This window comes from Pieris brassicae, chromosome 1, assembly GCF_905147105.1.
Source record: "Pieris brassicae chromosome 1, ilPieBrab1.1, whole genome shotgun sequence".
Classification (NCBI taxonomy): Eukaryota; Metazoa; Arthropoda; class Insecta; order Lepidoptera; family Pieridae; genus Pieris; species Pieris brassicae.
The window spans coordinates 4,752,362-4,873,001 of record NC_059665.1 but is presented as its reverse complement, the minus strand read 5'-3'; the positions used below and the strand labels follow the sequence as shown (position 1 = coordinate 4,873,001).

General features: G+C 31.8%; 13 protein-coding genes across 42 annotated transcripts; 8 read left to right on the top strand and 5 right to left on the bottom strand.

Moving 5' to 3' along the window:
* The first annotated feature begins 5,677 nt into the window (after positions 1 to 5,677).
* On the top strand, positions 5,678 to 43,192 carry LOC123707166 (glutamate-gated chloride channel). Of its 17 annotated transcripts, XM_045657001.1 has the most exons (16): positions 5,678 to 5,952; positions 28,155 to 28,242; positions 30,214 to 30,303; positions 31,950 to 32,038; positions 32,251 to 32,346; positions 33,043 to 33,107; positions 33,180 to 33,332; positions 33,652 to 33,802; positions 33,929 to 34,069; positions 35,043 to 35,195; positions 35,380 to 35,532; positions 35,766 to 35,980; positions 36,875 to 36,925; positions 37,674 to 37,733; positions 38,043 to 38,153; positions 38,456 to 43,192. In XM_045657001.1, exons 3-16 carry the CDS (start codon positions 30,224 to 30,226, stop codon positions 38,600 to 38,602), a joined length of 1,665 nt encoding a protein of 554 aa, XP_045512957.1. In that variant the 5' UTR covers positions 5,678 to 5,952; positions 28,155 to 28,242; positions 30,214 to 30,223; the 3' UTR covers positions 38,603 to 43,192. The 17 variants fall into 17 exon arrangements, with proteins under 17 accessions (XP_045512957.1, XP_045512983.1, XP_045513009.1 ...); XM_045657027.1 differs by lacking the exon at positions 32,251 to 32,346; XM_045657053.1 differs by lacking the exon at positions 35,043 to 35,195.
* A 1,560-nt stretch (positions 43,193 to 44,752) lies between these two features.
* LOC123710872 (ELMO domain-containing protein 2) lies at positions 44,753 to 46,648 on the top strand. Its single transcript, XM_045663150.1, has 2 exons — positions 44,753 to 45,560; positions 45,989 to 46,648. The coding sequence occupies exons 1-2, from the start codon at positions 45,042 to 45,044 to the stop codon at positions 46,409 to 46,411; spliced, it is 942 nt and encodes a 313-aa protein (XP_045519106.1). The 5' UTR covers positions 44,753 to 45,041; the 3' UTR covers positions 46,412 to 46,648.
* Positions 46,649 to 46,768: 120 nt separating this feature from the next.
* Positions 46,769 to 49,817, bottom strand: LOC123710865 (thioredoxin domain-containing protein). Its single transcript, XM_045663138.1, has 6 exons — positions 49,494 to 49,817; positions 49,143 to 49,328; positions 48,800 to 48,938; positions 48,299 to 48,460; positions 47,181 to 47,306; positions 46,769 to 47,085 (listed from the first exon to the last, which is right to left on the bottom strand). The coding sequence occupies exons 1-6, from the start codon at positions 49,621 to 49,623 to the stop codon at positions 46,884 to 46,886; spliced, it is 945 nt and encodes a 314-aa protein (XP_045519094.1). The 5' UTR covers positions 49,624 to 49,817; the 3' UTR covers positions 46,769 to 46,883.
* A 2,619-nt stretch (positions 49,818 to 52,436) lies between these two features.
* LOC123720647 lies at positions 52,437 to 69,863 on the top strand. Of its 4 annotated transcripts, none has more exons than XM_045656679.1 (14): positions 52,437 to 52,453; positions 53,474 to 53,668; positions 53,789 to 53,983; positions 54,490 to 54,600; positions 55,058 to 55,111; positions 56,008 to 56,116; positions 56,321 to 56,438; positions 56,788 to 56,923; positions 63,149 to 63,288; positions 64,977 to 65,095; positions 67,682 to 67,836; positions 68,160 to 68,289; positions 68,873 to 69,048; positions 69,621 to 69,863. In XM_045656679.1, exons 2-14 carry the CDS (start codon positions 53,500 to 53,502, stop codon positions 69,734 to 69,736), a joined length of 1,728 nt encoding a protein of 575 aa, XP_045512635.1. In that variant the 5' UTR covers positions 52,437 to 52,453; positions 53,474 to 53,499; the 3' UTR covers positions 69,737 to 69,863. The 4 variants fall into 4 exon arrangements, with proteins under 4 accessions (XP_045512635.1, XP_045511772.1, XP_045513472.1 ...); XM_045655816.1 differs by lacking the exon at positions 52,437 to 52,453 and adding an exon at positions 53,005 to 53,152; XM_045657516.1 differs by lacking the exon at positions 52,437 to 52,453 and having other exon boundaries at positions 53,217 to 53,668; positions 55,058 to 55,078.
* On the bottom strand, positions 57,148 to 59,954 carry LOC123708444. The gene is made up of 4 exons (XM_045659556.1): positions 59,800 to 59,954; positions 58,982 to 59,146; positions 58,583 to 58,761; positions 57,148 to 58,352 (listed from the first exon to the last, which is right to left on the bottom strand). Exons 1-4 carry the CDS (start codon positions 59,829 to 59,831, stop codon positions 58,162 to 58,164), a joined length of 567 nt encoding a protein of 188 aa, XP_045515512.1. The 5' UTR covers positions 59,832 to 59,954; the 3' UTR covers positions 57,148 to 58,161.
* LOC123709225 lies at positions 60,662 to 62,690 on the bottom strand. The gene is made up of 3 exons (XM_045660792.1): positions 62,446 to 62,690; positions 61,658 to 61,776; positions 60,662 to 61,009 (listed from the first exon to the last, which is right to left on the bottom strand). The coding sequence occupies exons 1-3, from the start codon at positions 62,619 to 62,621 to the stop codon at positions 60,798 to 60,800; spliced, it is 507 nt and encodes a 168-aa protein (XP_045516748.1). The 5' UTR covers positions 62,622 to 62,690; the 3' UTR covers positions 60,662 to 60,797.
* Positions 69,864 to 70,797: 934 nt separating the features above from the next.
* On the bottom strand, positions 70,798 to 72,275 carry LOC123709961 (transcription initiation factor TFIID subunit 13). Of its 8 annotated transcripts, none has more exons than XR_006754023.1 (6): positions 71,923 to 72,264; positions 71,675 to 71,853; positions 71,439 to 71,596; positions 71,284 to 71,340; positions 70,975 to 71,008; positions 70,798 to 70,900 (listed from the first exon to the last, which is right to left on the bottom strand). XR_006754023.1 is itself a non-coding variant. In XM_045662827.1 (6 exons), exons 1-4 carry the CDS (start codon positions 71,962 to 71,964, stop codon positions 71,289 to 71,291), a joined length of 447 nt encoding a protein of 148 aa, XP_045518783.1. In that variant the 5' UTR covers positions 71,965 to 72,275; the 3' UTR covers positions 70,798 to 70,900; positions 70,975 to 71,008; positions 71,284 to 71,288. The 8 variants fall into 8 exon arrangements, 5 of the variants coding, with proteins under 5 accessions (XP_045518783.1, XP_045519616.1, XP_045517962.1 ...); XR_006754003.1 differs by having other exon boundaries at positions 71,288 to 71,340; positions 71,923 to 72,262; XR_006754063.1 differs by having other exon boundaries at positions 70,798 to 70,895; positions 71,288 to 71,340; positions 71,923 to 72,262.
* Positions 72,276 to 72,549: 274 nt separating this feature from the next.
* Positions 72,550 to 74,154, top strand: LOC123709360 (RNA-binding motif protein, X-linked 2). Of its 2 annotated transcripts, XM_045660641.1 has the most exons (6): positions 72,562 to 72,580; positions 72,679 to 72,743; positions 72,860 to 73,012; positions 73,087 to 73,216; positions 73,318 to 73,467; positions 74,025 to 74,154. In XM_045660641.1, the coding sequence occupies exons 2-6, from the start codon at positions 72,730 to 72,732 to the stop codon at positions 74,115 to 74,117; spliced, it is 540 nt and encodes a 179-aa protein (XP_045516597.1). In that variant the 5' UTR covers positions 72,562 to 72,580; positions 72,679 to 72,729; the 3' UTR covers positions 74,118 to 74,154. The 2 variants fall into 2 exon arrangements, with proteins under 2 accessions (XP_045516590.1, XP_045516597.1); XM_045660634.1 differs by having other exon boundaries at positions 72,550 to 72,743.
* Positions 74,155 to 75,000: 846 nt separating this feature from the next.
* On the top strand, positions 75,001 to 77,334 carry LOC123715584 (inositol polyphosphate 1-phosphatase). 2 transcript variants are annotated; one of them, XM_045670739.1, is made up of 5 exons: positions 75,001 to 75,143; positions 75,286 to 75,958; positions 76,037 to 76,181; positions 76,398 to 76,597; positions 76,781 to 77,334. In XM_045670739.1, the coding sequence occupies exons 2-5, from the start codon at positions 75,523 to 75,525 to the stop codon at positions 77,020 to 77,022; spliced, it is 1,023 nt and encodes a 340-aa protein (XP_045526695.1). In that variant the 5' UTR covers positions 75,001 to 75,143; positions 75,286 to 75,522; the 3' UTR covers positions 77,023 to 77,334. The 2 variants fall into 2 exon arrangements, with proteins under 2 accessions (XP_045526695.1, XP_045526686.1); XM_045670730.1 differs by lacking the exon at positions 75,001 to 75,143 and having other exon boundaries at positions 75,156 to 75,958.
* A 3,228-nt stretch (positions 77,335 to 80,562) lies between these two features.
* Positions 80,563 to 88,313, top strand: LOC123709575 (arylsulfatase B-like). The gene is made up of 8 exons (XM_045660992.1): positions 80,563 to 80,669; positions 81,505 to 81,592; positions 83,969 to 84,128; positions 84,544 to 84,770; positions 84,943 to 85,051; positions 86,068 to 86,220; positions 86,448 to 87,113; positions 87,815 to 88,313. The coding sequence occupies exons 1-8, from the start codon at positions 80,647 to 80,649 to the stop codon at positions 88,138 to 88,140; spliced, it is 1,752 nt and encodes a 583-aa protein (XP_045516948.1). The 5' UTR covers positions 80,563 to 80,646; the 3' UTR covers positions 88,141 to 88,313.
* Positions 88,314 to 90,042: 1,729 nt separating this feature from the next.
* LOC123713976 (arylsulfatase B-like) lies at positions 90,043 to 96,167 on the top strand. 2 transcript variants are annotated; one of them, XM_045667910.1, is made up of 7 exons: positions 90,043 to 90,227; positions 91,066 to 91,225; positions 91,425 to 91,651; positions 92,466 to 92,571; positions 93,659 to 93,811; positions 94,087 to 94,746; positions 94,830 to 96,167. In XM_045667910.1, exons 1-7 carry the CDS (start codon positions 90,120 to 90,122, stop codon positions 95,045 to 95,047), a joined length of 1,632 nt encoding a protein of 543 aa, XP_045523866.1. In that variant the 5' UTR covers positions 90,043 to 90,119; the 3' UTR covers positions 95,048 to 96,167. The 2 variants fall into 2 exon arrangements, with proteins under 2 accessions (XP_045523866.1, XP_045523876.1); XM_045667920.1 differs by lacking the exons at positions 90,043 to 90,227; positions 91,066 to 91,225 and adding an exon at positions 91,290 to 91,313.
* Positions 95,894 to 98,940, bottom strand: LOC123713983 (odorant receptor 46a-like). The gene is made up of 5 exons (XM_045667933.1): positions 98,171 to 98,940; positions 97,971 to 98,070; positions 97,807 to 97,911; positions 96,082 to 96,237; positions 95,894 to 96,017 (listed from the first exon to the last, which is right to left on the bottom strand). Exons 1-5 carry the CDS (start codon positions 98,938 to 98,940, stop codon positions 95,964 to 95,966), a joined length of 1,185 nt encoding a protein of 394 aa, XP_045523889.1. The 3' UTR covers positions 95,894 to 95,963.
* A 1,988-nt stretch (positions 98,941 to 100,928) lies between these two features.
* Positions 100,929 to 102,884, top strand: LOC123720416. The gene is made up of 5 exons (XM_045677012.1): positions 100,929 to 101,707; positions 101,778 to 101,877; positions 101,943 to 102,047; positions 102,243 to 102,398; positions 102,831 to 102,884. The coding sequence occupies exons 1-5, from the start codon at positions 100,929 to 100,931 to the stop codon at positions 102,882 to 102,884; spliced, it is 1,194 nt and encodes a 397-aa protein (XP_045532968.1).
* Positions 102,885 to 120,640: the final 17,756 nt, after the last annotated feature.

The following is a 120,640-nucleotide window of genomic DNA, read 5'->3' as shown; positions in this document are numbered from 1 at the left end:
ATAGCAAAATAATGTTAAATTTATTCTTATTAAATCGCAGTGTCGATGGTTACATATTATAAAATAATTATTAAAGGTTATTTTTAACCACATTACATTATTTTGCACTTTAGCTGTAAGAATTGTACAATTTAGGCTAACATTTTTAATACATATCCCTCGGACTTTTTAATATTTCTCCCCTAAACGTCTTCCCCTTCAGTATTTCTGTACTAGATAAGTGATTTTGTACTCAAATTGTGCCAAATAATGTCTCTGAAATTGAAGATTGAATGTGACGTCGGTGTATGTGCATTTGTGTCGTTTCGTGCTAGTCAAATTGGTCTGATGAGTTTAGAAAGAAATTTATTTTATTTTAAAACAAATCTAGTCAAAATTTCGATTTTATATCAATACTTGAAAACGTCAAAAGTTTATTTTTGTTTATCGTCAAAGTTTTATATCTATACAAGTTCTCGCTTCATGTTTTTACATTAGCAATAAAATGATGAAATCAATTATTTATATTATATACAGAATTGCTAATAAGGCGATGTATGGAGCTTCGTACATTAAGGTACCACAGGTATAAATAGAATTTAATCCCTAGAATAAATTTTTAACAGGAAGAGCTAAGTAAATAGAGAGAGGAAAATTTATAGCTGTGATGAAGTGTTTGGTGTGCACTTTTGTGCACGAGGTTAATGTTTTATAGGTTTGGTCAGGTAAGAGTAGCCAGCAGTAGTTTCGGATGCTTATGTTAGCTTGTAATCTTGCTATTGAAAACTACTGTCTCTTAAAAACGCTGGAGTAAACACATTGAAAATGTGGGAATTATGATCGATTGTGGTAATCCTGTTTTAGCTAAATTTTCGTTTGGATCAAATGTTTTTTGCGTCAGCCATATTTGTGAATATTGAATGTTCTTTAACGATTCTTATTTGACATATGTGGTCATAGTGTCTAGCAATAATTCGACATATTTTAAGTGTAACACTTCGGGACACGTGTTACATAATTCGGTGTTGTTAAATGGTGTATTTAGTACAATGGAATTAAATATTGATAGTGATAGTTAATTTGATGTGTATTACGTTAATATAGTTTGCAATAATATAGCAATGACTTATAATCTTAGTAGAATAGTTGTTATTCGTTATTGTTAAAGTTATTCTTGATTTGCTCAATTATTTAAATGTTTATCTAGGCATCATCGGCAAAATGTATTTGTTTGGTGGTTGCGATCACACATGAATTTGAACGTGTGGTGTTCGTTTTATTTGGTAATATTTGACAGAAGCCATAAAGGATAGTTGTATACGCTATAGAGAGACATAGTTGTGGTATGGAGATGTTTACTATTGCTCACTTAGATTTAGTTTACTAACAACTTGTAAGACTTGACAGCTACTAATGCAGATTATTTTCGTGACCTACTGTAATACGTTGCAAACTTTGGTTATACGCTGATTTCGTGTTTTTAATGTTTCATTTAGCCTTATAGACAGGGTCAAACGCCATAGTATAATAGTGTAATTAAATTTTAGCAAATTTGTTATTTTGAAATCCTGTTGACACATTCAATTTATAATACATCATTTCTCGTCTTCTTTCGAGTTTGTGTTGCTGGGAAATAAAAACTTAGGATAATTTTGCATTGCAGAGTATATATAAAAATAATACTATATATTAATATTTTACAATGTGTTTGGGTATAAGAGGGTTGTGTAATTTGTTATGTATTATACAATATTCAAAATATTCGCTTTATAACACTTGACAATTCACCAAAACGTAGTTTCAGGGTAATAACAATTCTAAAATCCCTTAACATTAACAGTTTTAATTTCAAGGCGTAAGAGCCGTAGCACAGACTTGTACACTGAGAAGTTTGTGTTTAGTGGGCTGTGTCATATTTTCTTTTAAAAATAGTATTAAAAATGACTGAGTATATTTAAGAATGTCAAATTAACTCAATCTATGCTCCGGCTATTTAGATAAGCATTTATCACAATCCAATTTGAGAACAGTATTTGAATGCGTTTATTTTTTAAAGCCCACAACATACAACTGATATTTGAAAAGATTCATCTACTATGCAACTATCTTATTGTGCATTTATAACGGTTAACAGTTACGAATTGTTATTCGTTAGTTAAATGCAACATTAATAATACACTCACTTAACGTAGATTCTTCTTTTCTAGTGCAATCGATGTTCACTTGTCATATCTTTATTAAATATCAATGTAATTGTCGACATATCTAATCGTTCTGTGGATTGATTAATGTTTATAATAATTATAAATGTTGTACGTACGGTTACAGTATACTGTCAATCACATATTGTTTGTTTTCATTATGTTATTTCAATAAAGTGTGTACATAAATAAAACGAGGTTTTCTTTTCATATTTCCCTTAAGTTAATTAGTTATTTGATTCGTAATGTATGATATATTAAATAGTAGTGGTTTTTTGATGTCAGAAGTTTGAGAAAAATATTAATTAAGTTTCATGGATAGCCCTTGTAAATTGTAACACTTATTCATTTTAGGCTGAATTTATTTATTAACGACCTATGACGAATAAAACATTAAACAAAAAAAACTCATACAATTCAGAAACCCAATAAGGAGTGCAAAGAGCGCCCTCGTCGCGCTTAATCTCAACATTTTTTTATTGCAATAAATTCACAAAAAAGAGTGCTACTACATAAATTACAATCTAGCCTATACAATAATTATTGTTAATAAGTAATATTATGTTGAATTAGTGTTCTGTAATGTTTTGACACTATGTTCGTGTGTCTGAGATACCGCACTTGCACTTATATTCACTACATTAGGTTTATTAACTCAAAAGGTTTAGTTTTCTTAATAATCCTATAATCTTGATCAATAGTCGAGTGTTTTTCTCTAAATCCAAATTGATGATTGGGTATAAGGATTCTATGTTCTAATGTTGGCTTAAGCCTTTTTATTTTAATCTTACGAATAATTTGGACATTACAGGGAGATAGGTCTATATGAACTTGTCTCTTGTGGTGGTTTCCCTGGTTTTGGGATCATGATGACTTCTGCTATTTTCAATAATCCTGGAACATATCTTAGCCTTACCGAAGCGTTAATGATACTTGTTAATTTTACAATTCCCTTTCTAGGCAAATATCTTAAGACATGTCCTGTTATTAAGTCATACCCTGGAGATATTTTGGGATCCAAGTTTTTGTATATTTCAAGTTTTTACTTCACGAGGTGTTACCAATTTTATTTCCATCACTTGTGCGTTATTGTTACAACTCTCACTCAGGTAGTTTACTTCGTTGTGCTGAAACTCTTCAAAGGAAATGCGTGGACAATCGGTCTTTTCAATGGCTTTGTGGCTTTCCATAGTAAGTGCTGTTTATTTTTGTCACTTGATATATTCTCAAGGAAGTTTTTCATTGTCATATCACAATACGACTTAATTTTTCTATTTAGTTGTAGTTGTTAAATATCCTTTTATCTTCAGGACGTGTAGATTTTTGCTACTTACGTCTTTGTTTTAATTTTTCTTGTATTAGGCATATATCTATGGGATAGCATTTATTCGATATCTTTGTTATATTTGGTGTGTTGTTCCAAACCAACGTTTGTAAATTAGACATAACATTTTCAGTTTCTCTGTCTATATCTTCGTTAGTCTTTAATGGTACTCTTAGATTAATGGTACTATCTAAATCAATTTGAAAGCCCTTCCAGTCTATTTTCTTGTTATAGAGAGAATGATTAACTTCCTTTTTTAGGTTCTGCACTCTTACAACTAATGTGATAGGCAAATGATCGGAGTTCATATCTAATCCGTCTTCAATGTCAATACATGTAGATGAAATATTTTTGTATACAAAAAAGTCAATTAAATCTGGTTTCCTTTTTGGATCAGTTGGCCAATATGTTAGGTTACCTGTTGATATATCGCTTGGCATTGAAATCACCTCCGAGTATGAATCTATTTCCTAAGTGATGGTGGACTATATATGGCCGCTATTACCAATGGATATCGTTTGGTTTTAATTAACACACCTACTGCTTGGATTTCTATTTCTTCGTTTTTAAAATGCTCATGGTGTTTAATATTTTCTTTAATTATTAGTACTACCTCCTCTTGCAGAATTGTTTGGATGTATTGCATTATAAGTTATATATATTTATAACTTGATATAAGAGAGTCGTGCGAAATGCGATTCAGATATGAGGCATTTATCTAAGTCTTTACAGTCAAAAACAACTTGTATCTCTTGTTGCTGTTTGAGAACGCCAATTTTAAGAATGTTGGTCATTTCTCCAGGTCAGGTCCTCCAACTTTAATGCAATATGTGGTATTAATTAATTCGATAAGATCAGAAGATACTTGCCATAAAAATATCAAGAGGACCACATGCGCCTATTGCATTCCATTGTTACAACTTTTAAAATTAAGGCCTTCTAAAACAATTTCTAAGTTTAAACACCTAATCCTAAGTTGATAGCTGATATTCTTTCGTAATGATCGCAATAATTTTAAGTTTACGATTCTCACACACTAATGAATTTTGATGCAGACATAAACTGATAATTAAAAATGGCAACTATTATTTTTGGACTGCGCAGAAGCAGTCACGAACGTAACCAACTTATTATACAAGACTTGTAAATAATTTCTATAAATTTTAAATTCAAAATCATTTATTCATTTAGGTAACACAATGTAGTGTACATGAACGTCAATAAATAAATATATATTAAATGCTTCAAATTTTACATTCACTGCCAGTTCTCAAATCAAGGGCGTAGAACAGACGAGAAGAAACTCTCTCTCTAAGTCATAAGGTGAGACTAAACTCTCCGCCACTCTTTTTATTATATACTGCTGAAGGACATTTGTTGGCTGTTGACGGTATATGTGAAAATAAATTTTCACGACATAACATAATAAAAAAATCGTCTTTCTATGTTGGGTAAAATTGCGTCATGGTACCATCGATTTTATAGGTGAATGATTCTAGCTGAAAGGCACGAGGTCAAAGCCTGAAGTCGCCTGCGGTTGCCTTTATTCACGCAAGGTCTCCGTTCTGGCACGCTCCCTTATTGACTTTCTATCTCCCATATTAAGTAGGTAGACTCTGATACTAAGGCATTAACCTTTTGTTACGTAAGTTCTATTAAAAACCATATAAGGATACATGTTTTTCAACATGAATTCATATTAATCAATCACTTAAAATATGTGAGCGGATCTATATTTTTGTTGATATATTCCAATCAATGGTGAAACGTCAATATTGTAAATTATCACGTTATTTCTACTGAATTACCGTTTTAGATGTCGAAGCTTAAACAATTGTAAACTATATAGACATGTCGAAGAAATTTCAAAAATAAACCACCCAAAAAATCATTCAAAGAAATCTTTACAACATCGTAAAATAAAAGACAATCTGACCCCGCACCCAAGACATAAAATTAAACTTGTACAATTTCTAGACAAGAAAAGCCATTTAGATGTTAATAAAATATATTATTTACCTAAAACATAAAAAGGACACGAACAAAAGAATTGTATTTGGCTATTAGCGTAGTGCGCATGCCCGCCACTGCGCCACTCGGCGAGCGCTGCCCCCTGGCGGCCTGACGATGCAGTGAGTTGCGTAACAAAGCGTACTTGCTTTCAAACGTTACGCTGAAACTTTCGTTCCGTGTGTCGAAGGAATGGATTAACGTAATTCAGCCTAAAGTTTTCGCGACCTTTGGTTTCAACAAAAAATATTTTTCTCAAGTTATTTTTTTTATGGAAAAAATATATTGTGAAAACTACTGTGTATTTTGCCGGTAATATTAGTGTGGACTGAAAGTGTTCGTGTTATTTTGTTTCCGTTTGCTTGTAAGCTGGTAGACGTGTCCGGTGGGACCGCGCTGGTGGTACCAAGGATCGATACTGCGGTAGGAGCGGCAAAGGTAAAGTTTAGGATCTTCCTACTTTAAGTTTAAGTATTGAAATCGTAGAATGTAAGATAGATTTTATATTAAAAGAGTTGGAGGTATAAGCTCCTCTTGCAATCTTTACAATAAAATAACAAATTTTAGAAATTTGGAAACATCAATCTAACACGATAACTACTTAAATACTTTCGTATTGTCTCGAATTAGTGTAGAAAAATTAAAATATTTGATAGAAAGTTGTGGGTCCATAAAATAACTTTGGCATCAAATTACTATTTATAGTTCACTTTTAACCACCACTTCCAATCCTCATAACACGATTATTTCATGTCTATTGACAGTAATTCAGTTTTGTACAAAAATTGGGCTCAGGCCAAAAGACGACGTCAAATATCCTCAAAGAATTAGGTCACAAATAATTATCTAATTGAAGAGAGTTTTATCAAGACAGTGTCAACCATCCTCATACACTTCTCGTTTACAAAAGACCAAATTATAAATTGACATTTTATAAATCTATAATTAGCTTCAATGGCAGTATGACCATTACAATTTTTTAATTACCGTGGGAACATTTTTATTGTGTGTGAGTGTAGTAGCTATTTCATACATCTGCACATTATCTACCATTCTAGTTTTTACGATTACAGCATTAGTTAACGAGCGCAACGTACGAAAATATCATAAGTACTAAAAGAAAGGTTATAGTAACATTGACATTTTATTTTATACAATCCAATGTATTGGTCAAACCCTTTTTAGTATGTATATTCCTAATATCCCCTAATTAAGGGAGAACATGGGACGGAACATACAAGAAATAAAGCCTCAATGAAATCATAAAAAATGGAAGAAAGAAGATACTGGGTAGGGTATTCCTACCAACTATATTCGGGACGTTTTTAAATTAATAAAATTTCTTAATGTAAGGTAAGGTTAAGCCGCCTAAGGAAAGCATGCATCCGCCCAGAGACCAATGATACATTATGTATTTGAACCCAAAGTTAATGTGCACTTTTTGTAGCGTTGCTTCTGAAGTATATTTTAATGCTTTCAATATGAAAGTCAGAATTAAAAAGCTAAACTTGACCATACATACAGTAAATGAAAACACTTCGACTATAATAATCTTCAAGCAACAGTTTCTCCCATTTTATCACAGCTAAAACACAAGTTAACGGAAAGAGACAAAAAATTGCTTCTGAATTATATCTCTATCCACTCAGTATAATTGGTTCTATGTATCAAAAACAATTTCATTACTTTAATTGTCTTTGTACCTGCGCTGATCCGTCTACGTGCGTAAAACATAATTTGTACTATTACAAAGATGTTTAGAATAATACTTAACTTGCTTACCACTTCAATAAAAGCTATTAATCCAAAAACATTACGCCTCTTAGTCTAATAGCCACGTCGTTAATTACACATTTTACGCTAGAAAAATCCATAAAATACGTCTTACTTAAAAATTACGTAAAAACTCGTCGGGCAGAGCAAGTTTTCTTATTTCTAAATATGCACAGATTTTTTCAATTTTATTTTTCAAAAATGCTTCTTAGCTTAACTTGCATGACGTAGTTCCATTGGGAATTCAAAATTGATGAGAATACTGGTTAGTTGCAGAATACAAAATGAAAAACATGCCTCTACTTGAATTTCAAATATTATTACAGAATATTGAAATATAACGTTACTAATCAAAACATGTATAAAAAATTGTTTTTTCAAGTTTAGGACGCTGTTGGTAAAGTTTAGTTATGAAAGCTGCAACGGTCAAATACTGTTAGATTTACGATTTTTTTAAAGTCATTCGAATACTTTCGAAATGGAAATTTATTTCTCGGGAATAGGACTTGGTTAAATACTTTACAGACAATTCATAATCGTACTTTTTGCGACCCAGAAACCGCTAGTACACTTCAAACTGGAAACATGCCACAAAAATCGAATCCAAAACTAGGCTGAACGTGTTAATTAATCTCTGCTTAAACGACTACTCTTCCAGTGAACTGTCATATTCTCGTTACATCATAATAAATGTAATGCTCTGTATAACTTGTCCAAGTTAATATTATGCAGAGTAAATTCAAACATTTCTACTTGATTTCAAAGCCGTTTGTTGGAAATATAATAAACAATTTATAGCTGTGAGTCGGGAAAGCGAGTTTCCTGAGTTCCTTACTCTTGAATATTTTTGCATTGATTTAGTCACCTCCATTACATTTATAAATAAAGTTGCCAAACAAATAGACGTCTATAAATGAACTCGGCCTAGGGCGTGCGTTTGACTGGCGTAGAACTGGTAGTATACTATGGTTACCTCGCAACTTTCAGTGTGTCGATTCAAAATTGTAGGAAAATAGTTATAGATGTTTGAATATAAGCTGTTTTGTCTTATATATTTAATTTTCATCTCGATAAATAGAAACATTTGGGTTTTTTTTATTTATAATTTTGTTTTGTTCCTTCCTATTTTTTAAATCATTACGTCATGTGTACATAAAAGTCAAGCACGTGTTTAGTAATAAAAATATTAAGTTTATGCAGTTAATTCACATTATTTTTTCGCACAACGATTAACAAAATAAAAAACAATTACATATTGTAACAGGTGGCATTATCTCTATTGATCGAGCTCTTCCAGGTAACCCTAATGTAATATAACTAGTGATTTTAATTCATAACTGAGAATCATGTGTTTTATGTCAGTTTTAGTAATAATTATTTTTAATTAAGACATTTTTAAAATACAAACATTACTAGTTCTAACTGTTTATATCTGCGCCGAAGGGCGTTAATCCATCAAGTGGATTATCAGAGATGATCAAAGCCTTACCGCACTACTGAGCATAACAAAACAAAGGCTTTTAACAAATATTAAAAGCAGGCCAAGGATTTAAGTATTCCGTGATTTTTTTAATCATGACAAATTCCATAATGATAAAAGCGTTTTAGCGGTATATAATGCATACGTCATAACAATATTGTCTTTTGTTTACGTATCATACATTTAAATGAAAACACGACCGTTTGAAAGGCTTCGAAACGTTAGAAAAATAAACACGTAAAAATAGCGTTGATATTTTCAATCTAAAAATGGTTTGTAGAAAACACTGGCCACCAAAAACGTTTAATCAAATATCTAGTCACTATAGTAGATCTATCGTTTATTTATTTTAACGACGTCTCCACATTTAGTAGCGTATTTTTCATAAATAGACAGAAAAGAAATTGTCACTATATAAAACATTTGATGAGTACGTATTTTATAAAAGCGTTCCTTGAATAAATAGAAGTTAAATATTCGATTTTTAGAGACCCTCTCCCTGATTTTTTTAGTCATAATAAATAATAAACCAAAACAAGTATTAATAAATATTTTGTTTTTATGACACACAATCACGACCATTTTATTTCATAGAACATCACATAAGTACAGTGACCCGTTGACGTCATGCTTCTTTAACGATGCAATTAAGTACAACGAGAAATGTACTCAAATGTGCATAGAGATCTCAACTGCAGTCTATTCTATGCAACATTCGAGTGTATGAACGAATGACAGAATCAATATTGTCCATGTCCAGTATATAATTGAACTCAACTAAACGCTAATGTTTGTTTTTCATATAAAAAATATTATCTGTTATTAAAGTATGGTACTTCGACTTTTTTATAATACATTTCAATAGACTATTTAAAGACCCAGTCTTAAGCCATTTATTCGTTCTATTTTTAAATTCAACAAAAGTAAGTTAACAATCGTGTAATGAGACCGTCGTGGTTTAGAAAGACATTTTAAACAGACCACCTTGAGATGCATTCTAAGAATTAAAGTCTATATTTGGCCAATGTGTTTGTTAAAACTTGAGCACGTTTCGTCTCCTCAATTGTTTGTGCCAATGCCAAGGTTAGTGGAGAATGTGTATTCTATTTAATTGTTTCATGATATGTGACTGGCAATTGTTTTTGCAAAAACTTTGGATCTGTAATGTGGCTTTACTCGCTTCTGTTTTACAACCGCTCATCTTCCAATAAGGATAGTATTTCCAAAACTCCTTCTGTATGCCGTAAAATGGTAATTCTTAACAATCATTCCTATATTCTTATATTAATAATAGTAGTATTTATCTTTTCAGCTTCACATACTCAGAGAATCGGGTAACATAGACGCGAAATCAATTTGTAGTCAATAGTGTGTGATATTTTTAAACTTTTACTAAACAAATAAAATAAAAAATGTTTGTTTTAAAATACATAAATTGTTTTACAATAAAAATTTAAATATTTATATTTTTTTCTATTAAAAAGGTACAACTAATATGAAACATATTGTAAATAAATTAGTTAATTATTACCAAAATATAATTCTTTTTAGGATCAATTTGTTGATATTTTAAAGAGAAATACAGATTTATGTAGTCGATGAAGTTTTAATTAAAATGTCAGGTTGTCACGGGTAAACTCATTGGAAACCTCGAACAAAAAAAGGAGACCGGGAAGTTTTCATTGTTATAACTTTGAGAAGTTGAGATGCTGAAATACATTGCATTATAACAACAGAATTTCTGTAAATAACAGCGAATATTCGCCTATAATAGACCTATTTTACTACAACACGTAGTGATGGCCATCGTGTATGGAATAGGAATAAAATTGTTCTTCTGTGTTTTTTTACCTTATAAAAGGTTATACTTTGTTTTAGTAATATATATGCAGACACAAATCTTAGTATATTATCATCCTTTTCATATCCAAGTACATACTATTTAAACACGTCCACACTTTCCTTGACGACTTTTGTAGAATAATGTTTAATATCTTACTTAGAATAATTATAAATGGCAAATTATTTTATTAAATTGTTCATACGATGATAAAAAAGACTTAATATTTATGTAATTCAAGTCTTACTTCTGAATGTTCTATAAATCTCGAATTACCATAATATAATAAGGATAAAACGTATGTTTATTCATTATAACAATGTATTTTTAGTACGTTTAGGTAGAATTGTTATAGACGCAGCTTAAAACTCGGCATTTGTGGTGGCGTAGCGCCGTGAAGTCGGTCGAAGCTTAGACGGCTTTAAGTGGCAACGCTTTCGTAGTCCGCGAGCCTCGAAGACCTTTTGCTACGAGCAAATCAATATTTGTTCGTAGCAAAAAGCTTATTATGTTATTACACGGACAACCTATTAACAGGAGTTGGGTTCACAGATATTACTATATATATGTACTATAAATAGGCGCAACAAAGTATTTGCCTACGTAGTATTTAATTAAGTATTAAAACGAAACAGGAAAACCGATCTTAAATTGTATAATATATGTAAACTGCTTTAACAAATATAAAGTTACACTCATTTGTATGTTCTATGCAACATAGCCTTTTAAGGCTATCTTATACTATAAGATTTTGTGCATTATTCATATTTCATATTATGTAACGGGCGAATTTTCGAACTCGGTTGCGCTTACAATTTTCACCCGTAGTTGGTTCGAACAAAAAGATTAAATTGACCATTGAAGCGCTCTGGCCTATATTGGTTATCTCAAAATCGTTCGATCTCGATCGAACGAAACATGAGAAAATATAAATTCCCTTCTGCGTTTTGATATTAGAATCGTTTATAGACAATTTTGCCAAGATATTCAAAAACAATCAAAGGTATTCTGTGGCATAGATTAGATGTTGAGACGGTGTGTTAGTATAACATTACGTACAAGATTTTTAAAATTGAGAATTTATATTTTTTCTCTAATGGACAGTAATATTGTTAGGGTAAAGGGTATGTAGGTAAGATGCGTTTAGTCTGTACTTGTGTATTATATGCTTCATTTTACAAACGTACATTTTATTAATCTCAATATATTTTCACTCGAGTATTTATACCAATGTTAAAACATATAGCACCTTCACAGCTGCCTCGCTCGATACTATCTTTGTTCGTAGCTCGGGGCTTAGTTGCTCATAAGCTTCTTAGTGTGGCTCGTACGTGTATTTCATACCAAATTGCTACACGGTTCACTTTATGTATACAATATTTGCCTTTGTTTCTTTATTAATGCTATCAAAATATTCAATAGCATATTCTGACATCTTCCAAAGTCTTTATTTTAGCAAGAGATTAACTTTATATACTTAAAAAGCCTTTTTTACCTAGAGTATAAAAAGTCATAAATATTTAAAGTCCGAGTACTAATGGATCACTTTATACAAATGGTATTTCTATTCAAAATCGTCACACTAAAGTCAATTCTATTATAAACCACAATGTGTATAAAATTAAAGTTTGGTGCCATAAAACCATACATACCTACTATATGTATACTTAACAATACTTCAGACATAAAAAAATGAAGCGCTAAAAACTTTGCCTTATTTCTGCGTATTTCCGCAGGGAGAGTCATAGTTAGAGAAACGTTGCAATTAACTGGGGCGAAATATACGTCTAAGAAACTGGTAGCAATTTACCAATTTAATATATTGAATATAAACAACAAAAATTTGAAGGTATTCAGCGATATAAAGCCGTTGTTATTAATCTTTTTTCTCAAACGTTTTGAAATTTACATATCGAACTCAGCCCAATATTTAAAGGTTTTTATGCAATTACAATACTTATTTCCCGTGTTTTTAGTATTCAAATTTATATTGGTAACAGTAAAACACACAAAACAATTTTTAAATTCCTTTCCAGTGAGTGTGTAATGAACAACAGATCAATAGAATATATTAGGCACAGGCTTTCATAGCCATTCTGGCGACTCTAGTATTTAGGTCAAATCACGCTATAAATAATTCATACACCTTTACTGACGTAGACCTAAATGGAGTATGTAAATGTTTCATAGTCGTAATAGCTATACTCACAAAAAATTTACCAGAGATTAAAAATGGAAATTTCACACTGGCCACTTTGTCGTTCAGCTGTTGCAGATGCATTATTCTTATTACATAACATTAACATTAGTCGATTATTTGTTCTTCTTCTTATCCGGTACACTCTTGACCGAGCGGTCGTGATCGCTATGTAGTAGTGGTATTAGAAGGGGCAGATGTGATGCGTTTCATGACGTTTCACTATGTTGCCTATGAGAGGAGGAGAGGTCATCCTGCTACACTCATTGAGTGAACCTCCTGCGGCAGACTTGATCTGGTCAGTCCAATGCGTAGGTGACCTTCAGCGCAGTCTACTGCCTTCCACCTTCCCCTGGACGACAAGGCGTTCTATGAACTAAACACCACGCCAAGATACATGTCCGAAGAATGTAAGGATGCGAGATTGTACTGTTGAAAGCAGTCGCTGCTTAATACCGAGTTCTTGAAGTATCGAGACGTTTGATCGAAACTCGGTCCACGAAACCTCAAGCATTCTCCTCCAGCACTACATTTCCAGAGCGTCTATTTTCTGTCTTTCCTCATTCGACAGCCGCGTCCAGAAATATGGTATATACAGTTAATTATAAATACAGGCTAAATAAGCACTATAGAATATACATATAACAGAGATATTAAGGCACAATTAAAAAAATATCTTTTACAAAACTACCTATGCCACGTCCTTGCAAGGTTCTGCTCGTTATCTACAATAACAGAACAACATTTCTAAGTCACATAAATTGTATGACTCGTAAAGCAGGATTGCGTTAGCCTCTTAAGGGGAAGATACAGTTCAAACGTTATCATGATTAATTGATGTAAGTAATTGTGATTTTATAAATTTAATATGAGTATAAGTCAAAGTCAAAATCAAAATCATTTATTTAAATAGGTAACCCGGTGTGCACTTATGAACGTTAGAAAAGAAATACATAATAAATGCTTCTAATTTTACATTTAATGCCAGTTCTTAAATCAAGTGTGTAGAACGGAAGAGAAGAACTCGCAATAAACCCTCCGCTACTCTTTTTAATCGACAAGTTTCTTGTTTTATATGCTTTATTCAAACAGTATTGGCCTAGTGGCTCTGATTTGTCAATCAATGAAATATGTATTATTAATCCCTCGTGGAACCACTAAATAGCTGAACTAATGAAGTTATGATGACGTGTGCAGGCGTCGTTTATGGATTTGGCTTGCAACTCTCATCTCTGAGGACGTAGGTTTAATACCCGGCTTTGCACCAATGGATTTTCTTTCTATGTGCGTATTTAACACTAACTCGAACGGTGAAGGAAAACATTGTGAGGAAACCTTGCCTTAGACCCAAGAAGTCGACGGCGTGCGTCAGGCACAGGAGGCTGATCGCCTACTTGCCTATTCGATTAACAAATGATCATGAAACAGATACAGAAATCTGAGGCCCAGACCTAAAAATTTTTTGGCGCCATTGATTTATTTATAAGATCATTATAAATTGATAACGTGTTTAAAATAAATATATTTGATTTTTGCCTATAATTCAGATATATTTTTTCAATGAAACACATTTATATACTCTCATCCCGATTATTTTTAAATATCTGTGTGACCTTTTATGTGTAATCCCACCATTCATGACGGGCACTTTGCCACTCTCTGCCACCAATTGCTGTTTTCTTAATCTAGTCTATCAATATTCTAAATTGGCTTTGCTCGAGCACCAGTTCAGTACCATCTAGTTCTACTTTACAATTCCTCCTCCCATGTGCCCCGCATATTTTCACCTTATTAATTTTTAAATGAATCAGAAGCTAACAAATTTTACGTTTTTTTTACTTATAACAACAATAATCTGTTTTTTTTTAATAATTTACCGCAATCTACTAAAGTAATATTTGTCTAATTTATATGTAAATTTAGTGGTTTTGAACTATATTCGTCCGTTGGAATATTATTTCGTACAGCTTAACGTTTATATTTGCTGCTGGGCATTTTGTCGCTTAAGTGACGTTATACATAATCAGGGTCAATGCAATTTTGCTCAACCACACCTCCATTTAATAGCTTTTTAAGCATTATACAACACTTAATGGTTTTGAGCGAATTAATTATGATATGATATTGTATGATTAATATTAGAAATAATCTACACTTTGTTCCGTGAGAGCGAGAACTTACTACATTTTTTTAAGAGAATTGCGCAGATGACCTAAATCGTGCTTACTTTATTTTTGCATTACAACTATTATCTCAATAAATATAACGCACATTACTGCTAAATGACATATCTATTTCAATAGACCTTATTTATATTTGTAGTTGCCTTAGATTATAGTATTTTGACGTAAGAACCCTAACCCTGATGCTTGTGGCGGCGTCCATGCGTCGGGTTGTCTCTCTCCCTAAAATAAGGCGAGGGGTCGATGGCTGGCCATGCGTCATACTCGTGAACGGGTACTACTTGTAGTGACTGTCGGACTTGAATTTGTGTTGGTGTATGTTAGTTATTTTAACTATGTATTTGCGTGTTGTTCCCACAAGAATGTAGGTGCGTGCTCCTATTTCACCATGCCTCCTGCTGATAGAGGAAAAACTTTAAAACTTATTTTATTTTTATTAGTTTACTATTAATTACTTAAGAAGTCATGTGTAACATGGTGTAATAGTTGCAGCTCCTTACAAACATTTGTAGAATAAAAAACTTGGTGATTATAAAGAGGGGGGTAGAGTTTATTGCCAATCCTTTTCTTCCGTTCTACGCCCTTGATTTGAGAACTGGCAGTAAATGTAAAATTAGAAATATTTATTATGTATTTCTTGTCTACCGTTCATAAGTGTACATTGTGTTATCTATATGAATATATGACTTTGACTTTGACTAATAAGGTTCAAATTTCAAAATTATATGTATAACCTAAAGCCAATACGAAAACTTTACTTTAATTTCTATGTGTATTAATGGGTTAATAAGGTCATATTATCAGAAAACTTTTGTCATTCTAGTCCTTAATTTATTGATTTTTATCTTTATATTAAATTTGTTTAGCTTTTCTTATTTATTTCAAACAAGTTATATGTTCTCGCAGATGTTGTCTGAAATTTCACTATTATTTATTATCACTTATTTATTCATAGGAAGTTGGCACGGCACGCAAATGATTGTTATCGAAATATCGACCTACTATTAATTTTCCGGCATGATCGAAGGTGCTATCTAGCGCAGAGTGGTTATGACAAATCAATTTCTGTCATTCGTTATGTTTGTATAAATCTTGCATGCTTGCGTGATATCTTAATATAAAATACATATATTTGCCATCCACCTGTAAGGGGTAGATGAGCAATATCTACAAAAGTAAATCTATAGAATTTTTATTTAACATAATTTCGTATACCGTCTACGAAATACAATAATATGACACTATGGTGTTAAAATTTTTTTAAAGGTCGGAATACAATACAAACATAAACTATGAAGCTTCAACCTGTAAATGGAAATTCAAAACTATTATTTAATTTATCTATTCTGGTCACGGATAAAACTTTAATTCAGTCGAATATAACTATTGTCTAGATCGTGGGATAAAAGATTGAAGACTTGAAACAACAAAATTAACTTGAAACTACAAGAAAGAGATGCATATGACAACAAAAGAAAATATGAACTGATGACGTAATGACACTAGCGGGGAAAAACTGGATGAATTTACTCGAGAGAAAGAGAAATAGAAAAATATGGAGGAGGCTTTTACCCTTAAAAGGGCCTTACAAATGCACTAACAAAACTATCCTTAATTTTAGAACTTATACTAATACAACTAATATTTATACTTTGAAATGTAAACTAAACAATTATTGTATTGATTAATTATTAAATCTCTAATAATTATATAATTATCGTAAATTTTAAAAACTGTTGTTACATTAAAATTAACGCAATTTCCTAAATACAAAAATTGACATTGTAAAAAAGCAATGAGAGATCGATAAAATTAGCCATGCAATGTTGCCAAGTTGGCTTGCGTCCGTGACCGAGAAGACGCGGTCGTGTCGCGTCACTCCACAACTGGTCACACTCCCAACATACTCACCAGCGTGACAAATTACGCGTTTTCACACATTAGCATTACACGCTTCTTCAGGTGTCATCACATTTAAGCCCTAATTTATCGCTTTAAGCCGGCCGAACGACTATAAGCTCAACCTGGCTGTATAAATCTTCAACATTTACATTCATAGTATATTAGGTTGGGGAAAAAGTCTTTTCGCATTATAGTATGTATGTAATTGTAATAAAATCTCTATGGCTATTTGTATCTGGGGTAAATTCAATACATTTTAAAATTTGACTACAAAATAAAACACCGCAAAAAAATTGCGATGTTTATGGACCTAGTGCAGTGTCTGTGAAAGTAATACAAATTTAGTTTAAGCGTTCAATCCGGAAATTTTGATGTCAAAGATGCACGTCGCTCTAGTCCTTATTACGGATAAAATGGATACCACATTTTTGAAAAAGTGGAGCAAGATCAGCATATCAGTAGTTACGACGTAGCTGGAGAACTGGGAATTAATGACAAAACAGTTTTGGCGCATTTGAAAAAAACTGGGCACGCAAGCTCGATATTTGGGTACCTTACGAGCTCACTGAGTTCAATTCTTCGCCCCTGTTTATATTTCTTTTTAAATCGTAAAATCTACCTGACAGCTACTGCCTATTAGAATAAAAGTAATTTCTTTCTAAAAAACATCCATATAAAAATATTGCACATTATTTCATAATGTCATTCGGAGTTTGAAATCATAATGGTCTTCGACCTGAACATTAACGTCCACTAATCATAATTAGGTAGGTAATCGAAATTCCACTGTTGCACACGACAACGTACTTTGACAGATTAGCTGCTTGTTGATATTGCTAAAGCTCTGGTATTTGTGTTCCCATTTACTAAATACGTTATATGAAAAGGATTTAAATGTACAATCACTTGGGAATAAAGCTTCCAGTGACGTTAAATTTTGCTCGTATTTATTCTGTCTCGATTATGGCACTGTCGGACATTTAAGCTGTTAAATTTTATTTTTTATTAAATCTGTCTAAAAATAATCATATATGATTTTAAATAGCATTGCATTTATAGAACATGAGTTAAATGGGCATGAAGCTTATCTGTTGTTAAGTTATGCACGCATGGGCACTCTCAATGAGAGTCGGACTCTCTCGCGAGTGCGTAGCCGGCCTTTGAAGAATTAGTACGCTCTTTTCTTGAGGGACCATAAGTTAAATTGGTTCGGAAACAAACATTTCAACAGTGGGTAGCTCTTTCCTTAAATAAGGCCCAGTTGTGGAACCACGGACGTGGAGGTGAAACTGGTTGACGTCCGATTATAAAACGTGGCTGCAGATTTTAATCCGAAAAACTTCTCTGAACACTCTTCATTGTAACTGGGGTAACCAAAAAGGGGCCAAAGGATCAATCCGATCGGAAAGTGACTGGTTGTCGACGATTCGAAATGGCTCTTCGTTGAATACGGTCAAATGGAATGAGCTGATACTGGGGAACTCCCACCTAGAGGTGAAGACAGTATCAACCTTCTGAGGGGTTAATTTAGCCTTCCAAATGACCGCCAAACTGAACGTAACAGGAATATTGCCGGTTAAAATCGTACATTTATCTATTTACGTGACATTTTACGTATATGCATAACTCTGGGTTCAAACTAAGCAATAATGTAAAAAGGAACAATAAATTTTAAACAAACAACAACGTCCAAAAAAGCATTTTCCTTTATTTATCTCGTCATCAATAGACTGTCAGAATTAATTGGCGTAAAAACTTAAAAGCGTTGAAGTGTGAAATTGTGACATTAAGCCAATTTATCGTACCTATATGCAACTTGTTGAAAGTCATTCTGGGAAATTTGAAAAATGTTGCTGAAACGTTTCTCATGAATCAAGCAATAAATTATCTATCTTAAACTAATACTTTGTTTTATTTTAAATTATAATTAAATACGAATATGTTTAAAAGTAAAGTTTATAAGTTTGATCGTAGAAAGTAAAATTTGATTAAAATAAATTTGTAATTTCTTTTACTAGAAACAGCTATAGTGACTAAGTATATAAGACTAAGATGTGATATTTGATTGTGTTATGGCGATTTGTTGAAACAAAGTAGCTTGGCAGCATCCTGTCTTTATAACCATAACTTTATAGGAGTAGCTTTCGTTTGTTGCACAAAACCTCCATCATTCTAGATCTCTAGGATTTACCTGATACTACCGTAGCAAAACATTTTTAAGTACCTACTAAACTCGTTCTTTTAAAAAAAATTATCTGAAAATAAAATTAAATACATGGTTTTTAACTACCTATTATCCACAAACTGGGTTTGAATGTGAATGAATTGATAAAGTAACAATGATCTATATAATTTTGCGGATTTATATTTACAATAATTCACTGTAGTGAATAGTACAACAATAGCAGTAGTCTTGTACTTAAAGAACCAGGCATATAAATCGCATTTATTTCCTTTCTCATTCCTCTTCCATATATTAGGTCCTTACATATGAAATTGGCGTTTTCTCGTACTGGCCACTTTGACCTCAAATACCTCCTCTTTGGTTAGGAATTTCAAATTCAAATTTGTACAGCTATTTACTGATGTATTTGTGCTTCGATGACCGTCATTCATTTATTTTTTTCTTCTATTTTTTTCTGCGGAAACGACTCGAAGGGTGAATAATGTGTATGGCGGTCATGTTGCACAAGAAAACACAGTTCGTTTTTGGTTCCAACGTTTTCGTTCTGGAAATTTCGACCTGCAAAACAAGCCCCGTGGACGGCCTGAGACCCAAGTTGATAATGAAGTATTGAAGGCTTCCGCAAACCACGTCCGAGTTAGCTGCAGGCTGCGGTGTTAGTGATAAAACTGTTTTAATTCACTTGAAGCAAATTGGGAAAATTAAAAACTTGAAAGGTGGGTACCTCACGAATTGAATGAAGCCAACCGGCAAACGCGCGTCGACTGCTGCGTTACATTACTGAACCGGCACAATAATGAAGGTATTTGTATCCGAATCATTACTTGTGATGAAAAATGGATTCTTTACGATAGTGGGAAGCGCTCAGCGCAATGGTTTGATCCTGGCCAGCCAGCCAAAGCCTGCCCCAAGCGAAAATTAACCCCAAAAAAGTTACTTGTAAGCGTTTGGTGGACTAGTGCCGGTATTGTTCATTGCAGTTTTCTCAAATCTGGCCAGACTATTACGGCTGATGTCTTTTGTCAGCAATTGCAAACCATGATGGAAAAGCTAGCGGCTAAACAACCTAGGCTGGTCAATCGCTCCACGCCACTGCTACTTCACGACAACGCTAGACCACACACTGCACAAAAGACGGCTATCAAATTAGAAGAGCTTCAATTGTAATGTCTAAGACATCCTCCGTACTTCTCCTACGTAAAGGGATCAATGAAGTACCTATGAGATGGCAAAAGTGCATAAAACAATGGTTCATACTTTGATTAATTAAATATATTATATTTAAAAATATTCGACTTTTTGTTCCTCCCATACAAAACGCCAATTTCATATGTATAATATAAGGCTACATTATCTTAGCAATAAGCATAACAAAGAAAAACTTTATTCATAAAAAATTACTTTATGCAACAGAGTTTAATAAGAGATAAATTCCGGGAATCTTACAAAAGAAATAATTTGATAAATAAGAAAGAGGCACTGAGTTCCTAACACAAAAGTCAGTCAACATAAAACCAGATTTTAAACGCTTCTGCTAAAGTAATTTTTTACACTTTTCAGACTTTTCAATTATCATAAATATTTTGTACAATTTAAATTAGTGATAATGATAATTGCGTTAACTATGAGAAAATGTCCACCATGCGTACATATTTATATTACATATAGATCTTTATAAATGTCAATAAAACTATTTTACAAATTTAGCAGTAAGATATTTTTGAAAGATGGCTGTATTTGGAATTGTCACAAAGTTTTTTTACAGAATGAGATAAAGAAAAACAAAACTATAAGCCGGTTACAAACCTTAAGCACTCGCTAAAATGATTATAAAATAACGAATCTTTAAATGGGAAAGGGTTTATATTTACTGTTGCCTTTTTATTACACGGTTACCCATTACATTTAAAAGGTTTCGCGACCTAATATCATTTTCAAATGGCTGTCTAACTTGACACGAATATTTTCCACTGTATATTAAAACAACATGGTGTGGGTTAAACGCTTTTATTTTCCAAATATTTACGAATATTAAAAAAGAGTTAGGCCGGCCGGTTACTTTTTTGCAACATAAGTCTTTTTCCAACAAATAATAAAAATACACATTCTACTTGATTTTGTAATGCCTTGTATTTCAGAAAACTCTTATTCTTTCAGTTTAAAAAGCACAAAAGACAAATTGCTTATTACATGTAACAAAGAGTTTAAATTTAATAGAAGAGTTTATTAAAATAAAATTATCATGTTTGTGTCTTATTTTACAATAAAACTTCTTTGGTAAAAACATTAACATCTATTTGAACTTTGGCATAATCTGTGGTGTTGGCGCCAAATCAAATAAAAACAATCAATTGTACCTTACATTATTACAGAAAGTTAAATATTAAATTATATCGATAATATATATAATCGATATATATGTTTTATTTTCTATAGATTGAAAGTAAATAATATTATTTTAAAAACTTCGCTTGCTTAGCTGTTACAAACTAAATGGTAATAATAATGAGCTGATAGTAAGTGCTCATTTCACCGTATCACATAATCCTTCAGTGGAATATGTGATCAATAGAACAGCCCCAGGAATGTAAGTCATAGTTGATATCGATATAAGCCAAGTGAGATACTGTGGAGTCTTGGAAATTCGTTATCAATGAAGAAACTTGTAAATTATTTAGTCAAAATTAAACTACTGAACTAAAAAAATTACGTATATTATGTTTATAATTAAAACGTTTTATTTTATTTCCTTTTAGAAATTCAAAACTGAATAGCAGTCAAAATTTAATCAAAATACATTTATATTTCAAACAGTTGCAAAATAATTTATTGATGTTGATGAAATTACTATTTTATAGTAATTAATATACTATTTAACTTCAGATTTTAATAATTAAAATGCAATTGCATACTTTAGGGTACTTACAGATATTTTATTCTTTATGTATCGCATCTGACTATGAATTATATATAATTGAGAAGGCTGTCGCGTCGCTTCTCATTATTAATGTAAATAAGTAGGTACGTGACTCATGACACGATTTTATTACAGACGCCAAATTGATCCAAGAACTTGTTATTTCTAAAGAAAGTTAAGTAAAAACACAGCAATAAATATAAAGTTCTTTGTCACAGAATAAATAAGTATGACATTTTTTTATTTACTTAACAAATTCTATTCGTATGTTTAGATACAAAGAATTTTCATTAAGTAAATTAATTAAGTCTAACTTTATTTTAGCATTCCGCTTACTTTTCGTATATGTATTGGTAATGTTTTATTATTAACATAGGAGTTGTTTACTGTTCCTGCTAGCCCAAAATGAGAAAGTCGAAAATAGAATCCAGAAAGTTGACGAAACAGTTAAGAATTTATTACAGATAATATGTTATTAAAGCTAGGTCAACAGCAACATTATGGATTTTATCCTTACGATGTTTTAAAGAAATTTCGAATTAGTTTATTGGATAACTGTATTGAGTATGAAATAATAATATATTTCAATGGGTCTGCCAAGGATAGAGAGACGTGGAAACAATTGGGAGAGGCCTATGTCGACAGACAACCTGGTCAAAGAGGTTGCTAATAAATTTATTATTTTGCTACGTCAATTAGATTTAAGAATTCTACTATTATATAAGAATAGCATTTAGTCCGAGAATAAATAGCTTGTATTATTATTATTATTGTAAAAATAAATTTCCCTATATCCATACACCTTATATCTTAGATTAAAGTAGCTAATTATCCTTCTTAAGACATGCTGGTATGCGGACAGACATTCTTTCATACGACGAAATATTTATTGTAAACATAAAAAGAGGCAGAACTATTACTTCAAATTGCATCGGCGTACCTCAAATTTCTCTAAAACTGAGAATCCAACAAAACTACCATGAAACATACTAATGTGGAAATGTAGTACATAATAGCTAGTTTTGATAAGCCAAGAGCTCGTGAGCCTAAGAGGTCAAGCTGAAAGAATGCTGACTAAAGTCCCCTTGAAACTTGCTAAGAAGCCATTGACAGTTAAGCAACCTAGACTTTTACTAGTTAATCAATAAAATAAGTCTTTGCATATAGCTTTTTTGTTTTATAAGTGTCGACTAAAACTTATATCGAATTACTCGAGTATGCATTTTTAATGTTATGAAGGCAGTTGTAGTTGATAGAACCGCTTATATTACAAATTCAAATGTATCTGTTATATTAGGTCCTTACATATGAAATTGGCGTATTTCGTACTGGCTACTTTAATCACGATGTTCTCCTCTTTGGTAAGGAATTCCAAATTCAAATTTGTATAGCTATTTACTCATGTACTTGTGCTTCGATGACCGTCATTCATTTGGTTTTTTCTTCTGTTTTTTTCTGTTTGCGTCACTCATTTTACAAAATGGAAAACTTAAAGTATCGCATCATTTACGAGTACGAGTTCCGCCGTGGCACTAGTGCTGCGGAAACGACTCGAAGGGTGAATGATGTGTATGGCGGTCATGTTGCAAAAGAAAATACAGTTCGTTTTTGGTTCCAACGTTTTCGTTCTGGAAATTTCGACCTGCAGAACAAGCTCCGTGGACGGCCTGAGACCCAAGTTGATAATGAAGTATTGAAGGCTATTGTGGAAGCGGATCCAACGCAAACCACGTCCGAGTTAGCTGCAGGCTGCGGTGTTAGTGATAAAACTGTTTTAATTTACTTGAAGCAAATTGGGAAGATTAAAAAGCTTGAAACGTCTTGAAAGGTCAAAACCTCACGAATTGACTGAAGCAAACAGGCAAACGCGCGTCGACTGCAGCGTTACATTACTGAACCTATTCAGCGCAATGGTTGGATCCTGGCCAGCCAGCCAAATCCTGCCCCAAGCGAAAATTAACCCCAAAAAAGTTACTTGTAAGCGTTTGGTGGCTAGTCCACCAAACGCTTACAAGTAACTTTTTTGCCGGTATTGTTCATTGCAGTTTTCTCAAATCTGGCCAGACTATTACTGCTGATGTCTACTGTCAGCAATTGCAAACCATGATGGAAAAGCTAACGGCTAAACAAACTACCAACAATCGCTCCACGCCACTGCTACTTCACGACAACGCTAGACCACACACTGGACAAAAGACGGCTACCAAATTAGAAGAGCTTCAATTGGAATGTCTAAGACATCTTCCGTACTCCCCGGACCTTGCTCCAACAGATTACCATTTTTTTTTTTCAAAATTTGGACAACTTCTTGCAAGGGAAAAAATTTAACTCTGATGGGGCAGTCCAAATCGCCTTCACAGATTTTATTGATTCCCTTCCGACTGGTCTTTTTAGTAAAGGGATCAGTGAACTACCTATGAGATGGCAAAAGTGCATAGAAAACAATGGTTCATACTGTGATTAATTAAATATATTATATTTAAAAATATTCGACTTTTTGTTCCTCCCATACAAAACGCCAATTTCATATGTAAGGACCTAATATTATAAAAATGGTAAAGCATTTGTCGTGAAACTCGGAATTAAGTAAGTATACTTTAGCAAAATTTTACATAAATTACAATATATGGCGTAAATTACCGTTGTTACTGACATGAAAAGCGTAGGGCACGAATAAGGGCAAACTTTGCTTTTGTTCAATTACGTCTCAAGAAAATTATGTTTAAGTTATTTAATATTTACAAAATTGCATCTTTGCTCATTTACGTCATAATAAATAGTCCTGTTATCCAATAGATAATAAATATAATAATGATAAATAAGAAAAATTAAACTCAAATCTTTAAATTAGATAACATATATAAAATAATAAAATCAAAAGGCTTGAAAACAATGTAAACAATGCAATGAAACCTAAGCTATCATGTACAATTATATGTAGTATTATCACACGTCATTAAAATGTCAAATTTCATCGATTTTTAATCGTCATCATGACATGACATGCATGACACTTTATTACCAATAAAAATTTCGGGAAACCGTCACAGATAAGAACATGAAGTTTAAGTATGACATTAGACGGGGGTCACCGGTTAAAAAAACAGAATTTTAAAAACCGAATGGTCTTTTTTAACAAAAAGAGAGTGAATATATTCAAATACATAAGATTGTTTAAAAGATTACAATAATAAAAGTGTGAAAATTGGGGCTAAAATTATACTCACTGACGGTCTGGGTTCTACTAATTGCCGTCCCAAATTTTAATGTTGTTTATACATCGTAAGAGCTACAGAGGAAAAGGTCGGCCTAATTTACAAGAATATGTAAGTAATGTGTACATATTAAATGCGAATGGCAGTTACCTTACGAATAACAAACTGCTACCTTGGTTTTTGTTGATTACCGCCTTTGTAATTGCCATAAACACGGCACATACAACAAGTAACACCTACTCGCCTAATAATAATAATGAGAAAGGCCCCCAGATCTAATGTAGTCGTCTAAAACTAAGAATTACAATTAATGTCTGCAACGACTTATCGCTAAAAAGCGAACCAAAGACCTCGTCTATCAAATTTTTATAAAATGTCGAAAAAAAATGTAATTCTGACCTAGTTTGGTAGCAAAATGTTTGTGTAATGGAACAATACAAGTTTTAGGCAAAAGCCAGTTGATAATAGTGTTTATGAAGGGTAAAGGCCCTTTAGAAACATTAAAGGCACTCAATCGTACCACTGAATACGACAGACATCTGCACTTAAATGCAGACACATTTATTGCTACTTAAGCAACTCTACGGTAGTTTGTTGATTCGTGTTTTGGTTCTGATAAGCAAAATAGAAATTTAGTCTAAGCTTTTAACTAACATGACTTCATATTTTTTTTATAACAATTATGTAGTATTTTATTTGGGCAACATAATATGCTTGGGATGGTATAAAATTATGAAATACGAACAAAATATAACATATACATTATGCATGAAAGGAATTATTCATTTATTCCATCCTTTCTTAACAGTTACTACTAACTCGATAGAACGACAAAAAAATACCCACACCGATTATCCTAAATAAAAAAAACATTAAAAACTATATTTATATACCTAAATATTATAACTAACTGTATATATATGTAATTGTGAACTCAGCCAGTGTACAATCAAATAGGTCTACCCCAACAGAAATTTTGTTCATAATTTGTATTGCTCGCGTGAGTGGCGCTTCGCTTACAAAGTTGAAATGTGCGCGCGGTACACCCAAAAGTTGTAAACGGAAGCCTCAGGTTTCTACTTGGTACCTGTAGACCCAGTCTCTCAATTATATCCATAGTATGCATATTATATTATAGATACACAAAGTAATTGCCTAGGAACATTTGTCAATTAAATATTGTTGAGATGTCCAAGTGAATAACATCGCGAGTCGTAGTTAATTTCAAATGTTTTTATTGATATAAGCATAACAATTATTAAACAAGCAATTAAATTTGTCTCCACGATATTTACTGCTAGGGAATAAATAAATAGTCTCGTTCTAGTTGGCCCAGTTCGTCAGTTTAACACTAACCCAGATCTTATGACTTGCCAACATTTCAGCTAGTAAGTGCTTGAAAAGAACCACTTTTCCAATAACGAATGTAACGACCACACTGCCCAAAATAAACGAGGTCATTTCATAACAATGTTAAATAGTAATTTCCATTTATTATATAGAATTAGGTATACACACGCCTGATTATTGAATGAATGTTACCTACAAATAAAATTGTTACTTTCTGAGTAATAAAAACTTTATTCATATCTATCCTATAAAAGGACTCCATAGCAAAACTGAGATAACATAGCTGTGATAAGCTACAATTTCTGCGTTTTTTGAGGCCTCTTTCGAGTTCAACGACGACTTTATTAAGGCACGTAGATATCGATATTATGCGTTGATTCCAAATAAGATTAATGTTGAGCCTAAGTTGATAACTTCTTCAATTAACTCGTTGTTACATGTAATATTGATCATATTAGTTCTGCAATTATTATAATTTCGAAATTGTATATAGTTTTCGATAAGTTTAGGTGAGGAAGTGTGCGTTATTTCAACATATTGACCACGTCCAGTCAGGTAACTTTCCAGCCATTGTAAAGGTAATCCTCAGATTCCGTAAACGTTAATTTTTTTAAGAAGAATGATATAGTTTACGCAATCGAATGCTTGGCTTATGACAAAAAGAAACTTAAAGATATATACAATTACCTTAGTTGATGAGAAAGCTGCTAGGGACTAAAGAATATGGCAAATACTAACAAGAAATAAAAACCTAGAGATATAGAAAACTAAAGTCCGAGGTACTTCAGCATAAAAAGAAATAAAATGAAAGCATTGCTTTTGGAAGCAAATAAATAGCTGAGCACTAAGCCGTAGAATAACTACGCCAATCGATTAAATGAAACCAATGTACTTCTTTACTTTGAAGCTAAATTTAAATAATATCCGTTCAAGTGCACTCTTAAAAGGCTTCATTCTTTACTTGTAAGTATTAAATAATATTAGTGAGCATATACATAACATGCCTCATATCGACACCACATCTTGGACCAATTTAATATTTATTAAATATGGGTACACAACCCATATTATTGTAGAAAGCGAATTAATTTTTTGCGATACTTTGATTTGATATTTAAATTAGCTTCAAAAGTATACACCTCACTCATACATGGTTTTGTCAGTTAGTCCCGTGTTCTAACGCTTCATAATGAATGAATTGACTTCGGCAGTTTCATGTATGTTTTTAATTTGATTAAAACGATTAATTTCACGTTGTTCCTTTCTTTCAAAATACTATGTTACTTAAGAAGAAGAATTGTTAGTTGTTTGTTGATTCTATCAGCAAAATATCCTATCTACAATATTTCAGGTACTTTCTCTTGATGTCCCACAGTCTTGGGACGCCTTGTATACGGAAACACTTCTTCTTCTTCATAAAAGAGTCTGTGTTAATTAAGAGAGAGTGTATCTAGAGGAACATTTCGTAAAAATATCTAATACTTACTTGCCAATTCTCCCACATTCTTTACTTTTCACTATTCTATAGCAATATAAGTTCTATGAAAATATAATCATCATCGTAACAGGTGTATATATGATTTATTTGTTTTTTTCAGATCTGGACAATATGTTAGATCGGCAAAGTAAGGCGTGGAGGCGTTGAGAGTTTTCACATGAGGACAACATTCTGCAGTCAGCAGGAAGGTATTTTTTAATCTTTATTTTACTATTAAATTATGCAACTTCATATCAGGATAAAGTCTTAAAGACTTCGTACCTCAATTGGTTGCATGTTTGTTTTAAATCTCCTGAATTCATTTTCTGTGGAAATGAGTGTCAATTTTGAATGGAGTGTTACCATTTTTTTTTTTATTTGTCTTTGATTTTTCTACTACTTCACGTTCATATAAAGCTGCTTTAAATAACCTTTCTAATAATCAATAAATAATGTTCAAAGGTAGCTTTTAAATCAGTGCATTACTTACTACTTCCTTATAATTTGTATTTCCTAATGATACAAGCAATATTATTGAATAAATCCTATGTATAAAATAATAATGTTTCAATCAAATCTTCTATTTTGACGTTTGTTTACTCATTGGCCTTATAAAAAAAATACAAATACCATGATTTACCCATATTATTTGCACGAACTAACAAGCCCTTTCATGAAAGCTTTCACTTATTCAACTCTTTGCTTATAAATTGCACTCATTACACAAATTTTTTACTCGTGCATTAGGTAAATTATTTTTATATGCATGTAAAAGCTTATTTTACAAACTACATAATAATTTATACAGTTCTCTTGTATTTTTTTTGTTTTGTCTGTTATTTCATTTTTAACACGTTGTTAATCATGATACTTTATAATTAAAAAATTGTTCAATTTTTATTTAATCTAATTATACATTCCGTAGAAGCGTAGAAAATTATGTTTCGACGAACGAAAAGTTTTAACAACTTGAAAAAGTAATGGACAATATAACAAAGCTTGCCTCTAATATAACTACTATATATACTATAACTCTATGCTACTTACGGTCTATGGTCGACAACTATGATTCAAAACCTAACCTATCATTATTATATTCCTATCCCTGAATTTTACATGCTCAGCAAGCCAAATTTGGAATAAAAAATAAATAATATTTCAAGAGGAACAACTGCACACTATTCTCCACAAACTTGATTCTGTACTGTATACACAAATAGACAAAAAGCTACGATTAAACACTTAATTAAACAGTATATTCTTTTTAATATATATTATTAAAATCCAAGTTTTTTTATACCACTTGAGAGTTGGATTGACGTCATAAGTCCAAACTAGGTCATGTATTCAATTGAGGTATACATAAAATCATGTATTAAAAAATTGACCTTGCCACACGCTAGCAGTTTGCAATTCATTTACAAAGCACAAAATATAACTAAGTCGTAATGATTCATTGTAATGTACTTTGTATTAACTCGATGTTATTGTAAAAGTTTACTTTCCGAGTTTATTAGATTCACCTTGTTCGTACTAAAATAGTGTTTTTGATTAGAGACTTTAGTAGACAAGTCGCACTTTGCGAAAGTTGTCATTGTAATATGTGAAACGCATCAATTCGCCAATCTGTATCGATACTAATATAAATACTAAATTTGTATTTTGTATGTTTGTACCGAATAATTTATAAATCTTTTGTTATTATTTCAGTCGTTTGACATTAATCAGTAAAGTCGATAATAAAAATAACGTTTTATGAATTACTGATTTATTTATAACCTGTAATAATTTACTAACTAATCCTCGAGTAATGTTTAAACCCTAATAATCATTTCTTGTATGACATTTTGGTGTTAATCAGTTCGGACTACGTTAAATGTACTTTATATATAAGTCGTCTGTGTGTGTTTTAGTAATAAATTCGAGAATGGATTAGATTTACTACTAATAGTTCATTTACATTTACATCTAAATGATAGTTGTTTATTAATGAAAAATTTCATCGAAACGGTACAGATTGACACATTTTAAAAAGCTCAAATTAAAATAGCCAGTGCACTTTACTTTACCGAAATATCCTGTATATTGTGTATAATAAAGTTTTTCTTTATTTCTTGAAATGTTACATATTACTGTAAACATATATTTGAAAAAGAATAATTATTGAGAGACAATTTCAGATGTCCTAATATGGGTTGGTCATGCGTCGTGGCACGCGCCGGAGCCTTCTTGCTGATGCTCACCAGAGTATCAGCACTCACATCCGACATGTAAGTGCCTTTGGTATTACAGAGCATGCTTATATAGTGTCTATTAAACAAAAGTATGATTACTTACTATATAGTTAAATACAAATATTCAGTGCTATATAGCAGTAGTTAGTTAGCTTAGACTTATATTATTGTATAGTTATAAATGACCTTACCGATTTTAACTTTTCCATACTTTAATTTGTCAAACAAACAACCAGTAACTTAATTCTAAAGAATATAAATATGCTCTATAGTCCTTTTTAAAAGTTAGCTTGTTTTGGTTATCAAAAATTTTTTTTGCTCTGAAACAATTAAACACAAATCCAATCAATTATTATGAAAATCAAAATTATAGGCTGAAATGTTTTACTTTTAATTAATTAAATTTATTATGTATTATTTTAAGATCGACTTGTCGGGCGGTCCTTATTGATTTCGTAATCCTACAGCTGACATAACTAATATATATATATAAAAAAAACAGTTATACTAAAGATATAGCCAAAGATTGAACACATCATATATACAAAAAGGTTCAAACATTTACGAAAGAAGAGCAATCAAAATTATTAAATACATTTAACTAAGTTATATCTAATTCGGCTGTATTATGTAATGGTGTAAAAGTGAGAGTATGTACGTAAAGTTCTCATGATGCAGGGGATTTAGTGCTATAGATTCTTATTACTTCTTTTATATATTATTCTTGCATATTCCGCGATAGCTTAAACAACTGAAATGAAACTTCTATGCGAAAAATGACAAATTAAATGTCATAAAAATCACCCCATCAACATTGAATTCAGAAATATCACAAGTTGAGTAGGCCGTTATATGAATGGCACAAATGAGCAGGAATAACGACAAGCGAAGGGCGGCCAAGCGTACACTCCCTCGTTTCAGTTCAACCGTGATGTTTTCACATTTATAGCTCGCTACGGACAAGTTAAACATCGATGACAATTTCTATATATCATTTATTTACTTTGATAATACAGTAAATAAAGCGTGAAAAATTTGACAGAAGTATATAATAGTAATAGTAATATGCTTACAAGATATGAAAATTACTTTTCTTATATTTGTTCATCACTAATAATAAATTATACAATTCATATGTAATATTTGACGGGTACAGGCAAAGAAGGATCAGAGTCAGTATTTTTTCAAAACAAAGTTGACCGTGCCATCTAGTAGTAAATTAAGAAAGCTATCGAATGGTGAAATCAAATAATTATTACACTTAATTTCTATGGTATACGTATATATATAGGCAATATTTCTTTACGTGGCCAAAATACGGGCTGCATATTGCAAAATGTGTGATGTGAACATTCTTATGCTGTATTGAAACTGAAAAGTCTTAATTTATATAATTGCAATAAGTTTTTAACTAACTTCACAAATATATAACACATTTGTATGATTCGTATGATAATTTACCTTCGCATGACCTTGCATTACTAATTTTAGTATCACTTTAATCAATAATCAATTGATTTGGAATCGAATAGTTATCTATTAAAATTGTAAGTAAATAACTACTCTAAATAATTATTCTATTTTTGTTTTTTAGTAAATTTTTAAATCTATTTAAGAGGTCATTCAGGTATTTTAATTTAATACGGTTGTTACTAAGGCATACTAATTAGACACGGTTTCAGTTTTGCTGCGGGGAAATCGGACAAAGAGATACTGGACAATCTGTTGAAGAATTCTCGCTACGACAAAAGACTGCTACCGCCAGTAGACGGTAAATATTAACATTTATATACCACATTTCTGCATTTTTGGCATTAACCTATATTTATGTAGGCGTGGCTATTTGTATAATTGATAAAAATGAAATGATTCATAACATTAGTATAACCAAAATGTTAAGCTGTAGAATTTATAAAAAGACTTTCAACACCATTTAAAAGCAATTAATTTAAGCTACGCTTACGTGAATTATAATTATTGCAGATCCAGTGTTCTGTTGTGGTCTTACAACACCAAACGACACTTTAGCTCAGAATAGAGTCGGCCTCTCTTCCCTTCGGCCTCAGTCGCACAATCGTGGTGCGTTTTTATGTTTATGAAAAGAGAAATGTTAGAGCGTTTGACTGTTCACACATATACATGCACGTAAATGTTTATCTCCACGCAATTTAGATAGCAAACGCTTTAGTATAAGACACTTTCCTTTACTGCACCACCCCTTTCAATCTTACGTTACGATTTTAAATAAGATAAGCATGCAATTAATTTATTTTTACAGTAAGATAAATAAAAATTAAGATTTTCTCTTTTCACAAACATGATAATTTGCAGAGTTTATTGGCATTTTTTATTTAAACATCGGATCTGCAATGGTTCTCGATTACGAGGTTAATGACTATGCAAATATTGAAAAAGCTTTCTTAATTTAGTAGATGAAACATTTAATAAAATTAATTATATTTTCTTGGTTTTTCTCTGTATTACTATGCTTGCGGGTATATTATTTACTATGAACTTTGTTCAATGTTGTGAAATTCAGCATGTACATCATAGATGTAATTTTGTGTTGTGTGTACAGTTTTAAAAGATTTTGAACGGTATTAAGTGTGAATATAACTTTCAAAGATGTTAGACTTGTTTGTGTAGAGCGTTTTACGAAGGAAATCCCAGCGTATTGAAAAGCTTTTAACTTCTTCAAAGCTAAAGGGAATTCTTCAGTGCTGCGCCGTAGTTTCAAAGGGCACATGAAATGTAATCATATTTCCTGGTTTTCAGGTGTCCTCACCGTAAATGTTAGCGTGCTACTTCTTAGTTTAGCATCACCAGATGAATCTAGTCTCGTAAGTTTTTCTTCTTACCTTTTCTGATTCACTTGACCTATTTAGATTTGTGATTTATTAATCTCCTTTCAGAAATACGAAGTCGAATTTCTACTACAGCAGCAGTGGTACGATCCTCGACTACGTTATTCAAACCAGTCTCATTACGACTTCCTGAACGCCATACATCATCACGAAGACATTTGGTTACCAGATACATATTTCATTATGCATGGAGACTTTAAAGTACGTTTACTTTATCTGTGCATACAAGTCGTTGTAGACAACATAGATTGAACTGCAGTACTGTTTTGATTAATTAATTAAAAAGCGTATGCAAGTTCTCACTATATGATTTTTGATTTCGCGCACTTTGTCAGCAAATAGTCATACATCAAAAAGACATTTGAACAAAAATCAATCAGGTATTCGTAATAATGCGACATTCCGATGTCGCCATATAAAAAATAAAAATAAGCATCGTATGTGTAATTTTGTTAATAATATATTTGTGTTTAGAAGTTATTTGATTATATTCGTTATTGTATTAATCGGTGTCTTGCAGGATCCAATAATTCCAATGCATTTTGCGTTGCGTATCTATCGCAACGGCACAATCAACTATTTAATGCGACGGCATCTCATTTTGTCGTGTCAAGGAAGGCTCAACATTTTTCCATTTGATGACCCATTGTGTTCATTCGCCTTAGAAAGTAGTGAGTACATTATACGTAAGAAATTAAAATTGTATCATATACTCAGGAATGAAGGCTCTCGATACTTACTCAATTAAGAATTTCTCTCGAACATGCACAAATTGATCCATCCAAATGTTTTTTCAGTTTCATATGAGCAATCAGCAATAACGTATGTGTGGAAGAATGACGAGGATACACTCCGGAAGTCTCCATCACTGACAACCCTTAATGCCTATCTCATTCAGAACCAAACGATACCATGCCCTATAAAAGCTAGTTGGAGAGGTAACGTTATTTTTTTGTCACAGAACATGCCAACATTGCTTCCAACGAAATTATTTACATTAACAATATGTATTTTATGCATAATTGTGCCTACTTGGACCTCGATTATGTAGCATAGTCCCAACATCCATTTCTTTGTTACAAGCACAACCTTATTCTTTGCACAGGGGAGAATACTCAATCGATAAAATATTCTGATTAACTCTTTTCAGCTTGGTCTTGTTTTTGTGAAAGTTTTGAGTGCAACTTAGGTAGATTTGATTAGAGTTTAGTATTTTCAAAATTGTAGCGGCTTACCAGAGTACGATATAGTAGTTAGAATCAATGTTATTTAATGAAACAGTAGATTGCATGTTTATGTTTTCATTACATTAAATTTTCACATATCGTAACTGTTTTTAAAGACAAGTTAAACTAAAACTTTTAAATGATTATAAAATTCAAGAAATAAAATATACGTTAACGTTTTTGCAAGCAGCTGATGGTATTTCACTTTACGAGGATGACGAAGAGCTGACATGTAATCTTTGCCAGAGACGCTTTGAGGAGCAAGGTACTCAGGTGCACCGGATAGATTACAACAGTCCGGTGCTATATTGTAATGTTCCCGCTTATGTATGAGTAAATGCGGTGTTGTGTAAGCGAGGAGCGATGGAAATACCAAACAGCGTAATCAAATTCATACCCATTTTCACTTAACATCTGACTTTATCATTATTGTCTGCACGTATGTGAATGCACGTGTTAGTTGATTGTTAACTTTGAAAAAGTCATCACAATGCTGAAACACAAAGCGGAAACACAACACGCGTTACTCTTACAAGCAGGGTTGTAGTTTTCAATTACTTTTGTTTGTAGAAATTAATACAAGGCCACTGAATGGAGTTATTTAGAATTGGTTAATAAAAAATCCAGTATTTTAATACAATTGGGAAATATAGCACAGAAGTTACGAAAGAAATTCAATTCACAGGTAACTACAGCTGTTTAAAGGTGGATCTCATATTTACGAGAGACCGAGCATTCTACTTTACTACAGTTTTTATCCCTGGCATTATCCTGGTGACCTCTTCCTTCATCACCTTTTGGCTGGAGTGGAACGCAGTGCCAGCCCGTTCCATGATAGGTAAAAATGGCTGGCAATTGGAATGTTCTCGGTCTTGCAACTGTCTTTACTCCTTCTGTACGTAGATGTGATAGCACGCTCTTCCTTTACAGGCGCTTTATGTGGTTGGCAATGTACAAGTGTAGACAAGGAATGATATCACCGTTTATTTTATATAATTTGTAGCCATTGCTTCGTATTTTAGGTAATTACAGCTGCCTAAGGGTGGACCTCATCTTCACGCGAGATCGATCATTTTACTTCACCACAGTTTTTATTCCGGGCATCATTTTGGTGACATCATCGTTTATTACTTTTTGGCTGGAATGGAATGCAGTGCCTGCTAGAGTTATGATAGGTTTGTTCATTATTTATTTTGCTGGTCTATTTATAATTCAATTTCATATTTCTATCGTTACAAAGTATGTTTTATTAATTTTACATCTGCACGGCACATAATTTAGTGCATATCGAAAAATTATACTTAATTATATAAGCTTTGACACTAGTAGTTTCAATTTCACTGCACAATCGCATTTTTATTATAAATCCATACCAGAATGATTGTAAATCTGTAATATTGATCTATAGGTGTTACGACAATGTTGAATTTCTTCACCACCTCCAACGGGTTCCGTTCAACATTGCCAGTTGTCTCAAATCTAACAGCAATGAACGTATGGGACGGCGTATGTATGTGTTTCATCTACGCTTCTCTACTGGAATTCGTTTGTGTCAACTATGTAGGAAGAAAACGACCTCTCCATAACGTCGTGTATAGACCTGGAGAAAATCCCGTTACGCAGGTGAATATTTTTTCATTCATTAATAATGCCTTTTTGTAACATTTATGTGGTTTGTAGTTATAGCAGCAAGCACATAACTCTTGATAATTTCTATTTTCTGATCAACATTATTTCATAACTAATATTTATGGGCTAAAACAGTAATAATATAAACTTGATAACATAACGTCGGCGAATCTAATAATGGTAACTAATGATCGGCGGTATCGTGTGTTACATTAATTTAATTTTTTAATGTTTAGATTATAACCAAATATAACCAAATAAAATTACTTTTATGAGACCAATGTGTTTAGATATATTTCCAATATAAGTTAGACTTTTCAACAGTAGACTTTAAGAAGTCCTTACTTTATACTGAATAGTAATGTCGAAGTCTTAAGGCATTAAGATTTTTATAAACTAGATAAAATAGTTATTTTGTGTTACGTTCAATTGTTTTTATTTTAACACATTCAGTTGATTTATATTTTTCGGAGTGTCAAGCATTATATCCTATATCTTTGCAATGTTTCCTTTTAAAATCCACAATCGCACGCTCTGTAACAATAACTAATAAATTTATTTTCTCCTAAATTTCGCATGTTTTCACCCAGTAATGCATGCTTTCAAAATTATACCTATAATTTTGAATGTGATTGGTATAAAGATTGTCACAATCATTTCAAGACTATTTTGTGTGGCCGCGGGTACTCATAGTTAATGTCTTAATTGAAAATAACATTCCGGAAAAGAAAACATTGCAAAGATGTTATAGATGTGAAAACAAAGTAAAATAAGACTCAGTGTGTTCTTGTGAAAATTGTTTGGCCACAACAATCTAGTCTTTCACTTCTGCACATCGTTAGATCATCTGACACGAGTGAACAAACAGTCTGTATAATGTGTTCACAGCGTCTACCAGCAGTTCTCAGCAGAATTGGCATTATTCTGGCCAGTCCTTTGGTAAGAGATATCGCCATTCTCATTGGCACCGTCCAGACAACACTCTGTTATATTTTTTCTTAAAGAAACGTCCTACTTTTTTGGTTGTCTGTATCATTTTAATTATAAATTTTTCTATTCGTCCTTTTTTCATTTCATCTTTAAAATAGCAATTCTCAGTAGACTACACCGCTCCATTACAAAGAGAAGGCTATGGAAAGGAATGCTTAGTTTCTCGTTTAATAGTTTTAAAAGAGGTAAGTTTTGTTTGGGAGACTAATAAAGTAGGACTGTTATTAGATTTAGGATGCGACATTTGAATAAATAAAGCATAAATATTGAAAAAATAAGAAAATATAACAGACGCTGTAAAAATCACTATCAATTTTTAAAATCGCATGTTGTAGTTTAAACTTCGTTTTTTTAGATCGTAATTTAGTACGTAGATAATTAATACATTAATTAGCAAGTTTAGCCAAGCCTAAAGGTAGTGTTATTATTTCGTTATAGGACCTACAAAGTTAATTAACATAAAATAGCTTATCTGCCCTAATTTAAACTCATATAGGCTATAAAATGAATCACAATGTAGTTGATATTGTAATTAACCACAAAATGCACGATGTGCATGTGTAAAATGGTTAAAACATGTAAACGATTGCTAATGAACAATAACAATCAACCGAAGCTTGTTCAAGCGACATTCGCAGCTTTGCCAACCACATCGTAAGCCAGCTTATCATAATAAATCTTAATATCATCGTTAAAGGAGGCGATGGCCATCCTCCATTGGAGAAATGAAACTCCCCAACCGGGAACGAGCGGTGCTGTAAGTGATGTCATTGAAACATCAATCCATTCGCCAACCACTGTACCATCTTAGACCTGATATCACAAAAACTAACGCATACTTTTGTTTTAATGCCTCTTCGGAATGCTACAGCCTGTAAGTAGCCTATCATTTACTTATGTATTTAGTAATTATACTTAATTAGCAAGAAAACATTATGAATTCAGCTAGCGACCAGTCATTCACGTCCTGTAGCCTCGCGTAGCGCACAATTGTAGTTGTGACGCATTATCACTTTGCTTAATTTTAAGACTTCAATAAAACATAAATTTTGATTATTTTCTCTAGGGAGATAAAAAGCGTGAATCAACGGGTGCTGCGGACTTGGTGACCTGTACAGCATGTACGGGTGCACCAGGATCTTGCACCCATACGACAAACAACGGTGGTGTTACAGAGGTATTCACACTCTACAGTCACCTCGAAGCTTTTTATGCTTTTAGGACACATTCAACACAAAACATGCATATAAGTAATAATAATAATGCATTAGGTACTCACTATGTAATTGCCCGAGGATAGATTTCATTAGAAATTTATTTTTAGGGTCTTACACTTTATGAACAATTGAATTCTTGATTTTTTTTAAGAATATTACTATTATTCTTATAATTATTAAAGGAAAATTACTAGTATATACATTTTTGTTTTTATAGTTTTTATTTGCTGCCATCATTCATTTTCTAATTAATATTTTTCAGCCATGTTTCGTCCAGGTCCGTAAAAAAGAGCCTCCACATCCAATCAGAGTGGCGAAGACTATTGACGTCATCGCGCGCATCACTTTCCCGACGGCCTATGCCGTGTTTCTCATATTTTTCTTCATCCACTACAAAGCCTTCTCTTAATGCTGCCTTATCCATACCCGCGAGGTACATTTGACCGAAATGAACCTCGATATTTTTCTAAATCTTCTCATTTATCACTGCTGTTTTGTACTTTGAGCAAATCACGAATCCTAAAATATTTTTGATGAACAAACAAGCTATTTGTGATTGTGATTATACCTATGAACTGTTTGTGACAAAATTTATCTAGGCGAATACAATTAATAGAGTCGTTGCTGCTTACCTAATGTTAAGGTATATTTGTGATAGAATGTTAGTGCAATTGGAGTTTTTACAGGTTTTGAAATAGGTTCCATTAATTATACAAGACGAAGATCGTTTCAATGTTTATGATAGAATAATGTGGGAACAAATAAATGTTAAATGTACGCAGATTGATTGATAACTTGATGGTTTTATCATCCTTGTAGTAAAGAAATCTATTTCAAACCTCAATTCAGTCCAAATGAGTATTAGCTATATAATATGAGAGATTAAAATAATTTTATAAACAATAAATTAAGCTGTTTACCAATTATTATAGTAGTAGTATCATGCATTTTAGTCTAGTCACTTTCCTACACAATGTGATATTCTGATTTCGTATGGAGCTCGATTATTACGACAGCGTTATATTAAAAACGTTTAATTGCTTAGATTAAGGTTTTCATTGTATATGATTAGTTGTAGACATTAAAACCTAAAAAGCTCAAATTGTTATGTTGTATATAGTTTATTCATCTTTGATTTAACCAATAACAGTACAAAGTTATTGAACATTATGTAAAATAAGAATGTAAGTCACATTTATTATTTTTTGTCCCCCATATTTATCAAGATGTACTTTATGTAAATTAAAAGCCATGAAAATGCCTTCTAAGAATTTTAGAAAATATTTTGTTTTGCCAAATTAATTTTTGAAACAATGATAAACCTTAGTAAGAAAATAATCCAATGTACAATTCTAGCTTAGTTTATCTTTATGGCCCTGCAATATAGGCAAGTAATTAATTATTAAAATTAATTCAAATATAAACATAAATGATTTAACAATGCTATTTTCTCATATAATTTGATATTATTACTAACTAACATTTGCGCTCTCTACACTGTTCCTTAGCTTAGCTTATATTTCACAACGTCCAAGAAAATTCTAAATATGTAATATGATAATTTATCACCTTATGTTAGCTGCTTAGACAATCTGTAGTTCTTGGGTAAAGGGTTACAATTTTGATTTGGATTAATTTGGAGTTCGAGGCACGTCTACAAATCGATGACACCGTTTTACTCATAAGTTTTTGTAACATAATTATAAATCTATAATACTAAGAATAATATTAATTTTCTCTGATTGTTTTTTTTTGTTAAAGTGTTTTTTATATAATTTTAAGTTAAGCTTTAGTTACAAAGCGTGGGAGCTTATCCATAAACATTGTCATTGTTTTACAAAATTTCCTCAGTCAGTAATCAAAATTTCATGTCTCAATCTCCAAAATAAGCTTTTAATTTTCAAAGTTTTTCAATATTTTAATCCGTCCAGCAGCTGCTATCGAATTAGAACATTGACCCAAACAGACCTATAAAAGTTATTGTAACCTATTGATAAAAGAATTTGTATAAGTAAATAAATCGAGTTGTTTGTCACTTAGCTTAATACAAATGAATACCCAAAATGAAAAATGTTACTAAGGGCATGCTTAACTTCTATATTTCAAATGAGTTATCTTGCTAATAAGAGTAACATTGCTACTTATTTATAATCACGTCATTAAAGATTTTGCTAGCACCCTGCTACTGCTTATCACTTAAATTATGCGGACCAAAGTGTCAACTGTATTAAAAATAGTAATTAAGTAGGCATATTGGTAATTTGAATAGTTATATTGAAAGTACCTATATAAGAACACGTTTTGGCTGTGCTTTGAATATTATGATAGTATATATTAAAGATATAAAATAACATTTCAATTAATTTATGTACGTAATTGTTTTGCTGGCGAAAGCTTGTACGCGAACGTAGTAGTTTAAATGGTATTAGAGCGAACTTTGGATGTATAATCGGGTGGAGACCGACCGATCTTTAATAATCACGAAACTTGAATATAATTAATTCGTATAAATTAATGTGATTGCGTAAAGTTAAATCTGTCGTCACGTGAACCAATTCGAAAGCTATTTAGCCCTTAGCTAACATTTCAATGCCATTTTTTGAGAAGACGATTATATGCCGTTATGCGAAAAAGTGTTTCTTATCAAACTTTCCAAGACACAACACATATTTTTTTATTAATTCATATTCTATTTTAAAATTAGTATTTCTTTATGCTTGTGATCATCATACGATTCTGTTTAAGGTGTTTTTAATAATCCATATCATTTCAAGATAACTCTCGTAATTTTTTTATGAATGGAAAATATTGACTCAATTAGTAAATTCGTACAGTTTACTACTATTATTCTATTCGGACGAAGTTTTTTTACTATAATGCGGTTTGCTTACAAACTTACGTGGCCTTGTTTGCAAAATTCAAGCCCACTGAGAGCTTCTTAAGTCGTATACAAAAAAAATACAACAAAGTTATTTGATTCGAGCTATAATTGCTCTAATTGTGTCTGCAGATGAGTGACCTAATTTTTATCTGACTTCTATATTCCTTAATACTTGGTATGTTCTAGAAGATTTCCTTAGATTTTTTTAAATATAACAAACACTAAAACATTGGTAACGTTGGTGAAATTCCCCGTTGAGACTCAGCATTCCTATTTTTATAAAACTAACATCGCTTTGCTTAAATTATATTAAGATGAAATTACATATCATTCGCTTTATAAGCTGCTAAATTATATATGTATATTTGTCTTAAAATATAATGGAGACATTTGTAACGATAAATGATTTTGATGATAATAAATTCGTAAATGTTTACGATATTTTGTTGAAACTACAAAATCTACAATTGCAAATACTTATATAAACTATACATGTTATGATATTTTAAATTTATGGGTACAACCCGCAACCGTTTTGCTACAAATTTTAATATATAATTTTCCACACTTAGATATTTAAGTATATATGTACCAAGTACCTACCTATCCTTAAGCGCCTATCGCTTTTATGAAAATTTTAAAAATACCAAATAATTATAAGCATATTATAATTATTTCATTTTCTTTAAGTAATGTTATAAGGGATTAAATAACAGATTTAGTGGTACTCAGAGTCATTCATCACCTTATCTCTAATAATTGTCTTGACGAACGATGAAGAAGCTCAGCAACAACTACGAATAACCGATAGTTAACACCTGAAGTGGTGTGTGAACTGACACTGACACTGTCATGTGTCAAGTGTCTTTGCTGCGTTAAAACAATTTAACTTTATATGAACAACTCTGACTACGACAATCTGTTAATATTGATTTATAGTTGGAACATGTATCACATAAAAATTAAAATACGTAAAATATTTCACAATCAATCATTTAGGTCGTACCGCCACATTTTGTCACTTTTAACGTTTCTGCTCTTGTATAAAGATGATTGTGTCAAGAGATATGAAAGGGAGTTGAGACATTATACATCATGCATTGCAACTTGGCTGTTTAAATATATATATATATATATAAACATTTTAAATGTAATGTTTTTGTATGTATATATGCTATGGAATTGTAGCATATAAAAATAGATACCTCTTATCATAATCTTTCTACTGCGTAAGGTTTAGATAATGTATATTTAATAATTCAGTTCACCCAAAAAGACATTAGTGAGATAATGAACGCTTTGGTAGTTTTTAAATAATATTCAACAGTCAACAGCCATCTTATGTAAGAAAATGCACAGTTTTATTAGATCAATAAATGTTGTTAAATTGTAAAGAAGCTTTATAATAATTAAAGAGCCTCTATATTTTGGTTTCACGAAAAATTACTAACATTATTTGAATATGCGGGCTAAAAAATTGTGACTAGAAGTCGGATTTTTATTGAAACATGTATAAATTATTTTGTATCGAATTGTACAGTGCTGTTTAGTTGTAATATTCAAGGAACTGCTCTAATCCCTGATTTTCTTAAATGCAAAAAATTTGTTCAAACTCTATTTTACTTATTTCTTTCTAAATTTTAATATATCTAACTTAATTCTTTGGATATGATATTTTTAGTTAAATATAATGATATAATTTTTATTTCTAAAAAAATATACGCATCGAATTGTTAACAGTAAAGTGATAAAAATATAATAATGATATCCTTTATAATTCATCAACAAGTTATTACAAATTATTTACTCGATTAAAATCGTGGTAAGTGTGGCTTTTTTTGGTTGAAACTATAAATTTAAATTGAAATACAATTTTGCAAAATGTTAAATTAAACCTTTTTAAAACCACCATAAATTAGAATGATTATTAAATTAATCTCCTAAGTAAATTAAACTCAAATTTGAAAAACTTAACGGCATCGTTGGTTCTATACTTGCTCGACATATATTTAGTGTCTTATACATATGCATCCTCACGCAACACATGCGCACGAAAGATTGTATTATAAATGAATAATGTGTATTGTTGTATTGTAAATAATATTAATGTAAAGGTTATCAACTACAATTTTCAATAAATAAAACACAAGTTCGAAATAAATGCAGTATTTCTAATTACCTCCCTATAATATAACGGAGTCCGGTCTCCGGCGCAATAAGAAAACGTCTACCATCATATAAGAACAAGAAAAGATAACCTAAAAAATATTTCTTAGCTAACCTTAAATCTACGTACAGTGTAAACTCTGTGTAACGATACTGAAGGGACTGTGCAGTTTATTGCGTTTTAGAGATAGAGAGAAGAAAATCAGAATTATAAAAAGAAAAAGTTTATTTCAGACTAGCGTACGTAAAAAGGAATCTTGTTTGAATGTTATTGCATATAGTCTCTTGTTTTTGTCTGACATCTTTTGCTACACCAGTAATATTGTTGTATTTTTTTTTAACTTATTTTATTTATATCTTGCAATATTGATGCATCTTGGTGATAAAGGAAGTATTTTTGCAATAATTTAGCAGCTACCAGAGCTTTAATGGTCGGCGGATGCTCAGGATGCCATCTCTATCTCATCTTCTTTATCTCCTCGTTCTTGATCCTCAGTGTTCTTCACTGAATCCAAAAAAAATTTGACTTTGGGATGTGTAGACCACACGTGCAAGCAATCCCAAAAGTAAGTGTAAAATTCCTATGCATGATGCCGACAGTCGAGCTATAAAGCGACAAAAGAACGTACACAGCTGCGCAGTTTTTACTAATTTTAGCAACTTAAAAAGTACTCTATTACTCAATTGTTGTAGTTATTGAGTGTGTCTTGCTATGTAGAGTGTATCATTGTATGGAAGACAAGCTAAACCTAACATACCCAATTGATTTCGAAGCTTTAGGGAGTTCGGCGTTACATGGAGTTTACACTGTATCTAAAAATATTTATTTCAAAAACCTCTATTCATTATTTAAATTAATAATTTATCTTATATTTACTATTATTGAATGCCAGTAACGATTTAAAGGTAACTTTTTAATAAATAAGCTCAGCCATTTCATAAGGTCAGTGTATTAATAATAATAATATAAATAAAGGTTAGAAATGAACTCTTATTCAGACGATCGTTTGTAACACGTTTTTGTCATCTCCCCAGTCTTCGGAAAGTCATAGCACCTTTCGCTTAAAGGTACGTCATGATCGGTCCTATGCTCTCCACTTGGCCGATCAAAACAAGTTTATTTCATATTTAAAATAAATATCACGTAGGGCTGATCATTCGCTGTTGGAAAGTGTCGGAACATAATATAATACTAAAAACTTTTTTCATGACAAAATATGATTCTGATAAGATTCATTAATCGCTAGATGGATCTGTCTCTGTACTTACATTTTTTTGTACTTGATTTTAAATTGTAAATCTAAATTTGGGAAGACTCCATAGACGGGACTTCTTCCTCCAAGAATCAAATTAACATCTCATCTTCATTAAGATACGTTTCAAAATCTTCCCATAGAGTACATTTCTGTAAGATGAATTAGAGTAGCTATACTGAAATGTCAAGCTTTGTTAATATCAATATATTAAAACGTACTGTCCCTGACTGTGCGTTTTGAGTTATCACTGAACTGTCAATTTATGAAAATTATTGTCGGCAGATTTCAATTATCAATGTTTTAATTTATATAATTTAGTGTGATGAATGAACAATGTTTAATGAATTTTATAATTTAATTAAACATAGTCCTACAAAACTATCTACGATAACTTAACTACTATGAACAGATACTATTGGTTGAAAATGACATGACTAAAGAATATATTGTTATAGAGTGGACGATACCACAACAACAACGTACCAAGTCTTAGGGAGAGTTGTTGCTAAGCATTGGAAGTAAAACAAATAAAATACGGAGTAGTAATGGTATTTTTTAATCTTTGGTCTGTAATACATTGGTACATAAGACCATTTGTTAAGTGGATTTTGAGGAAAACTACCCGTTTATGCGAGCTCCAACGTATATGTTATGGTGATAAACCTGGGGCTCAAAGAACTTGTAATGTCGAAAATTCATTAAAGCTATCCCATACTAGGGACGTAATAGAAGTTATTACATTCTTAGATGCAGTGGTCCTTGAAAAAAGATTTATACCACAAAATTTTGATGATGTATTGTATCCATCAATTAATATAATTCTGCGGGCTAAACAAATCAATACAAAATTACACCCAAAATTTGTCCCAGCATTTAGAAAATGTCTACAACAGATTTGGAGCTATAGACAGTTAATTGATGACATTGAAGAATTAAGGTGTACTCAGTATGATAGTAAAAACTCAGACCATGAGGAAAAGTTGCTTAAACTGTGGAGCCTTTTACAGCCTAATGAGCTCCTAGAAGATAGAATAACAAAGCAGTGGCAAAATATTGGCTTTCAGGTATTATATATTTAATTAACACATAATACAGTCAAACCTGGATATGTGAAAACTCAAGGGACTGGCATTTCATTTTCTCTTATAGAGGTTTCTTATTACAGTAATAGACGGGGTCTGTCTCACATATAGGTGTCTATAAAATTATAGAAATCAGTAACAGATGCCCATTTGGTTTGAATTAAACATGAAATCCGCGAAATTTAAGAATGAGGCATAAGTAGAAAAGGTTAAATACTATACGTTAAACCATCACATATACATAGTGTTTTGGGTGTGAAAAATAACCTGCATGTAGATTTCATGTTTCTCACTTAAGAGGTTTTAGGAGGGCAATATGATGAGATAAATAATCTTCACTTACTTAGGTTTGACTGTAATTTATACTGTTCTCATATACTTGAAAGTAAACAAATGTGCTTCTTTCCCAGGGAGATGACCCAAAAACTGATTTTCGAGGGATGGGTCTATTGGGCTTAGAAAATCTGTTATTTTTTGCCAAGGAGTACACACAAGTTTCAAGCCATGTTTTGAGTCACTCCCAACATCCAAAATATGGCTATACATTTGCAATTGTTGGCATAAATTTAACTTCAATGGCATATTACTTATTAAAGGATGGTTCAGCAAAAACATATATGTTCAATGCAAAACATTACTTGCCCAACATTGACCTATTTCATAGATTTTATTGCTATTTATTTTTTGAATTTGATAAACTATGGATAGAATCTAAACCAGAGAATATAATGGAATTTTCTATGATATTTAAAAAATTTGAAAATGCTATAAGATCTCAATTGTCAGACCCAGCATCTGTTTTTAGAATAAATATAGCAATTGACATAATATAACCTAGTAACATTACTTTATTTATTTACTCAATAAAAGATTAATTAAATAGTATAATAATTATATCATTTATTAAATTAGTATTTTCTTAACATTTGTGTGGATACCAAACTTAATGTCATTTTATCACAATACTGTTTGTGCAATATATAATTATTATAACCTATTCATGTGTGATGTATGTTTTTATCTATAATTATTTAGGAAATTATTGCAAACAATCTTATACAGCTATGAAATATGTATGGATTATAACTATTGTATGTCATGTATATTTTAATGAGCTTTTGCACTTAATAAAGTTTTTAAAAAACCTTAAAACTCTTATTTATTAAGCCAATTTATAAAAGAAACAAAAATTTCTTGTATACTGTATATTATCTGAAAAAATATAAAAGATTTTTGTCAACTAAAATGCAATGTGGAAAGAAATGGACGGATTTCAAAATAGAAGTATATTACTAATATTTTTGGTTATTTTTTTTTCTTATCTTTCTTGACAGTTTTGGTAGGTTTTGACTTTCTAGCTTTCATAAGTGCTATTATGGCAGTCAGTGCAACCAGACCAAACCCAGTGACTCCTATCTGCCAGATCCATGGATATTTTGCTAATATCTCAACCCCAAGTTTTATTGACAACTTTATCATGTCAACACTCCAGTCCACTACATCATCACTGTAAACAGATAAACAAATTTACTGAAATGCAAAAAACTGACAGTAATGTACTTGTACAAGCTCAACATATGCTATATTAATATTTCTACTTACAATGGTGAAGACAATAGTGGTACCGCCTCTCCTTTAACATTCTTATACCAGTCTTGAGCAAATGTCACAAATGATTTGATATCATATTTTGGTAAATCATATCTATACACTTTACCCAGGCGAAAGCTAAAATTTATAAGATAATTAGAAGTGAAATTACAATTCAAATACACTTGTTGGCCATTTTACCAACAAAAAAAACGTATAATACAGTTTACTAATCTAGGTATTTAAAGTACAACAACATACCAATAAGGCAGACATATTTGTGTTAGCTTCTGTAGTCTTTAGGCAAGGTGGTCAAAACTAGACTCGCAACAAATAGTCAGTTACTATTATTAAATAATATATTTTGTCACAGAGAAATAATTGGTAAAATGAAAAATTTTAATCGATTGATTATATATTTCCATTTCTGTTATAAACATTTAAGTAGTCATTGGTTCAACATAGGTACATAATCATCTTCTGAATTGGAAAAATTGAGGATTTTATGTATTTGAATTATTGTGGTAATCAAAATTTAGAAGGGATAGGTTTTCATTTCTTTTATTCCTTATGTTTTCATTGGTACATTATTACATAAGGTACATAATCATTTTCTGTATTAAACAAGTTAAGAATTTTTCTATGCATTTGAATTATTTTCATAATCAAAATTTAGAAGGGGACAGTTATGATGCAGAAATACAAACTTTTCTGAATTTTTAGGAAGTACTTTACTTAAAGGATAGGCACTCTGCATAAACACAACTTCCTGGCACTGACAAATATTTTGCTGCAATCTTAATCAAACACGGAAATTAAAATTTTCTTGCTTGCCACCATGTATACGGGTTGTCATGACGTGATATATTACTAATATTTATGAAAATATCCATAAGTTATTGGCGCTAAAATAAAGCCGAATATTTTTACCTCATATTCGGCTATTTGGTCAGGGTCCTCGCCGAATATTCAGTATTCGGTATACTGCCGAATCTACTATTTATTGCAAGTCTAGTCAAAAGTGATCAGCTTTCTATGACCAACCAGAAAGAATTATATTTGGCTGTGTTTCAAACCTTTCATATAAATATATTTTCAAGCTGCAACAATACAGATGTTTTAATACTTACAATAAAAATGTTGGCAGCTTAGTTACTTTAAATCTCTTAGCAGTAAGAGCGCCTGCTAAATTGGAATCCATTCTAGCTACATTAACTCTTCCACGCAATGTAGCTCCAACACCTTCCCATACTGCATGAAGTCTTTGGCATTCTACACAGGATGCACCATAGCTAAAATTATGATTTGACTTTATATATTTAAGTATTTAGTATATGTATAAATAATTAGTGATAATTATTTTTGAAAGAGATACCTGAAATGGTTGTGTTGTTAAACCTAAAAAAATATACCTAAAAAAATATTAGTAATATTTTTTTAGGTATATTTTTTAATATTAGTAATATTTTTTTAGGTATAACAATTCAAATATATATAATTGTAACTTTTTAGAGTATTTAGAGAGATTGTGTTTTACAGCAATGACTCACACTTTATCCAAACATTCCCTAAACTGTTGGACCATGTATACCATATATACTAATAAAAATATTTTTACTAAAGATACTTACAACATAACAAACCAATCTCCAGTAGTGGCACCAGTTGCTGCTTGTGTCAAGTGTTCAAATATTTTATCTGTTAACTCTTTAACTGATGGTGATTGATTTTTTTCTAAGTAGCCATAGATCTCTCCTTCATCAGCTTCACCTAAAATGTTACATTTATATTGCCTAAGCATACTTTACAGATATGGTCACAAATAAGTTAGATAGATACATATTCTGGATAATTATACAATCATTTTTCTAGAATTAAAAGTTAAATCAATGTTAATCTAAGGATACTAATTAGAATACTTACCTACCAGGTAAGACTTTCCGCGTAATTCTTATAGAATTTTAAAATACATACCATTATAAAGAAGTGGTACACCATGTCTAAAGAAAACTAACGCTGGCTCCTTAGTCGGACTATAAAGACGAGCTAAATGACTGTTTACCACCTTAACCGTAAGAGCATTTAACTGCTTTTCAAAATCGGCTTGTAAATCATCGACAACTCTTTCTAATTTTTCACATTCTTTGCAATTGGGTTTGTCTAAAAAAAAGGTTTAACGTTAACGTATTATATTCCGGGGAAGCCTGTACTAATAATAGTCTATATATTTTAATTAAGTTTTCATTCATGATACCAAATGTTATCAAAATCTTTTAAGCGATAATTATTACAATGTTACTTCTTTTATGTTGAATTGGTACTTACTGAATACAACAACCAGTTTCTCCTTTTCTTTTATGAGTTGTAATAGTTCATCATCACTAACACTTCGCAACTGATCACTATTAACTCGTAAAGCATACAGTAGAGTTAAGAAACAAAGTTTCAATTGCATTTTGCAAAGCTATTGAATCAAGGTGCACCGACCACAATGCTAGCAGTCTTACATATAATAATAATAAAATATAATCGTTATATTTTTTTATTTTTATCTTCTTTATCTTATAAAATATGACCGTGAAAATTATTGTGAAAACAATACACAGTAGTTATCATGTAGTTACACCTACACCACTATACATACATTCAAAAAATGTTGCAACCATAGATTAAAATTGCTGTAGACGTGTTGTGTATGCGTTGCTATAGATTTCAGGTTAAACTACAGGTATTAACTTTTTTAAATTACCGAGGGGATTAATTAATATTGATTTTATTCAATTGATGGAGTATTTTTCAAGGGATCAGGAAAAAATTTAATTATCAAGCGGTACAAATTAACGATGGTCAGATTATCGAGAGACGACTGTATCTGTCTTTCTTTCTTATGAAGATTTCATTAGTTTAGACTTTAGAGTCGTCGAAGTTAAAATGTAATTTCTTTTTGCCTTTGCACTTAATTATTTTTGAACTAGAAATTGTAAATCTAGTATTGGGGTGAGACTAAGAAAATAACTTAGCGCGAACTATTACTTCCTACTACTATTTTATTTGTGATGAAATCCGATACATTTTTGATGTACGGGAATCAGTCTTAGCTTAGACGGGGCGGGACGTCGACGCGAACCTGCAGACGTCATGATCCAGCGTCGCGTCGGTCGACTCGCCGCACTCAGCGTGATTTCTCGAGCACTTTTGAAACTTTTTAAGCTCCCTTCCTATTTATTCCAAAATCGCTGAATTAAAGCTCAAATTTCTGTATAAAGGATGGCCCAAATCATACAAAAAAAATTGCCCTCGATTTTCGATTAGTTTTTCAACTCGCTCCTTGTCCAATTTTGTACTCGGAGACAAAGCTGGCATCGCGTCGGGAGCGACGTTTCCCGTCCCGCTGTCTGTTTGACTACTAAAACGAATAGCCATAGAACACAACGTGTAGCGTCGCGCTCTCCTTCTCCTCTAGGAATCAACAAAAACCACTGGTCAATTAAGGCCTTCCCCAAGGTTCGGTACATAGCCCACTTTTATATAACATTTACACATATGATTTAGAATCATCTATAAAATCCCATATAAATGTGCTACAGTATGCAGATGATTTTTTTTTATTCGGTCGATAAATCTATGGATAAGGCTTGCAATTCCATATCTAGTTCAATTAATTGTCTTAATATCTGGTTTGTTAAAAATGACTTAGATCTATCAGTGTCCAAAAGTCCAATAGTTGTATTTTCCAAAAAAACGTACAACGCCTGTCATAAATGTGACCTTTAATGGTCAACCTTTACCACATCAAACAAAAATACATTTTTTGGGAGTTATATTAGATTCAAAATTGTCTGGACTAGCCCATTGTAAGCATGTTGTTATAAAATATGCACATTTTATGATTATAGTGGGGTGCTTATCCGTTCTCTATGAAAGTTGTGTATAACGCTCTTGTAAGATCTCTAATAGATTATGGCACATTTCTATCAAATGGTGGAAGTGTCTTGGGAAGTAAAACACTTGATATCATTCAGTCAAAAGCTTTGAGAATTGGGACTGGAGTGATGCAGTCTAACCCAACCAATGCTTTAAAATTAAGAAGGCAATTTCTAAGTGATCAATTCTTGTTCAAATCTATGCACTTTTCTAACTATCCTCTACATGGAAAACTGCATGAATTGATTGATTGATTATTCATTCATCCCGTTACTGGCGACACAAATTATTATTTGTCTAATAATAAGCTTTCGTAAATTTTTAACAATTCACATCCGCATTCATCGATCATTACATATATTTATTTTAATTCTTTTGGGATTATATTTTTACAGATGCCTCAAAAATCTCTGTTGATGATTGTGTTGGAGTAGGTCTAGTCCATTGGCAATATAGAATAATACAAAAGATTAAACTTTCTCCTGAGACCTCAGTTTTTACTAGAGAGTGTTTTCAACCAAACTCATGGAATGATGTTTGGTTGAAAAGCAGCGAGTTCAAAGCCAAAGGTTCTATGAGATAAGAGTTCTAAAATTGTCACCTTTATTATATCTAGAATGCGTTTAGGACATGTATGTACAACTCAACATTTAGCAAGCCTTCGTATTGTTGATAGAAATATTTGTGAGTGTGGCGAAGATATTGGTGACCTCGACCATATTTTCTTTTCATGTTCCCAATATGACACCTCCTTTCTGTATTCCTTACAATTACTACATGTTCCGTTTCCGACTAAAATCTCCTGCCTTTTGGTATCCTTTATTGTATTACAATGTATTATCTTCTTTCATAATCAATATTAAAATATAATATGTTTATGTACATTTTTTGTTTTTAACTAGCTTATCCCTTTGTTTTCTTTTGATGTCTTTATTTATTTTTTCTCGCGTGTAGTTTCCCAACCTTTTACTCGAAACTGGCATAAAGTCAAAACTATTTCCATAATATTAAAAAAAAGTAATGATGATGATATTAATTTAACCCTAATGGGAAGACATATAGTGACAACTGACAACTTTGACAATCAGCATATGAAGAATTTGAAATAAATCTCATCCCACGACTCGTTTGTCAGTCTCTATATATTATTATATATATATATATATCTGTCGTTTTAGTTCAAGGGCTTGACATAATTTTACATAAAATTTAGCTTTAATTTTTTAATTACCATAGAAAATAGAAATTTGATTTCCCTTCTCCTTAATTTATTGTCGTGAGTGGTCCCTCTATTCTTCGATAAAAAAAATGTCTGTGACTCTGGCTTAAAGATTGTCCCTTCAAATTTAGGGGATACCAAGGTACTTCAGGGATAACTTTATTTGGAGGGAATTTTTGGTGGTAATTAATGGAAGGAGGCAACGAATCTATACAATGTATACTAAGCATTGAATACAACCAACAAACTAAGCCAAAAAAATTACTAACTAAAATACTCTAAGATCAAAATTATACTCAACATTTAGAAAAGTACAAAATGCTTTAAAAATTATGTACGAAAAGAAAAGTTAAGAAGTATAAAATTAACATCGTTTAATTTATTTGTTATCTTCATTAATATTATTAGTAAGGTAATATTTCAATAGTGTATCTAAATGTGTAAACCCTTAAAATAACTATAAAACCCAAAGAACACACTAAACCAAATAAAACGCAAAGCGCTGTAATACTCCAAGATCGAAATATTATACAATTTAACTATAAAATAATAGTTAAAGTTAATATGCATCATAAATACCTACTACTACATTTAAACTTGAAATTACCGAGTGTACAACAAAAATTTAGGGGTTTTAATCGATATGGATATTTGAAGTTGATTCTAGGGGGAACACTCTGTAGGAGTTGGAAAAAACTGATCTGTGGAGTAAAATGGTCAAGCGGCAAACAATTAGTATATGAAAACAAAATAATTAAAACTTATAGTCTTATTAGATTAATACTAGTTACTCTTTTAAAGTAATATATTTCAAACCAATTAAAAACAATTACATTATATTGTAAGTACAAATTATATAATTGTAAATTCCTGTTTAATTTATTTATTTTTTTACTTTAGTTGTCCTTCATAAAACATCACATGCCGCCCTAAATTCCATTATGTCAATATTAATAAAATTGATCTAACTATCTGCGGTAGTCAACGTACACAAATTAGTAAACCATATTGTATCGTAGTGTGTGTCTGCTTATAAATCAACCTTGGCTCCTATTAAGTTTGTAAAAGCTTGGTGTACCGTATAGCTGACGTTTGCCTCGAAAAGGACAAAGTTATGAGTCACCTCTGATCTCACGGTATTATATTTAATTTTACGATTCAGAGAGTTGCACTCTGCAAGACATTAAAATGGCTGAAACAGAAGAAAAAGTAGTAATGACACCTAAAAGTAAAACCCCAACATCTACCATATTGGTGATTGAAAGAAAAGCTGTTTCCATACCTGAGCCAAGTGATAAAATTCATGTTGCTGGAGGTGATCACACAGGAATAATTATAAACAAAGAAAAGGTTTATGGTAAGTTTCTTTTAAAATAACAATTAAAAATTGTTTAAAAATCGGATTTATGCAGTAAAATAAATCAACTCTCCAAATTAATTATTTAAACCATAACATAAAACTAATAAAATGTTTCAGAAAATGGGTTATCAGAGCCCTGTCACGCACAGTTAGAATTTTGTGTATATTTGGTGTCTGCAGCTAATGGTACCCACACAAGAGAAGCAAGAGCCTTACGGTTTTGGTTTAAACCTGAAGTCTCTTTACATGAATGTCCACATGAGGCTCAAGCATTCTTTAGGGAGCTTGTAAGTCCACAGGATTTTCCTAAAGGTACCCTACTGATAAAATTAATTAATTATTAATATTTACCCAACATTAGCCTTGTAATTGAGTGATAACAAATCCTATCCTGAATGATAAGCCTTTACAATTCAATTATAAATTAATTGAATTTGAATCTGGTTTTACCATTTTCTGATTATTGTGTAGTACTTGGAGGGTTGACTCTGTTATATTCATGTAAATGTTTAAATAGGATTGGTGATCCATTTCTTAGTCATTGGATTGATTGGTCCAATAATATACAACTATTTGTATGTTAGAAATTGTAAACTACTAATACAATTTTACCAAAAACTTTACTAGATTTATAAAAAAAACTATATCTTATCTCATTGGTCTCAAAATTTATGAGCCATTGATTAGTTGTATAGATATTAATACTAACTTAAATTATGAGGCAAGTGTTACTTGAGAAAAAATACCTATTAATAGTATTTTTACCTAATAATTTTTAAAACTAAATATTCAATAACTTATATAATATTGCATTACAGATTATGTTGGTTTTATCAAGAAGATAATAAAGTTAATGCAGAACAAATATCACTTATTGAAAGTGTTGGAGGTGGAATTAAGACAGGAGGGAACAGGTCCACCACCACCAGGTTGGTTTTTCAAGTTGAACAATGGAATTTTCATATGGAAATATGAAAATACCTATATCCTATATTATGAAATATATAAATACTTCAGCACATTCTTATTTTCTGTAGTTATTTTAAGTATAAACTCTCCAATGGGGAATAAGATTGTTTTTATTTCTTATTATATGTCAACTAGATCAACTTCTTTACCTACCAATACATTATATAAATTTCATTGTATCTGTGAATGGAACCCAGGGTGTCCAGGTCATGCCATGTGCTTGACCCACTAAGGCAAAGGTACCATTATGCTAGCTGGCATGTATAAACAAGCTACATCATTGTCCTTTAGTAAACAAAATTAAAAATATATTATGGTTAGTGAAAATATAAGAATTATTTAGAAATCTACAAAAAAGTAATTGTTAGTTATGAATGTCCATAAACTCATATATTAAATTTTTTTCTATATGAACAGAGGCAAATGGTGTGATATCGCGTAAGGATATAGTATACAAGTATTGTAATGGTAGTATGTATATATTTAATATATTATTTTGTTTGCATGAGATTTTTAGTTTTGCAACTAAGTAACTGCTACATTTTAATTGAGTTTGTTTTATGTCTAAATATAACTGTAAAAATCACATCTATTTATTTTTATATAAACAAGTTAGGGTACTTTTTAAACAAAGTAATGTGTCTTACAATTGTTGTAGAAATACTTAATTAGACTTACAATATAACATATACATACAATAATTTGTAAAAGCACTATTCTTCACTGATAATGCTGTTATTTTTTAATCTAAAGCATGTATATTAAAACGATCATTAGCACTGCACTGAAATTATAACATGTTACTTAGTAGAGTGATAAATATGTATTATTACCTAATGTGCAGCTCACAAGCAGTTAATACTAAAAAACTTTTACCTAATAGTGATAGATGTAAATAAGACTCTGTTTTGTTCTTTACTGTTTTTTATACAGTCAATTACATTATTAGCCTTATGTTATTTGTCCCAGAGCCGAAGCTTAAATACCTATTGAGTAATGTACCAAGTAGGCTACTGAGACTTATTTAAAAACAGTATTGGTTGTACATAAGAAGCATTTTTATTATTTTTGCTATGTATGTCTATTTTACTGTTATATTTTTGTATGAAAAGTCTCCATTTTACCACATTGTAAATACACAGTGGATATATTCATAGCACCTTTATGTACATTATGGTGTACATGTTACAACACTCGAATAAGATCTTATCTCTGCGGTACTACATATTTTTAAAACTTTAGGATGAGAACCAAATATTAATCCAATACCTTATTCTCATATGTGTACACTAGAATGAGCAATACTGTTAAATATTGCATGTAACAGAATTGACTAGCAAAGGATTAAAAAATATATTTGATTTCAGCATTTATTGATGATAGTATAGCAAATCAAACTCAATTTTCGGAACAAAGAGTATTGGATATGATTGAAAATGCATACCCAAATCCGTTGACTGTAGAAGATTTTGTCACGTAAGTATCTGCTTAATTTTTTGCACGGCAAAAACCATTCCTTCTTATATTTTTTTTAATGTTTAAAAACAATGCCATTATGCAAAACTTACTGTGTGCCTCTCTGAAAGTGTCTGCTTCATACTTACTCAATAAAAAACATTTCTGGCTTTGATTGAATAATAAGGTATTTAATAAATAGATATCATGCAATTTAATTTTTAGAGCTGGTCCATGGTCCAAAGCAGAGGTAAAAGTTGCATTGGAGTCTTTGGAAGAGAAGGGTCTCACTAGACCAATATCAGATGGTCTATACATACGGCAGCACAGTGTTGATACACAGGTACATATTCTATGGTTATCAGAAATAACTTTATACTTCAAATAAACCCTTTAGGATATTATGCTATGATATCAAGTTTAAATTATCAATATTACGTGTATACTTTTTATTAGATAGCTAAACATAATAAATAAAAAAATTAAATTATTATCAAAATAATTGCAATTACATAACATTCCTCTTTTCTTCATTTCGATAAAGCAAGTTCTAAATTGTATAATTTTAAATAAGTAATAAACTTATCCGGAGCAGAAATAATGCTGTTTAAAAATGTATACATAATTTTTATGTTTGCTTTATTTATATACATTTTAGTAAGTTATATAAAAACTATAAATTTTCAATATAGGTAGTGAAACAAATGCCAACATTGTGTTCATCTCGGCAACCAACCATTGCTGTAGTGACTGCCTTGTACTGCGAGAAGCAGGCTGTTGACGCCATGATGGATAATCAAGAGACATATGTGCGATTTACAACAGTTGGTAAGTAATGTTTACTTGTTATGTTTATGCGAGTGCCCTAGGTGATCAACAAGATAATTCTTTATTATGGGCAACTTTGTTTTAAATTCAGTTTAACGTCATTTAGTGGCTCAATTTTGTTTTCACAATGACTAAATTAGAATATTTCTTATTTAAATAATATTAATATCTACTAGAATAACTTACTTTCTATTTTTTCCTTTTTTGGGCATTAAAAATACATATTACATCATACAATCATTTAATCCATACAATAAATAATTACTAAATATTGGTGGGAGTGTGTAAGTTAACGGTTTCAATAGCTTTATAATGTGCCATTTATAACTATCTGAAAATAATATTTACCCAAGCCTTGTTGTAGCTTTCATTTTAGGCAACAATTTATGCTAATATTCCCTAAAGTATAGATTATACTTTATTCATAAAAAAATTAATTATTGACTATTGAAGCCTTCTTAATTTTATTGCACCTACGAAAATTTAAATCAATTTGCAAATCATACATGACCTAAATATTACTAATATTCGCGCATTGCTTGGTTTGGTAATGTTTCATATGTAAATTTAGTCAGATTAAAATGCTTCAGTTTACAGACCATAACCAACCATACAAAAATCAAAGACTTAAATTAACAATATCAGAAAATTGGAATTTATCTGCACAAAATAAATGAGTGGAGTTGATCATATAACTTTCTATTTTGCGATAGTTTTTTTTTCCAAAAATTATGACTTTACGTAGATTAACCCGTTTATCTTTGCTTCCAAAGTTATTTTTGTTTCAAAGGGAATAAGTAGAGTAGCATAAATCAAGATGTATTGAATATACATTGCAATATATTTGTATTGTGTAGTATACACAACTCTACCAACCAATAGTTTAAATAGAAAATACATCAACATAATACAAAATACTGATCAAATTAGATAATTTATTAATAATACTTTTATGTATATAAATGCATAAATGGGTATAGTGAGTATAACAAATACTAATTCTTTTATATGATTGTATAAATTTTTTACAATATACAAATACAAATAGTTCCTAGAACTGATATAGTTTTCAAAGATCTCTTTTTAATTACAACTTAAGCCTGTTTCTATCTTTAACAATTATAAACAGGTAGATTACTCACGCTAAACACCTCATAATATATGTTGTACAAAATCACATGTTGAATTTATACAAATACTAATTTAAATGCAAAAATGGCATTAATCATTTGGTTATATTATTGATTCTGATTAAATTTAATGCAAAGTTCTTTTACATTTAATATGTCATCACTTAGCAATATATGCGATATACTTCTCAAGTTATGTTTAAGATCAACTGAACACAAAAAGCTCATACCAACACTTAGGTCTATTTGGTTATATTCTGCATTGACATTGAATTCAAGTATAAATTCTGGTACTGAGTCTGAAAAAAAATTCCTAATAATATTATGATAAAAATGTTAAATGTTAATATATCATGAGAAAAAAAAAAGATATTTATTACTTACACACTCCAAGTGAAAAAATCTAGATAAGATCTACTAAAACTTATGATTTTTTTTGCAATCTTAAAACTAAACCTACCTTAAACTTATTATATCTATCAGTAATTAGACTACTTGGATATTGATAATATGTAGAAATAAGCAATACCTGGAAACATATCTGTAGGTGAAGGATCTCCTCTTGAAGAGTCTAGAATTTTATCGTATATTTGCCCATTTACTACTGTTCGTATTACAAATTGATTATTAAGGAAATCAGCTTCTACCTCACAGGCTATATTATGCTTGTCTATATAATTGTCTCCAGTGGTCAATGCCATGCAAAATCTGTAATTGTGTTTTTTATAATATTAGTAAATATTCAAAGTAAGTTTTTCAATAAAACATTTATTTAACCTCATATTGCACTAAAGTTTATCTGCTATAATCTACTTACTAATAGCTAATATAATTGTCATATTGCAGAATATAATGAAATTCAGTTATTTAAAGCTCAATTATTGCTTCAGATAAGGTTAGTAATAATGGCAAACCATGTGAAACTTACTTTTGTCTGTCATCTGATTTTATTATTCCCTCAACTTTTATAATATCACCATTTTCCAGTGGTCTTGGTAACCTAAAGGCCATTTCGTTCTCTCTATGTGAAGTAGATCCTAATGGATAACCATTCACTGTTCTTCCATTAATACCATCATGTGCTTCATTTGATCTTAAAATTAGATTTTTTATAGTGAAAACAGAAAAATGTTAATTAATATATTTTATACACTACGTTTGTGCAATAAAATAGCTGTTGAGGAAAAATATTTTGGTAAATGTTTCTAGTTGTATTCGGGCGACCTGTTTACAGATTACTTGTTAATTATTTATAGTCTAACTTATAATACCTATTATCATTCAGGCTTAAAATTATTATGTTAGTTTGATAAATACTGAGAATTATTTACATTTAACATAACACTACCTATTTTTATTTAGGTACTTTATTCACTGATGAGCTGATTGTATAAAAAACTTTATCTGTACAGATATCAAATACTATTCTTACATTTTAAATCGCTAAAAACAGTTTAGTTTTGTTTTACATGCGGAATTTTGGTACAGAGAATCTATTAATAATTATACATTATAAAAGGTTTGACATTGACATTTTGTAGCGAATGCGGCAATGCGCATGCTTCAAGTTCGACTAGAATCCGGAATTTAATTGGTTGCTAGTTTATACTTCAAGTTCACTCATCTAAATGTAAATATGTACTCATGTAAATAAAAACCAGACATTTATAAAGTAAAATAATTATTATAATTAACGACACCATACATTATTTTTATATTTTTCTTTTCTAATAACACAAATATTACCCAAAAAGACATTCCCAACACACTTTAAGCATTTTTAAACCACGAAATGTAAATTTTCTTTAGTTGTAACTGTTTCTAAACTCTAACGAACGTTCAGCGCGTATCAAGGAGAGATTTAATGCGCTATACGGTGCTCGGTTATAGGTGACGTAATGTTGAAAATAAACACTGATATTGGTACCTACCGATCACAGCACCGTTACACACCTTGAGTCTAAATAAAATCACCTTAAGCTTCTCAATGCCACCAAACTGCCCATTGCCTTTTCTATGACACGCAAAGCTTCTTATTTAGTAAAGCATATTTTGGTTACAACTCCTGATATGTATTATTTAAAACTAATATTTTGTTGGTTGGCCTACGGCGATCTCGGTTTGAGCTCTTACGCACGTATAGTTAATTTCGAACACGCCAGCTTGCGCCCACACCGCACACTTTAATCTGATTGTTCGAGTAGAGAACTCCAAATTATTAATATATTATACCAGTTATTGACTACTTAATATAGAAAATTCTTAGTATTAAACCATAGTTTATTATATAAAATTACTTTTATCTAATCTGTCATACTTAGTTATACTGACGAATAGATAAGAAATATCGAATCTATTGGCCAGCTATGGCCAATTTTCATATTCCATATTGTGAGGTACATAGTTTTGTTATATGTACTTAACAGGTCGATTGTTTCAGCTTGAGTACGTGATTTTGTAAAGTTTTGCATTATTCATAAGCAATTGACGTGCATAACTTATCTTTCCTTATCCTTTACTTCAAGAACACAAAATCGAAATGAGGACACTACATCGGTGTGTTTATTGACAGAAATCTGTATGGTGTTGTCTTAAATAAAAATATGAAAGGGTTTCAACATTTTTATTAAAATATGTTACATTAAATTTCAAAAAATAGTTTCGGGCCAGCCGAAACTCCCAATAATTAATTGACTAGAAAAAATATCACAGAAATTGTATGCGTTTGCGCACTCAGTTCAAGCTTACTTCAAGCTTGATTTCTGGAAATTGAATGTCATGTTTACAACATTCTGTTTGCCGTTTATTAAAATTTTCTCAATACTGCTTAGGGAATCTACAGGGCATCTGTTTAGAGTCAGTAAACCTGCGTTATCACTTTCAAAATACATTTCTATAACGTCTATTGTTTGATCCACCGATCTTGCATCCATGTATATCGTATATGTTATTGACTCTGGAACAATATTTAACGTTAGCTACTTTTTCCACTGCCAAGTTTTTAGCCGGAAAATATCAAAGAATTCCGGAAGTGCAGAACTTATATGCGAGGTTGTTGAGATATCAATTCAAACTAAGCAGTTTTATGAAACATGGAGAATGTTTATGACATTCCTCTGAATACTATATGTATATAAAAGCCAAGGGCGAATTAAGAATCGCGTCAGGGAGTCACCCAGTCAAAGTCAGTAAAATTTTAACTAATGTGTTAAAATTTTCTTCTTTAAATATAGTTTCAATAATGTTAAATAATATGGTCACCCCATTTCATCAATGTGATTTTTTTTGTAACAAGTTTCTTCTGAGTTTGTGTAAAATGATACTTCGAGAATAATATGTACTATGTCTAGCGTATCTGATGTAAAGCGACGACAGCAGTAGGTAAAAAACTATAAATATAAATTGAATTCAGTGGAGTGTATTAAATATTCTTTAAAAGTTTCATCTGTTTCCTTTTTATTACAATTAAATACGTTATAGTACTAAACACGAGCAGAGAGCATAGAGCGGCATGCAGTAAGTAGGATGTCTCGGAACTTTTACCACAGACAATATTAATAATTGCTAATCTTATATTTTTATAATTTAATAATAAAAATTTTACCATCTGCAGGTCGAACATTATACGGGAATTCCGTAGAATCTTGTATAACAACTTCCTTTTGGGGTAGGAACGTCATTCCGCAGGCATAATCAAATTTCGTCAAAAGCATTATCCTTAACCTGTTTTATTAAAATCTTCAATTATTAAAAGTAATAGTTCGGTATATTAATTTATAAATAGTCAGGTATAATAGCTAACAGTGAATGACGTAAGTCATTTTGGCATTTTAAGATATCCTATAGATAAGCTATGTCTCTATTTTCATCAGTTATAAAGCCAGGATCGAGAGTGCGAACCTCTGTCTTTTAAACTGCCATTGGACGGCGGAATCATTTATAAGTGCTTCCTGCCTTATAAAAGTGGGGTATAAGATATTTATTATTCAATTTTTTCACGAACTCCAGAGGACGAATCATGTTTCATTTCATTTATCATGTTTTTAATCTCCTATGAACCACCATGACGAGATTAAAGTTACACACTGGTATTCATTTAAAATACTTACATGCATAATAAAAAGTGGTACTCAAATCATTAGAATATTCGTTCAAAATTAATTGACTTTCGATATTGCTGTTCATTCAAACAACGGGCTAATCTAGTTTATTTGAAAACAATTTATTAATGAGGTCGCCTAAATTTCTAGGCGTCCTCAGTGTCAGCATATTATATTGTATGAATGAACTAATAATTTTTTTTAAATGCCACGAATGAGGTTACACTCTTTGTTAATAAGCCGTTCGTTCACCTTGTTTTTGTAAGTCAAAATACTGGTAAAGTATACTTACGTGGAATCAATCTTAAGTTTACCCTGTATTGTTATAATGGTTCCACTCGACAACTCTGTGGGCAGATTGTAGGATGTCGAAGGTTCACTATTATTTGGGGCACTATGCACACTTCGGGACATTCCATTGCTTATTATCATTATTAAAAAAACAATTACCCGTACACTTATTAACATCGTATTACATATCTATATTCTTGAATGTTGAAGAATATGCATTTACATACGTGCTTTACCTCAAATGGATTATTGTGGTCTGTTCGGTTTATTTTACAATAATATTATCTACTTTGTGAGTCACGTATTGGAGGCGCAAATTAATATATTCAAAACCGGTTGATATATAATAAAAAGTATCAAGAACTTTTTATTTTTTATATTGGCTGACATTTTTCATATAGACGTTAAAGTTGGTAAATCTAAGTTAAATGCTACAATAAAATTTGACATTTTGCTTTTCTAACCTTGCTAAGGTGGAAATGACAAAAGACAAAAATATCTAGCTATTTTGATTGGGGAGTCCGTATGAGTTTCAACCAAATATCCTGGCAATTAACAAAAAATAAAATTTACAAAGTTTATGAAATCATATCTAATTTATTCATATAGGTACAATAATAAAAAAATGATAGTTAAAATTTACTAATAGTGTCATGGCAGGAAACACGGCCACATAATTATATTTTTTTTTTACTTTTTTAAAGGAGAATCAAATGTGTACACCTTGGGTAGTATTGGCGCTCATCGCGTGGTTACCACCAAATTGCCATCCGTGGGACGGACCCGGGAAGCTATGACTGCTGCTGGAAATACTACTACCAGATTGCTTGGAATATTCCAAAAGGTAAAATTATATTATTACCGATTCAGCCTATGTACAAGCTATCCTATTCATACCATACCTCGTTGGTAATTTTTGTGCGGACAAACAACCACATTTCTTGTATGATCTGCCATTCAGAAAGTTTTGCGGAAATTTTCGTATATTATTGTCAAAATTCATTCGGCACATTTAAGTTAAATTATCATGTACCTTATCGGGTCGATAACATTTATGATTACGATTTTAAATACAACCTAAACCCCTATTTTATTATGAATTGTTGCGCTCTTTCGAGTGTGGTTTGGATTAATTAACCTCTTAAAAACCCGGCGCTGATTATGATGGAATCATAAAGGTCCATTGTACTTTTAAGCAGAAGACTTTTCAGCGCATTTTTGGAGATCTTGAGTCAGTGACCTCTTGTCCCTACCAAAATCCTGTATACCATAAGTAACGATACCCACGGATGTATATAAAATTGTGGTTTTAGTAGCAGGTACCACAAGGTCTGTTTTATCGTCTCCAAATAGCGGTCAAAATAAATATATGGAAGAAAGGCGTCCGAACTTTTTTCTGCTCAGAGACAGTTCAATTCACTAATATGATATAAAAATAAAGATGATAACTTGGGAACAAAATTATGTAATATGGCGCCGACTAAAACTCAACAATAGCATAAACCAAGCTATGACGACGAGGCTAACTTCGGAGAAATACTACTAGCACATCATTTACATGCATGCATATTGTTGTTGCTGACACCGATCTGTTTAGTTTTCATTTCATTGTTACGTTTAAATCTGTCCTTGATACATTAAAACCTTAATGTGTGTCTAATTGTGAAAACCATAAAAGAAATAATACTTTAATATATAAACGCTGATACATTGTAACCACGTTACTTAAAGGAAACAACTGTTGTTTCGCAAGACCACGACTTTACATGGATATAATGTGCCATATGCGTACGGAATATAAACTTTCCTTCAGTTTTTAGTGAATAGTTCTTATACATATATAATCGGAATTATTTCTGACATTAATTGATTGGTACAATAATCTGTAAGCTGTATTAAAATCGATCAAAGTCGTATTATAATACGCGTGCATTCCTACTAAAATAACTTTAGAGACGGCTGAATCGAATATAGTTACATTCCAATCGGCCATATGGCGAAAGATATCTTCCAAACGTGCTTTATGTAAATTCATATATTTTTTAAATAACTATTGTATTACATCTTACAATGAGGCGGTAATTCATTTAACCTTTCCATAACCTTGTAATACAGTATTTCTTATTGTTAAGCAAAATAATTATATTGAAACGTAGGTAATACAAATTACATTTGAATTTTGCGTTGTTTTATAAATTGTATGGTTAAAAACGAGTTTTTTTTGTCCTGTGCAAAATTTCAGACTTGTCAAATTTATCCAGTATGTACTAGAAATATGTCTAGTCTTTATACGGGATAAGGAAACGATGCTCAGCGCTAGATCGTGTCTTTTAATCTCAGCCTAAAGGCCAAAACAATTTTTATTGCAGACATTTTGGTTTGGAAAATATCGAACATTAAAACTATCGAAAGCTGTGGAGAATTTACAAAATTAATAAATTCTTTTGCAAAAATATTGCTTAGACAGCTGTGTTTATATTGTAAATATTAAACACTTGTTTCATATGTGTTAAAATTAGATGATTGTTTTAGGTGGAGTACGTATTTTTGGTTGGCGTTGGTGGTGGCGTACCTCACTATACGGATTATAAGAAACACGTGCGCCTAGGTGACGTTGTTGTTTCCACTCCTGCGCAGGATTTGCCGGATAAGTATGTTATTCGTTGCATTATTTTTAATTAATTATTTAGAATGAATTAAGTGAAACACATGAATGTTTTTAAGGAAGGCATTTAAAATGTTGATTTATTAATAAACCTCTCAAATAACTATTGGTCGGGCACTTCACGTGAAGCGAACAACGAATAAATATGAGGTAGAGTTTATATTCAGGTTAATCGTACCTCTACTTAGTATGAACGCAAACACGTAAAAAAAACTTATGATGTTTATTTAAGTTGCCTTTAAAAGATAATGCAAATTACTCATGCAACTTGAATAAAGAATGAAACTTGAAATTACGATTTTCTAACAGGATTTTTTTAAATATCATGATTTGCAATTTCTTATAGATCTTTATTTGATTTTTTCCCTTGTTGATTAGAAAATAAATATACAAGAATTGACCTCCAAAACCGAAAGTAAAAATTTTAATAAACTTTAAAAAATAGTTCAAAGTATATTTCAATTATATTAGAAGTGTCATAGTGGGATGGTTACTAATTATGAAGATTTACCTGTCCGCTTTACGTGAAATGCCGCAGGTTAGGGCGTATCCAGTTGATGTAATAAGTCAAATTAGGACTTCCATACTCATTCAATAATTGTTTTAAAAATTTACAGTGTATTTATATTATAAAATTATAACTGGCACCCAAAATAACAAAAACTTTCCTTGGACGATCGACAAAATTATGGTAATTACCTACTGGCACTCACCTAATTATGAAAGAATTTGAACCATATGAAAGAGTATAAAGTGTATGGTGTTAATTTAGTTTATTAGTTACTCTAATATCTAGACAGATAACAAGAATATCCTGTGTTATTTTTGAAGTTCGTATCTTTTCCCTAATTATTCGTTAAATTTTTTGACAAGTCAACCAATTGAATTCGTCAAAAATGATTTGAAATGTTGCATAAAAGATACCGGTCGTATAACTATTAACAGTTCGTGTATATACTTCCTGAAAATTAGTATGTAACAGTCATTGTTATGAGATAATTTCTTAATAAAAATATACAAGGATCTAAATGTCTATGACTAAGTGTTGCTGTATAAAATGTTTAATTAAATTTCATTTATGTCACGTTCTCGGAATGTCACCTGCAGTTTCCCCATGGGTTAGTACGCGCGGTAGTTTTTATACATAAAATTACCATTGAGCCTTGACTGGGAAAAAATATATAAAATTTATTGAGAATCTGATTAACAATAACTAATCTAACTAGATGATAAGCACATAAATAACAATAAGATGTTCAAAAATTATGTTTATTTTACAAACTAGGGCAGTATTTAATATCTATTACGTAGGTCAACTGTCTTTTATGCAAATTAGTACATATACGAATGTACTAATATGGGGCCGTTGAAGTATTACGCAAGCAGATTTACTGCAATTAATCCCCCCCCCCCTCCTCTTATCAGCAGAAGTAAGCAAAGCTCTCAAAAATAACAGTACATAAAAGTATTAATTTCTTGTAGGAATGCTCGAAAATGCATTTCGTTTCAAGCATAGACAATGTGTGAATAATATGTGTAAAAAAGTAAATTAATTACTGTTGATGTAATCACCGAATGAGAAAAAAAAGACACCCCCTCCCTCTATAGTTCTTACGTAATACTTGACCGGCCAAAAACTACTTAACTTTATAGCAAAGTAACATTAGTTCTCGATTTTTCTTTATGCATATTAAGAATTCTCGACACAATACCGTCAAGGTTTTATACGAATTTAACGGTTCATCAACTCTGTAGTGAGGCTATAAAAGGTCTGACCTACAATTTAAAAGCGAAAAATGCAAAAGTAGTTTTTGTCAGTGTTGCCATATAATGTAATGAATTCAGCAATACGAGTCAGCATTTTATACCAACTGAAATAATTTAAACTTAAACCGTTACAACTTAAATGGAAATGGGTCTCTTCCAATTTTGAAAAAAGAAAATCAATTTTTGGCTGTTTCCTTACGCAAATGACGTCACTCATACCAGCAAGAAAAAACTTTTCTTTTCAATCTTTTGATGACATTGAGCGTAAGCTGCATTTCTTATAATTATAATGGATATAAGAACTAAACAAAACAGTGTCATGATTCCAACGTGTGCTTGTTAACCTCAAATTTGTTGGGTTAATTGGTAATTAATGCTGATTTCATGCATTCATTAACGTCATAGCGCCGATCTATTTATTGGGAATTACCTTGTATTTCATTCATAACAACCGATGTAAATTAATAATTATACTGTATATCTTCTAGTGAGTGCTATAAATAAATATTATATAAATTATCCTTATGATTTTCCTAATAAGCCGCAGCTTCATTACGCTATTGATAAGTTGTTTCAGAAAAGTAGATTTGAAAATAGCGGCAAAAAAAAACATTTCCTATATTTAAAAGATGATATACATTGTATTTATATATATGATGTTAATCTATAAGTATTTGAATTATCAATTTCAATTTTTACCAAACTAAAGCTTAGAATTTGAGTTTATATGGTGTTTAGTTATCAATGGCCTCTTGGCTTCTTTATCCTAGAGTTCACTTCAAGTAGAAAGAAAATATAATTTCAGATATGTATATGTATTCTGCGAAAAAGCAGAGCGTAACGAGAAAGGCGGGTGGGACTACGAAATAAAGCCATACAAACCAGTGAACTTCCTCTTGCAAGAATTAGCTCAGAGAATTTCTCACTCGAATGGCCTTTGGACTACATATGTACAAGAAGGTATTTTATACACGACAAACATAAGAACTTATATTAATTTCTATCAAGTTTGCATACCTGTTTTTTGGTATTTAAATCGATTTAAATTAATAACCCTGGCCAAAACGTGACTTTTTTGTGTCAAAAGGCATAAGAAGCAATTACCAGAGAGTTATACAATTATTTTTATCATTTTAAGCCTTTTTTCTATTAGACTGTGTATTTTGTATGTTTTAAGGACTTAAAAGGTGTAAGAAATTCATAATCGACAAAAAAAAAAATCTAAATTCTTGAATTTCAAACAACTCTAATTTGTTGTTTAAAATAATGTTTTCTGGTTCTAGGTCTAGAACGTCTTAAGGACCTGCCAGGCCGCTGGGCGGCGCCAGAGCAAGGCACAGATCGCCTCTGCGTTGATGTAGGAGATGGAGCATTTATAGAAGTGTCGCATCCTGCACCAGCCGGTGAAAAAACGTAAGATTATATTTTGTCCCTACTGTTAATTTTCACTGATTTAAATAATTTTACTCTTCACTAAAAATGAAATTAGTTAGTGTAACATTTTATAGCCTAGTGTGCCAAGGCAAGCAAAATACATATTTGAAACTGGAAAATGTTATACCAAATATATTGTATATTTAGTATATAATCATTTATACCAAAATATTGTTATCAATTGCAACAGAATACGTCATTCACACACGAATAGCATGAATCATTAAAATAAACATTAACGAATGAAAGCCTGTATAAATAATTAAATAAATTCGCGGTTATATCAGTAAAGTTTTATCTAATTGTGTAATACTCGAGTACACCAAAGAATGATACCAATATTATTGTTTAAAAAAAATTTCTTATTCGTAAAAACTAAATCTGTACTAGTCACTTTCTGTTAAAATACTTTATGTTGTGATGAAAACGGGCTGTAATTAATTCAACTTTTAGCTGAGCTATTAAGAAAAATAAATGGTCACGAAACAGATACAGAAATCTTAGGTCCAGACCTAAAAGATTTACTACTTTTTTTTTTAAATAAATTATATTATTGTTACAGCCGCGAATCCCGCGTGCATTGTGCGCCAGTAGCGGGCGGACGTGCGGTGTCGTGCGGGGGAGAAGTGAGGGCTGCGTTCGCTAATCACGCGCGCGCTTTGGCCTATGATTGCGAACTCGACGCCGTCTTGGACAGCGTAGTTGGCAATCGGAAGGATTGCTTTATATGTATTAGAGGTATGTTGTGTATATTATAGATTTTAGAATTGTTAATGGGTTTTTACTGCTGAACTTCTATAAGGTACATGTGTTATTTGTAACTGACCTATACAAGAAAAAAATCTAATGGAGCTCATGGAGCATGGGACTCCTGGATTTTCCTAGATCCAAAAATCGACGTACGATAGGAACAGCTGGTGGATCTAGGTTATCAACTAATTTTGGCGATGAAAGAAAATCTTCTAAGAAACTGCAAGTTTGTGTTTTCATCTTGGAGCATAAATTGTTAAGTCAAGTTTTAATGATGCAAGTTCAAAGTAAAAAAAAAATGTATTTATACACCAGAATTTTCCGAGGTAGCTTTTGACCAAATTGCGGTTGATTTAAATGTGTTTATTATAGTTTAGAAAGTATATTTCCAACGTACAAATAAATCGGTTTAAGACAACGATTGGCCGCCTTATTTGATGACATTTGACAAATTTCATTTTCAGAATCAAATTTATCAATACACGTTTTTTATGTATAACGTTAATTACACCTTAACGCAAAATAAACGTTTATGTTTTTTTAAAATAATATTTTTCTAGGTATATCCGATTATCGTGATGGCACCCGTGGAAAAGAATGGCAACCCCACGCTGCTCTCACGGCTGCCGCTGTTATGAAAACTATTATCGCTGCCATGGAACCACCCACAGATTAAAAATATTACGAACATAGACCATAAGAGTATGACATCACATTTTATGGCCTTTTGCCCTGTGATTAAATTCACTATGAAATTCGTATAATTACGAAAACGTTTGTTGTAATAAATTGCATGATTTAGATTTTTACCAAAGTAAAATGATGTCAAAATTCTCTGGTGCTACAAACCAAAAACTGTTTTTTTAACAATTACCTTCAAATAACAAGTGATGGTTCTTGTCAATTATTACCAGTTTATTGCCTGATCTAAACAAGGTTACAAGTTAACTTGCCTTATTTTACTAATTTGTTACAAATGTTCTTGATGTTTAGACCCTAATCATGTTATTCCCATTTCATATTTATAATGTTGTAAACATTAATTTATCAAGTGTCCTTAGATATATCTAATTTTGGTATTGTAGAGGGCTCAAATTAAGATCTTCCTTATAAGGCCTTATTTATATTGCATTTTGTGTGCATTCCTCAAAGGACTGTTTTAAGATTTATGCTTCTGCTTTTATACTTAAGAATTTTTAAAGTTTTTAGAGTTGATAGTTCTAATGTAGGAATAATATTCACTCACTGCCAACAGGCCTATTTATTATAATAATCTTAATATGTTGACCAATTTGTTGTGAGATATATTCTAAAACCAAAGTAGATTTTGGCTGTTTTAACAGGTCTAGTCACCTGAAAATATTTTTATTTACACCTATTTATATCTGACATGTTGAATCCATATTTTATAATGTTTCATGTAGTTTTTTTAATATTTATACATTGTCATTGTTTATTAGAATTTTACATTAGAATTAGCTTTGTGCCACTTATTATAAGTATGACATTATGTTAAATGCACACATGACACTAGGTTATGCAACATGATTTGAGATTATTGTGTATATTTTGATTTATTATGAATGTTCTGTATTTTTAATGATGCACAATTTCAATAAAGTATTAAAAATTTACCTTTAATTTTTATTTAATGAACATTTTAGTATAAATGCAAAGGTGAAATGATATGACCTTTGCTTGTGTCATCAATAATATAATTAATAATAACAACAAAAATATTTGTTACATTATTCTCAGGAAACTTTATTATTTTCTGCAGTTAGGTACTTCAGATCTAGGAATCTTTCCAGGACAGCAATCATTATGCATCCTGTCTGTACTAAAAACAAAACAAAATAAAACTGACTGAAATATTTGATTACCATCAGTTTCATAATTTGAAGCAATACTTACAGTTTTTGTCCAATTGTTATTTAAAGTTATCACTCTGAAATAACAAATAAATAATTTATTCAGTGTTACATACAGTATCATTTTGTTCTACAAATACTACACAATTTAGCTGTTGCGGACACAGAAGACATGTTTATTATGAAAACTACAACATATTGCCCAGTAATCCCTTATAATTGATTATTTATTTAAAATATCTAACGACAAATATGGTTAGTCATAGCCTTTTTTCATTATATACTATTTATTGTATAATAATTAGTAACATTGTGCAAAACACAAAAGCAATGTGTTTAAATAATAAATTACTTGCATCACTCTAGAAGCATGGGCATCACATGAACTGCCAATATTATTGTTGATCTTCTATAATATAAGAATGCTGGTTTTAGTTGTTAAAATGTTTATTAATTCCAAACAATAAATGTTTCACAAACATTCCATGAACATCAAATATTACTCACCAACATATTTAACTTCATCAAAAGCCTTTCGAGCCTTTTTTAATTCTTCATTCATTGTAAGAAGGTCTTTAACTCTAGCATATTTTCGGAAATCTTTACGAACAAGAAATATTATATCCTCTACTTGAACTCTACCTGGTCTACCAACTTCCATAGCTCTGAAATTAAAAAGTATATTTCATAAATATCAGTTAACAAATAATTAAGGCTTTTTAATAAATTAGAGTCTACAATACCTATGAGTAGTTTCTGTAATAAATTCGATAACCAGATCTTCTAGGAAATCAACACTCTCTGTATATGGATTTTGATCATCTCCAAAGCCATACATCATACACCGAAGTTCTTTACTGAATAGTCGTTTACGCCCAGATGCTGTAGCTCCCAATTGCTGTTCAGACTCATCATCTTCGAACTAGAAATATTCATTCTTCGGTAATTTATCAAAGTGTTAAGACACAATGGAGAAAAGTTGTTGGTTTACCTGATCGTATTGTTCAGAAGTATCAGGAGTCGGAGTCGCCATTTGTTTTTTGAACTATTCAAGTTTACAAATTCAACTATTTATTTACTAGTAGCAAAATTTAATTTTGATATGTAGTATGTACAAAATACAAATGGAACATTGGTTTTATTTATTGTCATTTAAGAGACTGTCAACTGTCAAGAGCTCAAAGTATGTAACATAAATTGTTTTATATAATTTAATACAGTTGAATATAGATATCTAATATATAGTATTCCATGAAATAGTAACTTATTTATTATTTTACTCTGAATGATACAATGCATACACAAGAAAAAAATGTCTATAACATTTTTGGAAGATTTTATGGCGGTGGGCCATAGAGCTAAAGTAAACAATAATAAATTAATATTTATGTTTAACTAGATACTACAATAATAATTTTAATACATATAAGTTTGAATCTGTGGAACTTTGCTTATCCCATTTGTTGTAGACTGCAGTAGGGCGAATTTCATAGATCTTATTTGACACGTGTCAATTGTAATTAAATTGTTTAACTACCTTCTCCTAACATAATTAAAATAAATATGTAATCTTATTTAAAATATATGTTAAGTCAAAGTGCAGTCCTTACTTAAAATAAATAAATACATAATTACCACATTACTGTATGGTATATTTACATATTTGGTATATTTAGTATCTGTGAGTTAGTATAGTATAAACAACATATAACACGGTATATATATGTTTGACAATAATATTTTTCAGAAATGTTTGTTTTTTAATTACCATTTGTAAAAGTAGGATTCCAAAAATATCATGAATCCTATGACGTGAGTACTATATAGATTTATATCGGGATCGGGATTATTTAGGATTCGTTATATATCGTATTACTTATACTTTAAATGTTACCAAGCATAACCTATATTTTGTTTCTTACTTTCAGAAATATTAAAAACGTTCTCAAGCTAAGTGAACGCGAATTGACAGGAAATTCTAAAAGTTCTTGGCACGATCAGTATAAAAACAGCGCTTGGATTTTTATTGGTGGCCTACCTTATGATCTCACAGAAGGCGATATCATTTGTGTTTTTTCCCAGTAAGGATACATAAAAAGTTTTAAAGTGTATGTTCATCATTCCTTAAGTTTTATTATATGTTCCTAATTTACAGGTATGGAGAAATTGTTAATATTAATTTAGTAAGAGACAAAGCAACTGGAAAATCGAGAGGTTTTGCATTTATCTGTTATGAAGACCAAAGATCAACTATATTAGCGGTTGATAATTTAAATGGAATTAAGGTTACTGTTTGAATTTACATTGCTTTTAAAGTAATCTCCAGTATGTAGTATTGTATCTATTGCACTTTTAATAAACATTAATATAATAATTTAATCTACAGATATTAGGAAGAACAATAAGAGTTGACCACTGTGAACAATATAAAGCACCTAATGCTGAAATGTCAAAACTGGATGAAATTACAGCTTCCATCAGAACAGAAGGATGTGCACCGAGTATTCAACATCAACCCGTGACAGATATCAAAAAGGTTACATACCAGAGTTTCAACTTCATAGACAAGTTTATGCCGGTACTGATTGACACCTGCCCGGAGAATACCTGCATTGTCAGTGTAAAGAGCATCCCCTTTACTGTCATCCACATAGCAATGAACAGTGCTAAGTTACAACAAATCCTTGTAATGCAGAAGAAATAGGGTTGGGGATGGGATGCCTTGTGGGGCAACAAGCTCCGTTGATGAATAGTTTGATGCTCTAATTAGCCAGAAAGCTGTCTAGTTGCACAATTTTCCAGGCAGCTTAAATAGGCTGGAAGCTTTGAAAGAAGTGCTTTAGGCCTCACCCAATAGCAAGCTTATTCTATATTCAAACTTCTTACTTACACTATTCAGAAATTGCAATGGCTAATAAAACGAAAATATATCTGATACTGCTGAACTTCTAGCAATATTCCTAATAATTTTATATTAACAAACAATGACAATAGAGAACTAGGTCTAAAGAGGTTGCATGAGTGGGCATCTTCTTTGTATCTTTTATATTTTTTACAGCTTTGTAATGAATATTGATTAATATTCTTTTACAGGAAAAGAAGAAAAGGACACACAAAGAAAAGAAAATTAAAAAGAAGAAGAAAAAGAAAAGTCGAAGTTCCGATTCCGAGTCATCTAGTAAATAAATATGCATATGCTTATAATAAAAAAATATTAAATATATATCATGATTCATCTAACTCTGAACCAGTCCTTCATTGTGTATCTGCAACAATAATAACTAAAATTGATATAGTGTTACAGTATAAATCTGTCATTAAAAGGTATAGAGGAAACTAATAATTACCCATTTATTATAGATTCAGGGGCATGTTCTGGGTTTGATTCTGGCAAAATGAGTGTTTCAGAATGTAGGCATTAATAGTTATTTGAACAAGTAAAACTTTCACAGCTGTCAAATGCAAACCAATAAAGGTAATCTTTGAATTTAATGTTCAACAGTTGAAACAATATATTATATTTTAGCTACCTATCTAAAAAAACATTAAGAGTCCTAACCGAACATTTTTTAGAGGCAACTTTATTTATAACAAATGATCATGAAACAGATACAGAAATCTGAGGCCAAGACTTTAAAAGGTTGTAGCGCCATTGATTGGGGGGGGCGGTCAAAAGGCGTGAAAACACGTTATTGGCTGAATATCTCCTAAACTATCCATCGTAAAGAACAATTCAAGACATATTTTGTAACAAATCCTTTACCTACAAATTTATGTAACTTTTTATCATTAATCCAAAATTCAAACAGTTATAAGTATAAAAGTGAAAAAAAAACCTTTTTTCGTTAATAACTTTTTTCTTTATTGTACACTCCTCTTAGAAATTATTGTAAGAAACAATATTTTAGGAAAAAAGGCAGTTATAAATAAGTAAAATTGTAGGCCTTGAACACAAATTTTTGAAAATATGTATTAAATGAACGAGAGATCATAAAAGTAAGGTAAAATATGTTATTTTGACCGCGTTGTCATGAAGCATTGACAAACCCAACTGTCAATTTTGGAGCGCTGTAACAGAGTTTCAAATTATCGAAATTTAATAAAATTATAGAGGAAAATCTTCTACAAAATTTTCCGACTTCATTTTTGGATAAAATCAAATGAAATTTAGCCACAATACATCTGTATTTTGTGGCTAATATTTCTGGCAAAGTAAATGTTTGATGTTGTAAATATTGTAAACATTAGAAATTGGAAGTTACTTAGTTTTGTTACTATAAAAATTTACAATATTTTTAGGAATTTATCTAGTTACCTATCTTGCGATACATTAAATCATGTCATTCTTTCACAGAATGTAAGAAATACATTAATCCTACTACTATTATATACAATAATCTAATTTGACTTATGATTTATAACTAAGTAACGAGTAAGTAGTGAGTTGGGAGCCATCAGATTTAGCGTCAAGTAAAATCAATTGCGTAGACGGTAGCCGATAAGCGCAGTACATCACTTGATGTATAAGTAGCCTTATTAAATTAGTTACAAATACTAATTATTATAAACATTGAGTAACAACATTTGCGAGATGTCAAATGTCTTGGAGATTTTAATTTTGGCCTCAGAGAAAGCGGCGCGGATAGCTCGGTCTTGTGCCGGTAATAACGACTCGATTTTAATAGCTGAGAAAAGTTATGATGCTAATCCCCGATTTGATAAAGATTTCAAAACTATCGCTGATGTATTAGCCCAAGAAGCGGCCAAATCATTGATAGTGTCATATATACCCGAGCTTAAGGATTATGTACGGGGTGAAGAATGCTCAGACATAGGTGGTGTTACAATTTCCTTGAAAGAAACCTTACAAGAAACAATTGATTTACTTAAAATAATTTTACCCGAAGAGACAGCTAAATGTATGGCTGAAGCAGCTCACAGTGATATAAAAAATATGGAATGTGAAACTATTCCCAATCTAGGATCAATTGACTATTCAGATTTAGGAGTCTGGATTGACCCAATTGGTATTACTAATTAATAATACTAACGGTATAAATTATTATAAACATCCTATTCAGTGTAGATTGTATTGTTTTTTGTAGATGGTACAGCAGAGTTTATTGCTGGAGTCCGTGGAGAAGCTAAACCCGGTCATGGTCTTCAGTGTGTCACAGTTCTTATAGGGGCATATAAAAGATCTACTGGAGAGCCCGTTATTGGTGTAATCAATCAGCCATTTTACAATGGGTAATATACTATTCCATAATTAGTTGTAGTAGGAACTGTCTCATTAAACTTCCCAATTTAATTTTTACTGATTTTTACCAAACAATTTTGGTATTTTTGAAATTTGGTATTAGTATTTTTGTATGGCAATGGAAATTAAATGTTAACAGGAAAACCTAATGTCCTACATATTAAGGAAAAAGATGTATGCAAAATTAATGTCTAAATTTATTTCAGTGGCACAGGAAGGGTTATTTGGGGCATAAGTTATGGTGACATTAAATTATGTTCTCACGAAAAAAGTACTTCTTTACCGAGAAAACTGATTTTAATGAGTAGTGCTGAAAACGAAAATGTAATAAACAAGTTTAAGGATTTAGGTTGGGAGATACAATCTGTGCCAGGAGCAGGTCATAAACTGCTCAAAGTTGCTTTAGGTAATTTTAATTAAGATGGCATTTTATAGTTATTTTAGGTGTTATTCTTAGTCGAATAATAGGGTTCAATTCAATTGTACAACATCATAAAAAACTAATTCTAAAAACTACAATTTACAACAAGTATAAATAACAAACATAATATAAATATAAATTAATTTGAAATTGTAACAAATGTAACAGGTGAAGCCACAGCATACCTTGTTTCAAAGGGAACAACATTCAGATGGGATACATGTGGACCACATAGCATTTTATCATCATTGGGAGGTGACATTATAAACTTCACCGATTTTTCTCTTGTAAAATATAACGATCCTGATCATTTGGATTCCCAAATATACTGCAATAAGCATGGAATTATAGCATTTTTAAATCAACATGTATTTGAAGAAATACAACAAGTTTTAAAAGAATTTATCTAATTGTATTTGACATTATTTCTAATTTTAGTATTAGCACATCTTTTTATTCCAGTTTTATGGTAAATTATTTTTTTGCAATTTGCTAAGCACATTTCTTCAAACGCATTTTACCCTGTATGCGCAATTCCTAAGTCATAAATATATTAAGAAAGTCAGTTTTAAAAGGATAAAGTTATTAATTACTAATTATGTGCTGTGTGCTAAAATTTTGAATGTACGGAATTTGTACCTGATAATTAATAAAATCTAGTCATTAAAATTTTAAATATCATATATGTTGAGTATAATATTATATATGTTGAGTGTGATATTATTGAGTATTATGTCCAATAAACGTTATAGACTTTAAATGTGTTTTATTTTCTATATTATTAATTTATTAAGAAAGTTAATTTATTGTGTCAATGAACAGTAAATTTTTATATTTTCAACAATATATATTAAGTAATATAAAACTGTTACATCGTATAGTCTAATTGCAATTTATAGCTTACATATTAGAAGAAAGATAAAGAAGCATCTATAAGGGCAATAATGCACTAGCGGCCTGGTCGCGCATCGTGGCGTGCAAATACAACGCGCTCCAAACAAAAAACCACGGGCCGCGCAGATACGTCGTTTCGATATCGTTGGCTTTCACGCTTTATTGGTCTATGGGGCCTCTGGTCGCGTGCGGCCAGGTGGGCGTGCTTCATGGCGATTTCATAATAATGTATCTATCTCGCTGCGCTATTAGAATTTCAATTTATATTTTTTTATTCCTATTTTTACATTTTGAACAATAATATTGTTGTAATAATTAGAAATAAATTTACGATTAATGCTTAACTTTATCTTTACGACGAAGCTACCAAAGTAAGTTTTGGCGGTATGGTGAAATTACATTATTTGATAATACTGGCCTAATCGAGTTCAAGTTATTGGAAGATAAATTATCTAATGTTTAATATATTAAATTAGTTAAACATAAAGATCTGAATAAAAATTAGCATTGCATTAAAATATTGGACACACTAGAAACCTTTCATGATACCTTGAACATGTTGATATATGGAAAAATAAAATGGTTAATCGTTCGTGTATCGAACACCCAAACTAGTGCGACTAAATAATTATAGTATAATCTATTCCAAACATGAACCATTTTAATTCAAATTTAATTAAGTATTGTTGAATACTTCTGCAATCAGACAATGTCCCAAGTAATAAGGCTCTACAGAAAAAGAATCCCTAGGGACGTGTACAGTTCGACGCGTTTGGGTAATGCTCTTTATCTTCCATTGACCCAAAATACGTGTATTTTAGTATTCAATAATGACGTTTGAGCCTCTTTTAATTATTGCGTTGGGCGTCGTGTTGAACTCTACTTGCGGTAATTGCTAACAGAAGAGAAACGGACTAAGCGATGAATGCAATTTTCTAGATCTTAATAATTGGTTTTTCGTCTCGACACGCGCTCTTGTGAAAGTGCAGGTACGCATTGATTCTTTAAATAGTTTTATTATATTAAGCATAATTATCATTTAAATGATCGTACAACTTCCGTACAAGCAACTATCGAATCTACGTCACAAGTCACGACCACCTCCGTGTTTTGATTATGAAACAACCACAGCTGACACCAAGGACCTCAATATACGCGATTACTTTCAGAGGTATAAATGAGGTTAGTAACATTTTGTAAGCCTACCTCAATTTAAAAAATATTTCAAGGTGAGCTATTTTTATTGTTTACTCAAATGCAAGTAGAGTGAGGATGTGAAGATCAAGATTTTGGTTTGTCAGTAATTTTAATTGATTTGTAAAATATGATGTATGGCGCGATATTCCTTGTGTATCTTTCCTAGATTGCTTTCACATGGATATAAGAGGATTTTATAATAACAAAGCTTTCGCTAGAATTAACACATGATTAACAAGTACATACATATTATAATATAATTGATAAACTTCACCCGGATCCGTTGAGTATTTTTTTCGTCGTGATTTTATTTGGTATAATGGGGTTGGTGAAAACAAATGTTATTAGGATTAAAGGCTGAGTTTATAAATTGGTGGGTTATAATTTGGGTGTTTTTCTTTGATCATACTTACTACGATTTACTTGCCTACTGTTAGGGCAATGGAAGGTCATAAGTAATTCAAGAAATTTCGTTAAATTGAAAGAAATTTGCAGTTTAATGTCAATGAACACGTGACGCAGTTTTTACGAAATCGTTTTCTAAGCACTCACAAAGTTAGAAAATTTGGTGCCTTTATCGTATTTTTTAGATCAAGGTCCATTTCGTAGCAGCCATAGTAGTAGTCTCTTGTGAAAAGTGACTATAAAATCAACGCAAAGACAATAAAATATACATATTATGATTGTGACACTACGTATATTAAACGTTCTTTAGTAAGGACAAAAATCCAGTCAAGTCCAGCCAAGGTCGTATTTGTACGAAATTAAGTACCTTACATCCGTACAGAGATGTTACGTGAATTTAACATCTAAAAAATCACAATAGCCAAAAGGCTTCGTTGTTAGTTGTACTACAATACACTATATGAAGTTTTGATGTTAATTATCAAATAAATTTTACATGTTTAAATTTTGTATATGTAACAAGCACATCTAAGTTAAATGTGCATTTGGCAATCCAAATTTATTTTTCTTTAGCGACTGTAGGACTGGCATCAGTAGAATCATTTGTTATTTTGCCGGATATTAATCACTATGGCGTTTTAGTGAACCCTTAATTATGTAGGTATTATATTATCAATATTTGTATACGTATTAAGCACGACCTTAACGTATAAAACAAATATATAATGTCGCGCGTGTAAATTACTTATTTTTAAAATGTATAGTTTTATATTCTAAGCATGCTTTAAAGTAACAATAACACCGAAAATGTGTTATTGGAAAATGAAGAAAATACAGTTACACTAACTTCAAAAATATCTTTTGGCGGCTTACGGTAAAATGATGTGAATATTTTTTTACGATGCGCGCGCACACCATCGCACAAAACCGACACTCCGAAGTTATCTATAGTCAATATTTTATTTTGTGATATTTAAATAAATTTTATTTAACTAGATTATGCGTAATATAATAAAAAACTTTACAAACGTAAAATAATTTTTTTGAAAAGATTTTCATCTTGTTACGCCAAAGAAGTCTAACCTAACTACGCATGTACATAAGTACACACAGTTTTTTTGCTGTATATATAAGAGTTTACATGGATCTATTAGGATGTTTTATAATTTCTTAGAAATCAACAATAAGATTACCATTTAATATATAATATGAGCAAAAGCATTCAAAATATAAATAATATTTTAGAATGTATTTTTTTTTAACAAATAATCTAAATTGCAGAAATTGATCCGTAATAACTACAAGATATTTGGTTACTTATACGATAACTATCGCCAACTTATTAAATAATTTTTAATTTTTACAGAGAGACTAATAACCATACCGTATATTATTTTAATCATTTTGCAATTGTATAGAACCTTCGCAGTTTTCCTTACTTTTGTATCCGTTCAGCTGCCGAGCAAGCCAGTCTTGAAATTATCGACAAAATAAATTGTTTTTTTTTAAATTATGTGCCATTCTTAGATTAAAGAAATATGTTAGTTCAAACATTATTTTGGTGAGTATTCTTGTTTTAATGTTAATAATTATAAAATAAAGGATCGTTTAGAATTATAAATGTCTAAAAATTTTAGCTAAATTAAATTATTTGTTTCACTTAAGAAAGTAATACTTACATATGTGAGATTTGTGTTTTGTTCATACAGTTTTTCAAATTCATTAACTTAAAAAATACATTTGAATAAATGCCTTAATAGAATTCGTTGGGTGTAAGAGTAACGTAATCTAGTCATAACTAATTAACAGGATTTAATGGTATTCAATCACGAAACAGAGAAACAATGGGTTGCAATTTTGTTTCAAAGCCTTTATGTAAATGACCACCGAATCGTGTTTAGGGTTATAAAACCTGTTTAAATAATTGCAGAAATTAGTTATCCTAGATTTTTTATTACTATTTTATTGGCTGTTTCTTCCTCGATCCACTGCTCATTAGTAAAGACCAACGTACCAAGTATTCTGTCATTCTAAATATATATTAATCATTCTTCTTTTGTTCTTGTAAACATTTTATGTATAGTACAGTACAGTTTAAATTATCTACTTAATTAATATATTAAATACACTAATTTGCATACAAATTGCAAAATGCAAATGTATTATACATTAAATGTATGTTATTTAAAAATATAACTCTCACTCTCTTATAATCTTTAAAAAGAAAACGATGTGATCTATTAAAACCTTTTTTCATTTAAATCGATAAAGATTACGTAGATGTCGTCGTCTTCATATTAATTATTACTAAACAAATAACAGTATAGGAAATGTAAACAAACTTCGTATGTCAAACAATATTTGGGTTATTTTTATTAAATAATGTGAGTTTGCAGGCAATGGTGGCTGATTTTGGGGGTTATAACGGTATCAGCGAACGATGTTAGCCCACCACATATACTTTTTATAGTGGCTGATGATATGGTAAGTGACATGGGAATTCATTTTCTCATTAAACTATTATATCGTAACGTAATATTGCGGTTGGGACAATACGTTGTAAATAATATTAATACAACAAAGCTAAATATGTCTTGGCCTCAGATTATAGATTAGGTGATCAGCCTTATATCCTGGTTAAAAAACACCTTTAGAATCAAACGCGATGTTTGGTTCTAAAAGTGTTCCTTAATCGTACGAGAAAACTTTTATTTTGTACATTGATAGAAATTGGTGAGATTTGAACGCACTATATCAAAATTCCATTCTTCAGTCGATTCTTAAACATTAATCATCGTAAATATAAATTATTAGGTAATAATCTAGTATAATAGCACGTATACATACTCTTACAATAATTATAAGCCCTTTATAGCTCAATCGTTTAGAATATTTTATCAAACTAATAATTCCTTTTATCATATTAATGATATTATTAATTATAAGATTTGTATTACTAATTCACGATAATCATTACTTTACACATATAAAACCGCGTTTGTTTAAAAAATAAAAATAACATTTACACAACAGATTATTATAAAAATGTAAATGACAGATCATAAAGTTGCCATACAAATCTCACGTTCAATAATATCAAAAGTTTGCAGTCACCTAATGTCCGTTCTCTTGAAATGTAGGTCACAGTTTTCCATGCTAAATTGAATTAGTATAATGTACTCTATAGAATACAATAGATTTTATTGTTAGATTACCACTAACATTGGTGCCATAGTTAAAGTAGATAATTATGTAAAACCTGTTGGCATGGAAAAAAAATTAAGTACTGGTAGTCAGTAGTATTGTTTTAAAACGAACACACAATAGAAATATTGTTAGTTAATCATAAATGTCTTTTGTATACCCGTAGTATCTCAACAATAAGGATGGAAATTATAGCATAATAGCGTACCTACCTGTTATTTATGGCGAAGAATTTTGCAAAATATGAGCAAAATATACCAGAATATCAATTTTTTTTTAATACAACAATTCAAAAATAAAAATTATACGCACATAAATATTCCGCAAGAAAAATAACCGTCTATAATAAAACTAAAATTCATTATAAAATGCAAGTCTTGTAAATATGACTATTGGAGCATTTAGCGAAACAAATTATAGTCAGATCTAAACTTGAAAGTAAAGATATGAAAGTGTATTGTGGTTTGTGATTGATTCTCTATATTCTTATTACCACGAAATTTGATTGTGACGTAAGATCGGACGTTGAGAAATTAAATTTTCAACTCATTTTATTGTTAAAATTAAACTTGGTTGCAATAAAGTCTTGAAATCTGGGGTATGGAGCAGTCATATTTACTGCTTTCTTGGTATTTTTAGAATATGCTTATTGTAACTGGAGCAAATAAAGTTCCATCGGGAATGGAATCCATGTCGTACCTATATCGCTTTATGGCATAATAAATAATATCCTATATAGTTTACGTTCGATTATTATTAATAATTAAATAATATAACTCCAATAGAAAATAACAATTGAGTAAATTGTCAATACCCTTCTCAATTATGTTTGAGTAATTAAAACATTACCAAGGTTATATTAATAAATCGTCCTTATATGCCTTTCCGGTCGCCAAACTCCAAAAAAGTCCATTCTTTCTTTCCATTTCTTGACATCGTTTCTTGAAGTAGGGCGAGTGGATAAAATATATGGTGGAGTTGAGTAGTTTATGTATACATTTTGAAAGATCGATACACGATTTAAATAACTTCGCTCGATGGAAAAAAAATCCAAACATGGCCAATTTTTGATACTTTAAATTCATTTTTATTACGAAAATGTATATAGAACATGATTTTGAAATTTACACGATATATTTTATTGCAAGCCAGTAATCCATTTGAGAAAAAAAATTGATAGAATTACATTAATATAATGTTTTACATAACTAATTGTTATTACGGGCCGGCGCGCCTCAGTGCTACAGCTTTCCACTGCGCACCGCAGTCCACCCCGAGACACTAACATAGCAATTCGTGCTGGGATAGCGCCTTAAGTTAAAACGCTCTTGCAATGGGCGTAAAAACAGCTTTACTCGCATACACTAAAGTACACAGCGAATTTTATATAATTTTAATTGATCACCGTGTTATTTAGAATAAAGTAATTATCTAGCTAATGTACATAACATCTATAATTAATACTATAATATAGTATGGAATGTTTATGAAGACACATATAAGTTAATTTTAAATTAAAATAGATTTTGTGCAACAAAAAATAACTAAAACTACTAAAAGATGTGATAGTTTTACACACATTTATTGTCTATCATTGCAAACGTTCTACAGTTAACATTGTATCCGTATAGCCTTTCACCACTTCTTCTATTTTAGGGCCATAATGATGTTTCATATCTCGGTTCGGACCAAATCTCCACACCTAACCTTGACGCTCTCGCGACTCGTGGTGTAATTTTAAAGCAGTACTACAGTGAAGCATCATGTACACCTGCTAGGACCGCGCTACTTACAGGAAAATACCCCATCAGAACTGGTATGTTACATATTAATCATGAAAGCCTACGCAGTAGGGTCCTATTAAAAACCTCGCATACTAGTATACGGCAGACCCATTGTCTAGGTCTGTTTCAATATCTAGGACGACATCTATGTTTGTCTAAGCTAACCTTTTTTTTTCTAGATGTTAAGTGCAGCCCATGGACACTTACACTACCAAAACTAGGCTCGCTCGTTGCCGGTTTTACATTATTTTTAATTTAAATAATGATTTTTTATAAATTCTGTAAATAAAAACACAACAATAATTTACCTTGCAATAGTCCTGGGACGTTAAAACACAACTGCTACTTTTAAACAATTTCTTGTTATCCTTTGTACCTGCTTAATGTTTAATAGTTTATCTTTATCAACAACATAGCAGAAAATTATTTTGAAAGCGTATGTTTCAGGAATGCAAGGATTTCCTTTGTACAACTCAGAAGATCGAGGTATTCCACTGACTGAGAAGCTGTTGCCAGCTCATTTGAAGGATATAGGTTATGATACGCATTTAGTTGGAAAATGGCATCTTGGAATGTCGAGCAAAGCATTTTTGCCACAGAATCGAGGTTACGATAGCCACTATGGAATGCGCGGAGGATTCATCGATTATTTGTCATACCATAAAGTGGAGGAGGTAACTAGTCAATATGTTTTAAAGCTTTAAAGGTTAAAATAATTATAATCTATTTAATAATTTCACAGCTTATTAAAAGTATTTATGGCTAGCTATTATTTAGTTAGTACAATGTAGTATATTAGTAAAGAATGTTATTTCATGAAAGTTTTAATAGCAAATATCTTTTCAGTGGCCTAACGGTACACTAATGTTTGGTTTGGATTTCTTTGACAACGATATACCTCAAATAACTGAAGAGCGATATGCTGTGGACGCTCTAACAGACAGAGCCATTGAGAGTAAGTAAATAAGTTAATATTTATTTATTTAATTATTAGTAATCTTACAGCTAACATACATATTATAAAAACAGGACACTTAGACAATACAGAAAGCCAAAACAGATTACATATATTAACAATATATATGTAACAAAAAACAAGTAGGTACATTAATGGACAAAATATATTTAAAGAAACCAAATTTTTAAACTAAAGAAAACTGAAATTTAACATTTGAACAAATAATACTAAATATTTCAAATTACTGCTTAAACAAAATCAGAGTCTTTCAAGAGGCTTCAAAAACTTCCTCACATCTATGGTGAGGTGGAAAATATCAATATTCTCATAGTTGGTGTCATAGTTATATAAAACCCGAAACATTGGCGAATTATGCAGGTAATTCGATTTCGTACAAGGCATATGGAACAATTTTGTGTATATCGCATAAGGACCTATCTATACGCCCATTAAGAATTGCGTGTAAAATAGCAAGCAAATAAATCAATAAAATACAGTAACGAATTCGTTAACAGCTTTGCAAATAAATGAATAGCATAAATTTATATATGTACTATAAAATATAGTAATTATAAAAGCGGTTGTGTACATAATTATTATATTTGTAATGCCTGACTAAATGTGTAAAATTTTTATCGTAAATAAAACTTGTATAAATAACTTTAACAATAAAGTGAATATTATCCTGATATTAATGACAATTGTAGTATTACCAAGGTTTAACATTTTTATATTTCGCCTTAAAACACGTACCAGTTTTAAATACAAATCGAGCTTTAAAAAGCAGTTTTGGACATCATTCGTAGTAGTTAGCAGTAGTCTAAACCAACGTAGAAAATTGCGTGTCGTATTTAATACGTAGGTATATACTCCATAGGTATATTTCCATTTATCTGTGATAGTATACAACGCCGCCCGCTCAACTCGGTTTATTTATAAACGTTCACTTAAATATACTCATTTATCTAAAATATATGTCAATTTTGGTAAACATAAATTATATTCTATTTTAGTTATATTTGGTCATAATTCGTCCACACCACTCTTTCTTCACTATTCTTCGTGTGCGCCACATGCGGGTAATGCTGGCGGAGCATTGCAACCACCGCTATATAAAAAGCTTGGCAGCAAACACATTGCTAACTCAAATAGACGACTTTATGCAGGTAAGGCCTATGTTTATCAGACTCTAACCGTATAAATAATTAATCAAAACAGTCCAATCATTTTTTAACATGTCCATTGGAAACAAACGATCAAATCTTTCGTCTTTATAATATTATCTACACGAATTATGTTTTTTCATAAATAGATTACAATCCTGGTATAATCAAGTATGTGAACTTCATCAAATAATAACAGTCTGATTCTATATAATTATACGAAATTTCAGAGGTTGTGCGACATCTTGACTACAGCGTGGGACGACTCGTCAGGGCGTTGGCCGATAAAGGCATTCTTCAAAATACGCTTATCGTATTCGTGTCTGATAATGGTTCTCCCACTTCAGGAATGTTTAGAAATTGGGGAATCAATTTGCCTTTTAGGGGCCGTAAACAAACTCCCTGGGAGGGAGGGGTAAGAGTTCCAGCATTCATTTGGCACGCGGGCTTGAAACCAAATGTTTGGGATGGTCTTATGCATATTTCTGATTGGATGCCAACGTTACTCGCAGCTGCTGGCAGAAGGTTTGATGAAAAAATTGACGGAATTAACCAATGGCCTTCAATATTACAAGGACAACAATCTCCAAGAAAAGAAGTGTTGGTTAGTGTTGAAGATAGAGATAATGGATACGCAGCTTTGCGCATGGGTGATTACAAACTATTAATTGGCAATTTCACCGGAATTGGTAGCGCTTACTATGGAGCTGAATTCTTGCCAAATAAAGAAAAGCCACCAGATTTTTACGACTCGCTGGCGTCGTCTGAAGTTGCTAAGATGTTTTCAACTTTGGGAATTACTTACGACTATGGGGACGTTATCGCTACGAGGAAAGCGACTTTGGTGAAGCAAATAGACACGGTTACTGACCAAGTACCTTGTATACCAACACCAAGTAAGTACTCGTACTTCCTTAGATTTACATAAAACTTTTATTTTATATACCTATTACTATTAAGGAATAAAGATTTTTCGCAAAACGCAGTCCTGTAATACTCCACTGAAGTGTGCCGTATGGGCATGTTCCTGTTATTTCCCTAGAAATCGAAGTCAAGACCTGAGTGCATAATATGAACCAAATATTTGACATACTTAATTACCGACGCGCTTTTTAAATACACTAAAGCAGATGAATATCGTCAGCGTGCGACGCTCATCCCTAAGGTCGTAGGTTCGATCCCCGGCTGTGCACGAATGGATTTTCTTTCTATGTGCGCATTCAACATTAGCTCGAACGGTGAAGGAAAACATCATGAGGGTTTCCTTGCTTTAGACCCAAAAATGATCATATACTTGCCTATTCAATTTACAAATGATCATGAAACAGATACAGAAATATGAGGCCCAGACCTAAACCAGTTGTAGCGCCATAGATTATTATTATAGCATATGAATGGACAACACATATTTTATAACAAAAAATAAAACTTCCGACTCCACTTGTGTCCCATTTTGTCTAACCCAATTGTTGCACAAAATGTAACACAAATGAAATTAGATTAAGTTATAATACCAATTAACTACGTATTTGATGTAAATTTTTCTGTATCGTTAACTAATAATAGACAAATAACATTAATGTTTTTACCATTATAGACCGCGGTTGCCTCTACAACCTTAAAAAAGATCCAGCTGAGAGTCACGACTTATGGCTTCGTGGGCAGAAAATCGTTTCCTTGATGACTATGCGCCTGCGATCTTTTTGGTCTCAAATGGTTAGACGAGGACCAACCGAATTAAATATGGACGCAGATCCAGCTCTTCACAACTATGTGTGGTTGACGTGGCTCAACAATGTCACCCAAGAGAATCCTCTTAACGAGAAAGAATTTTATAAGTATGCAACGCCGTTCAACATGGGCTGTGAATGTGCGAAAAGCTGGCAAAATTTCTTGTGTATTATAAGGAGTGTGCTTCAATAGTTCGGTATCGAAATTTTAAGGAATGCGATGCAATTGAGAAAGTAGTTCATATATATCGTATACGCACAAATAAATATAAGCCATAATAATTGTTTTTTATATCAACTAGTCATCAACAGTGTAGCAGGCCTTTTTTGTATTATCTGAAATCTATAGCACAAATCAAAGTACAAATAAACATTATGCCTTAAATGTGTACTTATTTTTAATTTTTAAATTCTGGCTTTTTTGTTAACGCTATAAAATGTGTTAAGTGACTACAAAGTGTGAAATAAAATATTATGTGTTTATTTAATACAAATCCTAAAAAACCATGAAAATACCATAATGTACTTTCTACGACGACAAGTCTAAGAACATTTAAATAGAACGTAAATTAAAATAAAGTATTTGACGTAAACTGTGTGGAATCTTATCAGATGATCAAAAATTTTATCTTGATACTTGACACGAACTCAAAAGTAAAAAAATATGTATTAAAAGGACAAAATAGAAACAAGAAAAGTGTTTTACGTGGACGACATACGTGGACACTTTAAAAAATTAACTTATTTATTTCTAATGTATATACTCGTGTAGGCTGCTAAAAAAACTATTTTCAAAAAATCTTGAAAATAAGAGATTATTAGCGATTATTAATATCAGTTCAGGGGTTGAGCGTGCGACTCTTAATTGAAAGATCAGTTCGGGTTTGAATCCCTGCTGTGCACCAAAATAAGTTACGTCACTAAACATCGTGAGGAAACCAGCCCATATTTTAGAACATAAAATCAGCCACAAGTATCAAGCAAAGAACCTACTAAGAGTGAGAGTAGATACTTAAGAAAGTATTAATAAAGAAGATGCGCTAGATTAATAATCTTAGTAGTATTTAAGTTTTATATAGTAGATTTCATTTGGATCGAACCTTTTTTTCTTTCTGATGAAATCTGCTGGTAGGTGCAGATATTTGTAATTAACAAGAAACATAAATGAAAACTTATGCCGTATAAATCATATTAAGTATCTTTTCTAGGCGATAAGTAAATGGGACAATTGCCAACGTGCATCCACAAAATGTTAACGAGCTATGTTTTACATAACCATTATGAATTCCTGTAAAATTATTATATTTTACTCGTTAGCTTTCTAATAAACTTTTGTTGCTACTTGTAACATAGACAATCTTATATCATTTTTTTTAAGTAATGAAGGAATTAAAATTGTTTACTTTAAATAATCTTAATAAATATTGCTACTGCACTGCACTTTGTCGTTTCCATTTAAACGAATAGTAAAATCGCTCCAGCCATGGGATAAACATTTATCTTTATAGACAACTTTGCAATTCTCTACTAAAGCTTGTATAACTATTATAGTTTCGCGACTAATAAAACCCATTAGTTAGACATGAAAAAAAAGAAAGATGCTTCATCACTAAGCCATGAACCTTACGCATCTTTTAACCTAGTTCTTCGCGACCATTGTGTCAATATTATCCTGTAGTTTACAACATGACAATATAATCATAATGAAAGTAATTGGGCTAAAATATAAATAATTTAATTTCAGACAATGTGTCTGTTACTCTTACAATTAAATCAATTTAGAGTATCGTACGTAACATATAAATGCTTTCTACTTCTATGTAGATGGAAATATTGACAATTGTTGCGACATTTATAAATAAAAAAACGGTTAGTAGGTATTGGAAAATAGTATCTGTTATTGTATTAAAATGTTTATAACTAACATTGTCTACAGTGCGGGTGAAAATTGGGAAAGGTTATAGGTCAAGGGAGCTACAGTGAAATGGAGGATAAAATTTATTTGTCTTGTGACCCGCTAATACTTGTGTCATATCATTGCATAATTCTCTCGAAGAAGTTGTTGTCGCTTCAGTTTATTTACTATCAATAAGATCGACAGTCGTATTGTTTGTAAATGTATCTATTGAAATATTTGTACGCTAGTTCTGTTATGATATTTTTCGTGTAAAAATGTTTTTTTTAACTATTACATTTTTTTATTTATTATCATTTTGCTTTCTTGTGAGTGACGGGAAATATAGCCGGCCGAATATAGTTCTAATTGTTGCTGATGACTTGGTAAGTTATTAATTTTATATGGAATATTTATTAAAGTATTTAATAATATAAATATTTATCGAAATTTCTATATCGAAAGATTTTTTTTTACCAGTTTTTTAGATGAAAAATTTATCATTCATTGTAAATTGAAACTGCCAAAATAGTTTCATATTAAGCTACAAAATTTCAAAAGTATGTATATCGAGAAAGTTTTTATTGTATAAACAAACCTATTCACTGTTTGCGTTTGAAGTATAATTTGATTAGCATATGATCGCGTATGAGTTCCCATAACCATATACCAATAGAGAATGGCAAAGAGGGTCTATTCCACTTTATCCTTCTTTCGTCAATGTCGTCTATTATTGGGTCTAAAGCATACGCGATGTTTTTCTTTAATCGTATAAATATTATATTATTTGGAAATAAACATTAATTAACGCTGGTAATCGAACCCGATATTCTCACATGGAACATTATTTTACATTTCGTAATTAGATTTCTCTTCTGAAAATCTTTTCTTCATAATTAACTACTTTTAGGTAAAAGTTTACTTTAATTTTGAGTAAAAGCTGTGAAATTCTGTTTTTTGAAAATATATAATATGAGAAACGATAATGTTAATTGAAAACTTTGTCACAAGATGGCGTTAGTAATTGCTACCGTGTGATGACTGAGAACTTCGTATTTGTAAAAAAAATATTTGGTGTATTGTGTATTCATAAAAAACTGTGTTTTTCAATAGAAATTATCTTTACGAGCAAATATTCCAATATAATTCTTCTCCAGAATCTTTGGACTTTGAAAGATTCTTTTTATTTTTTTTACAAAAACTAACGTATTTCGTTTCTGATAGGGTTGGGATGATGTCAGTTTCCATGGGTCTAACCAGTCTTTAACTCCTAATATTGACATGATGGCACTGACCGGTGTAGCGTTGGAACGCTACTACAGCCACTGTGTATGCACACCGTCGCGAACAGCCATGCTTAGTGGAAAATATGCTCACGTTGTAGGTAGGTGTAAAATAAATGGGTAAATCTACCCTCTTATGTTTTTATATTTTGTTTTATTTACCAATTTAAAGTTAATTCCGTGACAAAGGTATTAATAGGTATTAAATAATTAATATAATAAATAAGTGCGATAATTTGAAGGTTCGTTATTGTTTTTCACGCGGATGTACAATTATAAATAGGCATTGTGATATTTCAGGAATGCAAGGATATCCCTTGACAAATGGAGAAGACAGAGGACTACCGCTGATACATAAATTATTACCACAATATTTCAAAGATTTAGGTTATATCACACGACTGGTTGGGAAATGGCATCTTGGGCATTCGAAGAAGAAATATTTACCAACATATCGCGGATTTGACAGCCATTTTGGACATAGAGGCGGTTTTATTGATTACTATGAATATATATTGCAGGAGACTGTAAGTAAATAATTCTTATACAAAAAGACATATCTTTTGCTCATTAGTAAAACGTGCCTGTAAGTATATGTATATATACCTGTTAGCGAAGTATGTGTAATTATTTTAGCAGTTCGTTTGGTTGTGAAGGAAATATTAATAAGCTGTAAGCTTGAAATCGTTGAAGTATATTTTGTCACGTCTTATAATTTCCAAAGAAAAAGCAGAGAACTCGAAAGTAATAGTGTAAAATATTTATTAGTTCTTATTTTGTACGATATAGAGCAGTGATGGCCTAGTGGCTTCAGCATGCGACTCTCATCTCTTAAGTCATAGGTTCGATCCCCGGCTGTGCACCAATGGATTTTATTTCTATGTGCGCATTTAACATTAGCTCGGACGATGAAGGAAAACATTGTGAGGAAACCGGCTTGCCTTAGACCCAAAAAAGTCGACGGCGTGCGTCAGGCACAGAAGGCTGATCACCTACTCGCCTATTCGATTAATGATCATGAACAGAAATCTGAGGCCCGCACCAAAAAAGGTTGTAGCGCCATTGGTTTATATAAATAATTTTTTTGCACGATTAGGAGAGGTTTATAAAACGCCGCCCGGCATTATTATAGACATATTTTTATACATTTTTAACCATATAATTTTCTACAAATCCCAAAAACTATTAATAACTTTTTCTCCACAATTCGTGATTTCAATAAACTAAGAAACTGTACTTCGCATATTTTTTCTTTTGTGCCTTATTTTGGATGTACCATTAAGCCTCGAAGATGGTCAAGGTAACTGAATTATTAATAATATTACTTATTATATTTTATAGTGGACTATAGGAGATGTCGCTGGCTTTGATTTATATAGAGATATGACCCCAGCCTGGGACGCCAAAGGTTATATCACCGACCTTTACAATGCGGAAGCCAAATCAAGTGAGTGTGGAATTATCGTTAGGTTTTGGTTCAAAGGTTTCTAATCAATCGATGTGGTTCCACATATGGAAATTGTATTCGTTTTTACAAGTAACTCCCAAGCAAAATTAGAGAATTATCTCTAAATAAATTCAAAGCCCTCGTTAAACTTAAATTAATCAATAAAACTTTATATAAATTTGACGAATATTTAAATGATAATTACATAAATCCCAAGGATTAGGCCTTGGGATTTATTTGCTCCAGTTCAAACAATTTGTAGGACCTAGTGATTAAAAAGAGTGGCGGAAAATTTCTTGCCAGTTCTTCCTGCCCGCTCTACGGCCTTGTCTTGCGAACTGGTATTAAATGTAAATTTGGAACTAAAATAAATTCTTTTCTGAACTGCATAAGTGTACTTCGCTCTACATATATATTTAATTCCCATGTCACAATGTTCGTTTCAATACTCCTACGAAACGGCTAGACCGATTCTTATGAAATTTATATGCATATTTAGTAAGTCTGCGAATAGGAGAATAGGCTACTATCTATATTGCAAGGCCTAAGTGATGAGGAGTGCCCAGCCCAAAAAAAATGTTTTGTTTTTTTATGATACAAAATACAAAAATACATACCACCCTTTACATAAATTTTCACCCCTTTACTATCAACCCCTATATTTTAATTTAATAAAATTATTAAATTTAATATAATTTATAAAAATTTGTGTTAATTAGAAAATTATGACTTGTACTCTGAGGTTTATATAGAAATATTCACAGAAAAACCTAGTAAATTTTCGTTCCGGAAAATCAAACAGTCTCTGGAGTAGCAAAGCAAAATTTTATATTTATACTTATAATGTAAACGCAATTTATAAATTAATTTGTTGTTCTAATATGTAGAAAATATATTTTGAGTATTTATTAATATTCTAAATGTTAGTTAGTAGTGTAAGTAGTTTAATAGTTTTATCCTCTGGCTTAATAAATAGACGCGACGATTCTATGTTTGAATTACGAAAAATGGATTGAGGAGGCCCGAAAAATAGCCAGAGAGACACGGATTCATATACGCAAGATACTATATTGTTTTCTGTTTACAGTAATAAGCAATCATGATAAAGACAAGCCGCTATTTCTAATGGTAGCACACAACGCACCCCACTCCGGTAACTTGGGAGCGCAGTTACAGGCTCCGCCGGAAATCGTGCGAGACATGCGATTTCTTGCCTCTCCACAAAGAAGGATATATGCTGGTATTAAAAATAGGATCATTCTAGCTAAATATTAACTAACAAAAAATTATACGTAACCCTCATTTAATCTCTTGCAAGAGCATCAACGTCATTGTATTTGATAAGATTAGGATGGGAGAATAAAAACGCAATGAATGTTCGAACAATTGTAACATACAATATATATAGAATAAAATCATAGAATGATTAATGTAGCATTGCACTGAAAATAATATATTATAAAACAACTATTAGATATTTATCGACAATATAAATTATATTTTTCTTTCTAACAGGTATGGTTAAGAAATTAGACGATAGTGTCGGCGATATAGTAAAGGCACTGCATACAAAAGGAATCTTAGATAACACGATAATCGTATTTATATCAGACAATGGTGGTGCAACGACAGGTGCTTCAGTCAATTATGCATCCAATTATCCACTAAGAGGTATTAAGTTCACTCCATTTGAAGGAGGTGTTAGAGTTAATGGATTGATATGGAGCAAGAACTTGACTAAAACTAATAATATATGGAAAGGATATATGCATGTATCCGATTGGATGCCTACATTATTAAAAGCAGCTGGTGCAACTCCACCAGAAGATATTGATGGCATTGATCTATGGGATAGTATCACCTCTAATAAGTCCTCCAAACGCAATGTCATATTCGAAATCGACGACTACAGTGGATTTGCTGCTATTATTGAGGATGAGTTTAAATTAGTTACGGGAACAGTTGTGACTGAATATTGTAATCACCAAGGAGGAGAACTAAGAGGACTCACTTGTGATCCTCCCACATATAGAAAAGCTCTTACTGAGAGTGCTGTATATTCCGTCATAACAGAAATGGGTATTCCCTTTAAATTAAACGATATAAACTTAAGGGAGTACATGAAAATAGACTGTCCAGTGAATGATAATAGTGAAATTTGTTATCCCGATAAAGGTAGTTTATTTTATATCTAATTTTGTGTTGAAGACAAAGGAATTTGCAAAAGAGCACATTAATGAAAAAGATTGTTTTTTCAGATAAACGGTGCCTGTTTAACATAAAACAGGATCCTTGTGAAACACTGGATTTATCAGGTACTTATCCCGATGTTGTTGATAGATTATACTCCCGTTTACAAGACGAGATTAAAAGGACAATTCCGAGGAAAGTGCCGCTCGTAAGAGACTTGAAAGCTGCGCCAAGCTTGCATAATTACACATGGACAATATGGGCTGACGAGATCGCATCTGAGTAAAGTTTAGTTAGCAGCTTAGAGAAGTGTTTAGTAACGCTATGGTACATTTTTATGACAGTATGCTGTAAATTATTATTTACTTTTTTAATGTACATTGCAACTCTTTAATTTAGACAGGCATTATAGATGAGCATAAGACATTATAGTATAATTGTAAAAATAGACTAATAAGTAAGAGGTTTTTTTTCATTTAAATTAATAAATATTATGTATATTGTAAATAGTAAGAATTAAGTGAAGATAAACTTTCCATGTTGAATATCATATATTTAGATAACGTGGGTCTGCAAAACGTTAAGGCACTTATAAACTTACTACGATAAACCATTTTTCACTAAGCATTTACTTTTAAGCTCAACAACTAAAAAAATATCAATATTTTTAATAGGTTATTGAATTTATATAGATTTGAACTGATTTATTTAAATAAATAAAACTCGTAATCTATTGCTTGAAGAGTCATCTTATAACGAATTCAAAACGATGTCAAGGTTTTAAGAGCTGATAGTTTGCTTTCATCTGAGATTTCTTAACTTACTAGATTTAAATATAATACGAAATAATTAAATAAATAAAGCTCTTCAAATCGGAGACTGAAAAAAATACTTATTTTGTTTATTTACCGCATTACTTGTACCAGGCGTGGTTTTCGTCTTGAATTTCCGAAGTCACAATTAATATATGTGTTAGGAAAATCAAACAATTCAACAATGTCCAAAATTAATCTTCAAGGAATTGATGACGGATCTTTAAACATTTTATAACATTTATTCGTATATTTTTCTATGAAAAAGTACAGTTGACAAGCGTATAATAATCTAATAAAAGTAAGAAAGATATAGAGATCTGGGTGAAACTATTTATTTTCTTTATACAATGTACACATCAACTATAAAATCGAGTCCTGGAAATATAATTATCCCCATGCAGCGTTCATTAAATTGTAAATGGTATAAGAATGACGACTCATCTGAAAATAAAGTTTCATTACCCACAAAAATAGGTAGTCAAACTATTTACATGAAGGACCTTACCTCGGCAAACGTGTCAAGACAAATGGGGTAAAATATTGTACGGATAACGAGCGGCATTGTAGTCCTGGTCAACATGAATAATATCGTTTTTCTGCTTTTTATGTTTGCATTATGCTCCCAGCCGCTGGAATATATTGCCTCCCGCATTTTTCCACTCTGTTAAAACAATTATTTATTCATACCTGGTTACTACATAAAGTAGAAGAGTCATAATGCATATGTTGTGCTTAGGTATAGGAGATCTCGAATTACAAGCATATGTAACGTTTGATTTTTATTCATTACAAGATAGACGATACGAAAAGCAATAAACGACTACTAATAAAAATTAACAAACATCGTAGATAACGTTATAGTGTTTATATTTATTACGAATAAATTAAAAATTAAACATTATTTTTCCTATATTCAAATGAATGTTAAGTTAAATATTATGAACTATGAATAAAATCTTCACGTAGTATCTATATTTCTTTAATAAGCAAAACATTTTCAATATATAGGTGGAACTGTGTGAGAACAGTGATGGGCTAGTAGCCTTAGCGTGCGACTCCAATCCTGAGGATGTAGGTTCGAACACTTCTGTGATTTGGTCCATGTGAACACTTAACTTGCGCGTACGTACAACATTGTGAGAAAATGCATGCCAATATGGCGGCATACCTTAGACCCAAAAATCGATTACGTATGTGAAGCACAGAAGGGTGATCACCTTGCCAAAAACAAATGATCAAGAAATACCAGATCTAAAAAGTTCTACCGCCACTTTTTGGCGATAGGTGAGAGACTACATATAAAAATTATGGTGGTATCAGAGATCCCAAGATTTTGTCACTGTTCCGATGCTAGTGTACTGTGCGAGCAAGATCTGTGGAGCCTGGTATTGTCTACCAGACTGAAGCTTATCAATAGTCTGGCCATAAATACTGTTACATAAAAACTTTTTTTTAAATTTCTTAATTATTTTAAAAACTTCTTTAGATTGTTCGCAATTTCACATATCTTTTTGATGTTCAGTATGGAATAATATGTGGAAGGGGTGTTAAAGAAAACATGATTGCCATGATCGCCTTGCACAAAGTGGGTGTGGAGCCGTCGGTCATATTCTAGACACTTCAAAAGCTTTTTATCAGCCGTATATCGTACTATTTGAAGAACAGTACAATTATTATTAATTGATAAAGTGAACGCTCACACGTTTTAAAGAAGCTGCTCAAGTGGTCGCGCACACGTGATACATCCTGCGTCAGTGATGGTTTAGTGGGGTGTGTCTTATCAAGGAGTCACAAAACTACATGTTTGTGAAAAAGAACACAAAACTTGAACTACCCAAGCCTGGCCTGAAACCAACATTCCGGACTTTATAAGAGCAGAAGATTGGCCCTCATCTAGCCCAGACCTCAACCCTTTGGACTTCAAATTATCTCTCACTCACTTTTAGAGGCCTGTTGTAAACGACAAGCAAGCAGTGATGAACTATCCCTTGGAAACAGTGCAAAGTAAATGATAAAGATGGCCATTTTGAATATATATATTTTTTCTGAGACTAATAAATATGAACGTCATTTAAAAAAATGCAAAATTTCATTTGTAACAGAACTTATGGCTGAACGAGAGGTATATTTAATTAGCGTCTGACCGCTAGTATCTATATTTCATATCGTCAAATCAAAAAGGTCAAATTTAAATATAGTACAAATGGATATTGTTTATGATCCATCTCACCTTCTCCATGAGCATGTCACTGTAGTAGCACGGAATATAAAAATGTAGAATAGCCCCAACAAAGAAGAAAACGAACTCCAAATTGAATTCACGATTTTTCAGAGACTAAAAAAGGGTTTTGTTAGTATACATTTCTTTTAAAAAGAATCTTAAATCTTACTTACCTGAAGGATTTGAAAAAAAGCAAATGGTATTAAAAATGTTGTTGTTTTTAAGTTGTATTCATATTGTACGGTGAATATATTTTGAACGGTTTCCAAAAATCTGAAAAAGAGAACTGCACTTTGTAATCAAAATAAATAATAAAAACAACAAGATTTTAGAAAATATTTATCGTTCTGTCGTGTTGAAATAATGTACTAACCTATATATAGACTGCAGCTTTATATTTATGCTTCTCAAATTTTCTTTTATATCCGCCTCATTTTGAGAGAACAAACGCGTTATTCGTTTACTTAGTAATTGCAGCTGACCACACAAGTGCAACATAAATATAGGCACAAGGGGATCAAATGCTACGTACATGGTCCCAGCGAAACAATCAAACGGAAAGATCAAAAGAAAAAGCAAGAAATACATCTTTGGTTCGTACTTATGAGCATTAATAACATCAGGATAATTCATATCAAATATAGGGACAAGTTTAAACTCTCCCCTGTAACTGTAATATGCCATTAAAACTATAGCCTTAATAGGAAACATCATGCTAGCACCCGCAGCAATAACTATCCAGATTTTGCAAATATCGTTCCCCTTTTGAGCGTAGTCCAAAATGATAGTTTTATCGTCGTTGTTAAATTGCTCCGCTTCCTCATAATCGTTCTGTACGATTTTAATTAAATTTACAAGAGATTCTCGGTGATGTATTAGAATAAAAAACTTGATTACAACAGAGGTGGAAACTATTACAATTATCCCGTTCTTGACCACTTCACCATAGACTTCGTCCGGAAAATCGTGCAAAACCATAGAGTAAAGAAGAAAAAACAAGGTTACAATGCTGACGAAATACGAAAGAAAAACTTGAATTTTACACAACATACTACGTTTTCCATGCGGCCAGGATCTATTGAATCTCATTGCCATTGTAGTGATTTTAAATTCTTTATCAAAAACCAAATTTAAGTCGCTCATTTTGACGGCGATGGCGATAATGAATAATATGTGGTACGAATGGCATTTTTATATGGATCTTAATGCGCCTGAGAATTCATGAATGTCTTTGACATTTATATACTTATGATAAAATACAGTGAAATATTTTGATTTATGATTGTAAAGTATTTTTCATAATTAAAATTACAATGAGATATTTATTGCAGACTCGAAATTTGCTACGGAATTAAGATAAAATGATGGAAATTCTAAGGCGTTTTGATCACGTAAAATATTAAATCTGAAAAGCCTTGACTGACATACAAGAATGTGTAAGTGAAACTTTGCAAAAACTCATATATGAGAGAGATAGAGATATGCACCCATAACAAACAATTTTCTCCGTGTCTAAGGGATCCAGATTTGGGATCGTGCTAAGTATGACAACGTATGATAAATACTATATATATACGGGAGTCAATTTTCTCGCTAAGTTTCAACTCTTAATCTTAGTAGTCGACTTATTTCGGGTTTGTAATTGAGCATTTTCTTGTCTTACAGGTTTAAAACAGATAAAAATTATAGTCTCTCCCAATCGAGAGTTTTCTGCAAACTTATACATAAACCTAAAATGCAGTTTGAGACGTACAAATCATGTTTTTTGAATAAAAATCTAAATTTAAATTGCAGGGACATTATGTAGAAAGCTTTAGTACAACCGTAATACGCGGTTAGCGAACAATTCCATAAAGGGTACACATCAACACTGCTGGTTCTGACATCTGACACCTGACAGGTGACAGCTACTCGGTAAGCGAAATTACAGCGTAATCGAATTTCTTCCACTCACCAATCAGCAATCAATTATCACTACATAATATAGCACTTTAGACCGTCGATTGATAGTTTAATACAGATTTTATATTTAAAAATAAAAACACATGTTCATGGGCTTGAGACGCTACGTGCTTACAGCGTGAAAGTTCTGGGTTTGATGCTATAAATATAAAATGTGATAAAGTTTATTCTACTTCGGCATTATTATAAAACATGTACCATACCACATCTGTTACCCTGGTTACGATGTTACTTCTATGCAAAACCATCGTAACCATGGTAACATGAAAATAAAATTTTCTATTCAAATATAGAGAAAAAATAACAGAAGTACCAGGCACTAAGTATTTTTAGATTAAAAGAATATAGAAGATGGAGGTGACTTGATTATAAAATAATCGTGAGATTACTTAATATTCTAAAGCAAGGTCCAGTGGAAAGGACTCGCAAATAATTAAGTTTTTATTTAGTCCTTTTGAATTTACAAGAAGCTATTAAGAAAATTAAACGTTTCGTGTCGTCTTCAGGGTAATTTACTAAGCTTTCAACGGTTTAATATATAATGTTTAGAGTTAAATATAAAAAGTGTCTAAACCTTAGGTCATGCCGAGTGATTAATTTGACTTAAGGAATACGATTACAATATTGAGTATATCTGGTACCCACGAATTTATGCATTAAGCATAACAGGAGTATTTTAGGACACATTTTATTATAATTAACGAGCAGGAGGCTCATCTGATGTTAAGTGATACCGCTGCCCATGGACTCTCACATTGGCTCACAGGTCATTTATTCATATAGGTAACACAATGTACACTTATGAACGTCGAAAAAAAAATACATTAAATGCTTCTAATTTTACATTTACTGCCAGTTCTCAAATCTAGGGCGTAGAACGGAAGAGAGGAACTGGCAATAAACTCTCCACCATTATTTTTTTTACACAACGTTTGTAAGCTGCAATATACAAATATAGGAATTGAACTCATTCATAAATAATATGATTTTATCTAAATATCATAAAATCATTACATTATTTTATCACTATGTACGAAACCACCGTAAAATTATTACTATTTTATCATTAAAACATAACTCATAATTTATTCCTTGTTTTCATAATTTGCAGAACACAATAGAACTCTTTAAATATTTACGCGCACAAAATTTAATTTTTTTACTTCAACATGAATACTTGTGACGAATTACGCTTCGAGAAAATATTTCAAACCATGTTAAAAGCAATGAGGTTAAACAAAACTCATCCAAACATACCACGAGACAAGAAATGGTTCTTAAAATTCATTATTATGTATGGAATATTCATGCTTGGTATCAGTTTCGCTGCTTATAGTACATTTTTCCACGATTTGAAGGATGGAAACTTCAGTCAGGCTTGTTATCATGGAGTCTTAATTGTAATATTTACTGTCGTCTCCTTATATCACATTGTCATGGGGTGGCATCGATTTCGGTTTCAAGATTTAATAAATCAAATGAAAGAAGACTACGATGTGGCCAAACACTTTGCAGTTGAAGACTACAATGTCGTATTAGATTATGCTAAAAGAGGTAAAATGATTATGTACACTTGGTTGGCTTTGGCGTTATCTTGTGTTATAATACATCAGCTAAGTGCGATTTTACCAATGGTACACAATGCAGCAATGACGGGAGAGTTTCAATGTGTTCATCTGTATAATATAACCTATCCTGGAAATTTGGAGATTTGGAAAAATGAAACTTCGGTGTGTTTATCACTGTTTGCGCTATTTACTTATGGTTATATATATGCAGTTATAATGTATATAGCTGGTCCGGCGTTGGGTCCAATATTAATGCTACACGGATGTGGTCAACTCGAGCTAGTGAGACGAAGAATTGCGGAGACCTATTCTAAAAGAAAAAAGGGTTTTGAGGTTCATAATCTCAAATTGGCTGCTAAACATCTCTCCATGACATATAAGTATAATGTTTCTGATCTTCTAGTTTTAGATACATATATGAATTTGTAATTAATTTATCATATATTTTAGTTTTATGAAAAAAACAAATGAGAGCCTGCAAATGTTTCACGAAATCATTTTTAAGGCTGTGATCGTTATTTTGCCGATTCTTTTTTATCAACTTAAGGAGGTAAGTCATGTTCTTTTTCAATACGTATATCAAATTGGAGTAATGTTGGTAAGATTGGGTTTTAGGGTAATACTAATCGAGAAATGAACATTGAAATTATAGGATTCGTATTTGGAGCCACATTGTTATGTGGCCTTCCTTGTTACTACGGCGATCTGCTTATGGAAAAGGTAAAATTAATTTTTGTATTAAAAAAAACGCACGCTCATAGCTTACATAACGTTATTATTGTCGTTAAATATGCAGATATAAAAAGTAACTTTAAATAACATTTAACATTTGCGTAGTTCTTAGATCCATGTACTTCATGTACTCCGTGTACCTTTTATTTTAAATTTAGCTATTTTATTACTATATTATTTCAGACCAATGATATAAAAATGGCTCTATATTCATGTGGTTGGGAGCATCACGTAGAAAGAGAACCACGAACGTTAATCTTATTATTGATGATCCGCGTGGACCGGCCAGTTGGCCTAAGCACTATGTTTCTTGATATCTGCCTCGAACAATTAACTGACGTAGGTTTTGAATCAACACACAATTTATACGACATTTAAAGAGAAAGATCATATTTACATGTATTGCCAAATATAGGAAAGACAGATTTTTCAGTTTGAAAAGGTTTTTTTGTTAATTAATTTTTATCTATATGGAGCGAACTATAGGGGAATTTATTAGAAGAAAGTTGAACACAAGAAGACAATCGTGGATACGCACTTAGTAATGTTGCAGAAAAGATATTCAGTTAAGAGTAACAGAATTCACGAGTTTCATTATCAATTATTATTAGTTATGAAAGGTTGAAATTTAGCTAATTTTTTCCTGTTCTATCTAATTATTGTTAATTTCATAATAGTAGATAAATATAGTAATTAATTAAATTCGAAACCATAAATAGTAAGATAACACATTACTCGTCTGAATTATGATCAAATTGTATTTTTTTTCAGATTTATCGACAAGCCTATGCTCTCTTTAATCTTTTAATTGCTGTTTTGGACTAGACCTTTTTTTATAACATGCACTTAACAAATAACAAACATATCTAATCATAGGTAATATAAAAATATATTTGGACCAAAACTGTTATCAAAATATAACATAAAACGAATAAGTATTTTATAGCAAAACTCTTTTTTATAATATTAAACAAAATCGTTAAATTAAGTATAGGCAAAACGGATCATCAAGCGAAGATTTATAACAGAGTATTGTAATTTTATTTGCTTTATAAATTTGAATAATCACGAATGTACTTGTATTGCAATATTTAACAAACTATAATTAATATAAATATTCTCATGTACTTAGTACATATCTATCTTTGTATAAGATGTATATGTAATAGGTAGTACTTAATAAAACATACAATATTTAAAAATAGTCCATCGTTTTGATTTTTCATTGCGTCAAACATGTTTAAAATAAGACGCCGCGCCCAGCACTTTGCAATCTTTTAACGCTGACTCACTGACACAACATTAGGCGTAGACGGCTTGACCTATTTGACTGGTTCTGTCTTATAACGTATTACGTGAATTATAGGGTTCATCAACTTTGTAAAACCGGCAAAGCCGGTGGAAGCATTGCTTCACTACAGACAGACATAAATCTGCAAATTAATAGGCTTTTTAATAGTTTGTAGTAATAATCACTTCAATCATTATTATGAATGTAGGAGCAATGGTGTTAGTGTCATCTGCTATTATAATTTAATCACAACATAGTCAAATTGGTTCAAAATCGTTAACACGAATGGTTCATTTAATTTGTCAATGCTGCTAGATCTATAAATTAACGACTATTCAATGTTCGATAATAATAATGACTCCAGAGTCATCTTGCTCACTCCAGTGAGCTTCCGTCCTGCCCTTTAGACGATTGACCACCCCGCGACGGCCTAAGCCGAGCTACGCTAGCCCTAGTTGAGCTGTAAAGGCAAAGAGCGTGATTCCATACAAAAATGAGTCACTCAGTTCCGAAGCGGTCGAACCAAGCAGAGGCCTTTAAAAATAGACTTTAAAGTCGAAATTAAATTGCTGATGACAACAAACTAATTTATGACGTCATTAACAATTCTTCAACAATTTATCGGCAGGTATTGTTTTTGTTAAAATTCTCTGTCTCCTTCGTCCTTCCTGTCGCCAGACGACAATATTCCTATCGTTCATTGTCAGTTCCTACCTCTGACTTTCTACCTTCCTTTTCCAAGCGTATTGAGCCTCACTCTTTTTCACTACTCTCTTCGTCATATATCATCAGTACATACAGCAAGGGACACGCGGGTCGCTACCGTAAGAACACAATAACAACTTCATAAGATGAATTTAGAGGAAAGGAAACGAATATATAAGATATTGGAAATAGAGGGCTAAAATATTATATAATGTTAAAAAACAAAGTCAAAGATTTCATATTTTAACTTTTACACTGTGATATATTTTATTGATGGCCATATAAACGGATTAAAAAGCGCATTTAAAATCACACCAACTCCGACCGGAAGTTAATGTTTAATTAAAAGTCCAATCGTTTGTAATAATTAACATCTGATGTGCAACACTTATTGGTAGCAACTGGCAATTACCTCAATTAAAACGACAATTGGCATGCATTTTTCTTTAATTAACTCGAGAACTAAAAAAAATAGTTAATCCTTAGGTAATAAAATTACGACACGACGAAATAACAACTAAGTTATTGATATTGATATTTTGGTCATTTATATTTACTTATTTAGATTTCTTCAAATCGCATAACACGTCTCTATTGTTAAATCTTGGTGACACCTGTGCCAATGTAACATACCATGAAGATTGTCCGGCGCATGAATAACGTAGCAGGGACTGTGGAAGACATACTTTAGTGTCAATTTCACCATTTTATGATATTGGGTCACTTTCCGCGTCATCCAAATCGCGAAACCTAAAGTAAGCAGTGAGCTAAGTAACATAGAGTCTTGATTATTACGATGTACTTCTTTTCCATTATCTAAAAGAAAAGGTTGTATTCGCATACACCTACTCGTAAATAAAGGATTCCTGAAAACTCTGCAAAGAAAGTGGTCAAGATGTTACTGGTTTTAGACTAAGAAATAAAAATAGATACTTGTAGTTTAACTTTCTTTTAGTGAAAATGCAACTAAATGATTTAGAGAAAGAGAGCATCTATAGTAAATAAATGATTTACCTTATATTCGATACAGTCTACAAAGCCGAACCAATAATTAGTAATAAATTATTTAGCGTCTAGTTGTGGTCCATTCCAAAATGCGGGAGTCTTATTTATTAAAAATCCTGCTTAATTAGACATCTAGATTCTTTTATAAGTAAAATGTATTTTTTCACATATCTTGTTAAGTAAATTTTACTCTAAAATAAGAATATATAAGGTATAAAATAAGAACAAGTTTCCTATTAAATAGTTGCAGTGAATGGCATGGTTTTAATTTGTTAGTAACAGTACGTAACAGGCAATTGTATCCCGTAAACTAGAATTTTGGGTTTGATTGTCTTTGATTAAATTCCAACGTTGCCTATGCCTTTAGCATTGATTTAGTAGCGTTTGATTGACTTTTATCACGAACAGATATCTAATAAATTCTTTATTGATAATTTAAACGTATTTGCCACAAGACAAATTAATAGATTACACAAAAAAAAATACATAAAGTGATAGTCAATGTCACTTCCTATAATTAGTTGCTGAATATTTCATTGTAATCACAATCATCAAAAATAATATCGTAATATATTGAGATAATTAAATCCATAGAGAAATGTATTTAGGTAAAAAATGAACGTGTTTTAAAATGTTACAAAAATATATAGTCATCGGACGTACGCATGTAGAAACTGTGTTTTTCACCAACTGGATGAAGCATGCCAGGGTTTCTAGGCCACGTGTTTGAAATAAACACACATATATAAATTTTCATGTATATATTTATAATATATTTCTGCAAAATTATATGAATCTACTTTTACTATATTTGGCTGTTACGCGCATTCATTTAAGACTCGTGCGACGTGCACGTTTGCGGAACTAAATATTATTTAGTTGCGGAGTATAAAATTATGATTTCGTCGTTGAGATTAAATTATGTCGACAGTAATCTAAACGTAATTACTTGTGAAGAAATACGTATGAAGGATTGATACCATGTTTTTAATAGCAACTTCGAAAACGAATTCATTATTTCCGAAGCCGCTTTTATATTTACAGTTTATTAAGTTAATTACTTTTGAACAAATTTAATTTCGATAAAAAAGTTTATAACTTCAAAGATAGATGATTGTCGTATACTTTTTAGAAAGTATACGACAAAGAAGAAAGACAAGAAAGAAAATAATTCTGTCATATAGCAAAAGAAATATTTTTTCCCGTTTTTGCGATATTTATAATTTATTCTCAATTCCTATTATTTGTAGCGTGATGTTAGTGTGAAAGCGTTTCTCGATAAATGGAATATCTTGCTCAGACATCATACATCACAGTAATTTATAATAGTAGTAAACATTATCTACATCTACTACTAATGGCTAATTTACCGAATCAGTTATCTGTTACTAGTACTAGTAATCACTACTCACAGTAAATTGGACAATGTTAACCGAGCGGTAATAATTATAACTCAATAGTATTTGCAATATTTAGAATATGCGTTTTACTGCAAGTGATAAATGGAGTGGTACCAATTGGAGGCTTTAATGTTTCTTTGAAAGTTGGTGAACTAATTAAAAAGTTCAAGCTCTTGTTGCTGGCGCACAGCCTCAGCGCAAATTAGTTTCAGTTTTCATAATTGAAACATTTGCGTACTGTTTTTCTAAATATGTGTACATTATATACAGCTGTGAGAAGTTTTAATTAATTGCTGCGTATTCTTCGGTTTCTCCTTTGAATTTAAATGGGGCATATGGGGTTAAACTTTTTAAAGATCCAAAAAAAGGTCTGATGATAGTGGTTAGTGTATGAAACTAAATGTAAAATTAAATGTTATTATTATTATATAGTCATTTATTTTCGATTAAATAACTAATAATACATTTTATGTTTCCCAAACCACTCACGGGTGTCGTCTAAGATACGTGGATATCTTTCTTTTATGTGTCAAGTTATTTTTTTAATTCCTATTCACCCTTTTAAAAACTATTTTGTAACGACTCCGGTTGCTCAATAAATTTCTCAATTGTGTCTAAAGATTTATAAACCGTGTTGACTTATTATTGAAATGTATAGAGACAAACTTATAATATTTAAAAAATGTTCTTAAGTAACATTCGATTTTTAGTCAACATTTTATTTTTTATAGTATTTTTTGACATTGAACAATACGTATCAAAGCTTTCGCTTTACTGTAAAATTGTTTAGAATTGTTAAAAATATTCAGTTAGCAGCATTTAAATTCTGGTTGACGGTATGCGCCACACTGTACAAAATATAAAATTTTATGATAAAATGTACATCAGTTTTAAAACTTCAACTGGTAAAGTTTATGTCCCCGGAATTCCAGTAAATAATGTCCGGTGTAGATCATTATTTTATTATTTATTAGATCCAAATACGTATTACGTCGTCAGATACACAATCAATATATACTATTAATAAAAGAATTGGAGACTAAATTATACTTCGATTATAAAGTGCCTGGTAAATAGTACCGGTGATCACTGAGCTGGTGCTTTGCTCAATGAATAAGTATCGGAATACAGCGAGGAAATGTTGCCAGGTACACTGCCATAGAGACCAAACTTTTTTAATTTGTTTTAATTTTATATTCATCCAGTTTTTATTATTATTATTATTATAACTATGTAGTCTAAGATTAATGAAATATAATATAGGATTACCAAAATTGTGATTATACAAGTAATGAATGCGAATCTGGTTTCATTTGAATTTTCAAAAGGTACGTCAAATGCAGATTGAGCGCTAACCGCTGTTGAATAACAAATGATAAGGCATTCTGTTTCCATGTAAAATTAAACGAAATAAACGTGTGAATTAGAATTTGTTATGTATGAAATAATCTGTATATGTAAAATTTGTTTCACAAACGATTTTACGTTTGATTACAAATTGTTAGTAAGCCTTTATGAGATTTTTTTCTATAGTTTATTATTAATTACATAAAACCTACAACTCTCGTCTCTGAGGTCGTAGGTTCGATCCCCGGCTGTGCACCAATGGACTTTCTTTCGATGTGCGAATTTAACTTTCGCTCGAACGGTGAAGGAAACCGGCTTGCATTAGACACAAAAAGTTAACGTCGTGTGTCAGGCACAGAAGGCTGATCACCTATTTGACTATTAGATTAACAAATGATCTTGATAAATCTGATCTACATAAATCTGAAGGCCAGACCTAAAAAGGTTGTAGCGCCATTGATTTGTTTTTATTTTTTTTTACCTAAAAGTTTTTATGTATGTTCGATTCACGGCTTCGCACCAAGAACCAAAAATTTAATTAGTTTTTTTAGATGTATCTTTTACAATATTTACTGGGGAGATTTCCAAAATGCAAGATGGGCTGATGATTATTTATTTATTTATTAACACTTCGTTACACTACATAAAAAAAAATGAACATAATTAAATCAAAAGGAGGGCCTTGGCGGCCTTATCGCTTGATTAATTAAATTAAACTGTGTTAGTAAGTAGTAGTAGATTTAACAATCCGAATAAGTATTACGATGAGGATATTTTGGACGAGAAGAAGTTAATTGGTCGACTTTTTGTTGGTTTATTACTAATAAAATTAAAACGTATAAAAATCGTTACGTTTATGTTCCTACAAACTAATTGCGCGGTATTCTCTCAAGCTGCAAAAACCTGATGCTCTTCATTTCTTATGCAAATTGTTTTTATAGTAAATACTTTTTGTTTTCAATTTCCCTCTTCTACAACCGTACGCTCGCTTTACAGAAATTCTTCATAAGAAAACGCAGCCACTTTTAGATAACGTCTTTGATATAAATAAACTTTAATATTATTTTGCTAACAAAAGACATTCTTAAGGAAAATTTAAATGTGCATTTTTCCGTCTCTCATGGTATATTGCGTTCAAAACGGTCGGGACAAAACAATGTTTTTAAACTCAAATAAAGCTACAATATAAACAATTATGTAGTGATTGTATTTTAAATAAATAAATAAAGGACTTCTCACAATCCACTTTTTATATTTTAATATTTTGTATGATATATATTAACACAGTAGTATTGGATATTAAGTACTAATAGTAGGTATGGGGCCGTTCAATTTTTACGTAAGCAGATTTTCTGCAATTTATCTCACTTCCTCTTGACAGCAAAAGTAGGCAAAGCTCTAAAAATAATGGTACTTAAACATGTTATTTTTTGTAGGAATCCCCAAAAATGCATTTAATTTTCAAGGATTGACATTGACATACCACGGAAAGTGGAGATCCATGTATTATATAGCATACTTTACGAAATATGATTGCATGCAGACATAGGAAAGACAGCTTTTAAGGCATGTCTACTATTCAGATTATTATAGTTAATTGCTAGATCTATATGCCTCTCCTAGCGATCCGCCACCCCAAAGGGCTTATTTCGATGTGCAAAATTTCGGACTATTCTATGGATACGACTTGTATCACAAATCAGATAATCGATTTTAGAAACAAAAATAACCTATCTTTCTGGGACCTTTCCTTGCCTAAAAGCACAACTGACAAAGTTACGAAAATACCGGGTAATAAATTTAAGATGTATATCTTAAGCGAGCTCGTTGTAATAAAGCAATACAAGCATATTACAGGCATAAGTGTTATGGTGCTTATGTTTATGAATTTATTGTTTAAATACATATTAACAGAACAGATCATTTAAATTACGAAATTGCGTGGACTTATCCATTTCACCAACAGCAGAAATTTAATTTAATTTATTTCAGTACACACTATGAAACATATTATTTCATGATTTAATGTTGAATCTTAAAACTTTATCAACATATTGACATGCATATTTTATCTAATTTTTTAGATGCTAGCCTTCATTAATTTCCAAACCCTAAAAGATTCCGTCAGCAATTGCATTCTTGGGTTAATCTTACAGGTAATTTTGGATTGAATAATGAAGACATTTACAAAAAGAAAAAAGTTTGTGATGTTCAATTCACCGACAGAGATCGTAATCGTAATAACCGATCAAATGCTTTAGCTATTACATCTCTTCATTTGAATGGTAAGTAATTGAAATATTAATTTATTTACTTAACCGTTTGATGGTTGAGAAACCAATATATTGAATTTTCATTGTCCTTCTCATTCCTCCATGAAAAGGTTAACTATTGTGTGTTACTCAATGTCTTATAAAGATTTTAGTGCTAAATTGTTTAACTTTTTTCAGGCTTTCATAATATTTTAAATATAAGAAATATTTTAAAAATAAGAAGTGGTTAAATTATCCATCGTTCGACTTAGACCAATGTTTTAAGGAAATACAACGTGTATGTGTGACACATTTAAAAAAAATGTTTCAAAGTGTGCTGTAAAAGGTACGATAAAAATGTACACTGACACATTTGTGTCATTTCCCTTCAAATGTGTAACACATAAAGAGGCTCTCAAAAAAAATTTGAAGAAATCACACTGAATGTCTTAATATACAGTTGGTGCAGGTCAATCAACCGAATATTATGTGGAAAATTGACCTACTCTGGAGATGAAATGAAATCTTTCGCCCTAGAATATTTCAACAAACACAAACATTTTAAGAAATAAATATTTCGTTTTTGTTAATATTCTTTTATTTAATTAATTGTATCATTTAGTAAATACATATTTTTGTCAGTTTATGGGTATTGAAGTAAAGCAGTTACAAATATTGTAATACAACCAATATGAGTTACTGTACTCTCGAACTTCAATATTGATTAAACTAATAAGAACTAGGTACAAGTACTACTATTATATAATTTATTCCTATATAATATATACCATTGTAGTACTTGTACCTAATTCGCTACCTCTTATAGTGCATAGCTATGTGTTGGTACACACAAACATACATATAGTTAGTTTCGATAAGAGATGGCGTTGTATGTTCACAATGACGTATAGATTAAGATATGACAAAAAAAGCTAAGATGGCTCTCTATTCCCAGTATATATTATTTCTCCATGCATTACCCACATAATGTGTAAAAGAGTAAATAATGACTAAGTAAATGTTGACGTAATCACCAAATAAGAGAATTAAAGAATAATACGAGAGATAACAGACATATTATATCATTAAATAATAATTAAAATTTGGATTATTAGCTTTATAAGGGTTGTTTGTATCTTTAATTATAAGGTTCATGGTAACCTTTTTAAGGCGTTAAAATGTTTATAATTAAACTTAATTATTATCGGTGATTTAAAATGGTATAGGCGGATTCAATGTCTGTTTTTTTTTATTTATTGTATTCATAATTTCTTTACGCCTTTAGTTTAGGTAATTTAATGTGCTGAGCTGTGCTGGTGTGGCTCAAGCTCCTTTAAACCTAAAATTAACGTATAATGAAAAAAAAGGCTGATTATTGCAAGCGATTGCTACTGAAAAAAAACTGAGGATCTAGATCTAGAACCATCTAGATGGTTTGATTAGTTATTATTTTCTGTAAACACGGTTTATTTTGATTATTTTGGATTTACTCTAAAGTCTGTGGAAATTGTATTTTAATTAAATTTGCTAAACAATATATTCCTCCAATAGGAAGAATATATTGTTTAGCAAATATTTAGAGAATGCATGAACACAATAATTCGTTTAAGGAAGCTAAATGAAAGTAACCATTATGTCAATAGTTTAATTAATTATTTACTATTTTCCGTTTTTACTCGGGAACGAGTACTTCTTGTGACTGGTCGTACTTTAATTTGTGTATGCGGTGATGTAAGTTATTTCGACTATGTATTTGCATGTTGTTCCCACGATAATGTAAGTGCGTGCTCCTATTTCATCATAGAGGACAAATCTTTGTTTTTAATTTATTTAATTATTATTTATTGCTTAAGTTGTCCTGTGGAACATGGTGTTATGGTTGCAGGCCCTACAAACGTTTTGTAAAACAACAAAAAAAACTTGGCGATTAAACAGAGTTTTTCTCTTCCGCTCTACGCCCTTGATTTGAGAACTAGAAGTAAATGTAAAATTAGAAACATTTCTTATACATTTCTGTTTTTGACGTTCATAAGTGTACATTGTGTTACCTCTATTAAATTTACTTTAAAATCGGAATAGGTTAGGTTAGGTTAGGTTAGGGAATAGTTTCGTGGAGGTACTCCGGGGACTGGATGATGATCCGTGGGGGCGCCCCTACCGATCAGCTCGTAAAAGGCTGAAAGGTGCGGGAATGCCTCTTGTGGAGAGTCTGGAGCCGGCCTTTCTGGACAGAGTGGTGGCGGACCTGTTTCCTTTGCCTCCCGACACTGTCCCTCCGTGTATGGCGGCGACTGTAGTGGAAGCGGCCGGAGAGATGGCTCCGGAAGTCTCTGACATAGAGATGGAGGCTATCTTGACCCGTCTCAAGGCCCGCAAGAAAGCTCCTGGCCCGGACGGGGTTGGCAGTATCGTTAGATATTGCGAATGCCTTCAATAGTCTCCCTTTTGGTGTGGTCAGAGAGGCACTTGAGTTTTTCGAGGTCCCACTGTATCTGCGCCAAATAGTGGGGGACTATTTTGCGGAAAGATGGATCGTGTACTCCAACATGGAGGGCACGATCTCCTACCACCCTGTGCGGTGTGGGGTTCCTCAAGGCTCAGTCCTTGGGCCGCTTCTGTGGGACATGGCCTACGATTGGGTGTTGAGGGGCGCGCTTCTTCCGGGATTGCGCGTCTTCTGCTATGCAGACGACACCCTCGTAGTGGCCAACGCGGCAAGTTATGGGGAGGTGGCTCGACTCGCAACGGTCGGCACCTCTCTTGTTGTGAGACGGATAAGGTCCCTGGGCCTTAGGGTGTCTCTTGAAAAAACGGACGCCCTATTGTTCCATGGCCCTAGGAATGGTCCACCTCCTGGGGCGGTCTTGATGGTGGAAGGAGTGGGGGTTCCGGTGGCGTCCAAGATGAAGTACCTTGGTCTCGTCTTGGATGGCCGCTGGAACTTCGAGACCCACTTTGAAGCTCTCGGGGGGAAGGTTGTAGGGGCGGCGGGGGCGCTTGCAAGGCTATTGCCGAATATTGGGGGCCCTAAGCAGAGTGTGCGGAGGCTGTACTGCGGAATCATACGCAGTATGGCATTGTATGGGGCCCCTGTATGGGATGATAGGCTGAGGGCGAGGAACCGCACCCTACTCAGGAGGCCACAGCGAGTGATGGCGGTTCGGGCGGCTCGATGCTACCGGACCGTCTCGTTCGAGGCGGCGTGCCTGTTGGCGGGGACTCCCCCCTGGGAGTTAGAGGCGTTGGCCCTAGGCGACCTGTATCGTCTCAAGTGTGAGACTAGGGCAGGTGGCCGATGGGCTGAACTGGTCGGACCGGCAAGGAGGCAAGCCAGGAAGGCCACCTTTAATAGATGGGCCCATGATCTGGCTATGCCTAGGGCGGGAGTACGCACCGTGGAGGCGATTCGCCCATGCCTACGGGAATGGGTGAATCGCCCGAGTGGAGCCGTGTCCTTTCGGATGGCGCAGATACTGTCTGGGCATGGGTGCTTTGGGCGGTATCTGCACAGGGTGGCGAGGCGGGAAACCCTTCCAATCTGCCACCATTGTGGTGCCCCAGAGGACACGGCGGAGCACACCCTGGCCGATTGTGCCACTTGGTCGAGGCAACGCCATGACCTAGTGTCGGTCGTCGGGACGGACCTCTCGCTACCGAGCGTTGTTGCAGCAATGCTTGGTAGCCAAGAGGCATGGCGTGCGGTGGCCTTCTTCTGTGAGCATGTCCTGCTGCAGAAGGAGGCTGCCGAGCGTCAGCGGGAGGTGCGTGGCGATGGCCGAAGGGGTTGTGCTCGGCGGCGGCGAGGCGGGGGTGCGGGGGCAAGACGCGAGGAGCGTTTGCCCAACAGTATCCCCCTGCGCCGTCGCTGAGCCCGTATGCAGTCATATTCGCCTGAGTTCCCTGGGTTGAATGCCTAGTGCGACCCCCGGGGGACTCAATGCGGTGCCAGACGTCATTCATTCAGAATGAATGTGTCCGGCATAGCAGGCGATATGGAGGGCTCAGGAGGAAATTTTAGTGGGTCGGGTTTCTCCCCTCTGATTAGCAGAGGGATAAGAGTTAACCATCCCCACAGTCCCCGCGATAGCGACTGCATGCGCTCGCGGGCCTGCAGCTGTGCATTTTTACCTCCTTCATAAAAAAAAAAAAAGGGAATAGTTTCGTGCCCTGTAGCCATGGCCTAATCAAGGTGGTTTGGCAGGACTATTCAGTTCTAAGCTTCAAGTAGGATACATTTCTACTACATATTAAAAAATTAAGAACATAATACATTACACACATAAATAAGGACATAGATTAATGTTTAAATTCTCAGATAACAGCCAATCAAAGCCAAAGCCTGCATTGATTTCAGTGCTGCATGCGAATTCGAAATATCAATCTTTTGTTAGTAAAATTTGATATAGGTACGACTTACGATCTTTTTCTATTTTCAACTTTAAATAAAATAAAATACACGAATGGCTCTAAAACCGACGCCAAAGCTGATAAACTCAAAAAAGGTACCTTAGAAATAGCGTATGTCTCAAGAAAAAAATCGAATTTTCTAGATAACCTTAATCGACTTCGACGTGCGCTCGCATTTTTTCTTGGAGATTTATATACTTTACTATGTCTCCATCATGATACATCAGAACTCAACTCAAATATATCAAATAGTTTCTAGTAAAGCTTAAATATTTTTGTGTTTTAGTATGGCTTGACGTGACGTGACCGATCAAAAAGGCGAAATAATGTATCCCTTGAAGCAGAGATGAATTTGTCGCCTCGGCGCTCGTCCTTTGATCACAGTGTGCGCTAAAAAGGAAAATTGGTGGATTTTTCGGTAACAATATATATAAAGTATCTAAAAGTATGTTCATTTGTTTTGATAATAACCTATCCGATTTTTAATCTGGCTGCTCAACAGATCTATCTTTATATATGCACATTTGTGATAATAAATATTAAAACAAACTATATATATTAGACATTTTAAGAACGCGTGAATAAAAAATTAATATTGCATTTAGTTACATTACATATAACCTTGAAATTACCTTAGAACTAATTTAAATCTGTAGTAATCTGATTAACTGTAAAGTCTTAATGATATACTATGTAAAGAGCTGGTTAACAAAGAGAGTAGAGTTAGTTTAAACTAGAAAAAAACAACTTGATTCAAATAAGCAAATGAAATGAAAAAAGTGCAGATTTTATTTTAATACGAAAATTTTCTGGAATATTAAAAATCATTGTTGTTAATGCGAAATGGGTGATGAAAGTAATTAATATATTGTGTTGGGTCATTCAGTTATTATTCTAGTAGACTTTTAATATTCATTCTATGGAGGGAAGTAATTTATTGCTTGTTTCTGTGATTGATCATGTAACAAGCTGAGTATTATTAAATTGAAATAATAAAAATAAACGTTTGTCTCTGTAGCTCAGCTAGACATGATACGAAGTGCGCTATCGCAAGGTCCTGGGTTTGATTTCGGCGGTTTCGGCGGTATAACTCGTATAACTCGGCGGTATAACTAAAGCATAAGTATGTCTGTGCTATGCTGTGTGTCGTTGCTTAATTGTTGAGATTCAAGAATCCACTATGCACAAATCAAATTGGATGTTTGTACGGTATAAGGAATATTGAAATAATTGCGTACAAAACATTCTAGTTTTATTACTTGTATTAAACCCAATTCATCTTGTAAATAATATCTTGTATTCTATTGGTGTGCCCACTTACTCTATTCGGAGTTAGTATTGCCTTCATAAATCTTTTGAGCCGTAGATCCGCCTAATCTAACGCTTCAACTGAACGAAATATATACGACCTTTTAAAAGCTTGTCGTATTTTTACAAAGACCTCAGATTTGCTGAAAGAAATCTTAAGGGACAACAAAAAATAAAGATATTGGACTGAGACTACTACTAACCTGGACACGCGTCAACACAAGAGATGTACTCTGCGGTTATCAAGTAGACTGTATTTTTTTGTGCATTTAAGCAGTCCGCCGTCCGAGCATCAATTTGTATTATATCGGTGTCAAATGATTCGGATTTGCGGAATGGAATTGCAATAGATAGTTAGTAAAAACACAGATAGTTCTCAGGAATGATGAAATGATATGATATTAACTGAAATGTCACATGAAAAATTCTTAAATCGCTTCGCCCCGTCATGTCACAATTAAGCGCTTAGCGCAATTAGTGGTGTACTTTAATGCTACCGCCTCTATGTCTTCCATATTTTTTTTGGCGCCCTCCTCTCCTTTTTCCCCTTGATTACTTGATACTTGTCTTTAAAGTCCACTCTATTATCTAATTCTATGTATTTTTTTTATTTTTGTACGCATCTTTCTAGTGATTTCTAGCAGGCTACTAGTTTGGTTTAGTGTTGTATGTTCATGTTTGGCGGCCTTATGTGAGAGTGGGTAAAATACAAGTGTCTATGACAAGTGGAAATCCCCTTTTAAGATTTCCTTCTGGGACCAACACTTTTTCAAGATCTTGGTTATTCACCTTTCTACCTCAATTTCTTCATTTTTATCTTTGAATGTTAATTGTTCATCTACTTGTGTGTGGATTTAAAGAGGTTTTCCGTTAAGCTATAATGCAGTGTTTATAGCAAGTTTGTTATTATTTTAGTTTTATTCTCGTTAATTTTACTTTTTCACTTTATCGTTTAAAGTAATCATCATCTTTTCTAATGCCTTATTTGTTTCAGCGAATAAGACAATATCGTCCGCGAAGCTGAGGTATGTCGATCCTGGTTAACTCTTATCCCTCCCGACTGCCAGGCCGACTGCATGTTTCTCGATTTTTCCACCAGTTAGAGACCTTTTCAGTGAGCTGAAATGCGATTTATACCCGTTTCAGGAAACGCTCTGTTATATATTAGAAAATTGTAATTAGCATAATGTTACCCTCGTTTACAGGCGGCTGCAATAGTTTTCAGGCAGTATCAGAACACGTTTCATGCAGATTTCACAGAACCCGTTTTCAGGCGTTTTCAGTTATACCCCTTTCATGAAGAATTAAACTAGACCGAATTTTCTAGGTGTCGGACAAGGGCGGAATGATACGCGAGCGAGAGGGAAGATCGGAACCCTCTCAAAGCCAGTCTGAACACGATATGCGAAAGAGGTAATGTCGTAAATTACGTACGTTTTAGAATTGTGCAATCGCTACTCATTGGCAATCCTGCCTAGAGAGTTCTCGAACATTGTTCAATATTATTCCCAGGGAATATAAGCTAACCGAAACGCGAACAATAATTGAGTTTCGAGTGCGATACGATGGGTGTATTTCTGCGCGGAATTTGCGGTGTAAACGAATTCCTCGTTGATTTATTTAAAAATAAACCTGGCATTTTCTACCCGATCCCTCTACCCCTAGATCGTAACAGTATTATGAACCAATCGGTATATCCAGTCGTCGTGTCTCTCGTTTGACTTGGCTCACGCATTCCTCGTAGGTTCTTTTTGGTACTCTTACATAGTTATTTTTTATGTAGCATTTAATAAGGGCTTCCCAAATAGCCTCTTGATATATTGTGTCAAACGCTTTGGCATAATCGATAAAGGTGACGTAAAGTTGCCTGTTAAACTTCCTGTATTTCTCCATTGTTTGTTGCAGTACATGTATAGGGTCCGTTGTATCGTATACGTAGGATTCCGTATAAGAGTTTATTAATGCTCGAGGGAAAGTCGATAAGTAAGTGATAAAGTTAACAACTAAACCTATTTTAAGGTTTAACTTCGTAAGAGAGTAAAGAGAGAAATAATATTGTACGCCTAAAATTGTTTATTTGAATAATTTCGTGCTTGATGATTAGTGCTTATGCAGATTAAAAACGTTATAATTAAAGCACATAAGATCAAGTCAATCTTTCACTTTAACAGATATTGTCGAATAAAGACAAGAAGCTTAAAAAATCTTTACTTCTTAAGAATTTACTTAATAACTGATTACAATCTAAAATTTGGTACGATTGACCGATTATCTTCGTTACAGACTTCCTCTCGCGGTGAGCCTATAACTTCAGAAAAGTTCACAAGGTTATCTAATAAAGGGATTAAATAATAATTTACTTAAAGAGTATTAAATAGCAAATTAGAACAATCACAACATTTCACGTAAGAAACAATAAAATATATGTATAATAATTATCATAAGAATATGTGAATGTGCTTAAAGTAAACAAGAACAAAACAAGTTTTGAGTAGTTAAGAAGAAAAACGCAAGAGAAATACATTCACGGGATTGAAATCCGAATCCGAAATCCGTCCGGCACCAGGTTTTAACGACCAAGGCCTAGATGGCGCTACCTACAAGTGTCAGATTGTCTAGCAGCCGCACAAGATTGTCCCACGTGGCTTTCAATATAACAGTGATAACTCAGTTTGAGCCATTGCGCCAAGTCACGTATCTTTAACATTTTTCTTATTTATAATTTATTTTAAATTGTACACTTAAATTGAGTTACATTTAGAGAAAACCGGCTCTGCTCCTTATGCTATTTAGGAATAATTATACTAAGCTGTTATTCAGATCACGCACTATCAAATTATTATTTCAGTCTCGATCACAATTAAAAACTTCTCGCAAGGCTGTTAATTGGGTGCGCGTGATGACGGAGCCATCATCTAATGAAAATGTAAAGCCGAAACTTGGCAAGTGAACTGTTGCTTATTTAGGTTAACACGACACCGGGTAATGCATAATAAAGTTGTTAGCCGAGGCTGCTGGGCTGGCGTACGGCCAAAATGCGTACCGATAACGCTTGAACGATAAACTTTTAAGCAAAATAAATGCGCATCTTCAACTTTGAACGTCGTCTTTCGATTCGTAATATTTGTTATTGAAGTAATTTTCTAGTTACTTCACACTCTATTAAATTTTGTTGTATTTTTATAAAATAAATCATTTCCGTGAATAAAAATAGTTCCATAATATCGTTTTTACATTACGTTATTTACAGAATATTTGTATTAATACAGTTAACAAGTAATTTACTAGTACGACTGTTTATTGTGTGGGTCAAACTTACTCCTTTATTCATCAACGGTTGTTGTTCATGTTATAGTGGGTTATAATTATTTAGTGTTAACTGTATGTCATTGACAATTCCAAACGGATCCTTAATATATTAGATATTTTTTGATGAAATAGGCGTTTTGTACTAACACTTTGACCTCAAATATCTCATTTTTGGTTAGTGCCTCCAAATTCAATTTTTACAGCTCGTGTATTTGATTTTCGAAAACCATGATTCATTTCATTTTCCGTTTTATTTTTTAAAGTCTATAACATGGAAAACTTGAAATATCGCGTTATTTACGAGTACGAGTTTCACCGTGGCACCAGTGCTGCAGAAACGGCTCGAAGGATTAATGATGTGTATGGCGGCGGTGTCGCAAAGGAAAACTCAGTGCGTACGTAAAACCAAAATTCCAACGTTTTCGTTTTGGAAACTTCGACTTGCAAAACCAGCTCTATATTATAATATATTCTTGTTTAGAATGTAAACCTTTTAGTTGGCGTTTTTATTTAAAATTATTTTGTATTTTAGTTACGAAAACTAAAAAAATATGTTCTAAACATATAAAAGTTTTTACAGTAATATAAGCTTGTGTAAGAGCTTCTTAATTTTATCACTAGAATATATTCAAGAAAACCGTATCTGGAAAAAAATCTCTTATAAGTTGATGTTCATACCCTTTCATGTAGAGAAAATGGCGTCGCTTGATAATTTCAAAAGAAATCTTATTTAATTTTCCTTTGATTATTTACTTAAATAACTTACTATACATTATTAGTATTTTAAAAATAATAATCTTTGGCAATTTTAAAGCTTCATTAGAGAGTTCGTACTATATAATTATTAAGTCATTACAAGTATAAACATAAATATGTGAAAAACAAAAAAATTATGACGAAATGAATCTTTACCAAACTGTCTCCACTGGCTGTTATTTAAATATAATATTCCGTGTCGTGACGTCTCCGCCAAATGATGGATGGCAATTCTAAATTGAAATTACAACTGATAAAGACCCGTATTTTCTAATTTAAATTCGTTACAGGCCGACAAGTAGTTAACTCCTACAGAAAATATACAACAAATTATTTTTACGTTTATTTTCTGTGATACATTTTTGATGTAAACATTCATTGTGGAAGGATTTTCGACGTCACTTTCGGACTTACACCTTAAAGTTTAGATCATGATCGTAACAACTACGAATATTATCACTAGGTAATTTTGTAGTTCTAAACCACAAAACATTACTGTTTTGCTGCCGAAATGCCTGGTATTGCTTATTCTCTTCTTCCATTAGCAGCTTCTTCTTCATTGTCTCATTCTTATATTATTAAAATTACAATTGTTACTTTCCTCAACGTGTGCAAAAGATCTTAAACAATGAATATCAATTATATAATTTAGATACATGCAAAATTTAATATATATATTTCATTGCATATAATAATGCTTGCCTCAGAATCCATTCACTCTAGAATTAAACTCAAGCGCCACTCCGCTTGCTTGTTTGTAGAGTCCACTAAATCTCGTGTACAAACTTGAAATGCAATAAT

What these genes read in the sequence shown, in the direction of transcription:
- LOC123708444 (XM_045659556.1), bottom strand. Translation starts at nt 59,831, where the DNA reads ATGCTTAAAGTGTGTTGGGAATGTCTTTTTGG. An exon ending in TGTTGGGAATGTCTTTTTGG is followed by an intron (nt 59,147 to 59,799) that starts GTAATATTTGTG and finishes TCTAATTTTAAG; the next exon opens with ATCAAATGAAGCACATGATG. An exon ending in AAATCAGATGACAGACAAAA is followed by an intron (nt 58,762 to 58,981) that starts GTAAGTTTCACA and finishes ACACAATTACAG; the next exon opens with ATTTTGCATGGCATTGACCA.
- LOC123713976 (XM_045667910.1), top strand. Translation starts at nt 90,120, where the DNA reads ATGTTTTTTTTAACTATTACATTTTTTTATTTATTATCATTTTGCTTT. An exon ending in TAATTGTTGCTGATGACTTG is followed by an intron (nt 90,228 to 91,065) that starts GTAAGTTATTAA and finishes CGTTTCTGATAG; the next exon opens with GGTTGGGATGATGTCAGTTT. An exon ending in AAAATATGCTCACGTTGTAG is followed by an intron (nt 91,226 to 91,424) that starts GTAGGTGTAAAA and finishes GTGATATTTCAG; the next exon opens with GAATGCAAGGATATCCCTTG.
- LOC123710872 (XM_045663150.1), top strand. Translation starts at nt 45,042, where the DNA reads ATGGTATTTTTTAATCTTTGGTCTGTAATACATTGGTACATAAGACCA. An exon ending in GGCAAAATATTGGCTTTCAG is followed by an intron (nt 45,561 to 45,988) that starts GTATTATATATT and finishes CTTCTTTCCCAG; the next exon opens with GGAGATGACCCAAAAACTGA.
- LOC123709225 (XM_045660792.1), bottom strand. Translation starts at nt 62,621, where the DNA reads ATGTTAATAAGTGTACGGGTAATTGTTTTTTTAATAATGATAATAAGC. An exon ending in AAACTTAAGATTGATTCCAC is followed by an intron (nt 61,777 to 62,445) that starts GTAAGTATACTT and finishes TTAATAAAACAG; the next exon opens with GTTAAGGATAATGCTTTTGA. An exon ending in TAATGTTCGACCTGCAGATG is followed by an intron (nt 61,010 to 61,657) that starts GTAAAATTTTTA and finishes ATATTGTTCCAG; the next exon opens with AGTCAATAACATATACGATA.
- LOC123713983 (XM_045667933.1), bottom strand. Translation starts at nt 98,940, where the DNA reads ATGAGCGACTTAAATTTGGTTTTTGATAAAGAATTTAAAATCACTACA. An exon ending in AAGCTGCAGTCTATATATAG is followed by an intron (nt 98,071 to 98,170) that starts GTTAGTACATTA and finishes TCTCTTTTTCAG; the next exon opens with ATTTTTGGAAACCGTTCAAA. An exon ending in CTTTTTTTCAAATCCTTCAG is followed by an intron (nt 97,912 to 97,970) that starts GTAAGTAAGATT and finishes ACCCTTTTTTAG; the next exon opens with TCTCTGAAAAATCGTGAATT.
- LOC123715584 (XM_045670739.1), top strand. Translation starts at nt 75,523, where the DNA reads ATGTCAAATGTCTTGGAGATTTTAATTTTGGCCTCAGAGAAAGCGGCG. An exon ending in AGTCTGGATTGACCCAATTG is followed by an intron (nt 75,959 to 76,036) that starts GTATTACTAATT and finishes TGTTTTTTGTAG; the next exon opens with ATGGTACAGCAGAGTTTATT. An exon ending in AATCAGCCATTTTACAATGG is followed by an intron (nt 76,182 to 76,397) that starts GTAATATACTAT and finishes AATTTATTTCAG; the next exon opens with TGGCACAGGAAGGGTTATTT.
- LOC123709961 (XM_045662827.1), bottom strand. Translation starts at nt 71,964, where the DNA reads ATGGCGACTCCGACTCCTGATACTTCTGAACAATACGATCAG. An exon ending in ATTACAGAAACTACTCATAG is followed by an intron (nt 71,597 to 71,674) that starts GTATTGTAGACT and finishes TTTTAATTTCAG; the next exon opens with AGCTATGGAAGTTGGTAGAC. An exon ending in TGATGAAGTTAAATATGTTG is followed by an intron (nt 71,357 to 71,438) that starts GTGAGTAATATT and finishes AACTAAAACCAG; the next exon opens with CATTCTTATATTATAGAAGA.
- LOC123707166 (XM_045657001.1), top strand. Translation starts at nt 30,224, where the DNA reads ATGGGTTGGTCATGCGTCGTGGCACGCGCCGGAGCCTTCTTGCTGATG. An exon ending in ACTGCTACCGCCAGTAGACG is followed by an intron (nt 32,039 to 32,250) that starts GTAAATATTAAC and finishes TAATTATTGCAG; the next exon opens with ATCCAGTGTTCTGTTGTGGT. An exon ending in TTATGCATGGAGACTTTAAA is followed by an intron (nt 33,333 to 33,651) that starts GTACGTTTACTT and finishes GGTGTCTTGCAG; the next exon opens with GATCCAATAATTCCAATGCA.
- LOC123720416 (XM_045677012.1), top strand. Translation starts at nt 100,929, where the DNA reads ATGAATACTTGTGACGAATTACGCTTCGAGAAAATATTTCAAACCATG. An exon ending in TTTTTTATCAACTTAAGGAG is followed by an intron (nt 101,878 to 101,942) that starts GTAAGTCATGTT and finishes ATTGGGTTTTAG; the next exon opens with GGTAATACTAATCGAGAAAT. An exon ending in GCGATCTGCTTATGGAAAAG is followed by an intron (nt 102,048 to 102,242) that starts GTAAAATTAATT and finishes ATATTATTTCAG; the next exon opens with ACCAATGATATAAAAATGGC.
- LOC123710865 (XM_045663138.1), bottom strand. Translation starts at nt 49,623, where the DNA reads ATGCAATTGAAACTTTGTTTCTTAACTCTACTGTATGCTTTACGAGTT. An exon ending in TGTACCACTTCTTTATAATG is followed by an intron (nt 48,939 to 49,142) that starts GTATGTATTTTA and finishes GTAACATTTTAG; the next exon opens with GTGAAGCTGATGAAGGAGAG. An exon ending in CCACTATTGTCTTCACCATT is followed by an intron (nt 47,086 to 47,180) that starts GTAAGTAGAAAT and finishes ATCTGTTTACAG; the next exon opens with TGATGATGTAGTGGACTGGA.
- LOC123709575 (XM_045660992.1), top strand. Translation starts at nt 80,647, where the DNA reads ATGTTAGTTCAAACATTATTTTG. An exon ending in TTAGTTCAAACATTATTTTG is followed by an intron (nt 80,670 to 81,504) that starts GTGAGTATTCTT and finishes GTGAGTTTGCAG; the next exon opens with GCAATGGTGGCTGATTTTGG. An exon ending in ACCTTGTATACCAACACCAA is followed by an intron (nt 87,114 to 87,814) that starts GTAAGTACTCGT and finishes TTACCATTATAG; the next exon opens with ACCGCGGTTGCCTCTACAAC.
- LOC123709360 (XM_045660634.1), top strand. An exon ending in ATCATTTGTGTTTTTTCCCA is followed by an intron (nt 73,013 to 73,086) that starts GTAAGGATACAT and finishes CCTAATTTACAG; the next exon opens with GTATGGAGAAATTGTTAATA. An exon ending in CCGTGACAGATATCAAAAAG is followed by an intron (nt 73,468 to 74,024) that starts GTTACATACCAG and finishes ATTCTTTTACAG; the next exon opens with GAAAAGAAGAAAAGGACACA.
- LOC123720647 (XM_045656679.1), top strand. Translation starts at nt 53,500, where the DNA reads ATGGCTGAAACAGAAGAAAAAGTAGTAATGACACCTAAAAGTAAAACC. An exon ending in ATACAAGTATTGTAATGGTA is followed by an intron (nt 55,112 to 56,007) that starts GTATGTATATAT and finishes ATTTGATTTCAG; the next exon opens with CATTTATTGATGATAGTATA. An exon ending in ACTGTAGAAGATTTTGTCAC is followed by an intron (nt 56,117 to 56,320) that starts GTAAGTATCTGC and finishes TTTAATTTTTAG; the next exon opens with AGCTGGTCCATGGTCCAAAG.